The following is a 144,179-nucleotide window of genomic DNA, read 5'->3' on the forward strand; positions in this document are numbered from 1 at the left end:
AAATTTATGATAATATATTTTTAATAATCTGGATTGTCAACACTTGTAACCAAAAAAACCCCAAACTGGAAATCAATCGGATATTTTACATGACATACACATTGCCCTGTCAAAGAAAATTTATCGTTCTTATTCATATTAAGTAACAATGGCCTTCACATGGATAAGTGTTATAAAAATACAATTTAACTTTGATTTGCCCAAATTTGAAATCGGTTGTTATGTAGCATATTTTTAAAAATTCATATATTGTTACATTACAAACATAATTTTTTTAAAGTAGGCTCCATGTCCAGTGTGGGGTTCAAACTCATGGCCCTGAGATGAAGAGTCACGTGCTATCCTGACTGAGGCAAACTGGTGCCCCAGAAAAGTAATATTTTATAACGTTGTCAATATAGTTACTTTTTTGGTAATCCTATATATTTTATGTATTCAAAAAATTATTCTTAATAGGAATCCACAGGCTTTACCAGACTGCCAAAAGGGCCTATGATATAAGAAAAGGTTAAGAACCCTTGAGTTAGAAGTTATTTCTTATTTATGTAAATCATGACATTTAAAAGTTGCTTTCACTGGTCTTTGTTTCTGGGTTCTGACTCAAATCAGTTAATTATTTCTTTAACTCATACATTTTTCCTATATTTATACCTTCATGCCTTTAGTGAAATGTTTTACATATTATAAAATCCACTCATTTCAGGTGTACAATTCAGTGACTCAGTAACATTATTGAGTGGTGCAACCATCCACCATGAGTCAGTTTTAGAACACTAACATCCCCCCCAATAAAATCACTGGTGCCTGTTAACAGTCCTTAGTTCATTTTTAGGCATATTGAAAATGTATCCCATAACCTTATCATTGGTTATCATGCTATTTATTTATTTATTTTTAATTTTTTTTTAACGTTTATTTATTTTTGAGACCAAGAGAGACACAGCACGAACGGGGGAGGGTCAGAGAGAGAGGGAGACACAGAATCTGAAACAGGCTCCAGGCTCTGAGCTGTCAGCACAGAGCCCGACACGGGGCTCGAACTCACGAACCGCGAGATCATGATCTGAGCAGAAGTCGGACACTTAACCGACTGAGCCACCCAGGCGCCCCGATCATGCTTTTTATTATTTATTTATTTATTTTGAGAGAGAGCGAGCAAGCAGGGAGAGGGGTAGAGAGAGACGGAGAGGGCTTGGTTAGTGCAGAGCCCAATGTGGGGCTCTATCCCATAAACTGTGAGATCATGACCTGAGCCAAAGTCAAGGGTCCAATATTTAACCAACTGTGCCACCCAAGAGCCCCTGATTATCATGTTTTTTAGCTTATAGTAATTCATCTATAATAAAAGTCCCATGATTATGCTAATGCTTAGCATGGCATGAGTGGTATACATTTTGGAAACAAGTTTAATTGAAAAATACTCATTCCAGGGGCACTTGGGTGGCTCAGTTGAGTGTCCAACTCTTGATTTTGGCCAGGGGATCATGATCTCACGGTTATGGGATCAAGCCCTGTGTTGGGCTTTGCATTGAGTGTGGAGCCTGCTTAAGATTCTCTGTCTCCCTCTCCCTCTGCCCCTCCCCCGCTGGCACTTTCTCTTAAAATAAATAAACATTTTAAAAAATTCTTTTTTTTTTTAATTTTTTTTTTAACGTTTATTTATTTTTGAGACAGAGAGAGACAGAGCGTGAACAGGGGAGGGGCAGAGAGAGAGGGAGACACAGAATCTGAAACAGGCTCCAGGCTCTGAGCTGTCAGCACAGAGCCCGACGCGGGGCTTGAACTCACGGACCGTGAGATCATGACCTGAGCCAAAGTCGGACGCTTAACCGACTGAGCCACCCAGGTGCCTCCAAAAATTCTTATTTTAGTTAGTAGTAGGTAGTAGTCATCAATGGATGCCAAAACTAGTGTGTAAATGTCTGAGGAGTGACAGGATAGTTACAGAATCTCAAAGTATCTTTCCAAAAGTCATTTATTAATTATAAGAGGTAGCATAATAATGTCAGAGTGGAGACACATGACAGATACCCCTTTAGTCAAACGATCAAGGTTAAGCACAAGTAGTGAGACAAATGAACAGTATACGCCTTCTGATGTGCACTGAAGAACAGAGCATCCTTTCTGTGATATTCCTGCATAACTTGAATCTAATAACAAGAAAACATCAGACAAAACCTAATTTGAAGGACACTCTACAAAATAATTGTCCTGTACTCTTTAAAGATGTCAGCTTCATGAAATACAAAGAAAGTCTCAGGACTTCCATATTCAAGGAAAGTAAAGAGATAGGACAACTGAATGTAATGCATGATCTTAAATTCCTTTTGCTGTAATTGCTACTACTGATCTATTAGTAATAGCTGAATAAAGGCTGTATAGTAGGTAATAGTGTTGTATCAGTACTAACTTCCCAATTTTGAAAATGTGCTGTGGTCATATAAGAAAACGTTCTTAGTTTTAGAAAATACACACTGAAGTATATAGCAGGAAAGAAGTATTGTATCTGTAACTTACTCTTAAATGATTCAGAAGCGCAAGTGCGTGTGCGTGTGTGTGTGTGTATGTGTGCATGTGCACATTCACGTGTAGAGAGAGAATGAAGAAGAAGATTATGAGACAATAAAAGTTAACATTTGGGGAATCTGAGTTTAGGGTTTTCTGGAATTCTTTGTACTACTTTTGAAATTTTTCTATAAGTATGACATTATGTTAAAACAAAATAAAAGACAGCCAGCTCTACATGTACTCACTGTCATGGCAAATACTGAAAATTTTAATACCTCAATTTACACACCACTATTGGTTATTTTTAGGTACTGGCAATTTTTCTCCGTAGATTTTTTTGGCTGTGCCCTATTTGCTTCTTTCGTTTGAGTATTTGTGCTCTCCTGTTTTGTTTATTATTTCCCTGGGGCAGATGATGCTGAGCTTCAAACATATGGTCATTTTCATTTTCTGCCATTCACCTACAAAAAAAATGCTAAAAAGGAACAATCATGATAAACTAAAATAAGGTATAGAAATGTGGAGCAGAATGAGTCATATTTTGGGAGTCTGCAACTTTGGTTAGCTACTAATTCAATTCGTGACCTTGGAAAAAAACCACATCACTGCTTTGAGCCCCATTCTCCTTATAATCTTGTACAATACAGAGTGTTGAAAGGATTAACTTATGATTGTGCATCACTTTAAATCTCTTTGATTTAGGTATTTAAAGAGCTACCACAAATAAATATCCCTATAAATAGCATACTTATGAAAAACTTCTTCTTGGTACATTGGTAGTTGTTTTAGAACTACAAAAGCTTTTCATAATTCTCAAAGTATTACCAGCACTGGCCTAGAGTATACTTTCTCCTTGTGGACATTGTTACTGAATAATTTTGAGAGAATAGGAATCATGCAAGGGATTCATAGGTCACCAGTATTTTGCCTATTTTGTCTTTTCATTTCTGGACTGAAAATACCTGAATTAAACTTCTTCTTCAAAGTTATTACCCTCTGCACCAGGCCTGTTGTTTTTGTCTGCCTAGCATCCATTCATCTTTTCCCTAGCATTGAGGTTAATTTGGAAAGACATATCTCCTTCAACTCAGTTCATATGGTTTAGCTTGGACTGACCTGGGAGGATGAGGTCCACAGCACAGATCTGACCAATCGGAACAGCACATACTCTTATCTACAATGATTATAGGATTAGGCACATGATACCAAGGACCATGAGTCCCTCTTATGAGTCTTTCTAAAATGAAGAAACAGGTGATCTCTTTCCACTGAGATCACTAAACTGGGAGAATGTAAGATCATTATTTCTAGTAGTTACCTTGCCACCAGAAGGGAAGAATATGTCAAAGCCTATTTCCATTCCAGATAAAAACACAGGTGACAGATAAAGAAAGTGACTTCCTAATGCTTATTTGAACATCTAGATGGGGTATGCTTGCATAGAGACATATGCATGGACATATGATGGTTACAATTCCTGTTGCCATCTTGTGACACTGAGGATAGGAGCCATGAATCAAGAAAAGCACTGTAGACATACAGAAAGTCCTGGATTCCTGTTGTCTTTGTGGAACTCCATCTGGTATGGAAAGCCCACAGTTGAACTTCTTTTATGTAAAACAATAAACACTAAGGTGTTTAAGTCACAGTAGTCAGGTTTATTGCTAGTAGTTGTCAAAATTCTTATGTAATATGATACATCTCTGTAGTCAACTATCAATGGTACTCCATGAAATGCTTGGATTTATTTCCTGTAGTGGAAACTAAGGAGAAATGGAACAAATATTTTTGCTTCAACCTATCACTAATTTCTTTTACTTTTACCTCATTTGTGAATTTTTTGTGACAATAATTCTGATTGCTACTACCTCAATTCTTTTTTTAATTCTCTCTACACGATAGAGAAAATTTTAGACTGGTCAAATGTGGCAGTTCAGAGTTATGATACTCTTATTATGAGCTTGTAGATGATCCTAATTTTTTGCCTTCTCTATTCTTATGCTCATTATTCCATTTCAGACCATCATCAGTTTATTATGTGGAATTTCTTGGATCCAACCTTTGTTCACTAGACCCAATTCTCTGCACTGACACTAATCATTCAAATACATCATAATTTTAAAAATTCCTTAGAAAACAACTACCTAAATGAACTGGAGAGTAACCAAAATCAGGCAGAAACTGGAGGGAGGGCAACACTTGAAGTAAGTGGCTACAGGTTTAGATATGTATATATAATTTCTATCTTGAGGGCAGGCTCCAGTGAAGGAGCTAAATTTTGGAGAGAAACCCACATTTTGGCTTTAAGAAATAAGCAAAGCGTAGAGTTTGGGATGACAACTATAGCTGGAAAGAAAAAAGGAAGATTTCATATAAGAGAGGTCCAGAGTTCCAAATACTCTGCTCATATTTTAGTTGAAGCCTAAGCTCTAGCTGTTCAGGGTATATTTAATGCAACGCAGGGGCACTTGGGTGGCTCAGTTGGTTGAGCAGCCAACTCTTGATTTCAGCTCAGGTCATGATCCCAGAGTCCTAGGATCAAACCCTGTATCGGGCTCTGTGCTGAGCATGGAGCCTGTCTGAGAAACTCTCTCTCTCTCTCTCTCTCTCTCTCTCTCTCTCTCTCTGTCTCTCTGTCCCTCTCCCCTGCTGATGCTTTCTCTCTCTTTCTAAAATAAAAAGAAAATAAAAAATAAAAACATAAAGTAACCTAGATAAGGCCAAAAGATCTGAATAGAGATTGCAGCTGTTGCCCTCCATAGGAAAGATCCTGTGAGTTCAGTGATGTTAACTACCTTAAACAACAACAAAACGAAACACAACTCTTAGCCAACTAGGAATAGAAGCAGAACTTTTTCAATTTGATAAATCACATCTACAAAAACCTGAGAGCGAATGTCATACTTAATAGTGAAAAACTTGAAGTTTTCCTGCTAAGATCAGGTACAAGGCAAGGATGTCTCTGGCATCATTGCTTTTCAACATCATACTATAAGTCCTAGCGAATGCAATAAGCCAAGAAAACGAAATGAAAGTTGTACAGATTGGGAAGGAAGAAATAAAACTGTTTCTGTTCATCGATGACATGATTGTCTATGTAGAACCCCCCCTCCCCCCCGCAAATTGACAAAAAAACCCTCCTGGAACTAATAAGCAACTATAGAAAGGTTGAAGGATACAAGATTGATATAAAATCAACTGCTTTCCTATATACCAGCCATGAACAAGTGGAATTTGAAATTAAAAATACATTTACCACATTAAATTAGCAGCACCCCCCCCCCAGAAAAACCTATGTATAAATCTAATGAAATATGTACAAGAGCTGTATGAGGAAATTCCAAACAATGAAGAAAGATTTTATGAAGATGATCTAAATGAAGAGATATTCAATGTTCATAGACAGCAAGACTCAGTAGCATCAAGATGTCAGTTCTTCCCAATTTGATCTATAGGTATAGTATAATCCCAAACAAAATGCCAGCAAGTTATTTTATGGATTCTAAAATTTATATGGGAAAAAGTCCCAGAATAACCAACTAAATATTGAAAGAAAAGAACAAAGTTGAAGAACTGAAAGATTTACTATAAAGCTACAGTAATCAAGACAGTGTGGTACTGGTCAAAAAGAGACAAATGGACCAATAGAACAGAACAGAAAGCCCAGACATAGACCTACATAAATATAGTCAACAGATATTTTGTAAATTGAAGTGTGACTGACATATAACATATTAGTTTCAGGTGTACAATAAAATGATTCAATATTTGTATATAATGTGAAATGATCACCACAATAAGTCTACCCAAATCTGTCATAACATATAGTTAAAATTTTTTCCTTTTGATGAGAACTTTATATAAAAGATTTTTTAATTAAGTTTTTCCTTTTTTAAAGTAGGCTCCATGCTCAGCATGTAACCTAACACAGGGCTTAAACTCACAACCCTGAGATCAAGACCTGAGCTGAGATCAAGAGTCAGACACTTAACTGACTGAGCCACTTAGGTGCCTCTTTGATGAGAACTTTAAAGATCCACTTACTTAGCAACTCTCAAATGTGCAATACAATGTTATTAACTATATTCACTATGCTGTACATTATATCCCCATGACTTATTTACTTTGTAACTGTAAGTTTATACTTTTTTGATGTTTATTTTTGAGAGAGAGAGAGGGAGAGAGAGAGAGAGAGAGAGGAGGAGAGATCGTGAGTGGGGGAGGGCCAGAGAAAGAGGCAGAATCCCAAGCAGGCTCCGCACTGTCAGCACAGAACCCCAAATGGGGCTCCATCTCACAAACTGTGAGATCATGACCCGATGTGAAATCAAGAGTTGGACACTCAACTGACTGAGCCACTCAGGTGCCCCCAGAAGTTTGTACTTTTTGACCCAGTTAACCCATCATGCCTCCACCCCCCGACCCACCAATATGTTCTTTGGCAACCACCCATATGTTCTCTGTATCTATGAGCTTGTCTGTTTTTTTGTTTTTTTAAGATACCACATCTAAGTGAAATTATATGGTATTTGTCTTTCTCTGTCTGACCAATTTCACTTAGCATAATGCCCTCAAGGTCCATCCATGTTGTTGCAAATGGCAAGAAGTCATTGTTTTTTACGGTGGAATAATATTCCAGTTTGTGTGTGTGTGTATGTGTGTGTACCTTTTTTTAATCCATTCATCTGTTAGTGGGGACTTAAGCTGTTGCAATGTCTTGGCTATTGCATATAATGTTGCCATAAACATGGGAATGCATATCTATTCAAATCAGTGTTTTCATTTTCTTTGAATGAATATTTAGAAGAATTGTTGCATCATATGGTAGTGCTAATTTTAGTCTTTTGAGAAACCTACATGTTTTCCATAGAAGCTGCATCAATTTACATTCCCATCAACTGTGCACAAAGGTTCCCTTTTATCCATATCCTTACCAACACTTGTTACTTTTTGTCTTTTTGATAATAGCCATTCTAACAGGTGTGATGTAGTATCTCACTGTGATTTTGATTTGCATTTCCTTAAGATTTGTGACAATGAACATATTTTCATGTGCTGTTGGCCATCTGTATGTCTTCTTTGGAAAAATGTCTATTCAAATCTCTGCTTGTTTTTTAATGAGATTATTTGGTATTTTTTGCTATTGAGCTGTATGAGTTTCTTATATGTTTTGGCTATTAACCCCTTATCAAATAATGATTTGCATACAGGCAAATAGGTTGCCTTTTCATTTCACTGATCATTTCTTTTGCTAGCAAAAGCTTTTAGTTTGATGTAATCTCACTTGTTGATTTTTGTTTTTGTTGCTTTCACTTTTGGTGTCATATCCAAAAAACCTTTCACAAGACCAACGTCAAGATCTTTTCCCCTAAGTTTTCTTGTAGGGGTTTTACAGTTTCAGGTCTTATAGACCTTAAGTCCTTAATCTATTTCAGTTTAGTTTTTGTGAGTGGTTTAAGATGGGGGTCCAATTTCATTCATTGTTTTGCATGCTTTCCCAATACCATTTATTGAAGAGACTATCATTTTCTCATTGATTCTTGGCCCCCTTGTCAAATATTATTTGATCATATATGCATGGGTTTATTTCTGGGTTCTTAATTGTTTCATTGGTCTGTATGTCTGATTTTATGTCAGTACCATGCTGTTTTGATTACTATAAGTTTGTAACAGAATTTGAAATCAGGAAGTGTAATGCCTCCAGCTTTGTTTTTTCTCAATATTGTTTTGGCTACTTGGGGTCTTTTGTGATCCCATACTAATTTTAGGCTTACCTTTTCTATTTATGTGAAAAATGCCATTGGAATTTTTATAAGGATTGCACTGGACCTGTAGATAGCTTAGGGTAGTATTTTAACAATAATTTTAACAATATTAACTTTTCCAATTCAGAAAACTGGAACATTGTTCCATTTGTTTGTATCTTCAATTTTTTTCTTATAGTTTTCAGTGTATAGATCTTTACCTACCTTGGTTAAATTTATTCCTAAGTATTTTATTATTTTTGATACTATTGCAAATGGGACTGTTTTGTTTCTTTTTGTTGTGTATAGAAATGCAACTAATATTTGTATGTTGATTTTGTATCCTGCAAATTTACTGAATTCATTTATTAGTTGCCATGATTTTTTGGTGAAGTCATTAGGATGTTATACTCTATTGGCAGTCTTGGAACATTTTGCTACCCATCTGGAAAAATGAAGTTGGTTCCATAATTCACATTGTACTTCAGAATACAGTTCAAATCCAAAAATCTATTAAAAAAAAAACCCCAGGGGCGCCTGGGTGGCGCAGTCGGTTAAGCGGCCGACTTCAGCCAGGTCACGATCTCGCGGTCCGTGAGTTCAAGCCCCGCGTCGGGCTCTGGGCTGATGGCTCGGAGCCTGGAGCCTGTTTCCGATTCTGTGTCTCCCTCTCTCTCTGCCCCTCCCCCGTTCATGCTCTGTCTCTCTCTGTCCCAAAAATAAATAAACGTTGAAAAAAAAAAATGTTTGAAAAAAAAATAAAAATAAAAAAAATAAAAAAAAAAAACCCATAAAATTATTGGAAGAAAACATGGGAGAATTCTTTATAACCTGGGAGTGGGTATGGATTTTCTAATTGTGACTCAAAATCTAAAAGGCTGTAAACAAGATTGATAAATTTGACTATGTAAATATGGAAATTTCTGCATGCTAAATATATACCATAAGTCAAAAGACAACAAAGTGGCAACACATATCACAAAGGGCTAATTGCCCTAATAAGAAGAGAATGCAATGTAATAAGGACCAACAAACCAACAGAAAAATGAGCAAAAGATTATGAACAGTAAGGTCATGAGAAAGAAATACAAATGGCTCTGGCACTGATGTTCTATTCACTCATAATAAGAGAAATGTACATTATACCTAGATACATGTCATCTATCAGATTGGCAAAATTCAGAAGTTTGATAACATTCAGTTGACAAATATTGTTATGAAATAGGTACACTGGTCCTGAGAGAATATAAATTGATAAAAATCTTCATATATGGTAACTTGGCAATATCCATCAATATAATAAACTCATATGTCCTTTTACCTAGCAATCCCATTTTTGGGATTTTATCCTTCAGGTATACTCTTTACATATACAACTTGGTACATGTATATAAGGTTATTATTGAATAATTATTTGCAATAGAAAAATATCAGAACCAACTCAAAATGTCCCACCAAATGGGAACATATAAATAAATTGTGATATATTCATAAAACACTTGCTATCCACTATACAAATGTTTTTTTTTTTTAATTTTTTTTTCAACGTTTATTTATTTTTGGGACAGAGAGAGACAGAGCATGAACGGGGGAGGGGCAGAGAGAGAGGGAGACACAGAATCAGAAACAGGCTCCAGTCTCCGAGCCATCAGCCCAGAGCCTGACGCGGGGCTCGAACTCACGGACCACAAGATCGTGACCTGGCTGAAGTCGGACGCTTAATCGACTGCGCCACCCAGGCGCCCCTACAAGTGTTTTAAAAAATGATTAAGTTCTCAATTGTAGACTATGGAAAGGTTTCCAAGATATATTAGTGATAAAACCAAGATACAGAATAGGGTGTATGAAATGCTACTTATTGTATAGGAAAAAGTGCATTAGAATGAGACTTTATATTCATATGTGTCTGTGTATTCATAAATAAATTCTGGAAGGATACTTACAAAAATAATAACGAATGGTGTTTATGTATGTGGAGGAGCTGAGAAATGAGTGAATGGGAATATGTTCCTGTTTTATTACATATACAAGAATTAAACTTAAAATGTGTCATATTTTATCTACCATGTTTAATGTTTATAGCTGGAAAGTTTCCATTTTAGTTTCGTCCACCTTACCAGAACCAGAAATCTTGGTTAGAAAAATTTTTTGGAAGTGCAGGCTATTGGAAAAAGTAAATGGAAAGAATGTAATTTCAATTGCCTGACATTTCTAAATAAACTAAGTGATATTGATGTCTTCTATGTGAATATATTTTTAACTGAAAGACTTTTTATGAACACATTTTATTATTTAAATTATAACTACATATTTTTGAGAATCTAACACCTTTTAAAAGAGAAAATATTTTCAATAGTAAGTTAAAAAACATAGCAAAAATGTTTGAGCTCCCTCTGCCGGCTCTGTAGTAGCATATCAGAGTGTATTTTGGTTTTATTTAGAAACAGACTAGCACATGGTTAATGCCATTAATTCATTTGCCAATATTAAAGAGAGTAGTTTTAAACTGTGTGTTTTCCATAATCTTATATACGTTAAGTTCTGCTAATATACCACTAATATTAGCAAGTAAGATGAGCATTTCAACATAAATATTAAAGTTTTATTCAATATGTCCCTGTTCCTCTTAATACATCTTTAAATATGGTACCACATAAGTGGATTGTACAACAAAAAATCTCTACATGCACAATATATACACGAAGGAGTATTTTAGCTTTTTAATTTATTATGGCTTTCAAACTACAGTGAACATAAATGTTACTGTTGTGTTAGTATATTAATGTTTAATAGATTAAAAATATCATATGCATATTTTGAAGCTAAGAGGAATATAAAATATTTGCATAGCTAAAAAATAATTTACATGACAATTCTGAGTATCTATAGTTTTTTGTCATGGCAGCACAATCAATGATGTACTAAACTACGATGTGCTTTGCAAAATTACAAGTTACCTCTTCTCTTTTTATGATTTCTATTTTTATCTTCCAGATCATTGATTAATGTCTCAGTGGTGACCATCTTATCCTTCTCTTTATCTACTAAATTCTTTAATTTTGAGAGGGGTTGAACTGAAATCTCTTTAAGGATGCGTTTTAGAAAAAACAATTCAGGGGGAGCTCGGGTGGCTCAGTCTGTTGAGCATTCAATTTCAGCTTAGGTCATGATCTCACAGCTTGTGAGTTCAAGCCCTGCGTGGGGCACTGTGCTGATAGCTCGGAGCCTGGAGCCTGCTTCAGATACTGTGTCTCCCTCTCTCTGCCCCTAACCCACTCTCTCTGTCTCTCTCAAAGATAAATAAACATTAAAAAAAATTTTTTTAATAAAACAAAAAAAAAATTCAGGTTTTCATCCCTCTTTTTTATCAGTTTCATTTTTCTCTTGTTTGTTCTGACCGATATTACTCTCTTAAACTACTTGTGCTTCTTGTTTCATGTGTTCAATTCTGGTTGCTGAAAAATTGAGAATACCTCATGTAGTGGAAGGTAAAGGTGTTTCCAGTCAATGGTGTGCTGGAGCTGGCTGTTAGCACCCTGTAAGAGCTTATTTTCAAGAATTTTACAAGCTAGAGGTTTATACAACTTGTATTAAAAACTAAGCTTAAAATTACATCAGTTGTATTTTAAAAGGCAATAAATACTAAAAATTTATCACTTCTTATTTACTCTATTTTATTATTATTTGTACACCTTAGGTTATTTACAGCTATTGTATCTTCATGGTAGAAATACTACTGTATAATGATGTGTTCCTGTGAATCTCTTTCTAACTCTGCATTCAGTGATATGTTGATAACCCGAAATTGGCTATTTTGGGAGCATTTACACCATGGAAATTGGCAATTGCTACAGAGCTGGGCTTGATTTTTTGTTTCGTTGATTGTCTAGATGTAAAAAAATGATGCATAAAATGTTACAGATACAAGCATTTGGTAAAAATCAGCAAAAACATGGTCAGAACTGATTTGTTATATGGAATTCATAATAAAGAGTATTATATATTTTATCATTTGTTGTGTGCTACATATCTTTTACAGCAGTAAAACTTATATACATACATATGTATCCATATATTCTATTTTCTAGAAAGCCAGTTGCTAAATATTAACCAGCACACCACCAGTCTCTATCTGCAAAGGTAGTATACGCAGGCAAACAGACAATTCTCTGCCAGGGTTCCTGGAGGAATCACTGATGTCCTACTCACCCAGCCTCATTAGAAGTGCTGTGGTTTTCAAATATGTCCACACATTCTTTGATGCACCTCCTTTCTAAAGATGAGGCCTAATTCTCCTCCCCACCAAATGTGGGCTGTATGGTGACTCTAAAGAATGGAATGTGGTGAAAGTGACAGTGTTAGATTACCCATGCTAATTCATAAAAGACACTGTGACTTCTGACTTGCTCTCTCTTGCATTGCCTGTCTTGGGGAAAACCCACTGCCATATGATAGAGGACACTTGAACATCTATGCAAAGAGGCCCATGTGGTGTAGAACTTAAGACTCCTACCAACAACCATTTTGGAAGAAGATTCTTCAGCCCCAGTCAAGGTTTCAAAGACTGAGGCCCCAGTAGCCATCCTGACTGCAACTTCATGAGAGACCCTGAGCCAGAATCTATCAGCTAAGCAGCTCTCATTGATCATTACTACTTCTTCAGCTCCAAGAATAGAAATTTCTATTGGTTTTGTTTGGGGGTATTTGTGAGCCTGAGTGTTTTATTTGTGATTTGAATTTGCCTTTTCGACATCAGCTCTCAAATTAAATTAATATCCACCTTCTGGAAAATTATATGCAAAGAAGATCATTTACTGAAGGAAAAGACTCAGAATTTTAATCTTGTTAGTGTTACTGTTTTAAAGTTGCAACTTTTAACATGCCAACTGTGATAACATGCTTTGTTCTACAACTTACGTTGGAAGTAAAATCGCTCATTGAGTGAAAAGATAGGAATATAATCAAGCTAAGTCAATTAGCTTCTCTATACCTATTATTCGTGTCTTGAACAGAGAAGCTCAGAGTGGGTGGTTGTTATTGTGTCATTGGAATGCAGGAGCATTCAATAGAAAAGGTCCAAGAAGGAACAAGTTGGCTGGTACGATTCTTAGAGGTGTGCTGGTTCTGTTGCTTGGGAGGCTTGGTGTTAAACATTTTTTTATGCCATGAGTTACCTTAATTTTGTTTTAAAAAATCTCCTTGATATACATAAATCAACTATGAATATTGGTTGAATGAATGATGGAATGAAAGTTAAGTCTGTATCAAAAGAAGAGTATATGTTGATAGAGAGTATAGGCCTCAGTGTACATTGGCGTTTGTAACAATTAATGTTTATATAACTAGCCAACTCAAACTAACCACCACCTAGTGGCTTAAAGGCATTTATTATTTCTCATCATTCTGTGAGTTGCAACTCACATTATGAGCATGATACCATGATAATTACCACGCAGAAGACCACCAAAAAACAATAAATGACAATTTTAAAATGTATCATCTTATTACTCCCATTTTAGAAATGAAGAATGTAAGTTGCAGAAAGCTTAAGTAACTTGTCCAAAATAAGCCAAGGCATCATGATTCAGACTCTGGTGGCCTAACTACAATTCAGGCTCTCATTGGCCACACTATATACCACTGCCCCTAGTAGGAACAAATATAGGGCAAAGGGACCAGGTCATTCTTAGGTTAAGTTAACCAGTTGATACAACTAATCCACAAGCACACTCTATAGAAAAAAAAAAAGATAATTTCCTTCATTTTCAAAATGTGCAGTTGAGGGCTCATTAGCTGTTGCCACCACTTTTCCCTGATGCTGTGAAGACCCTGAATGCCATAACAAAAATTGACACAGATCATCACTTGTCCAGAGTCTGCAAAGATCTTTCTGTGGTCACAGCTCCTGATTGAGAGCACCTGTCATTAGTTAAATAAGCAAATCACTAGGTTGTAACAAAAAGGTCAATACAAATATATCTGCTAACTGGTTGATGCACCCATGTTCCAACAAACCTGATTGAAGCTCCGCCGCCCAAGCGCAATCAGCATTTCGGTTCTTAGCTTTTTGGATTATCTCTTGCTGTCCAAGGAGTAACACTGGCTGAGGACACTATTTTAAACCAATGAATCCCAGTGATGCATGCAAACAGGGGCAGGTCTGATGCAGAAAGGGGCAGGGATGGATAAAGCTCTGTCAAGTCCCCTCCTCTTGGCCCTGGCACTGCCCTCTCTCTCTACACTGCTAGCTCTCCAGACATCTGACTGCCTGCTCTGTTTGGGATGTTCTGTACTTCCACAAGCTAAAAGATCTCAGACTCCTTAAGGCCATGTGGTAGAACAGGCTCTGAAATCAGGCAAATTGGGTTGAAAATTTGGCTCTACCACCTCCCACTGTGCTATGGGCCCAAATCCCTGCAGTCCTCTCTGCCTTGGTTTCCTCATCTCTACAGTTGAGGAATGAATAGTATCTACCTTATGGGATTGATGTGAAGAATAAATGCGTGTCAGCTCCCAGAACCCCATAAATAAAAGCTCCTATTCAGGAACCTGGATTGATTGAAGATGATGACATATTTTTTCTTTAATTTACAAGGACATAGACATTCAAATGGGCCTTATGCTCTACAAAGCAATTGCTTTAAGAATATCTAAGCAGCATTTTTTCCCTAAAGGTCTCTTTGCTTAACACATTCTTGGAACTTTTCTTCTGAAGTTGCCTCCAGCATGAATATCTTTACTGGTGACAAATCTCTTTCCTTTGGGGATGCATTATGACCAGAATGGTCAATCAGAACCAAGTTCAGTATTAAGAGGGGAATCCTTTTGGTTAAATGGGGGCAGGGGACAGGCAACTGTAAAGTCCTAATCTGGTCCCAATACATGTGTCCAGCTCTATTCAGCTGCCACAACTCCTCACTCAAGGCACTCAGAATTTCTCAAACCTCACCATTTCCTGAACAAGCGGAGCTTTCCTGCTCCCAGGGCTCCACACCAGCTATTCCTCCTGAATAAAATGGCATAGTCTTCTCTCTCTGATCCATCTGGAAGTATCCTGCTTAAAACTGTCCTGCTCCAGCCCACAGTCAACTCTTTTGTAAAGCTTCTCCTCTACCAATGAGGCACATCAGCCCAGTGGTTAAGTAAAAAGATGTGAGAGCCCAAGAACAGGGCTCAAGAGAAGCAGCAAAGTGGCCTGGGCTTGAATCCTGCCTCTACAATGTAGTTACAAGCTCTGTGATCTTAGATGAGTTACTTTATTTCCTCATGAATCAGTTTCGTCAACAGTGAAATAGGATAAAGAGTGGTAGCTACTTCAAAGGTCTGTTTTGGAGATTAGATAAGCACCTAGAACAGTTCCAGCAAATATTTGTCTAATGAAGTCCTAGATCTATAACATCTTAGCTAGGTTAACCATTTTGCATCTCAATTTCTTGACTTTAAAATGAGGATAAGAAAAATAACATCAATTTCATAGGATTTTTGAGGATTAAATAATGTATGTAACTTGCCTAGTACATTATCATATATAGAGCTTTACATATGGCAGGATTTCAACAAATGGTAGTTAAAAAAAAAAGTTGGCTGTTTCTTCTGAACTCCATAATGCTTTATTCATATCTCTATTATATCAAGTTATAATAGCCTAGACTGGGAACTTCTTTAGAGGACAGGAGCTTTGTCATTATTCTTTAGATAAAGGGAAAAACTAGTTAAGCTGGCAACCAGGATGTGAAAAGGGAACTAAAAGTTGAAACAGAAACCACAACTTGCAAAACTGTATTGTCACTCACAAAATAGCAAAACTGTATAAACCCATGACATGCACCACAAACTATCTTCGGACCCTTAATACCAACTCATTAGACCCATGGTATTCTGAATAAGACCACAGGCAAACAAACTAACCTAACAAAGTCATGTGTCCTAAAGATAAGACCACTGATGGTTCTAGCAACTTTCTAATTTACAAATTTTGACCAATTCCTGCCAAGGCCATCCTGACTAATTCTGGTTCTTCAAACTCTATAGGTATTCTTTCATAACTGCCACCTGTTGAAATTTGAACTCTCCATGGTGTACACTCTCCCTTGCAGCAGCCAACTAGTAAACCTAAATATGAAGAAAAATAAAGGAAAGGAAAGGAGAGGAAAGAAAGGAAAGAAAAAAGAAAAATACTGTCTATTATACATTAGATATTTGGAATAAAACAGTGAATGGTAAAAAAGCTTTTGCCTTCAAGGAACATAATCCTTCAATGTGGTAGACAGACAACTATTAACCATACAAGGTCATATAATTATAACAGGAATAAATACTGTGAACACTCAGCCCAGTCAGAAAAGGTATCCCAGAGGCAGTGGTTTTTAAGTTAAACACTGAAGTGTGATTAGGAGCTAAATACAGAATAGAGTTGGGCATGGTAAATGCTCTAAACAGCAGGGGCTCCTTGTGCAAAGGACAGAATAAAGGGCAGTGTGTTTTGGAACAGAATAAAGGACAGCTAGGAATAGACTGAGGATTTTATAGGCCCAATGCATCAAGAATATTATAATGCTTTGCCATTTGAAATTCAAAATAAAAATAATGCTAATGATAAAATACATGCAGAAAATTCCTTCTGTCTGGTTTTTCTTATCATGTTCAGTTTGATACTTTAAAAGAAATCCCTTGGATGCCTGAGTGGCTCAGTCGGTTGAGTGTCTAACTCTTGATTTCAGCTTGAGTCATGATCTCACGGTTTGTGGGTTCAAGCCCTGCATCAGGCTCTATGCTGACGTTGTGGAGCCTGCTTGGGATTCTCTCTCCCTCTTTCTCTCTCTGCCCCTCCCCCATGTTTTCTCACTTGTGCTCTCTTTCAAAATAAACATTAAAAGAAAGAAAAGAGGGGCGCCTGGATGGCGCAGTCGGTTAAGCGTCCGACTTCAGCCAGGTCACGATCTCGCGGTCCGCGAGTTCGAGCCCCGCGTCGGGCTCTGGGCTGATGGCTCAGAGCCTGGAGCCTGTTTCCGATTCTGTGTCTCCCTCTCTCTCTGCCCCTCGCCCGTTCATGCTCTGTCTCTCTCTGTCCCAAAAATAAATAAACGTTGAAAAAAACAATTTAAAAAAAAAAAAGAAAAGAAAGAAAAGAAATTCCAAATTCTCTAAAAAATATATTCATGTTCCTGTTTTGATGTTTTCTTCAGAATATACCAGTTCATTTATTGCAGAATGCAGTATTGTTTATTTGGGGAACTACAAATACTTTGGTAAGGCAGTACTGTAGAGTGTGAAAGGTGAAGAAGTGAGATGAAGCTGGAGAGCTAGACAGATACCAATTAATGAAAAATTTAGTAAAATGTGGTTAAAGATGTGGTCTTTGTTGTTTAGTGATCTGAGTTCAAGCTCTACCATGCTTGAGCACTCACTGAATATATTTAGGCAACTCAAGACTTTAATTTCATCAGCTATAAAATGGGAATGCTCAATTGTGAGGATTAACATTCTCTCTCCCTCTCCCTCTTTCTCCCTCTGATATTCTGTCTCTCACACACTCTGTCTCTCTATGGCACTTAGCATGGTGTTTAATACCATAAAACACGCTAAATTTCAATTAGGTATTATTATGAATAAATTTGTACTTCAGCCTGGTAAATGGGGAGTCAATAAAGGATTTTAAGTAGTAACATGATTAGCATGGACTTTTATGGATTTCTTTGGCTTCGGTGTATAGCCTGGGTTGAATGACAATGAGTAGATTCTAGGTGTACTTATGAGGAAGACTCAATAAATACTAAAGATTGATTGGATGGAGAGTGAAGAGATATATGCATACATGCAGGTATATACATTACATATTCATACACACATAAGCACACATTTACAAAGTTCTTGTACAAACTGCTATAGATGATGACAGGTATAAATCTCCAGTATCCAGACGGGGAAAATGTGTAATATTAAAACCATCTGTCAAGGAAATCATATGATATGATGTTTACGCTATCAAAATAATTTGAAATGGAGTAAGAGGAGAGGATGGAGTATCAATGAAATAAGATTGATCATGAGTTGATTATTGTTGAAACTGAATAAGAAAGATTATACTCTTTTCTGCTTCTGTGTATGTTTAATTTTTTCCAAAATAAAAATAAAAAGCATTAAAAAAAATCTATTGAGGTAGGGACCTCACCTGTCTTGTTTATATCTATATTTCCAGGACCTAGAGATATATATATATATATATATATATATATATATATATATATGATGAATATATATTTGTTGAATGAATTAACACTGGAGAACAATTCCTATAACCTAAGTGAGAGTCTGACAACTTAGGTTGACAGCCAAGACTCCTGGGGTTCCCTTTATCTTCATGCTACATATAGCATTCCATTAGCTATTGTAAAGATGAATGCCTGAAAACAAACAAACAAACAAACAAACAAAAACATCCAAAGAGAAAGCAAAGCAGATCGACAAAGTTCATTTTGGAATTCCATGAGAAGTAGGTATTTACATGCTTATATGCATAAGATCCCCAGAGAGCTTCTGTGGGGACTCTGCCATATCATTTCATTTCATTGCTTTTTATCCAACAAATATTTACTGTGGAGATGTGTTTGTCCTTCAAGCCAAGAATCAGAAGAAAATTGTATATACTCTATTGTCCCTTCCCTTCTCATTCTCCACCTGAAATAAGGGGAGGAACAGTCTTTTGGAGAAAGTTCACCTAGATGCTTTGTTTTTGTTTCCATAGTAGCCCTAGGACAAAATTGTCTATTATAAAAGTAATGATGTAGAACCTTAATTAGGGCTTTTGAAATTCAAGCCCACTTTTATTGAAGGCCAGTACCTGACCAGAGGAAAATGACCAATGACACTGAAACAACAGACATCAGCCACAATTAAATACCCACATGAGACACTCTCTAAAGTTTGAAAGCTGTGCTGTCCAATAGAGAGCCACTAGCAATGTGTGGCTATTGAGCACTTGTGATGTGGCGTTGAGGTGAGCTGTAATTGTAAAGTATACACTAGGTATCAAAGACTTAGTAAACAAACGAAGTAAAATATCAATAAATTTTATATTAATCACACATTGAAATGACACTATTTTAGATACTATAGGTAAAATAATATATATTAAAATTAATTTCACCATTCTTTTAACTTTTAAAAAATATGGCCACCAGGAAATGTAAAATTACACATGTGGCTCCTATTATATTTTTATTGGATAGTGCTTGTCTAAAATGGAAGAACTTTTCCTCTTCTTTTAAAAAAATCTTTTTATGTTTATTCATTTTTGTGAAACAGAGACAGAGTGCAAGCAGAGAGAGAGGGAGACACAGAATCTGAAGCAGGCTCCAGGCTCTGAGCTGTCAGAACAGAGCCCAATGCAGGGCTTGAACCCACTAGCCATGAATTCATGACCTGAGCTGAAGTCAGACATTCAACCAACTAAGCCACCCAGGCGCCCCTGGTTTTTTGTTTGTTTGTTTGTTTGTTTGTTTGTTTTTTAAGTGGAGAGAGGAGGTAGAGAAAAAGAATTATACAGAAAAGATCCTGAGCAATGGTAAGAAGGTGAGAGAAAACAATATATGTCAAAACTCAAGGAATTTCAACACAGGGCTCTAACCTACAACCCATGACATCATGACCTGAGCCGTAGTTGGATGCTTAACCGACTGAGCCACCAGGGGCCCCTCCTCTTCTTACAAAGAGTTCAGTGTACTAGTAGCACAACTTCTAGTCCTCTTACTCTGTACTGCTCTGCTAGGTTTTAGATCCCTTCCATTAAAGTACTGCTATAGGGAGTCATTATAATCAATTATGGGTATAAATGGAGTGCCCACTAAAGAATTGGTGATTGTCCTTCAAATTCTTTTATTGTCACCAGAAGTACTCTGATCTTATTAAGGGGGAAATGATAGTATGTCCTCTGCTCCTAGTTTACACTATTAGCAACTGCTGAAGGGTTTCCTCTTGAATTACCTAAGGACATACTTCACCACAGCACAAAGCATTATTTCTCTTTCCAAGTTATTGGTTTCTAGTCTCAGATGAGAAAACCATATTCCCTTTATTAACATGATCTTGATTCTACTTCCAGGGAAATAAAAATCCTAGCATTACATTAAAAGTGATTTGCCTCCTTTTTGTTTTTATTTAAAACTCCAAAATTTGAAAGGGGACCCCCTCTTGCACTGTTGGGGATGCAAACCATTCAGTGCTGGAAAACACTGTGGAGGTTCCTCAAAAAATTAAAAGTAGAACTACCCTATGACCCAACAATAGCACTACTAGGAATTTATCCAAAGGATACAGGAGTGTTGATTCATAGGGCACATGTACCTAATGTTTATAGCAGAGCTTTCAACAATAGCCAAATTATGTGAAATAAGTCAGAGAAAGAGAGATATCATATGTTTTCACTCATATGTGGAACTTGAGAAAACAGAAGATGATGGGGGAAGAGTGGGGGAAACATAGTTACAGAGAGGGAGGTAGACAAACCGTAAGAGACTCGTAAATACATAGAACAAACTGAGGGTTGATGGAGAGGTGCGGGGGTAAGGGGAAAATGGATGATGGGCATTGAGGAGGGCACTTGTTGGGATGAGCACTGTGTTGTATGTAAGCGATGAATCATGGGAATCTACCCCCAAAACCAAGAGCACACACAATAAATAATATTAAAAAAATAAGTTAAATTAAAAAAATAGATTAAAAAACTCCAAAATTTAATTAAGCTTTGTCTTATGAGATGTTCAGGTTTTCAATTCATCCTGCCACATTGAAACCTTCTCAATGGCTTCTCGTCATATTTTAAATGAAATCTTGTTTAAAAATCTTAACCTAATTTACCTAATTTGACCCACAGCTATGTTTACCTACTTTGTTTACCTAATTTGACCCACAGCTATGTTTCCTCCTCATTCAACATGCTTTCACCTCTCTGGCCTTTAAGATGCTGGCCCTTCCTTACCTTGAACATCCCACAAGCTATCATGTAGGCTTGGAATGTTCATCTCTATTTTGTTTTACATGGCTAACCTGTATTCATAATTCACTTTCCTAAACCATTTAAATAACATACCCTCAGAGAAGCCATGTTTGAACATTTCCAGTCTAAATTGCTCAAATGGTTCATATTTCCCTCCTTATAATACCTAACATAACTTGTAAGTATAAGTTTTTTCTTATATGATTATTTGTTAGAAGTCTGCCTTCTTTATTAACTTGTAAGCTCCTTAGGGCATGTATCATGTCTTTTTTATCTACCACTATATTCTCAGCAAGTAATGGCATGATGATATGGTATTGTCAGCAAGTAGAGCAGACCTTCAGGAAACGTTTGTTGAACATTGCCATTAGAAAGGCCCAGTAGAGTACAAGGGTTGAACACAGGAGATAAGGAAGTAACTGATCAAAGTACTCAAGGAGGCCACTGGGGATTACATTCAGAGCATTTGATGGAGGATAAAGTATATGTACACTAAAAAAATAAAATGACAGGTACTAAATCAATGATGGACAGAGCAAGTCAAAGGCTTGTTAGAATGTATGTTTTGGGAGACAGTGTATTTTTTTTTTTAATGTTTATTTATTCTTGAGCGAGCGAGAGAAAGACAGACAGAGCGTAAGTGGGGGAAGAACAGAGAGAGAAGGAGACACAGAATCCAAAGCAGGCTCTAGGCTCTGAGCTGTCAGCAGAGAGCCCAATGTGGGGCTGGCACTCATGAACCGTGAATCATGACCTGAGCCGAAGTCAGATGCTTAACCAACTGAGCCACCCAGGAGCCCCGGGAGAAAGTGTATTAAATTGAGTCAGGTAGGGATGGTTTCAAAGAAGTAATTGAGCCAGAAAGTATGGTTAGATTTTGTTATTAACTATGAATGTTTTTACTTTATGAAAACAGAAATAGTCAGATGACTTAAGTTGTATCATAAGTTGGGCTCTCTGGGGAGATGCTGAGATGAGTTAGAAGTACAAAACATTTATTGCAGAGTGGCACTTGTGAAAGGGAGAGAGCGGAAGCAGGACTGGGCAGGGGGAGCCATGTGACTGCCATGCAGGTCTGACAAAGCTTGTCTTCCTAACGTTGAGTAGGTCTTTATAATATGCTTGACTCAGTCTTTGGCTGAGGATGGGCATGGGGGAAGGGGCTGCCCTGAGAATAGTGTAACTTAAGCTTGAAATCTGAGGCAAACCCAAAGTTAACAGCCAGAGGCTATCAGCTAAGTACATGCCTTCAGCTGAGCAGTGAGTCCTTTCTCGAGGCAGAGCTGAAGTGTACCTGCGACTGCCATACATTATGGGATGCCAATTCAACCCAAATTAATCTATAAATTCAATAAAGGATTTTTTATTAATAAGCTCAACAATCTTCTTGTAGAAAGTATTTGGAAAAAGAAAGGTTTATGTTTAGCTAAGTAAAATTTCAGGGGAAAAAAGAGCAAAAAGGAGGGATTTGCTCTGTTAAGATAGTCTGTAAGATGATGGTAAATATAAACAACATGGCACTGGCATAGTCATAGACAAAGAGACCAACTAAGTTCAGAACCAGAGCCATATATAAATAGAAATATGATATATGATAAAAGTGGCATCAAAAATAAGTGAGGAAGGGACAGACTATTGTGTATAATTACAGAGAAAAATTGGCTTGCCATCTGGAGAAAAAGAAGCTAGATCCCCACCTTACACCAAATAAAGGAATATATTCCAGAGAGAGTAACAATCTAAATGTGATTCTCTGGAGAGTAATGACAATAAAGGAAATAGAAAATGTAGGCTATGTTTGTGAAGTCAAAATGCAGGCTGAGTTTTTAAACAAGAGCCCAAAGGCAACACTGAGAGTGATAAGATTGTATCCATCAGCTAGGAGAGAGAACTGGAAGAACCCAAGGAGGAGTTATGTACACTATACAGAATATTCCTAGGATGAGGGCAGCTAAGGAAACCACAAGGAGATATAAGTCTGTTAGGAAGTGTCATTATGACTTGCCTGTCCAAAATATTTTCCCCTGCCTCTACCTCCTTCCTATTTAAAATTAAGCACATATCCTTCAATAAACGTTTTTGAGCTCCAGACACTGTTAAGTATAGGAAGTACAAAGACGAATATGCTTGAGTTGTAGTCCTTAAAAAGTTCATAATCTAGTCAGGGAGACAGAGCAGAAAACTGAATGTTTTAACTCCTATCCTACAGGTAGAAACCAAGAGGCATCTACCTTCACCTAGGACATCAGTGAGAAGCTGGTTTTTTTTTTTTTGTTTTTTTTTTTAATTTTTAAAAAAATATTTTTTTATTTTTGAGAGAGAGAGACACACAGAGTGAGAATAGGGGATGAGCAGAGAGGGAGACAGAATCCGAAGCAGGCTCCAGGCTCTGAGCTGTCAGCACAGATGTGGGGCTTGAACTCACAAGCCACAAGATGATGACCTGAGCTGAAGTTGGACGCTTAACCGACTGAGCCACCCAGGGACCCCGAAAAGCTGGTTTTTGAGCAATGAGGAAAGTCATTCCAGGCAACATCACTAACAAAGAAACAGGACTTTGAAAGTTTATTGGAAAATGTTAAGTACGTAACCTAATAATGGACATTCTGAAATGTTTGTTATTGAATGCAGAAAGTACTTTATGGAGGTTATTTTAGTCTTCCCTTAGCAGCACTGATAATCACACTAGCTAATTATCACCTTTGAAGGCACAGCCAAAGAAGTACTAAAGTGATAAGGGGTAAATGTTAATGGTTAAGAAAGAGAAGCATGCTGCAAAGCACTGACGACTAAGTGTGGAGTAGTAACAACTGTATAATGGATTTAGAGGAGGAAGAGGTTGCTGTCAGCTTCATTGGTTAGGGAAGATCTCATGGAAGTGGCAAAGCTTCACTTACTCATTCAAGAATTGAGAACTGACTGTATATATCAGGAGCTGTGCTTGGAGCAGGAACTTCAAAACTCAAAACTATAGTTACTGAAGGACAGATAATCAGATACTTGCAAAAAATAAAGCAATGAGTGTTATGACAGAGGCAAGCATAGGCTGATGTGAGAAAACCTCAGAGGGACTCTTGCTTTAGAGCAGGGAGGTCAGGGATGGCTTTCCAAAGGTGATGCTGTATGCACTGAATTATGATGGATGAGTAGGATTTCATCAAGTGAAAGGGAAGGAAAACCATTCCATTTAGTGAGAGTGGCTCCATTTAGTGAGAGAACACACCTCCCTCAAGGAACATGGAATAATAGCTCAAAGTAATGGCTGAAAGGCAGTGAAGGAAGTTTCTTTTCTTTTTTTTTTTTTTTTAATATTTATTTCTGAGAGGAGGGGAGGGGCAGACACACACACACACACACAGAATCCAAAGCAGGCTCCAAGCTCTGAGCTGTCAGCACAGAGCCCCTTGCAGGGCTAGCTCAAACTCGTGAACTGTGAGATCATGACCTGAGCCCAAGTTGGATGCCCAACCAATTGAGCCACCCAGGCGCCCCTGTGAAGGAAATTTCTAAGGCAAATAGGTAGAGATTTGATTATGAAAGGCCTTTTATAGAATGTTAAAGAATTTGGAATTCTATCCTGAAGACAACGTGGGAGTTGATGAAGATTGTAAGCAGGGAAGTGACATGATTAGATTCAAGTTTTACAATGATTACTATTAAAGGCAATGATGATAAAGGCAATTGAAGATGAACTGATAATGGGGGCAGCCTAAGAGGCAGGGAGATTAAAAGGCTGTTGCTATTATTTATGGAAAATAAAAAAAGACTTCAAACATATACTAGCCGTGGTACTAAGAATGGGTAAGGTTTGAGCAGCCAGAGAAGGAAGTAGAGGCATTCCTCGTAGAAATGATAGGTATAAATGTTTGGAGAAGGGAAGGGTGAGCAGATCAGTTTGCGTGGAGTATACAGTATTTGACAGAAGAAAAATGATTGGAAGGCTGGAGCAGAAGGCCAGGTAGGGAACAGTTGGTGATGAAGTTGAAAACAATGTTGGAGTCAGCCCGTGACAAACCTATCAAACAGGCTAAACAATTAGGATTTTGCTTTTTCCGTAGCAACATTAAATTAAAAAAATCACTTTTATTGTGATAAAATATACACAAAATTTATGACTTTTATCATTTTTAAATGTACAATTCAATGACATTCAGTACATTTACATTGTTGTGCAACCATCAACAATGTTCCTCTCCAGAACTTTTTCCACATCCCAAACTGAAACATTTTACTCATTACAGAATAACTCCCCTACCCGCCCAGCACTGGCAACTACCATTCTACTTTGTATCTCTGAGAGTTTGGCTACTTTAGGTACCTCATAAGTGGAATCATACAATATTTGTCCTTTCGTTTCTGGCTTATTTCACTCAGCTAAATCACTTTAATCAACACTCTGATTATTCAGTGGTTGAATTCTAATTTCATTCTACTCTACATGCTATATTTTAAAACAAATGTCTAGCTTTCTTGATAATCTTTCCCACTTATTGCTTAAGGACACTTCAATCTAGCAAATTATAAAAAAGGGCTCCTAAGGGCAATTTTACTCTACCACTATCTATCATTAAAGAGCTTTTCATTGTCTACTTACTCTAAGCGTCTTTATATTGCAAATTATTTTCATTTCATCACAGTTTTACAGGTACTAGACCTTTTGCAAAATCCCACCTGGTACCTTTAAATTTTATTTTATTTATTACTTTGAGAGAGAGCGCGTGCGGGAGCAGGGAAGGGGCAGGGAGAGAGACAGACAGACAGACAGACAGACAGACAGACAGACATAGAATCTGAAGTAGGTTCTAGGCTCTGAGCTGTGAGCACAAAACCCAACGGAGGCCTTAACTCGTGAACCGGGAGATCACGACCTGAGCCAAAGTCGGAGGCTCAACGACTGAGCCACCCAGGCGCCTCCTACCCCGTCCCCGCCCCCACCTCCACCTAGCACCTTAATGATAGAAAATAATAGCAAATAGACCAACTCAGGCAGGATCCGAACTTCCTCAGAAGGGAAGTTAATTTAGGATGCTGATATGAAGGCTCTGTCTTTTGATACTATTTATTTTCCCTATCTGTGACTGAATCGGCTCTACATAAAGAGAATTAAAAACACACTGTTCTTATCTTTAGCCAGGGAAAAGTCTGAAGTTTCAGATGCTTGAAAACTATTAGAGAACTAATAAGATTATCTCACCTTTCTTTTGGGGCATCCCTAGATCATTACTGTTCTACCATCAAGTTGAGTAATTCTGGACAAAACACTAATCCTCTGGAAGTTTCACTGGGTTAGATTATACCAGCCTGTGCTTCCCAACCTTGTCCACACCACAGCACACACTATACGGTATTGCAGGACACTGAGATAAACGGAGGAGGCAGTACAGCACACCTGGAACCCACTGGCCGCCGTGCGTCCTCGCACAACGTGTAGACGCTCTCAAGGAGCGCTCCAGTCCGCAGGTTCGTTCCGGCTGATGCGCCACAGCCGTCTATACACAGGACGAGTGGGGCTCCCGCTGTTTCTGAAGTCAGAGGCCTTTCCCTCCGTGCATAAAAATAAAGTCTTTATTCCATAAGCGGACCAAAGCGTGAAAAGGCACAAAGGCCTCAAACGAGGTAAATACGCAAAGTATCAAAGTACCGCACTCGCCCAGCGCGCTCTCCGCCGAGCTTACGTCTCCTCCCAGCAGGCTCCGGGAATCACCGCGAGACTTCATCAATTCTCGCGAGATTTCTCGGCAGCCATCTTCTTGGGGGTGCTGGGAGCCGGGAAGACCCCCCGAATCGTTTCCATTGAGCTGTCCTTCGTTTTCGCTTTCTTCACTTTTGCCTGTTCTGCGTTGCCAACACCACCTGGTTCCGAGGCTGAGAGAAAGCTCGGATCTAGGCGCGTGTCGACCTCCCGGTCCAAGAAGATTTGCTTGGGTGGAGGGGAAGGGGAGGGCTCGGGCAAACCGTTGCTGCCTCAGCCCGGGCCGGGGTCCGGGGACGGGGAGCTCCTGGCACCCCGTGGATTCGCGGCCTGCGACGGTACCCGCAGAGCTGTTCGCCGATCCGGGCTCGCGGGAACCTGCCACCGGCGCCTCCCACCGCGGCCCACGCGGGCGGCGCGCGGAGGAGGGGGCGGGGGCAGCGGCGGCTGTAGCGGCCGAGACCTGGGCGGGCGGAGGAGTGTGACGGGCCTCGGGGCCGCTGTGGATGGTTTCTAAAATGATCATTGAAAACTTCGAGGCACTCAAGTCCTGGCTCAGCAAGACTCTCGAGCCCATGTGAGTATCCGGGGGCTATCTCCTTGCAGGGATGGAAGTGGGAGATAGGCGGACACATAGATCTGTGCAGTTTCCCCCAAGTGCCTGTGATGGAGGCCGAAGCGGTGAACGGAGGTCCCAGGGTTTTTTTGTTTTCTCCTTCTTTTTCACCGTCGCTCCCAGGTTTAGGAGAGCCTGAGCTGACCTTTATCTTATCACCGAGTTGGTCCTTGAACTGGTATCTTCTCTTGTTTTCCCGTTATGTGTAGATCGACCCCAAGCCGCACACACATTAGACGAGGGCCCCCAAATCGGTTTCCTTTCGTTTAATGAATCCAATCATAACGTCTTGCCCACAGACTAATATACCTTGTTTCTTTAAGTGAAGTGAAATGGCCCTTATTAGGGATTAGGGCAGTTGTAGTGCAGGCCACTCACGTTTTACATAAATACAGTCCCTGAAAGAAAGGCCACGTTTCCCATGTGCTGTCTGGCTCATCCGCACCTCTTCTAACTGATTGAAGATGTAACAGGTGCTAAGGTACCCAGTAAGATTCCCTTTTCCCACCTACACGTTTGTTAAGTTGGAGAGGAGGAAGAAAATGTTATCTATCCATATGGAATATTTAGCAGTTTTAAGTGGGTTGCTGTAGATGGATTGTGTGTGTGTGTGTGTGTAGGTTTGTGTGTTCAGGGTGCCGGAATGTTTTAGATTGAAAAAATGAGTGTTTTAAGGATTTGTCTTTACAGCAATACATACAAAATATATCTTGATCCAGGTGCTTTATCGAGATTGGTTGATTTACAGTAAACAACTTAAAATATGGAAAATCCACTCATTTAATGAGTTTATCCAGTGCCTGCTATGTACTCTGGGAGGCTTTGGTAGAGCTTTTAAATTCCGAAGTTGACAAGACAATAATAAAGGAGTATTAAATAAGATAACTTCAGATAAAAATAGGAATGGCGGTTGTAATAATACAGGATCATATAAAAGGGTGATTAGAAGACTTCTCACAGGAGTTAGCGTTTGAACAACACTTAGGCGAAAACCATCTGTGTCAGAGTCTGGAGAAAGACTTTTCCTTGCAGAAGGAACAGCAGGTGCAAAGGCCCTTTAGCAGATATGATCACAGTGTGTTCCAGGAAGACAAAGAAGGCAATGTGACTGCAAGGAACCTTGTGATGGGGGTGGGAGAGAATGGAAGGACATGAAATTGGAGAAGTTGTTAGGGCAAATTATGTAGGATTTTCTAGGCCATGGTCAAGAGCTAGGATTTCATTTATAATGAGAAGACCTTAGATACTTTAAAGCAGGCAGGGACTGGTTTGAACTCTTTTTTTTTTTTTTTTTTTTTAAATATGTTTATTTATTTTTGAGAGAGAGAGAGAGACAGAGCGTGAGCAAGGGAGGGAGGGTAGAGAGGGAGACACAGAATCTGAAGCAGGCTCCAGGCTCAGAACTGTCAGCACAAAGCCTGACGGGATCCTGACCTGAGCCACGAGATCATGACCTGAGCTGAAGTCAGATGCTTAACCAACTGAGCAACCCATGTGCCCCTCATTTGATCTTGTTTTTTTTTTTAATTTTAATTTTATTTTAATTTATTTTATTCTTGAGAGAGAGAGGGAGATACAGAATCCGAAGCAGGCTCCAGGCTCTGAGCTGTCAGCACAGAGCCAGATGTGGGGCTTGAACTCACAAACTGTGAGATCATGATCTGAGCCGAAGTCGGACGCTTAATGGACTGAGCCACCCAGGCCTGTTCTTGTTTTAATGCTGCCTGCTTTGTGGAGATTAAGGGGGCAGGCATTAATGTGAGGAGACTGTTCTGAGGGCATTGTAGGCAGAAATGTGAGTAGTTTGTATTAGAGTGGTAGTGGAAACAACAAAATATGTTTTATAAGTGGATCTGATAGAACTTGCTGATATTGATTGGATGTGGGAGATGAGGGAAAGGGAAATCAAGGATGATGACCAAGAAGTTAGCAACTGGATGGGTGATGATAGAGAAGGCTGGGAGAACACATTGAGGGGAGGAGGAAAGATAGTTGGTTTTGATCAGTAAATATAAAGTGTTTGTTATACATCTGAGTTAGATGTCAAGTAAGTTGTTGGGTTATGAGTCTAGAACTCAGGTGAAGACTAGAGAAATTTGGAGTCATGCAGATAGTATTTGAAACTATGGAGTTGTGGGAGATTTCCTAATTAAGAATGTGTTGATAGGGAAGAAAGGAGGGCCAAGGTCTGAGGTAGAAGGTTGAGATTTATGTTACTAAAGAAACAAAAGAGGTGAGTTGTCAACTTGATGGGATGTTACATAATGGCCGAAAAGGATGAAGGCAGATAAGTGGCCCTTAAGTTTGGAATGGTAAAAGTCATTGGTAGCCTTAGCAAAACAGCTTCATTGAAGTGGGGTGCTCTAGATCCCTTATTTCAGCAAATGGAGAGAAAATACGCAACAGTGTAGTGTAGTAGTTGAGAGGACAAACTCTGGAACCAGAATGGCTGGCTTTGAATATCGTCTCTGCCACTTTGCCAGCTGCTTAAAATTGGGTAAATTACTTAACTCAGTGCCTCCTGTTTCCTCATCTGTATGGGGGAAATAATGAATATGTATTAATCTTTGAACACTGCCTGGCTTGTAATTAGTGTTCAATAAGTACTAGGTGAACAGAAAACTTAAAATGTTTTAAGTTGAAATAGCATTCCTTTTTAAAAAAAACTTTTTTGAATATAGTTTACACATAATGTTACATTAGCTTTAGGTATACAATATGGTGATCCAGTATCTTTATATTTTATGCCATAATCTAAAAGAATGTTATTTATAGTTACTTCATGTGTATGCTTGTGTTTTTATTCAGTTTTAATAAAGCATATAGTTACTTCATGTGTATGCTTGTGTTTTTATTCAGTTTCAGGTATCATATAGCTTACTCAGATGACTGTAGCACTGCAGTCATTACTGGTAGAATAAATAAGGCACTGCTAGCTAGAGTACAGCCTAAACCCTGGTAGGAATTGGAATTGGTCCTTTCATAATGTACATTGCTGTGGTAAAATTGAGCCCTTATCCAAGTTCCTGTCCCTTTAATTGCATTTCAGATGAATTCTTGGTAACTTTGAAAGCTAATTCCAATTATTTAAGATTTGTGGTTTCTAACCTTGGTTTTGTGAAACTTTAAGGTGTATTTGTTATCTGAAAGGATTTTTTTTTTACTTTAAAACTATAATTGCCAAATAGCACCTGTTTGAAGGAGAACATTTGAAGGACCAAGGGTAAGATGTAACTCAGAACTTGTATGGAACTATCTAGCTACTCATGCTAGTAAAGCATCTCATGGTTTTGGACTTCCTCTGCATTTTGAGTATGTTAATTCAGCAAACATTGAGTACTTAATCTACTTTGTACTGAGCGGTGTGTTAGATATTGGGGATAGTGGGAAATGAGCAGAGAGGACTGTCTTCGTATTGTTTACCGCTTAGCAGGGAAGACGTGTTGAACAAGTAATTACAAGGCCAGTGAGTGTTACTAAGTCCAGAATGCTGTCAAAATATATGTCTGGGAGGTCAGGAAAGGCTTTGCTGATATGGTAACATTTGATCTTAGCCTGCAAGGATGAAGAGCAGTTTGCTAGGCCAAAAAGATGGGAATGGAGAACTGTGAAAACATCCTAGATTTTGAAAAACAGATTGTATGAAAGCCCAAAAATGGAAGAAAAAAAGTGTCTTGGGGAAATTGAAACAAGTTGGAAAAAATAAAAAAAAGCAAAGGGAAGAATAGCAGTGGATAGCTCAGAGAGAGAAGCAGGAACATTCAAGACTTTGTTGAGTCATGTTAAGGATTTTGGATGTTAATTGAAGGATAGTGGGAAGCCAGTGAAGGGTTTTAGAAGCCAGAGAGCTTTCAGATTGACATAAAAACAAACACGAAATCCAGCCTGGTTGCACTGTTTTGGCATGAAATGAAAGTTGGCAGATCTGCATTTAATGATTGTAAGGTCTGTAGATATGTCAGGGTTTTGAGTTTTGTGGGTTTTTCACATAAATTATTGAAAATGTAGGTGTTAAAATTGGCATCTTAAAATACTTAAGATTGATGCTATATTCTCAAACATTTGCTTAGTCATGCTTGCTAATAAAATGAAATTAGATGTTGGTCTTTAACATTCATTTCTTTTTGCTAATTTGAAGTTCTGGAAAAAATTTTAAGCTTTTTTTTTTTTTTTTCGGTTTTTCTGTTTTTGTTTTCTAAACAGAAAAGATTTTCTGCTGTATTCTAAGACGTTTTTATGAGTTTACACATCACCAAGTGTGGTAATTTAATAAAATCATGGACTTTTTTTAGCTGGAGGGAAGCCTTAAAATCAAGTAAAAATAAAAAAAAAACTCCTTAATTTTTCAAAAAATGGAGAGGCAGATAGACTTAATGATGTACCCTTATTTTGTGACCTTAATAGTAAAGAACACAATGCCGCGTTTTGTCCTCCTGCTGCTGTGTAGTGCTATGGAGGTAATGTGTAGTGGAAAGAAGCCAAGCTTTGATCCACGTGGACTGGTGTTCACATCTCAGTTCTGCCACTTAGTGAGTAATCTAAGCAAATGAACCTCCTCTTTCCTTACTGGTGTGATAGTAGAATTATACTTCTTCTGTAGTTGAAAGAATTGAGACACATTTTTAAGAGTTTACCCCTTCGACCTTCCTTAAATACTGCTTGGTTAAACACAAATAGGTTACATTACTTGCTACTGTTACTATTATCACTACCACTGCTGCTGGCTACCCACCTGTATTTGCATACATTGTTGAAAGGTTTTGCATTACTTCCAAGTTCTATGAGGTAAGCACTGTTACCTCCATTTTGCAAGTGATGCCACTGGGGCACTGAAGCAGGAAGTTAAGGTACTTGTCCAGAGTCACACAGCTAGCTATAGCATGTGACTAAACAGTAATTTAAACTCAGACTTTTTTGATTGTAGAGCCATGTTCTTAATTTACTACTACACAATACCATGTATTCTTTCTTGTAACTGTATGCACTTTTTACTGTTACATTTTCATAATACTAGCTGCAATTATAAAGGAATAAAGTTCTAAAGTGTCATGGTTATCAGTGCTTTACAGTGTAAGAAAGAAACCTCTTCGGGAACTTTTGTAGTCTTTCTCCCTTCACTCACACTTGTTAACTATACCTTTCTCACCACGTTACAATTATTTTTGTTCCTGTTTTACAGGAAGAACTGAAAGGTGGTCTTTTTACCCTGAACTTTATTCCTGTTTCCCTCCTTTGATCTTTCTCTTTTTACAGACCCTTTTGGGCTTAGAAACTCATTTTCCTGGTCTTTAAGGAAGAAAAACTCAGCAACAGTAGTAGTGAAAACAAAAAAATAAAATCATACTTCTAGTTACTTTCATACTAGCTTTAGCTTTCTTTTCCTTTTACTAGTAAATCTAGAAATAGTAGTCTTTATTTTTTCATTCCTTTGCCCCAACTATTTACTTCTTAATCCCTTGTCATGTAGTTTCTTTCTGTTTATATTCAAACCAAATTGCATATTTCAGTGTTACCAATTTATGCTAATGAAATGTAGAGATTTTTATATAAATTTTATATTCTTTGTCCTATATGTATAACATTTAACAATGTTGATGCTGCCTTTTTAACATCACATATCTTGAATCCCTAATGCATTGCTTCTCTTTCTTCGCAAATCAGCCCTACCATTTTTAGTTATTTTTCTTGCCTTTTAATTGTATTTTTTCAAGTTCTGTTTCCATGCCTTTTTTTCCTCAACTGTTTCTACTCCTGTCCTCTCTTGCACATTCATTTCCATGGATGGTTTCTATTATAATCTGTGCCAGTGGTTCTTAAAAACCGTGTGTGTGTGTGTGTGTGTGTGTGTGTGTGTGTGTTGTAGAGTCTTTGAAAGTTTGATTAAAGACTTCCTTCCTTAGGATATTGCATATGCTATATACACATTTGCATTGAATTTCAGAGCTTTTCCAAGAGAACTTCTAGTTTCTGCATTACTTTTTCACATATGTACCTTTAGACTTGATCACTCTTCAAAGCCTTAACCTCTTATACCAGTTGCTAGCTAAATACCCACCTGGTTCTCCCATGAACTTCAAATTACATTTCTGAGAATAAATGTTCTCTGAATTCACTGATTTTCATTTCATTTCCTCAGATTTTCCAGGCTTGGAATTTTATTTTTTGGCTTTTCCTTACTTCATTCCTTTCCTGCATCAGTTAATCATTAGGTCTGTCTCTTTCTTTCCTGTTTTTTTTTTCAACGTTTTTTCATTTTTTAGAAACAGAGCGAGACAGAGGGCACATGGGAGAGGGGCAGAGAGAGAGGAAGACGCAGAATCCAAAGCAGGCTCCAGGCTCTGAGTTGTCAGCACAGAGCCCAGTGCAGGGCTCGAACTCACGAACCATGAGATCATGACCTGAGCTGAAGGTGCCCCTGTCTCTTTCTTTTAATAATTCTTTTTTTTTCAACGTTTTTATTTATTTTTGGGACAGAGAGAGACAGAGCATGAACGGGGGAGGGGCAGAGAGAGAGGGAGACACAGAATCGGAAACAGGCTCCAGGCTCTGAGCCATCAGCCCAGAGCCCGATGCGGGGCTCGAACTCCCGGACCGCGAGATCGTGACCTGGCTGAAGTCGGACGCTTAACCGACTGCGCCACCCAGGCGCCCCTCTTTTAATAATTCTTAATAATGACATTGCTCAGTAGGGGGCCTCGCACTCCTTACCTAAACTTTTGGGTTTTTTCTCCCCTCTAGTTCCATCCTGGATGCCCAGCCTTGTTTATATCTTCTTGTCCGATCAAAATCTTTAGCACTCCTAAATAAGTTGCGTACATTTAGACTTGGCTTTCAAACATATACAGTAATCTGCTTACCTTTCCAGTTTGTATCTTCCTATTTTTTGTGTGTGTCTTAATTTCAGCAAGGCTGAACTTTCATTGTGATTCTGTATCATCGCATTTGTATCATGTGTACATTTGTGATACATTTGTGATACATTTGTATCATGTGTATCATGTATATGTGATTCTGTATCATCACATACTGTCCCCTTTTCCCAACTTTTAGAAGGTAACATTGAGCGCTTATCTTATGCTAATCATTGTGTATTCATTGAGTGTGAGCTAGATTCTGTTATCTCAGTTTTAAATATGAGGAGATTGAGTCTTAGGAAGATTAAGTAATATGCTTCATTCATAGCTAATAAATGATGGAGACAAGATTTGAAACAAGACATTTTGATATCAGAGCCTTGTAGATTATGATATACTGCCTTTCTCTGTTTCACTTCTATATAAATTGAAATCAAAGGTCAAGGGTGATTCTAGTTCTTCCAGAAAGTTATTTATAAGATCCATCCATTTGGAAGGCATGACATGATTCTCCGCCTAGAACTAGTTTGTGTTGATTGTGACAGTCATCACTTGCACACTTGTTTAGTAATCCTTACTTATTTTAGCTTCATTATTAGAATCTCAGGTTCTTGAAAGTAGACTCCAAGTCTTAAATTTTAAATGTCTTCCTGTTGTCTACAGCACCCAGTACAATACCTTGTGTGTGGTATGTTTAAATGCACTGGTTGATATTTGTAGTTTATATAACTATAACCTAAGCAGAAACGAGTGTAAACTATAAAATCTGCCATACGTTAGGGGCACCTCGGCTTTCTCAGTTGATTAATGTTCCCGCTTAGAGGTCGTGATCTCAGTTTGTCAATTCAAGCCCTGAATCGGGCTCTGTGCTGACAGTGCAGAGCCTCCTTGGGATTATCTCCCTCTCTCTCTCTGTGCCCCTCCCCCGCTTATTCTCATTCTCTCACTCTCTGTCTCAAAATAATAAATAAATAAACTTAAAAAAAAAAGAATCTACCGTACTTTAGAATTTTATTTCAGAGCAGCAGATATATGAGCAGTTTGAAAAGTTATTAATTCCTGGGTCTCTTTCTCTTTATTTTTACTTCATAGCATCTTCAGATTATGTAAAGCTTAAGTGATTTTTTTTTTAGGGGGAAAGAACAGTGAAGAGTATTAATGACATTTACTCAAAGCATTTTTGAATACTGTTAGTGCAAGCTGCTGGCCTCCATGGAGCTGCCCGGAAAAGAATTAATATATGGTAATTCTAGTCTAATGAATTTTACAGCTGGTAGAAGAGTTTTTCTATAATTAATTATTGGCTAAAATATTTTTCATTGCCTTCTTCATCCCTTTAACATTTGTTGAGTTGACTCATCACCACATTTCACTGCTGTATAGCAACTTGGCTTTTCCATGTGAACGCTGACTAGTTAAAATGGATTTAGCATTTTCTATATGTTTTAGCACTTTCTTATCTTGGGCTTATAATGTTTTCAAATAAAATTATTCTATATGCATAAATCAAGAGACAGGGATAGTATTATTAGCAAAACAAAAAATAAGATATTCCAGTGTTTGGTGTCTAACATCTAGAATGACTAATTCAGGCGTGAGCTAAATGGTTTCTAGGAATTTTTTGTCTTCCTCCTGCTTCCTTAGCCCCAGAAACTAGAAAATGAGAGAAATGAGTGGACGGTATAAGCCCTCCCCTACCAGACTTACTTACTCCCATTACCTCTTCTCAGTGGAAAAAATCTCAGTGGAAAAATCCTCAGTCTACAAATAATAACCTCAAATTGGTAAAAGTTTATTTTTAACTTGGGGTCATATTTACTATTGTATATGTGTATGAAATAATGAAATTCACTTGAAATCTGGTACTCAGTGATTCTTGAGCTATTTTACCAACATACAAGCAAATAAGTTAATGTATTCTTTCTGCTTCTTATATAATTAGTATCATATTTGGATGTCATTCTGTATAATACATAAAAGTGTTGTCTTTTTTTTAAGGCTGCATAGTATTTCAGTGGATATGCCATAATTTAACCATCTGTATTGATGAACTGAACAAATACTATTGTAGTGTGTACATTTATCACATGACGCACCCATATGTACCCATCACTTAGGTTCTGCTGTTAACATTTTAGTGTACGTGCCACTATCCTTTGATTTATTTCAAAGTAAATTGCAAATGTCAGTGAATTTACCCCTAAATACTTATCATGCATATCATAAGAGTTCAGTATTTGTAATTTTAAAAAAGTTGATATAATTTATATACAGATCTTAAAGTGTACTCTTTGATAACTTTGACAAATGCATACATCTTTGTAACTCAATTCCCTATTAAAATAAAGAACATTACCCTCATTCTGGAAAGTTTCCTCATTCTCTTCCCCATACTCCCATCTATCCATACAAACAATCACTATTCTGATTTTTTTAATTTACTATATATTAGTTTTGCCTATTATGGAACTTCATATAAATGGAATTTTAAAATGGGTACTCTTGAACAAGACTTGTTTTTACTACTCAAGATGTTCTTGAGATTTATCCATATTGTTGCATATATATGTAGCTCCTTTTTATTGCTGTGTAGTATTCCATTGTCCAATGCATGCTGTGTAGTTACAATAATGCCCATGCTATTTTTAGTTTTGACTAGTTAATTGGACACAGTTTTTGTTTTTAATTAAAAATAATACATATTTGTAATAAAATTTGAACAGTATAGAAATATAAACTAAAAGTGAGTCTTCCTAGCCCCTTCTTGATCCCTGTACATAAACACATAATTGTATATATATAAAAATATACATGTATTATGTTTATTTAGGTGTGTACAGTTGACCCTTGAACAACCCTGGTTTAAATTGCATGGGTCCATTTATACATGGATATTTTACAGCATTTTGGATGTATTTTCATAATAACTCAACATTTTCTTTTATCTAGCTTTATTGTAAGAATACAGTATGTAATCATATATAACATACAAAATGTGTGCTAAATGACTGTTTCTGCTCAGGTCATGATCTCACTGTCACATCCGTGGGTGGCTCATTCAGTTAAGTGTCCAATTCAGGTCAGGTCTTGAACTCAGGGTCATGAGTTCAAGCCCCACATTGGGCTTTTCCTGTGCATGGAGCCTACTTAAAAAAAAAAAAAAAAGAAGAAGAAGAAACAAAGATGTTTGCAGGAGTCAAAAGTTATACACAGATTTTTGACTGTGTGGGGTTGGTGCTTCTAACCCTTGTTAGTTCAAGAGCTGACTGTAGTTTTTTAACATAGGATAATTTTATTCATTTTTACTGTAACTGATATTACAGGTAACAGACGTGCTACATATCCTCTCATGAGTATATTCTTAAGTAGTTTCCTGTTTTTTTTTTTTTTTTCCCCAGTGGTTCCATAGTATTATGTTATGGGAATATACTATAATTTGCTTTTTTTTTTTAATTTTTAATGTTTATTTTTGAGAGAGACAGAGTATGAGAGGGGGAGGGGAAGAGAGAGAGGAAGACACAGAATCTCAAGCAGGCTCCAGGTTCTGAGCTTTCAGCACAGAGCCCAATGTGGGGCTCAAACTCACGAACCGGAAGATCATGACTGGAGCTGAAGTCAGACACTTAACTGCCTGAGCCACCCAGGAACCCCTATAGTTTGTTTTAATAGTGCTTTATGTAAGACATGGTCATTACTTTTTAGGAAAAAAACACCTTAGTGGGGTGCCCTGGTGGCTCAGTCGGTTCAGCGTCTGACTTCACCTCAGGTCATGATCTCACGGTTTGTGAGTTGGAGCCCCTGCTTGGGATTCTCACTCTCCTCTCTCTCTGCCCCTTCCCCACTTGCACTTTCTGTCTCAAAATGAATAAACAAACTTAAAAAAAAAAGGAAGAAAAACATTAACTTATTTTCTTAAAGTATTAAATTCCTGCACATAGTTACAAGAAGGAAAACTTCCCAGAAGGCTTTGACATGAAAAGTTAAAGTCCTCTTCATATTTCCTACCCTAGCATTGTTAATATGTAGTGTTTATACTTTTAAAACAGCTGATTCCAGTTTTATTGAGTGATTCTTCCATAGTTTACTTAGCCATATTCTTGTCATTTAGTTCATGTCCTAGGTTTTTTTTACTTTATAAATAACTGCAATGAACATCTTCCTGTATGTAGTTTCTTTTCTCTTTCTCTCCCTTATTCTTTCCTTCCTTTCCCTCCCTCTCTTTCATTCTATATCTCTCTCCCCTTCCCTCCCTTCTCTTTTTTCTTTGTTTCTCCTCCTCACCCCCACTCCCAGTCTCATTAGAGAAGAATTCTTTTCCAAATGTCACCTAATGCTGCTGTTGGAGGCCTTTTTAACATTAAGAGATGTGTATTTGAAAGCTTAACCAGGTGTACTTTTGGTGGTGGTGGTTTAAATCCAGTAGTTCAGATGAACTTGTTTTATGAAGTTGCGTACCGCGTTGTGGCAAGTAATTTCTCTAGTTTTCTTGCCTCAGCCATTTAAAAAGTGACAGAAGGAGAGATAATATGTCTGTATAAATTCTGGTCTGTTTTTGCTTTGTAACTTTCTGTGTCCTGCTATTCCTACACTCCCTGCTTCTATGCCCATTCCCCAGTTACTACTTTTCCATTGCTTATGCAGTTTCCATTGCTGGCAATTAAAAAGTTGTTATGAAAAAACGTCTATACAAACCTTAAATTTAAGATTCATACAAATCTTAAAAAGTTACTGCAAATGATAAATAATTGAATGATTACAAATTATGCATATAAGCATTAAAATATGCAGTTCAGCAGGTCATTTGTTGCTCTTTGTTAATAGTTTCTTTTAATTGAATAAATTTGCTGGGTAACTATGTAAGTTTAAGGTATAAAGCATGTTATTTTGATACATTTATATATTTTCATATGTATGATTGCCAGTGTAGTGATACTTATCACATAATTATAATACAATATTATTGTCAGTGTCCATTATGTTGTGAATCAGGTCTCCATGACCTATTTACTATTCATTACGAGTTGTACCCTTAAACACCATCACTCTTATCTCCCTTCTCCCCCCACCCCCACCCATTCCCTGGTAAGTATCATTTTACTCTGTCTTTAATAGAGTTAACTTTTTTAGAAACACTGTAAATTTCAGTGTAATGTGCTAAAGGTCCATCCATGTTGTCAAAAAGGGAAGATATCTTCCTTTCTTGTGGCTGAATAATATTCCATTGTGTATATGTACCATATCTTTTTTATCCTTTTATCTGTGCACGGACATTTGAGTTCTTGTCAGATCTTGGCCATTGTGCATAGTGTTATGATTAAAATGGGAATTCATATATCTCATCAAAATCCTGTTTTCGTTTTCTTTGGGTATATACCCAGAAGTGGAATCATTGGCTTGAATGATAGATCTTTTAAATTTTTTTGAGGAACCTCCTTGTTACTTTTTGTAGTGGTTGGGCCAGTTTATGTTCCCACCAATAATGTAGAAGGGTTCTCTTTTCACTACATCCCTACCAGCATCTGTCATTTCTTGTCTTCTCAGTGGTAGCTATTCCAATATGTGTGAGGCAGTATCTTGTTGTTTCTGCATTTCCCTGATGATTAGTGCTATTTAGCATCTTTTCCATGTGTCTGTTGACCATTTTGATGTCCACTTTGGGCAAATGGCTGTTCTCATTTTTTAATTGGAATGTTTGGTTTTGTTTGTGTTTGAGTGACGGTGTTCTTATATCTTTTGGATATTAACTGCTTCCAATTTATGCTTTACAAAAATCTTCTCCCTTACTGCAGGTTGTCTTCATTTTGTTGACAGTTTTGTTTGCTCTGCAGAAGCTTTTTAGTTTGATGTAGTCCCACTTGTTTGTTTTTGCTTTTATTGCTTTTGCTTTTGGTGTCTGCTTCAAAAACTCATTGCCAAGACCTATGTCAAGGAGTTTATCACGTATATTTTCCTCTAGGAGTTTCATGGTTTCTGGTCTTAAGGTTAGACCTTTAGTCTATTTTGAGTTAATTTGTGTATATGGTATAAGATACTGGTCCAGTTTTATTTATTTATTTTTTTGCATATGGCTGTCCCAGTTTTTCCAACACCATTTTCAAATTATTATTTTTATTTTGAGAGAGAACGTGAATGGGAGAGGGGCAGAGAGAGAGGGAGAAAGAATCACAAGCAGATTCCACACTGTCAGCACAGAGTCCCCACATGGCACTCCATCCCACGAACCATGAGATTGTGACCTGAGCTGAAATCGAGTTGGATGCTTAATCAACTAAGCCACCCAGGTGCCCCTCCCAACACCATTTATTGAAGAGACTATAGACTGTCCTTTCCCCATTGTGAATTCTTGGCTCCTTTATTATAAATTAATTGACCATTTGTGTGTGGGTTTATTTCTGGGCTTTATTCTGTTCTGTTGGTCTGTGTGTCTGTTTTTATGCCAATACCATGCTGTTTTAATTACTACAGTTTGTAATATAGTTTGAAATCAGGGAGTATGGTGCCTCCAGCTTTGTTGTTTTTTTCACAAGATTGCCTTGACTATTCAGGGTCTTTTGTGGTTCCATACTAATTTTAGGCTTATTTTTTCTATTTCAGTGAATAGAATATGTGGGTTATATATATATATATATATATATATATATATATATATATATGTAATACATATATATAATGTATATATATAACATGTATATTATATGTATACTTTATAATAGAATATATACATTATATATTTTTTCTATTTCAGTGAAAATGACATTGTAATTTCTATAAGGATTGCACGAGCTATAGATTGTTTTGGGCAGTGATGGACATTTTCACGATATTAATTCCTCCTGTCCATGAACATGGGATGTCTTTCCATTTGTTTCTTTTATTTTTTGTATTTTTTGTTGTACAAATCTTTCACTTCCTTGTTTAAATTTATTCCTATATATTTTATTATTTTTGGTGCTGTTGTGAAAGGGATAGTTTTCTTTATTTTTCAGATGATTCATCATTAGTATAAAGGAATGCAGCTGATTTCTGTATGTTGATTTTGTATTCTGCAACTTTACTGAAATCAGTGATTAGTTCCAAAAGTTTTTTGGTTGAGTCTTCAGAGTTTTTTTTTTTAAATAGATAAAATCATGTCATCAGAAAATAATGACAGTTTTACTTTTTATTTTCCAATTTGGATGCCTTTTACTTTTTTGTCTAGCTTAATTGCGCTAGCAAGGACTTCCAGTAGTATATTGAATAAGAGTGGGCATCCTTGTGTTATTCCTGATCTTACAAGAAAAGCTTTCAGTTTTTCTCCATTGAGTATAATATGAGCTGTGAGGTTTTCCTATATGATAGCATTTATTGTGTTGACTTCTGGCCCTTCTCTACTCAGCCTGTTAAGATTTTTTATCATAAAGGGATATTGTATTTTGTCAAATGCTTTTTTTACATCTATTGAGATGATCATGTGATTTTTGTTTTTCATTTTATTGATGTAATGTATTACATTTGTTGATTTGCATATGTTGAACCATTCTTCCATCCCAGGGATAAATCCCATTTCGTTATGATGTATAATCCCTTTAATGTGTTCTTTAATTTGGTTTGCTAATATTTTGTTGAGAAATTTGCATTTGTATTCATTAGGGATGGTAGTCTGTTGTTTTTTTGTTTTTTTGTTTTTTTTGGTGGGGGGTGGGGGGTATTCTTACCAAGTTTTGGTGTCTGTAATGCTAGCCTCATGAGTTTGGAAGTGTTCCCTCCTCCTTGCTATTTTGGAAGAGTATGAGGAGGATTGGTGTTAACTCTTTAAATGCTGCTTGGAATTCTCCAGTGAAACTGCTTGGTCCTGGAGTTTTCTGTGTTGGGAGTTTTTGATTACTGACTCAGTCTCTTTACTTGTTATTTGTTCAGATTTTCTATGTCTTTTTATTCAGTTTTGGTCAGTTGTATGTTTCTAGGAATGTATACATTTCTTCTAGGTTATATAATTTGTTGACATATAATTCTTCATAGCAGTACTTTAAAATTTTATGTATTTCTGTAATATGAGTTGTAATGTTTTTCATTTCTAATTTTATTTTTGTTTTTTGAGGCTTCACTTCTTTTCCTCTTAGTCTAGCTAAAGGTTTGTAAGGTTTGTTTATCTTTTCAAAGAACCAGGTCTTCGTTTCACTGATGGTTTCTAATGTTTTTCTGGTCTCTATTTCATTTATTTCCACTCTGATCCTTACCATTTTCTTCTTTCTGCTAACTTTGGGCCTAACTTATTCTTCTTGTTCCTTTAGGTGTAAATTTAGGTTGTTTATATGAGCTATTTCTAATTTTTTAATACATGCATTTACTGCTATAATTTTTCCTCTCAGAACTGCTTTTGCTGCATCCACAATATTTGATATATTGTGTTCTTATTTCATTTGCTTTGATATAATTTTTTATTTCCTATTTGGTTTCTTCTTTGATCCATTGGTTTGGAAGTGTGTTGCTTAGTTTCCATATATTTGTAGATCTTACTTTTCTCTTGTTGGTTTCTAGTTTCATACCATTGTGGTCAGAGAAGATAGTTGGTATGAATTTAGGCTTCCTAAGCTTGTCATGATTTGTTTTGTGGCCTACCATATGCTCTGTGTTGGAGAGTGTTCCATGTGCACTTGAGAAGAATGTTTATTTTGTTTATTTTGTTAGATGGAATGTTCTATATGTCTGTTAAGAACACTTGGTTCTGAAATGTGGTTCATTCCAGTGTTTCCATGTTTATGTTCTGCCTTGATAATCTATCCTTCACATAGTGGGATATTGAAGTCTCTCATATTTACTTACTGTATTGTCTGTTTTTCCTTTAAGATTTGTTTTAGTTGATTCATATATCTCAGTGCTTAGGATTTGGGAATGTATATATTTACCATTGTTATATCTTCTTGATGTATTAACCCCTTTATCATTATATAATGACCTTCTTTGACTCTTGTTACCCTTTTTGGCTTGAAGTCTATTTTTTTTTTTCATGTATTATGGCTGTGCTCACCTGTTTTTTTTGGTTTTTTTTTTTGGTTTGTTTGTTTTCTTAGAATATCATCTTCTGTCCTATCACTTTTCAGCCCGCGTGTCATTAGGGTGGAATGAGTCTCCTATTGGCAGCATGTAGTTGGGTCTTGTTTTGTTTATATATCCAGCCCCTTTTGTTTTGCTTTGTTAAGTTTATTTTGAGAGAGACACCCATGTGTACAGGGGAAGGACAGAGGGAGAGAGAGGGAATCCCAAACAGGCTCCGTGCATGGCTTGATCCCACAAACCGTGAGATCATGACCTAATCAAGAGTCAGATGCTCAGATGATTTGAGCCACCTGGGTGCCACCACTTTGTGTTTTGATTGGTGAGTTAATTCATTTATGCTTAGGGTAATTATTGATATGTAAGGATTTACTACAACCATTTCATATTTTTCCTTCTGGTTATTTTGTTTCTCTCTTGTTTTTCATTTTGTTTCTGTCTGTAAGTTGGTTTTCCATGGTGATTTGCTCAGTCTCCCATTTTTTGATGTTTCATGTATATGCTGTCAATTTTTGCTTTGTGATTACTATGAGGTTACACAAAACATTTCAGAGGTAATGAAGTCCTTTTTCTGCTAATGAAAAATTTATCTTCATTTGCCTATAATGGTTCTATCCTTTTACTCTTCCCCTTTTATATTTTTTTGATGTTGTAAGTTATGTCTTTTTATATTGCGATTTCATTATCAGGAGGTAACTATAGTTACTTCTTAATACTTTCTAAAATCTTTATGCTGTAGTTAAGAGTTTAATATACTATCTTAAAAAAGAGTTACAGTATTCTAATATTGAGTACTCTGAGTATTTATTACCTTAATCAGAATTTTCTGTACTTTGGTCTTTTCATTTCAGCTTGAGGCACTCCTTTTAACATTTCTTACAAGTATGTCTAGTGATGGCGAACTCCCTCAACTTTTGTTTGTCTAGGAAAACTTCTCTTTATTTTTCATAGCTCAAAGATAACTTTGCCAATGGAGTATTCTTGATTGTTTTTATCAATCAGTGTTCTGAATGTGTCATTCCATTCTCTCCTGGCCTATAGAGTTTCTGCTGGGAAACCTGCTGATAGCCTTATGGGGTGGGATACCTTTGTAGGTTACTGTCTTTTTTCCTTGGGCTGCCTTTATAATTCTTTATTGTTGACTTTGACAGTTTACATACAATGTGTCTTAAAGAAGTTTTTTTTTGTGTGTTGGTATAATAATGTGTTTTGTCAGCATTGTGGAGTTGTATCCAGTTCTTTCCCTGGGTTTAGAAAGTTCTCAACTATCATTTAAGTACATTCTGTGCTCCCTTCTCCCTCTTTTTTTTTTTTTTTTTTTTTTTGAGATACCCTTATTATGGGGCTTGAACTCAAGACCCTGAGATCAAGAGTCTACTGACTGAGCCAGCCAGGCACCCCAGGGTTTTTTTTACTTTTTAAAAATCTTAAATCTGGGGCTCCTGGGTGGCTTGGTTGAGTGTCAGACTTTGGCACAGGTCCATGATCTCATGGTTCAGGAGTCAAGCCCTGCATTGGGCTCTATGTTGACAGTGCAGAGCCGGCCTCAGATCCTCTGTCTCCCTTTCCCTCTGCCCCTACCCCGCCTCTTTCTCTCTAAAATAAACATTTTTTAAAAATCTTAGTTTTTTCTCCCCTTCCACCTGGATCATTTCTATATTACTATCCTTGAGTGTGCTAATTCTTACTCTTCCATATGATCTGTTTCCAGGGTATTCTAATTCATTCTTCATATATTCATTTCTTTACCCCAGAATTTTTTTTTCTTTTTTTTAGAATTTTAACCTGTCTGGCAGAATACTCTTGTTTGTTAATTTTGTTCCTGGGATCATTTATTGCCTTTCTGAGTTTTTGAGTGGCTCATTGAATTTCTTCGTAATAGCTGTTTTACAGTTGTTTTATAGTCTTTATCAGTTAGATTACAATATTTTATGTCCTTTGGGTTCAGTTGCTGGAAAACTGTCATTTTCTTTTTGTGATTTCATATTACAGATGGAAAGTGCCTCTGCTCCATTTGAAGTAGTGAACACCTTTCTTATTTAGGCAAGGTTTTGTTTACTTTGATTCTTAGAATTCAACAGATTTGTAATTAGGAGCCTTCATTTTGTTTTCCAGAAGGTGGCACTATAGCACAAGTCTTTCGTTTCTCTTACCAGAACTAACTCATATTAAGGTTGTAAGCAGATGCATTAAAAGGAAAAAGAAAAAGGAGCAAAGGTGGCTGCAGAGCTTGAGGAGAGGTGTATATTTAGCACTTGGGGCTTTGGGTATGCCAGGGGCCTGCTGGGGAATCTTCAAGGTGGGGTGGGTACCAGAGGTCCATGAGTTATTCTCTTACTCCCCCTTTCCCCCTCCTCCCCCTGGCAGATAGCAAGAGACACTTTCCTTCAGTTTTCTTTGCCTACTTCCCTTTCCTTCTGCTGTTCGCAGGCACTATGGTCTCTCTTCAGAGAGAGCAGCTGGGTTTGCCGCTACTGCATGCATGGTCAGGTAGACAGACTCCTAGTCTCCCGCCTTTACCTTCCACCTCCTGTGCCAGAAAGGCTTGCTGGCTTGCTGCTGGACCAGCCAACACCTTCTTTGCTCTTGTTGCAGCCTCTCTGGTTCAGTCCACTCACTTTAAGGTGCACAGATGGATAGATCTCTCAGGTGTCCTGGTATCCCGTGTGGAGGTACTTTTTTTTCTCCTTTGGTTATGGATGTCCAATTAGTTGTAAAGCAAAGAGGAGAGAAAAAGGGAATGACTCAGACCACTGTGATGCTGATGATTGTAATACAGTTTAAAATGTAATAAGTACTTTAAGATAGGTAATTTAGGACTTCTTTGGGGCATTTTATAAGAAATTGTCTATGTGTTTGTACTATTTTTTAAATGATATCTCCAATTCTTTAAAAAAATTTTTTTTAATGTTTTTATTTATTTTTGAGACAGAGAGAGACAGAGCGTGAGCAGGGGAGGTGCAGAGAGAGAGGGAGACACAGAATCTCAAGCAGGCTCCAGGCTCTGAGCTGTCAGTACAGAGCCTGACGCGGGGCTCGAACTCATGGACTGTGAGATCATGACCTGAGCCGAAGTCGGATGTTTAACCGACTGAGCCACCCAGGTTCCCCATGATATCTCCGTTTCTTATTTTACTTTTTCTTTTTTTTTTTTTTAATGTTTGTTTATTTTTGAGACAGAGACAGAGCATGAGTGGGGGAGGGTCAGAGAGAGGGAGACACAGAATCCGAAGCAGGCTCCAGGCTCCAAGCTGTCAGCACAGAGCCAGACGCAGGGCTCGGACTCACGGACCGTGAGATCATGACCTGAGCCAAAGTCGGAAGCTCAACTGACTGAGCCACCCAGGCACCCCCTTATTTTACTTTTCATAAAGTTTAATTCTTTATAATAGGAGTGCAAGACACAGATCCCATTTTGAAAACTGTTCTTAAACTTTCAGTGACCAGTCTGTGAAGTTTTTCATGCACCTTCTCAAATTGGATTGTGTTAAAGTTTTGATCTTCTGGTTACATTAAATAGCCAAAATTGGAAAAACAATTCTGCGAGGAATTATAACTATTCATTTTGGTTAGGAAGAGTCTTTTGAATCTAGCTAGCATTTGTTGGTTTCAGAGTAAAGAATAGGTTTTATTGCCATGCTGAAATGTTTGGACATTTGGGGGACTAGGTTTTGGAATACTGGGGAAGATCAAGCTGGGGAGTAACTTAGTTAGATCTTTTTTTTAAAGAATGATACTGTGGTGTGTAGAGATTTGATTAGATTGTAGCATTTTGGAGACATAATATTAGTTAGCAGGGTTTTTTTTTGTAGCTTTAAGAGTGAGTTGTGAATGCCTGAACTTGGACTTTGGCAGGAGGTACAAAGAGAGATGGTGATATTCTTGGGAGTTTCTGTACTAAATGTATATGAAGACCATATCAGCGGTGAGGGTATAGGAGGAAAAGGCAATGAGGAAGCACTTGTCAGTGTGCTAGGAGATGTTTTATTGACTTTTTTTGTATCTGTGACAGATCTTTAAACTTGTTAGTACACCTTTATATGTGTCATAATTGGTCTCGACCTAAACTGAGAGTTGTTTTTTGTGAGTTTTTGTTGATAATGCTCTCGATTTAGTATACCCTTACATAATGTGATAATCAGTAGATATTTCTCAACACATTGTGGTCGGGTCTGGGGTAAAGGTAGACATAGTTACCTAGAATCTCTGTAGGGGAAACAGACAAGCATACCAAGAGTAACAATTTAATAGTGATAGAAATATGCGTAGATCTTAAGGTCTGGCAATTTATAAAATGTTTCTACTTGGTTGAATTTTGTTATTACTTATCTCTCCCAAGGTGTTAAAATTTGCTCATGAGTGTTCAGAAAGGGGGATTCTATGACTGCCATTTCTATTGGATAATTCTGCTGCTTCTTGGTCATGAGAGAAAACACTTCCTAGCTTCTTCCTTCCTTAGTAACTGAAGGAATGAAGTACCTCAGGTTTGGTTTATAAGTAGGTAGAATGTGAATGAGTAACTGAAGGGGATGCCTTTGGAGGCCAGAGTTCTTTCCCAGAAAACTCAACTTTTCCGTGAATTGGAATGTAAAACATGTACTGAAATGTGGGGTTTTATTGTGGGCTGCCGTATCAGCACCTCACTTCCAGTCCCCACTTTTCTTTTAAGAAAGAGTTCTGTGACAACATGCTATAACCACACGTGTCTGTGCTCAGTTTGCCATTTGGGTTATTACTCTTTGCACTGAACAATATAGAGGTTTGTTTATTTTTTCTTTTTTCTTTTTTTAAATCCAAGTTAGTTAACATATAGTGTAATAATGATTGCAGGAATAGAATTTAGTGGATTCATCACTTACATGTGTTTATGTATAATACCTAGTGCTCATCCCAACAAGTGCCCTCCATAATGTCCATTGCCAGTTTAGCCCATCCCCCCACCCAATACCCCACCAGCAACCCTCAGTTCTCTGCATTTTAAGAGTCTCTTATGGTTTGTCTCCCTCTCTGTTTTTAACTTCTTTTTGCTACCCTTCACCTATGTTCATCTGTTTTGTTTCTTAAATTCCACATATGAGTGAAATTCTGTGATATTTATCTTTCGCTTATTTTGCGTAGCATAATCCACTCTAGTTCCATCCACATTGTTGCAAATGGTAAGATTTCATTCTTTTTGATCGCTGAGTAATGGTTCCGTGAACAATACAGTTTTACAATCTGAGTTAGTGGGTCTTATCTTTGAGAAGCTGACGACTGACTTTGTCTTTGAATTAGATACTTAACAGACACTTTCTAAATGAATTCTAAAGTTTATTTATTTTGAGAGAGAGGGAGAGAGTGCATGCGCAATAGCGTGAGCAGGGGGAGGAGCAGAGAAAGGGGGAAGGAGAGAATCCCAGGCAGGCTCTGTGCCCAGCACAGAGCCCTACTCAAGGTGGGCCCAATCTCAAGACTGAGACCATGACCTGAGCTGAAACCAAGAGTCAGATGCTCAGCTGACTGAGCCACCCAAGTGCCCCTCTAAATGAATTTTAAAACAGTGGTTCTCAAGTGTGGTGGGAGGACTCCTGGGCTTTCCTGAGACTAAGGTCTGTGAAGTCCTCACTTTTCCAACTATTCATCTGTTTGAGGTCAGATTTCTCTATGTATTTCAACCAGAATAGCATATCCCAACAGATTGAATATAAAAGTAGATATTAGAATTGGTCTGTTTTCTTTTAAGCCATACATTTAATGGTGTTTCCAAAAATTGTGAAACATCATCAGTCCTCTCACTACATTTTTATTTTGTTGTGGAAATATAATTGTCTTTTCATACAAAAATACCAAAAAAACAAAAACAGGGTATTTAGTTTCAGAGGAGGCTATTAGTCATGGAACTCTGCCCATCCCTGCCTTGTGTAGGGATAGGACCCAAACTGCAGAAGATTAGTTATTTTCAAGGACCAGGGGCAGCTGCCTTTCTCTGGATTCACTAGCTATCAGAATGCATAAGCCTGGAACTGCTTAGGGTCATCTCTGTTGCCACCTGGAGAGGGCCTGCCTTAAAATGAAGTGAATTCTGGGCAAAACAGAATGGAAAAGAGGGTCCTGGTGACATCATTTCAACTCCTGGATCCAGCTATGCCTAAAGTTAGCTTTAGCTTTACACTTCCCATTTATTAAATTCCTCCTTTTGATTACCCCGCCCAAAGGGCTCTTTATGTTAAATTGTAGATTTGTTATTTTTTGACTTATATTTATATAAATAATTGTTATACCTATTTTATGATTTGTTATTTTATACTAAATAATTTAAATTATTTTCAGTTTTAATTTCTAATTTGGTAAATACTGATAGATGTAACCCTTTTATTTTTTAAGTTTATTTATTTATTTTGAGAGAGAAAGGAAGTGCATGTACACACGAGCAGGGAAGGAGGGGCAGAGAGAGGGAGAGAGAGCCCAAGCAGGCTTGTGTGGCTTGAACCCACAAAACATAAGATCCAAAATCAAGAGTTAGACACTCAACCAGCTGAACCACCCAGCAGCCCCAGATAGATGTACCCCTTTTAAATAAAAGCTCTTTGGAGTTCTCTATAATTTGTAACATGTAAAGGAATCCTGAGACCAAAATGTTTGAAAACTACCATTGTTAAGGTATTGCTGCTATTTCTTGGGGGTAATATAAGGAATGAAAGAACTGACTGAACAGTTTTCAGTGTTGTAATTATATATATTGTGATAAGTGTTTGCAGTGATAAGTGATTTGTATGATGCTCATGGATCGATCATGTTTAGATATGCTTATATTTTATATTGTAGAATGAAGTGGTGTGATAATTCTAAAGAATAACCTTTCTTTAAAGATTTTTTTCTCTGAAGGTTTTTGCGGTAGCTCATTACTGCATACAAATAATCTATTTTTGCCTCCTTACTTGAATTGAATGAAGCTGTATAATAAACTATGGCAATTGAGTTTTTCAATATATGCATTATGTTTGTTGCAATGGATTTGGATTTCTAAATGATAATCCTAAGCATAGAATAATAGAACTATGACTTGATGCAAATTAGATATTTTTCTTGAATATAAAGTGAAAATTTGGTAGGAACAGATGTGGGTGTATATCCGTGTTCTAAAGTTACTGAGTTAACATATTTAAATTTAATTTTTAATTTCCACTGCCACCTCCAGCTACACCTTCTCAAGATTACCGAAAATGGAAGCTTGGGTTCAGTTCCTTCATTTATCTTCCACTGAGTTTCTAAAGCCTTGCTTGAGAAACTTGAGTAAAACAAAACAAACTTCTTTTTGAAAAAATGTACTAGAAGGGTACCTTTTTTAATTTTAATGTGCCATTACTATTTTGAAACTCCTAAATTAAAAGGTAAAAACTAATATGAAAAGTGTGTTAGGAGGATTAATTTACAATCATTGTAACTAGGGGCAATTTGATTCATGCTGTTTAAAGTATTACTTAATAAAAGTCTCTTCCTCTGGGGTATTTTATTACTTTTTTTAATGTTTATTTTGAGAGAGAGTGAGCCTGTGCCCACAGGAGAGGGGCAGAAAGAGGGAGCGAGAATCTCAAGCAGGCTCCATGCCCAGCACAGAGCCTGACATGGGGCTCCATCCCACAAACCGTGAGATCATGACCTGAGCCAAAACCAAGAGTTGGGATGCTCAACTAACTGAGCCACCCAGGCACCCCTGGGAGATTTTATTTTAGCATTTGACTTTCTGAATTGCTTTGGCTTCTCCAACTTACTTAGTGTATGTACTTCCCTCCCCAGATACTGTTGGAAGAGAATGACCTTAGATGGTCACCCGTGCTAATGCTTTTCACTATTATTACTCTATCCTTAATATAAATTCAAAGATTGTTAAAATTTTACTTTTATGTCTTTACAATTTTTGGTTTAAATGACTTCATAGTGATTTGGACTTTTAATTTGTCAAAGCTCACTGAAAGAGTTAATTTTAAATCTTTACAGAAGTGAGAGGTTAGAAATCCAGCTGTTCATGAATGCTGTCTTTGCTCCATTCCACTAGACTTCTGTGCCTCAAGTGTCAAATAAGCATCCACTCCAGGCCTTTTCTCTTGAGTTCCCTTGGTCTAGGCTGTCCTTTTTCCAGATAGCCCAAAGCTGGTTTGTACTCCATTTTAATCCGCGTTTAGATTCAGTTTAATGTTACTTCATCAGGGTCCTTCCCTGATGATCTTATCTAATATGTATTCATTCATTCCTCTCCTCTTTCCTGTTTCTTCCTCCTTCCTTTGCGTCATTCCTTTTACTCTGTTTTATCCCCATACTTTACCTCAGAGCACTTGTCTACATGACAGTATGTTGTGTATATCTATGTGTGTATTGTGTCTCCTCACTATACCCCTAATGTAAATTCTGTGAGAACAGGAACTTAAGTTTTTTCAAAGTTGTATCCTCAAGATCTAGAATAGCGCCTTACGTAGTACATGCTTAAATATTTTCAAAAGATGAATGTGATATTTGGAAGATAATCAGTAAATCATGTTATTTTTGGTACTTTATGAAGATGAAAAAGAAAGGATCCCTGAGAAAAGTGAGCGGTTGATCTAGTGAGATAGATTTGAATATATTTTCTTTCTCTGTCTCAGTATTTTGTCTTAGATGCTGTGTTAGGCCCAGAGGCTACATATGTGAGTAAGAAGTTTTATTTTTGGATTTTTGTATGTTTTTGGTAAAAATCTCTTACATAATAGTGTATATTTTGTTTGTAATGCCAGGTAACTTAATTTTTCTTATTACTAATATTTACAAGTCCATAATTATAAACAATACTGTATTATCTTATATTTCATATATCTGCATGAACAAAATTAAACCTAAGGGATTAAACTCTTACAGTTTTGTGAGCAATTTACTATCCATTCCAGTGCTTATCTGCCAGGGGCTGTTCAGCTTATGCTCAAAACCATTCTGATGATGGAAAACTCCCTTTCTTCTAAGCAGTTTATTCTGCCTTTGGGAGGCTTCTGGTTATTAAAAAAAGTTCATCTCTATTTTAAGCCAAAATCTGTTGCTTCCACTTACTGGTTCTAATTATATCCCATGGAGGATGTATTGAATACGTGTAATCTTTTTTGTGATAGCCCTTCAATTATTTGAAAACTCACCAAGTTTTCTCTGACATTTCAATTTTCCAGGCTGAGAATCCCTAGTAAGCTATCTGGTAATGATACTCATTTACTATTCTGGTCATTTCCCAGGAATCTGTTTGAGTTTGCTTATGTAGTTATAAAAGGTGGTACCTAGAAATGAAAGCTTTGGCTCTCTTTACTGTATAGGAGAGCTGCACTGTCCTCTTTAGTACTTAGTTTTTTATTTTATTGCATCTTTATGATTTAAGTTTTTCCCCAACCACTTCACACTTTATCTCATATGACTTAATAACTAAAATACCTAGTTGTTCCTCTTCCACTCCATCTTTCACAAGTGCTGTTGGCAAATCATGTCTTATGCCTGCTTTATTTTGTGGTTTATGGTTTTTTTGTGTTTTGCCCACCCAGCCCTCTTCAACCCCCAACACACACACACACACGCACACTCACACACACACGCACGCACGCACGCACAAGGGTAATTGGAGTTGGGGCACTCTGATGTTTTATTGGCAGATTATGTACTTGCTTGGTTGAGAAGTACTTAATGGAACTTAGATTCAGGGAATTTGGCCTGTTTTCTAAGATAAGGATGAAGTTGGTCACTAAGTATTCTTTGTACTGAAACTATTTTCAAAATCTGTTCTTTCTTTCGCTGTCTCTGGTGTGAAAGGAGATTTCAGTCTCATTTTTCTTTCACTGTTTCTAGAATGCTAGTAACATAGCATAGGGTAAAGTCTAGCTCTGACAAGATATATTCATTCAGTCTACAAACCCCTCATCAACAGTGGCAACTGGTGCAGTAAAGTACCACATGAACCATCTTGCTTGCCATGGAGACTTTTTTAAATAGCCCCTTACTATTTTAATATGATTTTCTTTGGTTAGGTGATTTAAACGTTTTTACTGCATTAATTTTGCATAGCAGGTTATTGCAAGGTGTTCAGGTAATGTAGCATTGGCACATTTAATTAAGATAGAAAAGAGAATACATATTTTGCCTTTTCTTCTTGATTTATGACATTGTGCCATATTACTTCTGTAGTTCAGATTTTTTTACTGAGCTGTAATTTTCAAGTACATACCTTTTTTATTTTTAAAAATAAATATGAAATCTTAAAAGATTTAAGAAAAATTGCCTCTCAAGTATAAATTTACCCATTTTTCTGTTAAATGTGAAATTATAAACCTTGCTTCTACCATATAATTTACAGTCTAACAGATTTTAGAAAGTAATTTGCCCTTTCAGACAATTTCAAGCATTAAGAATATTTGTGTATGGTAGTTGATTTGCTGTGGTGGTTGTTATTTTTATTGGTTTTTGATTTGATTCAGTTGCTTCCTGTAGAAGATGTTGAGTAATCATTGTTCAGAAATGATTCCGTCCTGCTGTTTTATAAAATTATAGTCTGTAAACCATAATATTACAGAAATCGCAAGGGTTTTTTTTTCTAGATTTTTAGCTGGTAAAATTTTAATTGACTTACAGTGTCCTGTTTAGAAAAGTAATGCAGCAACAATGAGATAGATTTGGTGTTTAGTTAAGAGAAATATAAAGTCACAGTTAAGTCATTAGAAAAGCCATTACTAAGTTGAAAATTCACCACAACAGTCAGACCAGTGTTGAATTAAATTGTAGCATTTGGACTCAGTGTAGAGAGTCTGAATTGGTTTATTAACAGCAGTGCAATAAAACAGTATAACACAGTGATAGTATTATGTATCACAGTGATTTCCAACAAATTGAAGTTTGTTTAGCTTGATGTCTGGTGAAGTAAGTGTTTAGTCGACTGTGTTTATTCAGGTTACCTAACATGAATAGGTATTGTTTCAGGGTCTCTCATGCAGTATTACCAGATTGCTGGATCTAAGTAAAGCTATAGGTACATCATGAGATCATATTTGTCCCATTTCTTCATGCTTATTTTTATCACAGATGTAAATATTTCTATGCCCATTATGATAAAACATGAAAAAAATTGCCATAAATCATTTTGTCTCTTTAAAGTGTGGGTTTTTTTTTTTTTTCAACGTTTATTTATTTTTGGGACAGAGAGAGACAGAGCATGAACGGGGGAGGGGCAGAGAGAGAGGGAGACACAGAATCGGAAACAGGCTCCAGGCTCTGAGCCATCAGCCCAGAGCCCGACGCGGGGCTCGAACTCACGGACCGCGAGATCGTGACCTGGCTGAAGTCGGACGCTTAACTGACTGCGCCACCCAGGCGCCCCTAAAGTGTGGGTTTAAGTACGTATATTGAAATAAATTTCAAAGGAAAAGTCTTAAAAAATTTTTTTCATGTACCGTTGGAACAGATTTCTTTTTTATTCTTGTTTAGGTAATAGCCCATTTCAAGTCTTTGTAAATAAATGGAAATAGATCTATGAGGAAAGTTGACTTATGATTACTAACAAATTACCCTGAAACTTAATTTAGTAGCACAGCAGACATTTATCACCTCATGACCTTTATCATTCCTGTGTCAGGAATTTAGAAGCAGGTTAGCTGAGTATTTCTGCCTCGGAATCACGAGATTGCAGTTAAGCTGTCGATCAGTTCTGTAGTCTTCTCAAGGTTCTACTGAGACTGTAGAATCGGCTTCCAAGCTCACTCACATGTGGTTATTGGCAAGAAACTCAGTCGTCTGGCTGTTGGCTAGAGCTCTCATTTCATTGCCACATGGTGCTTTCCATAAGGCTACTTGAGTGTCCTTGGAACATGGCAGCTGATTTCTCTAGAAGTGAATCCAGAAAGAGAGCATTCTTCTGCTGTTCTGTTTAGTTAAGCACCTAAATTGAGCCCTCTCTCAAAGGGTGGGGAATCAGGCTGTACCTTCTGAAGAGAAGAGTGAAGAATTTGAAGACAATACTTATCACGGCAATGTAGACTAGGAAGTCTTACAGTATATGATAAATGCCATATACTATTTTCTTAATAGAGTAGTTGTCAATTCTGACACTGTATTAGTTAGACTTAACCTTCAGCCTTTATGAAACATTGAAGCAAAACATAGATGGTTGTATTAGGCCTGTTGATTGACTTGCATTCAGGTTTTTCCATAGGTGTTTCTATTGTACAACCAAAGCTGTTCACTGTCTTTTTTTTAAGATGTACTTTTTGATTCAGTGACATAGGTTATCGCTATACTTTTGTAGAACTGTTACAGAATAGAGCTAAATACAGTATGTACAGTTCATAGCACAAACTAGATTAGTAGATATTAATGCTTGGCTGTTGCTAGTATTTTATTGTTATTCACCCTGACTTGTAAAATGGTCATTAATTAAATACGTAACAATCTTAGCTTAGTTGAAAAAGAGTTATCTGACTTTTTGTTAGGGTGGGCATGGCCCAGGCATCAAAAACTTTCTCCCCTCACTCTGTTCCTCCTTCACTTGTCCCCACTACCTGCTCCCCCCACTCAAAAAAAAAAAGAAAAAAAAAGAAAAAGAAAAAAAACAACCAATAACCGTAATTATTTGTTTATACTTTCACATATTTGTTACTCAAACATAAGCCAATCCAAATATATAATTTCTTTTCCTTTTCCCACACAAATGGTAACATACCTGGTTTTCTCTACCTTTTTAAACTTGCCTCTTAAATTTAACAAATTCATAGGGAACATTTCTGTAGTAGGAAAACTTCTTCATTCTTTTTTGCATTTTTTTGGTGTATCCCATTCCTTGTATAGATTTACTATACTATAATTGCTTTTTCCAGTCCTCTGTAAATGGACATTTGCATTTTTATTTTCAATCAGTGTGACAGTGAATGACTTGTACATGTGTCATTTTGAGTATGTAAGTATGTCTGTGAGGCAACTTCAGAGAAGTAGAACTGCTGTCCGTTGTACTTGGGATTGTAAGCTGCCATACCTTAGGGGCTACTGCTTTCCTCACAGCAGCCACGGTGTTTGAGAAAAACTGCTTGTATGCTCATAGCCTTATCTCCAGAATATATTTTCATCTTTTTTAGATTTTTGCCAATTTTATAACCAAAAAATAGTATTTCAGTATAGCTTAAGTTTGAATTTATCTTATGGATGAGGGTGTATTTTTACTCATATTCAGACTGACTTTTCTTTTTCTGTTCAGCATCTATTTGTATTCTTTGTCTTTTTTCTTTTATGGTTTTGGTCTTACTAATTGATAGAAACTCTGCATATTAGGAGAATTCACCTTTTGCAAAAAACAATTTGAGCTTTTTTTATTTGTCTTTTGACTCTTCATTCTGAAGTTTTGCCTTTTTTTTGTACAATCAAATTACTCTTGTGAAAACTTGCCATAACTCAAAAAGTCTTCATTATTCCAGAGTTCTAAAGTAACTGTCTTATTTTTTTCCGGATACTTTAATGCCCTTTATAAAAGCTAAAGTTTCTGTTGTTAATGTACTATGTAGTGGGTTTTCAGGTTTTATTTTAGTGCCCTCTCTGTCTGGATTTTCTTAGCTAATTTAGTTATTGGGATGGAGGGGAAGCCTTTTTGGATTTTTATTGGTGCCGCACTAATACTACGTTTTTGATGTTTTGATACTGTTTTTACTTTGTTAAAACTTCTCTTTTAAATAATAGTAAAGCCTGCTGAGTTTTTAATACATATGTTAGTATATATGTGGAAGGATACTGAGTAATGGCCACATATATCATGTAAAATACATTACTATAAGAGAGAACTTCGATTTCTTATTGCTTTATGGGCTAGGTGCTTTTTACATATATTAACTCACTTAACTACCATACTGACTGAGTCAGTTTTATAACTGGAGTTTTTAGAATGTGTAATTGCTTATGGCTAAATTTCCTTCAACATTGTTTTTTTCTTCAGCTGTGATGCAGATCCATCAGCCCTAGCAAAATATGTTCTCGCTTTGGTAAAGAAAGATAAAAGTGAAAAAGAGTTAAAGGCATTATGTATTGATCAACTGGATGTATTTCTTCAAAAAGGTAAAAAAAATCTTTGGTTTAAAAATACTAGTTTATTTCAATAAATCATTTAAAGGAAGATTTTCCACAATATGAAAGAAACTCAGAGGACAGGCTCTAATTGTCATAAACAGTATTATTACTGATGTTAGCCATATATGGAAGCTTTTTTTCCCTTAACATCTTTATTCTCTCTTTTAAAGCATGCTGATACTTTTCCTTAAAAGATTAAATGACTGAATGCTTGTTTATTTAAAAATAGTACTGCTTAAGAAACTGCTTTGAATGTTGTCTAGATAGTGCTTCTAACTTTTTTCATGTTGCCACCATCTAGATAATGATGATATTTATGTTTGGCACACAGGGCACGGGGTACATGGAGACAAGTCATGGCTGGAAGCAACTGGCCTAGAAGCCCTGGCCATCCTAGTCCCTCTACTCTGAAACTGAATGGATTAGTATTACCATAGGATTTGTGCCATGGCACACTGGTTGGAAAGCTCTTGGTGTTATAGTGTTCTAGATTTATAAAAGTCAGTGTATATTCCATCATATTGAACTCTGATGTGTAGAAGGGAAGAATTGATGTCTTAGCAAATCTCTTGAATCTGTGGTTTTTTTTTTTTTTTGGTTTTATTTGTAGAGACACAGATATTTGTGGAAAAACTTTTTGATGCTGTGAATACAAAGAGTTATCTACCTCCTCCAGAGCAGCCATCATCAGGAAGCTTAAAGGTAGAATTTTTTCAGCACCAAGAAAAAGATATAAAAAAAGAAGAGGTAAGGATTTGTGTTAAACCTTGGATGTTCTTTAAAAGCATATAAGGAGGGGCGCCTGGGTGGCTCAGTCGGTTAAGCTCCGACTTCAGCTCAGGTCACGATCTCACGGTCCGTGAGTTCGAGCCCCGCGTCGGGCTCTGGGCTGATGGCTCAGAGCCTGGAGCCTGTTTCCGATTCTGTGTCTCCCTCTCTCTCTGCCCCTCCCCCGGTCATGCTCTGTCTCTCTCTGTCTCAAAAATAAATAAATGTTAAAAAAAATTTTTTTTTAAAGCATATAAGGAATTAGGGGTGCCTGGGTGGCTTAGTTGGTTAAATGTCCGACTTCAACTCAGGTCATGACCTTACGGTTCATGAACAAGTTTGAACCTTTCATCGGGTTCTGTGCTGACTGCTCAGAGCCTGGAGCCAACTTTAGATTCTTTGTCTCCCTGTCTCTCTCTCTCTCTCTGCTCCTCCCCCCACTCATGGTCTGTCTGTCTCTCTCTCTCTCAAAAATAAACATTAAAAAATTTTTTTAAACATACATGGAATAATTAAACTGAATTTTACTTTTTGTATTTGTATTGAGATTTCTCAAGAACATCCCTTGGAGCAGTCATAGGATTTAGCCTGTTGTCATACTCACGGCTGTGATTTCTTACAGCAGAATCAGCATAGGGAAAAGGAAAAAGTGGGTGTTGCAAAGTCTGGGGGAAGATAGGCACAAGCTTCCATAGGCTTCTCCCAGTGGAATCACAGAAGATCTTAACAAGTAGTTCAACACATGTGAACCAGGGAAGCTCTTAGCGACTCAGTGCCCAGGGTTTCAATTTAGGGCTGGTCACACATGAACCTTCGGCCTAATATGTACCAACATTTCAAACTCCCAGAGGAGAGCATGTGTTCAGCCTAAAACCATATTGTTTACACAAACAATTCAGGCATATAGTGAGCTATTATTGTCAGGGAATGATGGGAACCCTTCAGAAATCAAAGTTCACAGATGCAAGCCAAGAGCTTACCTTACAAGAAGCAGGCCTTTCTGAGGCTAACAGTCTCAGGTTTACTTTTAACTCTTTTATGCATAGTATCTTACACTATGGACTCGCATTAAAAAAGGCTTTTAAGCAGTGTTTCTCGAAGTTTGGCTTAGTGATAGGATTTCCATTTTTCATCCAACATAGAACACTTTTGACAGTGAGAGGCTCCTCCCAGAGGGATATTGGAACAACTGGCATAAATGGACACAGTTATATTATCCTGTAGACTGCCTGCATCAGAATATCTTAGACTTCTTGTTAAAAATGGAAAACCTTGAGCCCTGTCATATTTACAGAAGCCACATGTTCAATATTTCCTCTATTTGTTTATCCTCTAAATCCTGTTTTTCCTGGTAACACCTGTTAATGTCCTATGTAACCTTGTTCTAGACAGTACAGCATGCAAAATTCTGGCCTCAGAAAAGTAGCATTGGTAAAGGGAATATTTTCCAGGGGTGCTTTCTATTAATAATGTAATATGAATGGAGGCCCCTTGTAGAAAGGAGGAATGTATAGCTGCTGTACTGCTATGAGAAACTTGAAGAACTGTTTCACCTTGTTTATTGTTTTTTCATATGTCTCTCTTTCTGACTTGGTTAGTGTTTTGTTTATTTTTGAAAAAAATTTTTTTAAATTGTTTTAAATGTTTATTTACTTTTGAGAGAGAGAGCGTGTGCACACGCACACACAAGTGGGGAGGGACAGAAAGAGATAAGGAGACACGGAATCCGAAGTAGGCTCCAGGCTCTGAGCTGTCAGCACAGAGCCCAATGCGGGGTTCAAACTCAGGAACTGTGAGATCATGATCTGAGCAGAAGTCGGACGCTTACCCAAATGAGTCACCTAGCTGCCCTTTGACTTGGTTAGTTCTAATGCATTCTCCTATATTTATTAATGTGTTTGGTGCCAGACCAAATTCATGAAACCAAAACATGAATGTATGTTGGAATTTTGAAAGAAGGAATAAAAGTGGCTTTAGACTAATAATGTTAAAATGAGAACACTTGTCTAAATGTTTTTTCACAGCTGTTACTATCTAAGATAAACATTTTTGAGTCTTGTTTGAGTTTAACTTTCAACAAGCCTTTTTTCTATTGTTAAATGAAATGATTGTACTTCGAAATGTATATTTTTAATGCTTTTAGAAGAAAACACTTTTCTGTTTTAATATCAGTTAAGTCACTGAAATAGTAATACGGCAAGGAATAACTTGCTAAACTTAGCAAATTTTTCTTTGTATATCAGATCACAAAGGAGGAAGAGCGAGAGAAGAAGTTTTCCAGAAGGCTAAATCATAGTCCTCCCCAGTCAAGTTCCCGATACAGAGAAAATAGGTGATCGATTTATTGAACCATGTTCACTGTTCAGACATTGGATATCTTTTATATGAATGCTTAGACTGATGATCTTTTGTTTAGGGGCAAGTAGTGTGTACTCTTCTATTGGTCTAGGACAGTGCAACTCAGTCCTTTCTTACCAAGAGTATTTGTGTCAGATTTGTAGGTTCTGGAAGTGATGTTTAGAAAAGTGCTTGGCATGCATTAATTATTGCTATTGTTTTTATTTCCATCTTCAAATTCCAGTGAAATCTTAGTGTGAGAACGTTTTCTGCATGAATTTTTCCCTTTAGTGTGAATAAATTATTTTTCCCCACTAAGGCTTCAAAAGCATTTAGAGGCCAATTATATGTGATACATGCCTGTAAGTATGAGTTATATGTACAAGATTGTATGTTCTATACGACAGGATGTACAGATGCTAAATGTAAAAATGTCTTTGTGTATAAGACAAAGGACTGAGTTATTTGGGAGGTTTTTTTCCTTTAAAGGGTTTTAGAGTTCTTGAGCAGATCATGTTCAGTTTTTTCAGTTTGAGTTTCCTATATTTGCGGTGGGTTAAAGAATCATAACATTATAAGAATTAAATAATACTTTTGCATTTAGTGATTCTTTTCCTGTATCCACTTAAAAATTATTTTCCTAAAAGCGATCATTTATTTCTTTAGAAGTCGTGATGAGAGGAAAAAAGATGATCGTTCTCGCAAAAGAGATTATGATCGAAACCCTCCTCGAAGAGATTCATACAGAGATCGGTACAATAGAAGACGAGGCCGAAGTCGCAGTTACAGCAGAAGTCGTAGTCGAAGTTGGAGTAAAGAGAGACTTCGTGACAGGGATAGGGATAGAAGTAGGACTAGAAGCAGAAGCAGAACACGAAGCCGGGGTAAATAATTCATATATATGTATATTCTGATTAGCATTCTTCTATTGTGAAAAAACTGTATTTGAGGGTTTTAAAAACAGTTTTAATTTTTGTTAGTGTTGTCTTCATTTTTTCCATTTTGATGTATTTTGTGGTCCAAGTGAATGGTTTTTTAAAAATTTCTTCTAAAATTTTTATTTCATGCACATTTTAACCACAGTGAATCACCACTGCATGCCTTTCAGAATGACTGAAAGTGAAAAGGCTGACTCTATCTAGTATTAGTAAGGATGGAGATAAACTGAACTCTTTGGAACATACTTTTATAGTATCTTAAAAATTAAATCTATACATACTGAATGACCCAGCTATCCTAACGCCTGAGTATTTATGTAAGAGAAACAGAAGTGTATTTCTACGGAGACTGTACGTGAGTGATCATGGTACGTTCGTTTGCAGCAGCCAAACACTAGAAACAACTCGGATGTCATGTGAATGGATAAACTGATGCATCCGTACAGTGGATGAAAAGAACAGAACTTTGGATAATGTGTGTGACACAAGGATGGATCTCAAAATAATACTGCTGAGTGAAAGAAGCTAGACGAGAAAGAATATATTTATATATAAAATTTTAGAAAATGCAAATTAATCTATGGTGATAGGAAACAAATCCGTGGTCACCAGGCATGGAGTAAAGGACAGATGACTTATTAAGGAGCAAAGGGTACTTTTGGGGGGTGATGATTATGTATTAGTGTGTATATTATTTTGGTTACAGTGTTTGGTTTCACATGTGTATACATAGATACGATTCATTAAATTGTATAAATGTATTCAGTTTATACCTTAAAATTAAGAAAACAATTAAATTTCTCATTTCAGATGTGTGTATTTGCAAGAGCATGTCATTTCCAACATGTATAATTTTTCTTCCAGTGTGTGTTATTGAAAGGAAGAAACCATAGGAGATAAAAACAACTAAAACACCTTCAAATAAAACACCTTTACTCAAGCTTAGATTTTTTGCTACTCTTTCAGCCTATATTGTACAGTCACCTTTAGTTATTGGGAAACAATATTTATTTCTATTATACCAAGTCTGCGTATAAGCTTTATACTTCTTTGTTACTTTTTTCTTAGTGTTTTCCTCCTCTGTGATCTAGGTGTACTAGGCCTTTCCACATATCGCTTTACGTAACTAGTCTCCTTAATCCTTTCTCTTTCCTTGGGAGCATAGACAGCCTAGCTAATGTTTTTGTTCATGTTTAATATGAACTTTTTTTCCTTCCTCTTCGCTCATCCATTTCTATCTTCAATAAATAGCTTTCACCATTAATATTATTAATAATGTATTTATTAAAAAGACATGCTAGGAACTTTAGGTAGATGACAAATGTTCATCACAGAAACAATAACCATATTTTAGTTGTATGTTTTGTGGGCTGAAGTTATGCATACTAAGACTGTAGTGAAGAAAATAAATCTCTTTTTTTCTGTAAACAGAAAAAATGTTCATTAAGTATAGCAACATGATATGTAATTTTATAGTATAAGTCATATTGAAAAGAAACCGCTGATCTTGGAACATTGTATATTCATTTAGTAGTTTTCAAAAGAAAAGGAGGACTGTGTAAAATATGAACATTTTTTTCTGTTCAGCAAAATTACCACTGTTTTGTAGATCTGGGACTTCTTTTTAATAGAGTATAATTTTATAAGTCATTTATATTTTGTTGCAGAAAGGGATCTAGTAAAACCTAAATACGACCTGGATAGAACAGATCCACTAGAAAACAATTATACTCCAGTCTCTTCGGTACCCAATATATCATCTGGTCACTACCCTGTACCTACTTTGAGCAGCACTATTACGGTAATTGCTCCTACTCATCATGGTAATAACACTACCGAAAGTTGGTCTGAATTTCATGAAGACCAAGTGGACCATAACTCATATGTAAGACCACCCATGCCAAAGAAACGGTGTAGAGACTATGATGGTAAGTCTTTCTAATGTTTCATGATGTTCTGAGTCAGTATTTCCAGTTGACAGCATTCCATGAGTCTAGATTTTATAGTTACTCAAAGATAATTAATGTATTGGAAATGGTGGTAAATTAGTCTTAGGCACTTCTTGAATTCCTCATATTATTTAAACCTTCATTAGTCACCACTGACTGTTGTATACCAATTTAAAGATATTGCTTATTTACACATAAATCTTAATATATTTTTGAAGTTTACCAAACAAAAATATTTACTGAGTTATTTGAGAATCTGCTACTGAAACATTCTTGACAAAACTTACTTCTTTAGAAGTAAATAGTTATTGGCATGTAAGCAGAACCTAGACATGTGACTCTCACCTGTATAAGAATTTTATTAATGAAGACTCTTAAAGTTTTACTGTAAAAGTTTTATAATTTGTATTAAGGCTGTAGTTGCAATAGTCTTAAAGTTTTTGGTGAGATTTAAATGAAATATTTCTAGTGACAAAAAGTATATGTACTATATAATATGTATATTATGTTATAAAAGTTATATATTATGTCTTGCTAGCTAAGTAGACTTATTTTAATTTGGTGATGTATTTTTTAATGTGTGTGTTAGCTATATTATCTACTTCAAAATTATATTACTGGAAATTAGCTCTTATATAGTTAAACTGGCCCAATATTAAATTTTTTTTATTTTTAAAGGTCTTGCCTTTGATAACTTATAGAAAATTTATATATCCAGCACTTAACCATATTTTTCATTATTCTTCCTTACAGAAAAAGGTTTCTGTATGAGAGGAGACATGTGCCCTTTTGACCACGGAAGTGACCCCGTAGTTGTAGAAGATGTGAATCTTCCTGGCATGCTGCCTTTCCCAGCACAGCCTCCAGTTGTTGAAGGACCGCCTCCTCCTGGACTTCCCCCACCTCCACCAATTCTTACACCCCCACCTGTGAATCTGAGACCCCCAGTGCCACCACCAGGCCCATTACCACCCAGCCTTCCACCTGTCACAGGTAAGTAACTACATTTGCTTGCTGGTGACTAATATCTGTCTCTTCATAGTCTTTACAAAGTTAATGGTTTGATGCTTGCTTTTGTTAAAAAATATCTAAAGTAATCCTATAGTTGCCTGCTAAAAACTAAGAGCAAGGTACTCTTACTTAGAATATACTCTGACTTCGCAGGCTTTGCCAGACCTATGGTTTACTGTGGTTTGGAGTGGCCCTGACTTAATGCATGTCCCTGATGAATCCCAGCTGCCAGTAGTCCTTTATAGCTTATAAGACAAACCTGTTTTTGGTATACATTAACAGGATATCTTACCTTAGAAAACTAATACAGTTGTAAGAACTTGGGAGTTTGTAGATATTATAATTGTGCTGATAAATGAGAATATCATGTTTGGATATATAGTAACTTATTTTATTTGTTTGCTTTCAGATGATATTTCTTATTCTTTGGTTTTGACAGGACCACCACCTCCACTTCCTCCTTTGCAGCCATCTGGCATGGATGCTCCCCCAAACTCTGCAACCAGTTCTGTTCCTACCGTAGTAACGACTGGCATCCATCACCAGCCTCCTCCTGCTCCACCCTCTCTTTTTACTGCAGGTGCAGTTTTGCCCCTCTTTGTATTCATAATGTAATGAAGTTTTAGAGCAGAGTTTTACGTAGGAATATAAAAACGTCTAGAGACTGACTAGCTCTATTAGGTTTATTTTTCTCACTAAAATCCTATAGAATAAGATGTAGATATAGCGAATGGATGTTAAATGCAAGTCTTCATTTATGATTTGTTTTAAAAACTGAGTTATATTTTGTTTAATAACATTTTCATTTTTATAAAACTAAATTTTCTTTTTGATACATACAGCATGTTAGCTGTATATTAGAATATGTTGTGTAATGTACTTTTTTTATGATCAATGTAAAAATATTACCAAGTGGCGTTTTATAATTGTTTTTTAATTACAGTTTTTGTATTACCAGATACATATGACACAGACGGCTACAATCCTGAAGCCCCCAGCATAACAAACACTTCCAGACCTATGTATAGACACAGAGTGCACGCACAGAGGCCTAACTTGATAGGACTGACATCAGGGGATATGGATTTGCCACCCAGAGGTACCCCGGTTAATCTTCTCTTCTTATCATTTTCTTTTTTTTTTTTTTTTTAAATTTTTTTTTTTCAACGTTTATTTATTTTTGGGACAGAGAGAGACAGAGCATGAACGGGCGAGGGGCAGAGAGAGAGGGAGACACAGAATCGGAAACAGGCTCCAGGCTCCGAGCCATCAGCCCAGAGCCTGACGCGGGGCTCGAACTGACGGACCGCGAGATCGTGACCTGGCTGAAGTCGGACGCTCAACCGACTGCGCCACCCAGGCGCCCCTCTTCTTATCATTTTCATATCATGAATGGCAAGACATTTGTAAAGATTGTGGTCTTGCATTTATTGGGGTTGAGAAAGGGATGGTGATTAAGTTTATTCCTCTGATGCTTTGGTCTCTCTTAAGAGAAAAGGTAGTGTGTGATTCTCTATTTCTGTTACTGGTGCCACTTTATTCTGCCACCTAAGGGGAAAGGAATTTCCCAAAAGTACATATTTTCTAAGGTAGCTTTTTGGGGTATTTTCTATCATTTGCAGTCTTAATTGGTTCATTTAAACTCTTGAAAATAATGCTTAATTCCTGAAAATAGATATTTTTTTCATAGATTGGATAATGAAATCAGCTTTACAAACTTGTGGTTGATACGCATTTTACACGTGTTGAATTTGTTACGTTAAGCAAAAGGAATTATTTTTTAGGAAGTGACTCATTAGCTTCTAAAATTCTCTTAGAGGAGACAAACTATATGATAAGATTTCTAAATGAGAGAAGACGATAAGAGTTTTGATGATAAAGTCAGAAGCTGGGGGGACCTATGTATAGACTGCTGGGAGCAAAGCTGCTGTCCTGGGGGTGCAAACTGATAGGAAGGTTCAGAGGAGGGAGAGCACTGGTATTTGTTTGAAAGAGGGAGCGTTTGCTACAGATAGTATTTGATATCAGGGGATGAGGGATTGTTAGACATAATGGAAAATATTATGCAGGCCAATACTTATAGATCTTTTTCCTTAATTCAACTAATTTTTAAATCCCATTTTCTTTCTAGTCTTGCCTTGCTGTCCTTTTTTTCTAGTCAAAAAAAAAAAAAAGTCATGCCTCATTAATCACAAATAAAATAACCCAACTTGTTAATTAACAGTCAATACCTAATGTGGTTTAGTAAGCTTGTGATTACTATACTTTGCATTTTTTGATTTGTTTGTTGAAACTATCGGATTCTGAGCATCTAACTTCAGTGTTCAAAGCACTTTTTATAATAGAGATATGAGGAACATTATAATTTATATCCAGTTTAATTTATATCGTCTTTGACATCAGAGGAAAGGATTTCATGTGGATGCCACCTTTCCCTTCATACCTTTTAAATTCTCATTGAGGAATTCTAATAGCTATCATTAACAACTAGAGAAGAAAAGATTTTTTAACAGTTTTATATAAGGGACATAAGATTTCTCATAAATGAAAGTTATAAGCCACTTAAGATTGTGGCTCTTTATCCCTCAAATCTCTTACTTGACTAGTTCAGAGAAAACCCTTTTTTTCTTTGGTCACTCACTACTTAGCACGTATTTTCTTTTCATCATGCCAGTCAACACTTCTTGCTCTTACTGGAACCTCCCACGTGAAGTCATCTCTTAACTTGCTGCTTTGGAATGTCATAAATATATGCTACTACAGATCAGTCTTCACTAGACCCATTCCAATGCCAGGCAAACTTTTTTGTTGGTTATTAAGGAAAGGAAGAAGGCCCACACTCCCTGCAAACAATCTTGCAACAATGTAGAAGTTGCACTGAGGGTAGTTTCAGCTCCCCATGCTTGTAGTTACAAGTTACAGGAAGTGGCCCTGTTGAGAGAGAAATGTCTAGTATATATGGTTAGAAATTTAAATGCCCTTTCCTATAGAATCATTGTACGTAGTGATTATTTTAGTACTGTTCTTCAGATACACCCTGTACTATTTTTGTGACCTGGTTTAGGAATATATTTTCCAGTAATAACATTGTTTCTCGGTACCACAGAACTGATTTAGCAGTCCATTTAAATTGAGTAGTACTTATACTTCTATTTTCTCAACTCTTGTCATTCTTTCTCCCCCTAAGAAGTTTTCATCTTTTGCCTATTTGGTTTGAAATTTATTGTCCTGGATGCATAATTAAAAGTTTTTAATATTGTTTATTATATAATACTGTATGTACATTTCTTATAGTCTGTAGATGGCCTTAATTTAAATTTGTCACAGACTGTTATGTGATAATTATGCCATTATGTTTCATACTTTAAACTTATGAGGAATTCTCATTATTAAACAAATGAAAAAATATAGGCACATTGATGCCTTAGAATTCCTAGTATAAAAGGGACCGAGGGGCTCTGAGAATTGTTCTTTTCAGATTTCTAAGGTGGTAGAGAATTTGATGGATGTTCCCTTCACTGGATATATATAGAAATAAGGGCTGAGTGGTTTTTCATTTGCTGTCAGCAAAAAAAACCCAATTCATTAAAAGGATATTGGGGGAAAAACTCAGTACATATAACTAATAGACACTATTTTTGCTAATAGTTTTTTTTTTTTTTTGCTAATAGTTTGCTAATTATATACCAAGAAGAATTTGCTTTTGTTTAACAGTCTTAAATAAATAACAATGAAAGAGAATCTGATAGAGAACATAGATGAGTTGGAACAAACACATCACAGTGACTGGGGGGAAAACTTACTACTGTCTCTGTTAGTGAACCTTCAAGTAAAGAACATAATAAAGTAAAAAAGGATATTAGATAGCTCAAAGACTTCAAAAAATCTAGTGAGCCAGGCTTGGGAGACAGGAGTAAGGTCAAAAATCCTGTTGCAGAGTCCTGCAAATCAAGAGAAGATAGGAGAAGAAGGTGATCAACAGCATTTAATACTCTTGAGAGGTCAAATAAGAGAAGGATTGGGATTTATTTATAAGCTTAAGCAACAAGTTAGGACATCAGGGAATTTAGGATGAACAAGTTCAGTTCAGTAATGGAAGCAGCTGCCAATTTCCAGAGGAAATTGGTGGTAGGGAAGCAAGTTAGCAAATGTAGGCAGATACCTCTTAGGAAATAGCTGGGGGGGGGGAGGGGGGGTTGGGAGGGAGGGGGAGAGAGAGAGAGGGAGACACCTGTGTCTGGAGAGGAAGTAGTTTTATGCAGTTTCTTTTAAAAATGGAGTAATTTGGGGGGCCTGGGTGGCTCAGTCGGTTGAACGTCCAACTTCAGCTCAGGTCATGATCTCGCGGTTCGTAAGTTTGAGCCCCATGTTGGGCTCTGTGCTAAAAGCTCAGGGCCTGGAGCCTGCTTTGGATTCTGTGTCTCCCTCTTTCTCTGCTCCTCCCCTGTTCTCACTCTGTCTCTCTCTCAAAAATAAATAAAGATTAAAATAAATAAATAAATAAATAAATAAATATGGAGTAATTTGAGCTTGCTTCAATTTTTTTTTTAATGTTTTTATTTATTTATGAGAGAGACAGAGACAGAATGCAAGTGGGTTAGGGGCAGAGAGAGAGGGAGACACAGAATCCAAAGCAGGCTCCAGGCTCTGAGCTGTCAGCACACAGCCCAACGCGGGGCTCGAACTCACGAGCTGTGCGATCATGACCTGAGCCGAAGTCGGCCACTCAACCGACTGAGCCACCCAGGCGCCCCGAGCTTGCTTCAATGTTAATGGTAGGGAAGTGTCAGTTTAGAGGAAGAGGCTGAAGAGGGAGGAAAGCAGCAGAGCGGTGGGGCACTGATTTTGCCAGTTCTTTATGTAGGATAAATTTCTGGAAGGAGAATCCAGAAACAGAAATCCAGTTAGTACAGTAGATTACGTGAAAAGTAATGCAAGTTTGTACTAAGATTGTCTCAGTGAGAAATGGGAGGGAATATATGCAAGATGAATTGAAGGGATATGGGCAGAGTCAGAAATCAGTATGATTGGGAGAATGTTAGTTTCATTGATAGTAATGTTTAACAAAGATTTTAAAACATACATTTGATATAAAGATAATTTGTATTTTGTATATACTGTAGTGAATTTTGAGAAACCTGTAGGATTTCCAGAAGATGGCCAAAGAAAACCAACAAATTAAAAATTTAGGACTTATTCTTAGAGCAGAGCTTGTGTGTGGTAGAAAGATTGATACGATCTCCTGTGTGGAGATCATAGTTGTAGCCATCCACGAGAGAGATTGTGCTGAAAAATCCTCAGTTCCTTTGGTTAGCTATTTGTTCAAAAATACTAAGAATATAATATATGCAATCAGTGTATCCATTATATTTTTCTGTGTGGATTAAGGTTTGCATGTTTTAAGCTTTAGGCTCATTTGGGAATAACAGGTTAAATGTACTGTGCTTGTCAAATTCCAACAAAGTAAATGTAAAGTGTTCAAAGTAGCAGATATATATTGCTCTTCTGCACTGTATTTCAGTCTTGAATATTTACTTTTTAAAGTCAAGAATACTTTGTGTTACTATGTTGATACTTAAATAGGCAACTCACTTCAGTCGCAACTCTGAGTTATCAGTTCTTAAAGAAAGGTCATTGGATTAATATTACATTTTGAATCGTTTAGGTTGTGCATTTGATTTCAAAACTATGAACTCAAAGCCTCAAGATAGTTTATTTGTTGTTTATTTGTACATTTACTTATTTATGGCGAGGGTGATGGCAAATGGAAACAGTGATATGGATTTTACCCTCCACACCCCCAAAAAGTAGCTTACAAAGTCATGTTTAACTTGACATGTAAGAATTACTGAGTCTTCTTTACTTATGTATGACATGAACTCAAAATAAGTTAAAATCCCTTAAATTACTATATGTGAACATACATTTAACTATTTCTTCCAAGAATGTATATTTGGACAAAAGCCAGAACTTTGTTTTCACTCTGCATTTAAGGAAATAGCTATGATAAACAGAAAATATTAATCTGTGCTCTCTTTTCTTTTCAAATAGAAAAGCCTCCTAATAAAAGCAGTATGAGGATAGTAGTGGATTCTGAATCAAGGAAAAGAACCATTGGTTCCGGGGAGCCTGGAGCGCCTACAAAGAAGACCTGGTTTGATAAGTAAGCTGGCAGGGAAAATTGAGGAATTTTATTATGCAGTGATTTTTAGAATACTGGAATATTATTATGACAGTATAGTATTCTCTTTTAAAATGACTCTCTGTAACTTTGTTCTATAGGCGATGCCACACTAGTGTGTACATTGGTTTCCAAAAGTTTTTAAGTTAATTGGCACTTGGGAGGCATTTTCAAATGGAATTGGTGTGGTAGTTGAGGACACAGTTTTTCCTCTTTCTGTCATCCTGCATCTCCCCAAAAAACACCACTTCACTTAGAGATGTCACTGAAAACTACCTATATAAAGGATAGTCATGAGCCCATTAAGGAAGGAGGTTGGGTCTGGTTTGGGAGGAGGCTTTAGCATGTAGGCCAGTCCTGTTAAGAGCTAGAAAGTGATCTTTTGGGGAGCAGGGGAGGCTGGATAGACACAAATTGTCAGGGAAGGGCTTCAGAGAAAGAGGTAAGGAATCTGAATTTTGGGGTGCGTGTGATGATTCTCTTATGAATATTTGCAAGTTAAAGGAAAGGATCACACTTCATACTTTAATATCATTTAATAATGGCTAATACCTAGTTCTGGCTCTGCCTGTAATTCTGTGATTTAAGGCAAGCAGTGTAACTTCCCTGGGCCACAGTTTTGTCCTTTATTCAATAGTCAAATTTATGGGCTATAGTTTTGACATTTTTTCTGAGTTGGAAAGTGGTTGAAACAGTCATTTCTTGTTTTTAATCAGTGTTTTAGAATAGGATACATTTCAGTAAGCTAGCTTTTGCAGAAGTACAACAAAAATTATATATGCAAATTTATTGAAAGAGGGTGCTGGATCTTTCCTGCTAAGAATTTTAAGTAGGAATGGATTTAAAGTGGAACATGATAAATGACAAGAACCCTTCTCATTTGGCATCTATGAAAGATACATATACTACTAATGGAAATTTCAGTTTTTGGAAGAAATTTGAATTTTCTTTATCAACCAGTAATTTCAGTTTTGAAAAAAAAATTAAGCTTAAGTTGTAAAACCTCATTAATCTGTACTTGATAGGGGTCACGATTTACAAATGAATGTATTAATCAGCTTGATTTTTGTTACAGGCCAAATTTTAATAGAACAAACAGCCCAGGCTTCCAGAAAAAGGTTCAGTTTGGAAATGAAAATACCAAACTTGAACTTAGAAAAGTTCCTCCAGAATTAAATAATATCAGCAAACTTAATGAACATTTTAGTCGATTTGGAACCTTGGTTAACTTACAGGTAAGAGCTATAAAGTAATTTTGTGGTTTTTGCTTATTTTAGGAGGAAACTTAATACAGTAGAAGAATACTTTTATAAAGGAATATGGAAAATTTGCTTATGTTCTAAATTTGGAAAATTGGAAATGAAATGAAACTATATTTTTGAAATATTGTGTGATTTTGAGTAAGTTTTTTTTACTTTCAAAAAGCAGGAGTTTGATCACATTTTATGTACTGTTTACCTGATAGAAGTTATCATAGAATTATAAAAACTTTAAATCGTCAAACTAGGAAAATCTAGTCTTTATAGTAGTGTTCATTTCCTTAGTTTCTCCACATTATTACTGCAGAAAGTTTCAGTCTGATTATTTTTGCTGCCTGTATGTGTTGGGAAGCATGTAACAGATACCTTTGGGGCCCAAATACCATGTAATCCATAATTAGTTTAAACATTTACTTTTTCCCCTATCACTTTTGAATGTCCTTCAAGATTAAATATCAATGTAATTTGTATTTGACTTCACCTAAAATCAGACCTTGGCTGGAGTGTATGTTAACTTGTAAGGTTATTCAGTATTAAGTTTACATTATTAGGTATACTGAAAGTGTTAAATAATGTAGGGCCTTTTTCTTCCCCCATTTTTGCCAGCTAAAATAATTCTTTCCATTAATCTGATGAAAATAAGAATAAATTTTAGTACAGCTGATGTTATTTGGAAAATTTTGCTTTCTTGACATTTAAATTTTTCTTTTTTTAGTGTTTATTCATTTTTGAGAGAGAGAGAGAGAGAGAGAGAGAGAGAGCATGAGCGGAGGAGGGGCAGAGTGAGGGAGACACAGAATCCGAAGCAGGCTCCAGGCTCTGAGTTGTCAGCACAGAGCCCAATGTGCGGGGCTTGAACCCACGAACCTCAAGATCATGACTTGAGTCGAAGTTGGACACTTAATCAACTGAGCCACCCAGGCGCCCCTCTTAACATTTAAAAAATAATATAAAAGTAACATGAAAAAAATGAATGCTTTCTTGGTATGGGGCAATAGAGATTTATATAGAATATAAAGAAAGTGTTTCTCCTTCAGCTGTGTGTCCTTCTCAGTTCCCCTTACCATATATCCCCATAATTACATTATTGACAATTTATCATGTATTATTTTAGATTTTTTTTGTATTTCTGTGTCTACTTATCATTCAATCAGTACATCAAAAACATATATATATTAAAAAATATATGATCTCACACTTTGTGAGTCTGAGCCCCAGCTCAGAGCGTGGAGCCTGCTTCGGATTCTGTGTCTCCCTCTCTCTGTGCCATGCTTTGTCTCTCAAAAATGAATAAATGTTCGGAAAAAAATTTTTTAATAAATAAAAAATATATAGGCCCGTGGTATACGTATTACCCTGTAATTATCTAATCTTGAATGTCTCTGAATATCTTTTTACAGCAATACAATTGTATCTCCCACATTTAGATCCAGACACAAAAAGTTTTCAGAAGATTCTTTTCCTTGTGCAATTTAACTGCCCTGGTAAAATTAAATTTAAGAAATTTTTCAAAGCTGAGGAGCAAAACACGGTCTCACTGTTGTTTCAGTTTGCATTTCCTCAGTTACTAGTGAGGTTAATATCTCATCTCTTTACTAGGCCTTTTGCTGTGTATGCATACGACCTGTATTATTATATGCAAAACATGTTTTTAAAAATCATTTAAAAATTAACTTTATTCTGATTAGGCCTATGGGTAAAATTGAAGTTTTAAATTCCAATAAATGTATGATTATTAACATGCTACCTAAAATCACCCTTGTAAAAGTAAATATTTATTGAATACTTACTATATATTCTCTGTTCTATATAAATTATTATTTGATTCTTAACACTACAGAGTGAGGTATTGTTATCCCATTTTTGAAGAGGAAACAGTCACAGGTTAAATAACTTGCTCATGGTCTCCCATGAACATAGCAGTCAAGGTTTGAATCATGCAATTTGATTTAGAGTCTGTGCTCTTAGTCCCTATTTTGTATTGCTTCACTACCAATGACTTGTGTACCACACTTTAGAAAACACTACTATTACTGAGAGAACAAGAAATTTGAAGTGAAAAGCCTTGGATCTGTTACCTGTTATTTGTATGGATCTGCAGACTCACATACTCTGAATCTCATTTTCTTTATGTGTAAAGTGTAATTGCTATTGTTATGTAAATCCCTTCCCCCCCCTTAAATTTTCTCACACTCTTGGAAATATTTTTTGACAGCTGCGAATATGGAAATTTTTACAAATGGATTTTTCTGTAATTTTTAGTTAGAGTCACCTCTTTCAAGGTAGTTTACTGGCTTCTCCTGACTCTGGATCTTGGCCTCATCACTCATTGATATAGGGATTATTTCTCAGTATTAATATTGGGGGTAAAAAATGAAACGTTTTGATTGCTTGTATATAACATTTGTGCAATGAGCGTTCTTTACAAAGTATTACATAGAGGAGGCTCTGGTTCTATTCTGAACAGTACTCAGTTTACCTTTCTTCTGGAGTGAAAGTAAACCATGGTAAATAATCTAGCTTTAAAGAAAGGGTAAACAAAGAATAGTACCGGGAAGGACCAGAATCTCATCTCTTGAGGAATTTTATTGGATGAAGCACTGGATTCATTTGTAATTCAGTGTTCTTCATATTTTAAATCTTAGGTTGCTTATAATGGGGATCCTGAAGGTGCCCTTATCCAATTTGCAACATATGAAGAAGCAAAGAAAGCAATATCAAGTACAGAAGCAGTACTAAACAATCGCTTTATTAAGGTTTATTGGCACAGAGAAGGAAGTACCCAGCAGTTACAAACTACTTCTCCAAAGGTAGGAGAGAGATTTGTGTGAAATTCAGTGCTTTCCTCAGAAAGCTCTTAGCATAGTGTTTAAGAACAGAGTTACTGCAGTCAGGTAGACTTGAGTTCAGATTCTGGCTCTTCCACTGCTGGCTGTAGAGACTAAAGGAAGTTACTTAATGTCTCCAACCTGTTCTCTCATTTTATTATGAAGTGAATTCCTAGTTTAGACAATTATAGGATGCTAAGTTAGAGAAAGGTCCCTGGTAGGCAGTAGACACTCAGTATATGGCAGCTATACATTTTCCAGAAACTCAGACTGTGTGTTCATCTTGGAAATCCTTCCCTTCCTCTCTCCCTCCTTCCTTCCCTCTTTCTGTTTTTCAGTCATTGAGCCAATCAGTCTGTAAAGTTAGATCAATTGCTTGTAGGAGAGTTTTATAGCAATTTGTTTCTCGATTTAACTTTCTCCTTTTCATTTAAAAGATACAAAAGATACAGCGAAGGGTAGATTTTTAATTTTTTTCCCCTACTTTACAAATAATTTATGCAAAGAAAAGCGTTTGTGGGTATGTGTGAAGGAATTTGGAAGACAGGTTTTGATTGTAAGCTGTGCTTTTAAAACTGTATCTGTGTGGGCAATTTAATAACAAACTAGCAAAAGTTACTTTCCAAGTTCATGAACTAATCCTCTTGGTTAACGTTTTTTTCTTGTTCTGAGGTAATGCAGCCCTTAGTCCAGCAGCCCATTTTGCCTGTTGTGAAGCAGTCAGTCAAAGAGCGGTTGGGTCCAGTACCTTCAAGTACTATTGAACCGGCAGAAGCCCAAAGTGCCAGTTCAGACCTTCCTCAGGTAAATGAAAAGTCTTAACATTGTGTCTGTCACATAGCAGGTTCTCAGTAAATTAGTTTCCCTTGTGATTTGAATTATAGTTAATTGTATATATTTCATACAGAAATATCATAGTCTGTACATATTTGAACTCCACCTATAAATTTTCTTTTTACCATTACCATAACATTTTCATATTCTACTTTTTCCTGTAGTATTCGAATTTTAAATTCCTCTCTCTCATTAATACTTATTTTTCTTTCACTTTGTGGAGGAGGTACTTTTCAAGCAAAACTGCCTGAAAAATGAAGTTCAGTGTAGTAAATCTTATTTTTCCTGTCATCTTTTACTTAACTAGAATTTTATTCCAGAGAAAATTGTACACCAAACTCAACCAAAAGCTTCTGGGAAGGGAAGGGATAAACCATCAAGTTTAAGCACGCTTTGATACTATCCTGTTTCCAGGTATATATGCAGCAGTCTCCGAACTTTGCATCACTTATTCCTGACTTTCAGATTTTCTTCTCCACATGTCATTCCCTTCCCCTCCCTTCCACACTTGAGTGGCAGTTTCTTGTTTCTACACCCTAAGCGTCTGAAACTTAGCTTTCTTTTGTCTCTAGATGTTTAAGCATTTGCTGTTTAGAGGTAGGATGTTGATAGGATGCCACTTCCTTAAAATAGTGTTCCTAGATAATTCCTGAAGCATGAGGTATTGAGATTCTATGAAAACATGCAGAATGGAAATTGATAAATTCTTAGTTACTAAAAAAAAAAAAAAAAAAAAAAAAAAACCCAGTCCTGTGATCTCAAATCATCACCAGATCCAGTATATTTGGCTACAAACCAAACATACTTTAGGAAAGAATGGCATTTACGTTTAAGCTCGAGAAGCAGTCATATATTTTAATTACTCATACTCACATCTAATATTTACAATGTTCAAACTTCCTACTTGTCAACATAGGATTCTAAGAATTTATGATTCTGTATTGATGGAGGGGGCTTTTAGTAAGTACCTTACTGCATCATTTTTTATGATTGAGTAATACTGCATACTGTTTGTTTTTCCATACACATTTTCTTTCTGTCACTTTGAAAATGGCCCAAGTTTTTGTCATTAACATCAAAATACTTAAAAGAGTCCGTATAAATTAGTAGAATCAGAATGTTCAAAATCCCAACAGACCTATATGTTTGGGGAAACACTGAATATGTCCATTTTAATTTTTTTAGAATGTAACTAAATTATCTGTGAAGGACAGGTTGGGTTTTGTATCAAAGCCATCTGTTTCAGCAACTGAAAAGGTAAGAAGAATAGCATGATGTGTTTGTCTTGGCTTCGTAAATGTTTTCAGGTGGCATCTTAAGTTTTTAATTTTTTTCATAGTTCCAAACTCTTGCTTCTTAATAGTATCTGTACCTCTTACTCCTACCCTTTTGCTTTTCATTTGCTGAAAAAGAAAACTATTTGCCCGCCTTTGTTTACTTTTTGCATTAGCATTTTAATATCTGCCTTTCAGTATGTGTCCATGTGCTTCCTTCTTTTTGTTTTTTCTTTTTATTTACTATATTTTCTTTAGAAATATTGTGCATTTTGATTTGAAAACTCTGGCAGCCTAATAGAAAAGGCCACAAAGTAGGAATTTACCTGAGTTTGAGTTTCTGGCTCTTCACATACTAACAGCATGAGATTGGGCAGTGCTCCTAACCTTTCTGATTCTTCTTCCTCATTGGTAAAATGATGATTGTAATATTTGTCTTGCTCATGGGGTTTGTGAGGATTAAATAAAATGATTGATTTAAAAGTATTTAACTGGACAGGATGATGTAAATGCAAGTTTTTTATTTATTACTAACAGCTATTGTGCATAGCCTGACAGTTTGTCATTTCTTTTTTTAAATGAGGATATAAACACTGATTAAATTAAGACTATTTATGTACCTAACAGTTCGGTGTAGATGTGTTGTTATTGTTTTGTTTTTGTTTTTTGTTTTTTTTTCTATTTAGGTATGAGTGAATGCTTTTGTTCTTTAGTCTTATTTGAGGTATGTGGAATAGAATTAGGTAGTCTTTCTCATTTCTATGTCCTCACCTTAAAAGGAAGGTAAGGCTCAGATAGATACATTAGGAATTTTGAGGCAGGACTGGAATGTGGGTCTCCTATTTCACATCCGTGGCTCTTTCCATTATTAAGATTATGTAGGAAGTTGACTTCATGTGTCCATAGACCAGCATCCCATGAGATGGCTGACTTTCTTTCTCCACTGGTTCTTCAGTGTATTCTTTTCCTTATTTACCATGTTAAACTAAGGCAATTGTAGAAATTTGAATCTGAATCTAATTCTGTATATCCGATTTTCATCTTGGGCACCTCAGCAATACTTCAGGCATGATGTGCCTGAAATGACCATTTCCCACATAAATGAATTTCTGGTACCCCAACCTGTGGAAGTTACATCAGCATTTTCTAAGTTGTACTGTCTCAAAAGCCCAAGAGTCATTCACTTGTGTTTGTCACCCACTTCTCTTTTTCTGCCACCCTCAGTTTCCAGCCTTTAGCTGTGGTGTCCTAGCTGCATGTTCCTCCTGTACTTTCTACTACCACCATCCTGCTCGGAGACTCACTTCAGTGTTAACTCTTGCAGAAACTTTCATTTCCCCGGCTAAATAACTGCTTGATTTATACTTCATCAGACCCCAGTTATTCTGGCGCAGTTACCTCTGCTCTAGTCCTTCCTTTCTACCTTAATGCTCCCTTTTCTGCTCATTGTTTCTCAGTCTTGCCTGCCTTTTTTTCCTTTTTTTGGTGGTGATTTTCCTGGATTGCATTTTCCTCTTAAGTGGATTCACATCATTCTTTTAAAGATTGAAAATCTCTTTATTCTATGAAGTCTTCAATTTTTTTCCATATCATGCCTCCTTATTTCTGTGAATTTGTCCATGTATTAATCTATTGTACTGAATTTAGCTGTATCTAAATATTTACTTTGGTTAGGTTTATTTTCCTTGATAATAAGTAACTAAGGAATAAAGAAAATAAAGTCTGTTATACTTTGTGTAGTACTGAGCAATTCTGGAGAGGCCTAAAAACCTTATGCTTAACATCTGTTTATGTTAAGATTTCAACTCTGAAGTTGATGTGTACTTATTACAGGTTTTACAGAATCTTTCTGGTATGTTTGCATCTGCTTTTGTTTTTTTAAATGTGTTTTGTATAGCTTTAGGATAAAAGGGATATAAACTTGGAATCAATAGTACACATTTACTAATATAGATACCAAAAACTAAATTTGTGAAAAATCGCTAATAGTAGTGGGCTGTTTGTGAAAAAGAATTATTTAGGAAATACTGTAAAGACTCTTTTGAGGAAAGCCATAATGTACAAATGTGTAACTTTCAGTCATCTTCAGGGAACCCGTTTATAGAATAGCGTTTTGTTTTTGCTTATTCTTGGTTGTTCCTGTTCCCCAAGTCTATAGGGGTTTTCTCTGAAGAATCCTTAGAGGTTAGTATTTCAGAGAAGTCTTAGGAAGGTTAGAAGAGTTTCCTGTCATCAAATATTGTTTAAATTCTTTTTTTATTCTTCTTAATTGAAGGCTGGGTAGTACTCAAAGCTAGTATTTATACAGTATTTCTGTCGTTATTAAACCAAAGAAGTACACATATACACAGATTTTCCCCTTTCTATGAACAACACTAAGTAAACCCTTGAGTGATTCTTTATTCTAGAATTCCATTTTTGTGAGAGGGTTGAGAGAGGAAACTTAAAACCTAATTGATAACTGTTAAATCTTAAGGTATTGCAGTAGCTGTTAAATAGGTATTATTTGGAAAGAGTGATCAGTGAAATGATGTTTGAGTACCTGTCAAGAGATAGAGCAATTTATCAAGAATAAGGTGGCACTTGTGTGTATCCCATCCTGGTTAGTCTAGAAAAAAGACTTCTTAGACTGTCCAGATTATCTCCCAAAGCTCTTCTAAAGACTAAGAAGCAAGTGATTAATCACTTGAATATTTAATGTTTGTATGTCAGACCAGTTTTAGGTGTATCAGACTTTTGTGATACAGGATGTTGTTGTTCCTTAGCAGTACTTTTTTTGTTGTTGTTGTTGCAATCTGAAAATATATCTTGGTCTCTGTGTTATGACATGTTAACATATGTACTATGGAACCTTTGAAAGGGAAATTGTGTGGTATTCTGAAGGAACATTGCATGTCTCTTGGAGACTTCAGCTGTTTAATTAGCAGCTGACAGTCTATATGATCCTGCACAAGTCTTACCCTCTGTTTCATGAGCTATAAAATGCAGTCATCTAAGTGACCCTTTGATTTTTTTAATTTGCATTTGTTGTATAATTTTGCTGTTGTAAATATAAAGGCTAAGGGAATGTATGATCATTTCCTACTTTTGATTTTTTTTTTTTTAATTTTTAACATTTATTCACCTTTGAGAGACAGAGAGTGAGCAGGGGAATGGCAGAGAGAGACACAGAATCAGAAGTAGGCTCCAGGCTCTGAGCTGTCAGCACAGAGCCCGACGAGGGGCTTGAACCCATGAACCGTGGGACCATGACCTGAGCTGAAGTCGGACGCTTACCCGACTGAGCCACCCAGGTGCCCCTGATTTTTTTTTTTTAATGCATTAACCTCTCTCAGGATTATTACCTAGATTATTTAGTTAGAATTATTACGATTATTTTTCTTATGGAGAAATAGGATTTCTATAAAATTATTTGCTATGCTGGATTTATTGGAAATCAAGCTGTTGCAGCAGCAATTGATTACTGACTACACATTTTTTTCTTTGACATTAAAATGTTTTTTGTAAGCTCTTTAATCCCTTTGTCTCTTAAGCTGCTTATATTCTTGGGGGAAAAACTTGTTAATCCCTGAAAATATTTTATAAATGTAACTTTATTTTTTAAATATTTTTTTGATGTTTATTTTTGAGAGAGGGAGACAGAGTGTGTTCAGGGGAGGGGCAAAGAGAGAGGGAGACACAGAATCTGAAGCAGGCCACAGGCTCCGAGCTTTCAGTACAGACCTGACCCGGGGCTTGAACCCACGAATCATGAGATCATGACCTCAGCCGAAATCGGACGCTCAACCAACTGAGCCATCCAGGCGCCCCTTATAAATGTAACTTTAAAGTAAAATGCTATTCTCGTTAGAATTCCCAATTAAGGTTGGTTTTTGCTATAGAAAAAAACACATCAGTTTGCTGCTTTATGAGAATATCATATTAATGTTTAGATTTGTTAAAATAATTTACTTATAATAAAAGTTGACCATACAATAATTGTATTAATAAGCTATATACACATAACTCCTCACATATTCTCTTTTTATTACATTTAAACAAGGCATTTCTGCTGTAGAAACCTGTTAGAGCTAGCTTAGTTTGATTGTCACAGTGAACCATAGTAATTGTTCCTTTTATATTTGATTCCAACTTGGACATTAGTTATTAAAAAAATAACACTGATGACTTTAATATATAAGTCTTCTATTTTTAGTAATTTTTACAAAACACTTTTTTTTCCCTTCCACTCTTATCCATGAGAAAAATCTGTTTTTCTCTTTCTTTACAAGTACTAATGGTAGTTATGGCTGGTAATATTTTACATTGGAAATAAGATAAAGAGGTATTAATGGATTTCAACTTCTTTCTTATTAGGGAATTGTTTTTTGTCTTGAAGTAAGAGGTATGAGTGATGTACATTTTAATAACGAAGCATATACTTTTCAGCTCACCTTTTGAATTCAACAGACCTTTGACACCAACCCTGACAAATATATTACAAGGAAGGAAAATTACAAGCCAATAGCTCATGAATGTAGACATAAAAATCCTAAGCTAAATATTACCAAATGTTTAGTGATATGAAAAAAGATAATACATCCTGGCCAGGTAGGATTTATTCCAGAAATGCAAGTTTGAATTAACATTTGAAAATTGGTTTAATTCACCTAGCGGGGAGAAGGGTGGGAAGAACCTCTTATGATTATTTCAGTAGAAAAAGCATATGATAAAATTTATTAGTCATAATAAACAATGTGCAAAGTAGGAATAGAAGGAAACTTCCTTAATTTTATCTACTAACATACTGAATGGTGAATTATTGGATACTTTTCCTCTTGAGATCAGGAACGAGAAAGGATATCCATTCTCCACTTTATTCAGTAGAGGTGGGGCCTAACCAGTTCAGTAAGGCAAGAAAATGAAATAAACAGTATAAAGGTGGCAAAAGAAGAAACAAAATTATATTTACTCACAGATGACATGATAGTATATGTGAAAAATCCAAAAGAATTTACAAATCTTTGGAATTCACAGGTGAATGCAGCAAGTTCAATATATAAAAATATAGCACATGAAGAAACTCATTTGGAAAATAGAGACAGTGTGGTTGTTTGAAAGGCCACAGCCTATGCTTTGACTTTGTTCTTCGGAATTGCAGCATCTTCTTTTCTGTTGGATTTGTTACTTCATTCCACTGGTTTCATTTTTAACAGATTTTCTTCTCTTTTATCACAACTCTGTTCTTTTGAAAATACAGATGTCCCTTGCTATTCATACTCTTACTTTCTAAACTCTGGAATCAAATAGATTCAAATACTGAGCAGTATTTGGATTCATATAGTTCATTGTTTCTAAGACATTTTGCTTTCACTTTTTAACACTTGAATATCTTACGGTATTGGTGCTCATGGTTATAATTGGCACCCTTTTTGTCTTTAATAGCGGTTTATTATCATAATGTGTTTCATAGTGATGTCTTGAGCTCAATGAAATATGTTAGCTGATGTTCTGTTTGTACAGAAGGAAGTTTCTAGATAAAACAAGGAAGTGGGATACTTTTAAAGGAGGCTTGTCATATATTTTTATTTACTTTGAATCACCACTTCTTACTTAGCCTGATATTAGTTAATAAGTATACTTTGAAAAAGGAGTATACTGAAATTAAGGAATGCTGAATTAAACAGATTGCATTACATGGGTTTCTTTACTTCAGGCTCTCTCACAACTTTTATGGTAATAGACATTTTGAAACTAGAAGATAGGGTTATGATATTTGTTACTTATTTGTTACTTCCAACTTATTTGAGTATAGAAATCTTTTTGGTCACAACTTTTCAACTTGTCTTGGAACCCTCGTGAAGAAAAGTTTAGGAGACACTCAAACTCTGTCTTTAGCATATAATGTTGTGTTTCTCTCTTTATGAATTTACTGTCTAATCCTTGTACAATCCTGCAGTTTAACATTGTGTAGTATGGTAAGGTAGCATGGAAGAAATTTGCCTCTAGTGTTACAGAGAACAGTGACTGAAGTCAGACTGCAAAGTAACTCTAGATTTACTCCATATTTTACTGAATGCAACAATTTCATTATTTGTTAGTGATGTCAGGGTATTACTTTTCATTATATAAGAAAATTACCAGATTTGATATATGTGAAGTATTATAAAGAACTTTTATTTTTAAACATCATCTGCCTTGCATGCAACCAGTATAATAGTATTCTAAGCTTTTTTTTTTTTTTTTAAGTTTATTTATTTTGAGGGGAGGGGGCGGAGAGAACAAGGTATGGGGGCAGAGAGAGAAAGGGGGAGAGAGAGAACCCCAAGCAGGTTCCACACTGCCTGCAGAGTCTGATGCAGGGCTCAAACTCATAACTGTGAGATCATGACCTGAGCCAAAATCAGGAGTTGGTCACTGAGCCACCCAGGCACCCCAACAGTATTCTAGATTTCTGTTTCACATGGAGGCTAAAACATTCTTGAATACTTAGAACAGTGATGAATTGCCTATTCTTTGTGATGTTCCCTAGTCTAACTGTATGATAGATGATTAGAAAATAGTGTCTGCTTGTTACTTCTCTAATAGACCTGGATGTTTACATTTTACTAGCTAAAATGGTGGGCTCTTTTTCTCATTGATAATCTTGTTTGTGTAGTTCCTTTAACCTCTTTTAGGTCATGAGCTCCCTTAACTCTTTGGAAACTTCTTTTCCTCTGGAAAGTTACACTGTTCACACATATGGTTCCATGTTTAGTTTTTATAACATTCATGGATTTCCCTTAAGGGATCTCTAAACTCCTAAGAACCAGTAACTAACCACTCCATTGAACCTACAACTTTTTGCTTTTGAAGGATAAAAAAGGTAGCCTGTACAGTTTATTTTCTTGAGTTGACCCTTGTGTAGAAAAGATTGTCCATCCTGATCTATCATCATTTCAGTTTAATTTGGTGCAGAAGTGTTCATTGAGTATTGACTACGTGCCCTGGCACTGTTTTAGGCACTGAAGATAGAGTGATAAACCAAGCCAAACATCCCTACCCTCATGGAATGAATTTTTGAATTTGTAAGGACGTTAGATGCCATCAACTTAAACATTCTCATTTTAGAGATGAGCAAGCTGAGGCCCCAAAAAAGTGCCTAAAGTTAACCAGGGTCTCATAATTATTGGTAATAAGGTTTAGGTACTAGAAAAAGCACAAAGAGGAGAAAAACATGGTTTTGTAGACAGGGAGAGAGACACATAAATTAATATACCATCAGATGATTTTTATTAAATATTTGAGTAACTGTAGGAATAAAATTTCATGGAAGGATCTGGGTAGAAGAAATAAATGATTAGGGCTTTGTGACTATATCACGTCAGTGTTTTTTTCTTGATTTGAAGTTTTTGTATGTTCTTTTTTTTCTATAGGTATATTCTGTTAATTTTTTTATTTTATAGTTTAAGCCTCATTCATACCCTTCCTTTCAAATCACTAAATGTGCTTTAGTTATTTTATGTATATAATACATTTATTTCAATGTACTGAATTTTGACAAAAGTGTTTTAAAATTGAGTTTTATAGAAAACAAGATAGGTAATCATGAATGCTTGGTACATTTTTTAAGAAACTGAATTTGTATTGGTAGGTGTTGTCTACATCTACTGGCCTAACTAAAACAGTATATAATCCAGCTGCTTTGAAGGCTGCACAGAAAACCTTACTTGTTTCCACCTCTGCAGTTGATAATAATGAAGCACAGAAAAAAAAACAGGTAAATACAGTTAGCAGTGTACAAAATTTGCATGTAGGAAAGCTTTTCTGTCTGTGTGTGTGTGTGTGTGTGTATTTTTTTTTAAGGCTTATCACAAAATAGAGCTAAAAGAAAAGTGTATGTTGGCTGCCACTGAACCTTTATTTTTCATTGTATAGCAGTAAATATTAATTTGGGAAGGGGGACAAAAGGTTCTCTTGATTGGTCTTAGAAACTTACATACATAGTTAACTTTTGCATACCAAAACTTTGCATTTAATTGTTATTGCCAAGCTTCTGCATCCACAACCATTTGTCTCCTCTGGAATATCTGTTTATCAGAACAATAAACAGTAAGTATACTAGTGATATTTTGATATCTTTCTCTAGGAGGCACTGAAACTTCAGCAGGATGTAAGGAAAAGGAAACAAGAAATTTTAGAAAAGCACATTGAAACACAGAAGGTAAAATATTTAAGCTAGATTTGGCAAAATATAGATGGTATAATTTTAAGTAAATTTAATCTCACACTATATAGTTACTTTTAAGAAACTTTAAATTGATAAGGGTAACACTGAAATGTATATAAATGATAATGTGTATGTCAGTTGATTAATGTGTATTGGGGATGAAGAGCATACATTAAATGGTGAAGTGGGGATTATATTGGTTTAAAGAAACTGTGGTGGCCGGCGAAGTAGAAATAAGGAATGTTTATCCAGATACGCTGCTGCACAGTAGTTTGTCAACAGATAGTGAATTGGAAACTTTTTCTCAGTGTTGAGATATGTACCTTTCTTTAATTTTCTTGGGATCCTCTACTTTTGTGTTGTCCAGTGGGGTAGTAATAGCTACAACCAACTTTTGAGAACTTGAAATGTTCCAAGTTCAAACTGATATGTGCTGTAAGTATATAAAATATAGGGGCGCCTGGGTGGCCCAGTCAGTTGAGCGTCCGACTTTGGCTCAGGTCGTGATCTCACGGTTCGTGGGTTTGAGCCCCGCATTGGGCTCTGTGCTGACAGCTCAGAGCCTGGAGCCTGTTTCAAATTCTGTGTCTCCCTCTCTCTCTGCCCCTCCCCTGTTCATTCTCTGTCTCTCTCTGTCTCAAAAATAAATAAACATTAAAAAAATTTAAAAAAAAAAAAAATACATACCAGATTTCAAAGACATAATACAAAGAAGAAAAGTAAAATGTCTCAATAATTTTTGTTGAAGCTTATAACATTTTAGATATACTGAGTTTAATACAGTATTAATTAACTTTACTGGTTGGGTGTTTTTTGTTTTATGTTTTTTTATCTTTTTAATGTGGCTGCTAGAAAATGTAAAATTACTTATGTGGCTTACAGTATTTCTTTTGTACATTGTTGCTCTAGGTTATGACATTTAATTAGTGCCAGTTCCTGATTATGTCTCGTAATAAAGGTTATGGCATCTCAAAATATTAAAAACACAGAAACTTTTTACATATTGGCTTAAAATGTATCTTTTCTAATTTAAATTTGGGTATACAGTACTTGATAAAGAAATCACAGTACTTGACACCAAAACCTGCAGCTACCTTGACTCATAAAACCTATAATATGTGGTATCTTTCACCCCATAGTACCTTGTTTATCTTTTGTTTCCTGTCCACGTTGGCGATACCATTTATACGTTAGCCAGTTCCTATTCCCTGTGACAAAGAAAGTAATTAATTGTTTTAAGATCTCATTATGTGAAGGGAACCATAAAACTTCTGTGCGTCTCTCTGGGTTGTAGACTACATTTGGAGTGGGAATACTTAGAGACCATAATACCCACAAATACATTAGAAAGTAAAAGTATTACTTTTTGAAGTATTGCTTCAAATTGACAGCTTTTCAGTTGAATTTCTTAAGGTTGTATTCTTTGAACTTACATTCTGAGAGACAAGTGGCAATATAATTCTTCACAAAATGTTCCAAGATTAAGGTTTGAGTTGAGATAGCATCACCAAATCTGTTCTGCTGTCTTAGTGGTTGTAAGCCTTGCCATGAATATGTAAACTAAAACTAGTAGTTACTTATTTTTATATTTATTTTGCTATGTTTACTTTGTGTATCTTAGTTTTTCACTTTTTAAAAATTTGGCAGATGTTAATTTCAAAACTAGAGAAAAACAAAGCAATGAAGTCTGAAGATAAAGCAGAAATAATGAAAACCTTAGAAGTTTTGACAAAAAATATTACCAAGTTGAAAGATGAGGTCAAAGCTGCTTCTCCTGGACGTTGTCTTCCAAAGAGTATAAAAACCAAGACTCAGGTATTTTAATTTATGTTGTTATTCATATTACTACTTACTGAAAACATTACAGTGCTGCATTGTTTAACATTGTTTTCCTTTTAGGTAATAACCTTTGCTTAAAATCTGACTATTACATGCTAACGTTTTTCCCTCCATTAATTAATAGTAAATATATACAAACAAAACTCTATTCATCTTTTAAACTTTTTAGATTTCAGTTGGAAAAGTCCATAATTAGAATATTTATGGATAATAATAATAATAATAATTAAAAAGATATCTTGAGGGCAAAGTGATACAGGTACTTGAATGCTTGATGAATACTTGACTGAAGAGTTTGAACTTTGTAAGTTCATAGTCTAAAAGGTTAATAAACAAAAGTAACATTTTAACAGCATTATATAGAATTGATTAAAAGGAGGGAAATTTAGATAGATCAATCCATTAGATATAAATAAGGAAGGAAGATAATTTCACCTGATAAGTGATTTTTTAAAAACTTCAGAGTTATATAGTATTTATATTTGGTGTTGTGTGTATGTACATACATGTGTAGAATCATGAGTTCATATTGATATTTCTGATTCTAATCCAACACCTCAGGGTTCTTTTCCTCCTTATTCCATATTTTATCTTCGTGTTCCGTTCCCATAATGACAACTTGCTTCCCACTAACACCAGTACGGTACTCATTTGCACAGTCATTTAATACATTCCAAATAGTTCCAGAATTGCTACAAGAAGCCCACTTCCAACGACTAAGTAAAAGATTCAAAATTTATTTGTATTCTTTAAAAGTTCACTGTATATTCGACTAAGGATATAGAGTCAGAACTGTGGCCTAGGATTACTTTTTTTGTTTGTTTCTGCGGTTATGTTATCAATTTGGTAAAGTTAGGTGTATTTCTAGTGATAGTCTGTTTTGAACCCCTTCCCTTCATTCTTGCTGATTTAATATTATTTTGAATAAATAAAACATAAACATGATTGAAAAGTTAAACTATATAAAAAGGTATATATAGAAGACCGTTTCCCTTTGATTCCTGCCACTCTGTTCCCATTCTTCCCTCCCTCTTGGCGTGTATGTATTCTTTCCTACATAAAAGCATACTGTATAGCGCTCATTAACACTTTGGGTTTTTTTGTTTTTCTTTTCCCAGTTATTTCCTGAAAATTAGTTCATATGAGTCCATAGAAACCTCACTTTGGCTTCTGTACGGAAAATGAATTATAGGGAAATCAGCGGAAGTAGGAACAAATTAGGAAGCTATTGTAGGAGTGTAGACCAGACATGATTGATGGCTTGGACTAGGGCTGTAGGACTGGATGGAGATAGAGAAGGAATGTATGGATTAAATGGGAATGTATAAAAGTTCTTCGTAAAAAAAAAAAAAAATATATATATATATATATATATATGTGTATATATATATACACATATATATATAAAAATACAGAAACTATTATATATATAAGTAATATATATATTAAACATTTTTTATTAAACATTTTATAAATGTAGGATATGAATTATTGTCATTTAAATTATTAATTACCATTTTCTAGATGCAGAAAGAATTGCTTGATACGGAACTGGATTTATATAAGAAGATGCAAGCTGGAGAAGAAGTCACTGAACTTAGGAGAAAGTATACAGAATTACAGCTGGAAGTACGTTTCACCACAACTACCCAGTATGCTAAAGATGAACAGATGTAGTAGGCATGGTGGTCAATTTGAAAATGTATCCCCTCATCCTAATCAGTAATTGTTGGTAGTCTCTGACAAATACAGGAAAGAGAGAAGAAGTTAGCAAATGTTTCAGACCTGGTAGATAAAATCGTTCATTTAATGAGGGGTGGCAGCAGTTCTACCTCTACACCCAAGTACCTCTACTTCTAGTAAGTTTGGTTCCTTTCTAGCTCTCCTCCCTGAGACCAAAATCTATTAAAGCCTTTTCAGGTATTCTTACAAGAGATCTTCTGTACATATATAGGCATATTATATTAAATTGCTATAAGGCCCAGACTTTTACTGGAGAACTGTATTGAAAACATGCTTACTTAAGTTTTGCCTATAGATGGTGCTGTGGATGTTTATAAAGGAAAATAAACTACTTTCTTCTCTAGTTTAGCTATATGATTATTTTTTGTAAGAAAAATCTAGTGACATTATGAAATTATTACAAATTAGCATTTTGTAACATTTAGCAAAAAGATGTTTAAAATTAAATGTAAAAATGTTTACATTTTGAAGTACAGAGACATTAATGCCATCAATGTAATTGGTACTTGCCTATATTTATCATCGTTTGATGCCACAGTTAGCATTTTTTTACGGTTCAGGTTATTTTGCTTCATCTGAGAATTATGAGGTTTTTTCCCAAATTTGTTAGCACCCTGGTGATTTTTTTTTTTCTGACCTAGGACAAATCTGAATTTAGCACTGGCGTCCAGGTATTAACGTTAACAGACTTCACATTTAGCAGCCACTTTGCTTGTATTAAGGCTCTGTCTTGTTTGTCATAGGAAATCATAGGATGGCCTCTAACCCTGTGTACATCTTACGTTCTCTGGAAAGTTGGTAGGGCTGCCTGTACATCTTAGACAAGATAACAGGTTTTGAAAAAGATGTGTTTCTTTTATGTTAATATAGAAATTGTGTTTTCTTTATTTTGGAGGATACTTGCTTGTGTTGATGGGACTTAAGCTACCACATAAAAAGTTTTGGCGCATAAAATTTTAGTAAATAATAGTTCTACCAGTATTCTTTATTAGTCCATGCTTTGGTTCTCTATCATGATCTAGCTAAACACTGAATGGCATTTTCTGCTTTTCTTTTATGATCGCTAAACTTTATAGTTTGTAGTTACTATTAGCATATGCAGATATTATAATGCAGTATGTCCCAGAGTGTGTCATTTAACATGCCAGTTCCATTCTTTGTTAACAGATCTTAGTGCAAAAACTTCTAAGGCCAAATAAATTTGGAAAAGGTTAAACATTCTTTTTGCCATAGGATTTCTTAGAGGTTTTTAATTTGTTAATCCCTAAATATACATAATCAGTATTCCATATTGCTCAAATTTATTTGTCCATGGACCCCCTTTTTCAGGCAACATTTTGAGAGAGTATTCCTCAGAGCATACTTTTGTATATGCTACTCCCATTATGAACATTAATCCTTGACCTGTGAAGTTTATTATTTGGATTTTAGGTTATTACTTTAGCTAATGTTAATTAAGATGAATTGTTTTGAGATGAAGAAACAAATATTAATACTTGAAAAGATCTGTCGTTGGTGCCTGCTTGACATTTCCACTTGGATATCTCACATCCTCAGACTCCCACTTGTTCAGAATTGAGCTTATGTTGCCCCTAAATTCCATCTACACAGTTACACAAACCAGAAATCTGGGAATCTTCATTGTTTCCTCCCTTTCCTTTATTATACATATCTAAGTAGTTACCAAGTGTTATACGTGTTACTTCCAGTATGTCGTAAATATGTTTTCTTCTCTCTTACTTGTATTGCCACCAGTGTAGACATAGCTTCCATCCTCAGTTGTTGGGGCTACGTTAGTAGCCTACCAACTGCTTTCCCAGCTTATTCTCATCTTTCTTCTACTATGTTCTTAAAACTAGCAAGACTAACATTTTAAATACTGATTTATTGTATCACTCTACTTCTCTACTTAAAATGTTTTAACTGGTTTTCATGGCTCTTAGGACAAAAATAAAAATCTTTAATTTAGTGATCCTTAAAATTTTTCATGATCTGGTTCTGCTTATCTCTGTAGCCTCATTTCTTCATCCCACGTGGTCCAGCTACACTGGATTTCCTGTATTTTTGAGTACGGTGTTTATTTTAGCCTTGATTCCTTTGTTCATGTTGTAGCCCCTACCCCTCACCCTTACCTTGCTTGTTCTTTCTTCTTTGAGTCATTCAACACATACTAAATATCTACAGTCTGCCAGCTGCCATTGTAAGTGCTAGGAATCAGGTGGAGAATAAAACAAGGAAAAAATATCCTCATGGATATTGTAGCATATTTATTGCAGATCTTGAATGTTCTGTTCAAGTCTTTAAGTAAAGCATTTCCTTACTTTTTTAATTACTTCTCATTAATATAATTAAATAACTTGGTTGCCAAATGTCTCTTTACCCCTCTAGGATTTGAGTTTCAGGAAGGTAAGGACTCGAGCATAGGAAGTGCTCTTTAAATATTTGTGGAATGAAGGAACGGTGTGCTTTTCATGTGGAGCACTGTGGCGGAATAGAAGTTAAACATGCTACATTGGTTGTATGATGATGTTAGTGTAAGTGACCAAAGTGATAATTTGAGATAATTATACCTACTGAAGCCACCAGGCAAATAAATAGACACACTGTATTCAAAGGTCCTAAGTGGAAAAATTAATTTATTGTATATTAATTATGTATCTATGTATTAAACTGGTGAAGTAACATTTTCATACCGTGTATTATTTGGAAATCAAGAATTGCTGGTCATCTAATGATACAATCTGAGATCTTGGAAAATAACGAACTTAGTAGAAAAAGGCACATTTAACAATTTTAAACATGACTTAAATATTACTTTGTTTGTTTTCTAAATGCATTAGCTACCTAAGTTTACACTCACTTTAAAAACTAAAGCCTTAACTTAAATTATGATACCCTTTTCTAAGCCAGTATTTGAATATGATATCAGATTGTATAAAAGTTTGATAGAGTATATATAACGTGTGGCTTGTGTTACAAATTGTGGCATTTAACTTGTGTGTCTATAATCTCTTCAAGGCTGCAAAACGAGGGATTCTTTCATCTGGTCGGGGTAGAGGAATTCACTCAAGAGGTCGAGGTGCAGCTCACGGCCGAGGCAGGGGTCGAGGTCGAGGTCGAGGTGTGCCTGGTCATGCTGTGGTGGATCATCGTCCCAGGGCATTGGAAATTTCTGCATTTACAGAGAGTGATAGAGAAGATCTTCTTCCTCATTTTGCGGTACTTTCTTACTGTCCAACAAAACAAGTACTGATAGTCATTGTTGGGGATAATGATTAAAGGAGAAATTATGAAAATGATGAGTAATTTAATCCCATTAATCTGACCAAAGGGTTTGATTAATCTATAATTATCTTTTGTTAATTATTTAAAAAGCAGACATATTTTTGTTTGTTTATTATCTGGAAGAAACATTACCATTCTTAACACCTAGTAGGCCTTCAGATACTGTGAAATGAATGATTTAAACTTTCCTATTGCATAGGGAAAAGTTCAGTAGTTTAGTGTCATTTAATACTTTTAAGGGAAAATTTAACATATGTAAGCCATCCAGATTTTTTTAAATTATGATGGAATTTTATTTGTTAATACTGTATTCTTGATCTAGCTGACCTTAGAAATGAAACAAGATGAAATTTTGATATATGATCTTGAAGTTGCCTTAGTCAGTGCCAGGGTATACAGTCTAATACAGACTGACTGACTTATGAGAAAGGAGAATGAGATTCTAGTCCTGGCTAAGCCATTATTTAACTTGGACTTCCTGGGATCCATTTGGCTCATGTGCAGAATGGAAATTATATTTGTTTAAAGTCCGTTTCAACTTAAATGTTGTGATTAGTGGTATCCCAAAGGTTAGTTACTAAGCATCAGTCATGCCCTCAGGCCTATAGTAATTGCTCTGGAGATATGTAGGAAATAACCAGTTCTTTACCTTCCAAGAATTTTATATATATTATTTTAACACAGATGAGTTAAAGTAAATTATAAACATAATTTATGGCATAATCAAGTTACATTTATTAAAAACTGTAAGTAGTAACTTAGAGAAGTATCTTTTACACAGGCATATGATCGAAAAAGGATAGTAGAAAATTTCATAAGGCAGTAAAACTGGAACTTAGATCTTGAAGGATCAATAAGCTTACAGAAAAGATTAAATCTTTTTGGAAATTCAGATTTATATGTTTGACAGTCACATTCTAAGCTGTTAACAGAAGTTACAAAGGTGAAACTATACTTTGTTGGGACATAGAGAGTTACTGAAAAAAGTGGTATATGTTTATGAAATTACTAAAATTAATATTTAAGGAAGAGGAGTCTGGAAAGTCCAAATTTAGTAGTGGTAATGCACATTTAAAAATGATCAGTCTTTAAGAATGCAGGTTTAAAGCATAGTTCTCTGTCTCAACCTGGAATTTGAACCTGTGGCAAGTAACAGAAAAGAACCTACATTTTCATAGGACTGTTGACTGTTACAAATTGTGATTAACGAAATGCTTTCTTTAGTTTACCCACTGGGCCCGGTGGTGGTGGTGGTGGTAGTAGTAGTGGTAGTAGAAGTAATAAAAATCATAGAGCATTTATTTCGTGTCAGATATTATTCTGAGTGCCTTATATAATTCAATATATTATGAATTATTTCAACAACTCTCTGAGGTAGGTGCCTTTATTATGCCCACTTTAGAGATGAAGATGAAGCATGAAGAGATTATGTAACTTGTTCAAGTTCACACAGCTAGTACCTGACAGAACAGATTCTAGAGTCCATTATCTTTATAGAAATTTTCGATACAGAGTGTGTGCGTGTGTATTTAATGAGATTATAATTATAATTTTATTTTGGGGTAAAAAAGAAGAAAGGTATTAGTGACGATATATAAAGGGCTAGAAATTTATATGATAAAGGTTGTTTGTAGAAAAATCTTTCTACATATGGAAAAAATAAAATCCAGCAAACCAGAAGCAAGCATTGTTTAACCTGTTTCCTGTTTAACTCTTTATAAGAGTGTGGTGTACAGGAGTATGTGTTAAGAGTGAAAGCAGGGTCAGTTTGAATGTTAAACTTAAAAGACCTGGACTCTCCTGGTATTTAACTAAATTACTTTGGGAAAATTATTTAAATTCTTACTCTTTTTATTTGCACCATCTTTAAATTGAGAACGGCACACACAAAAATATGAATTCTGAGGATTAAATATTCTGTTTTAGAAAGAAGGTAGCACGTTACGGGATTGGAATAACGAGTGTACAAGGAAAGGCAATAAGGAAACCCAGTGTTTGACACTCTTTCGTTGATTTAAAGCACAGTTCAGTCAAGTATAAGTTTCCCTAATTCTAAAAAGTGTAGAATTGTAAACAGGACCACTCTTTATCTTGTAACATCAAGTACTAAATGAATTATTCATCTTTTTTTCTGTTAATCACCATGAATTGTTATATATTCTGGGTTACATTTATTGGTGTTTTAAAAACCATTAGGATTTTGGATGTTTCAAAATATTTATTTGGAGAAAATACTTCTTTTTAATTTAAAGCAATATGGTGAAATTGAAGATTGTCAGATTGATGACTCTTCACTTCATGCAGTAATTACATTCAAGACAAGAGCAGAAGCTGAAGCAGTAAGTATTAGAAATCTAATTTATTGAAAATTCAGATTTAAATGTTTTATAAATATTTCTTTTAAGTTTTAATATAAAGGAAAACATTTTAAATTACTAGATAACTGCACTTTGACAGTAGATAGGTCATATGAATTGGAATTCATGGCCACAAAGAATGTCCTAAAGCAGTTAGGCAATTCTGTTTATAACATGATAGAATAGTTACCAAGTTGAATGTTAAGTTGTATTGTCTTGAGACACCAGCATTTCTCCTTCCTTTCTCTTTCACCTGGGATAGGGCCATCCCACTTGCCATTACCCTTTTTCTCAGCTGGCCCAGAACAAAGTCTGCTTTGGGAGAATGAGTGATGAGAGATAAGGTAGAAGCTAAGATACAATCCTGATGGCAGTCCTTGTAAGCCATCTCTCATCCGCCACTTACTAGTCCCAGTAAGCTGAACTCTAAATAAGTGTCCCTAGCTTAGCATACCCCCCAACTAGGCCTCTACAACTTTTTGCAATGTATGATATATAGCTCTAGCTTTTAGGGTCTTTATAGTAATCTTAAACTATGTGTCTTGAATTGTCTTTACAAAGAATGGCCAAGTATATGCAACCTTGTCTTTCATCTGGGTTTAAAGGATTAAAAAAAAGGAAAATGTATATGAGGTGTGGGAGATTTATAGGAAATGTTTTTAGCCTTGTGTGTTCTTTCTTCAGGATTATAGAGAGATACATGTACCATTTTGTCCTTGGAAAAATGCTATAAGAGTTCCAAACAGTTAACCATAATGTGAATGGAAGAGTGGTATGCCTTTAAGAAGTTTTAACTTGATTGTGGTCTAAATTAAAGTTTAAAAACACTTTCTAAATTGATTTATCTTCTTTATAGTGAATACTCCCTGACAACACAATGATACCTTATTGGGGACCTAACCTGGTAGGAGTTGCTCTTGGGGCATTATAACCAGTAAAAGAGTGTGGGTCTGAAAAATCTTAGTTAAGCATTCAGCTGGGGCCCTGGAATAACCAGTTTTAAGATCAGTGATGTAGGAGGTGGATCATTTTATAGAATAGGAATGGATCCTAGAGTTACGGTTTTTTAAATCTCGTTTGGGTAATCTTTTCACTTAAAGATCGTTTGTGAGAGTATTATTGATGAGAGTTTAAAACTTCTTAAAACTTGTATGTATATATGTTACATTAAAAACTAAACCCTTTTTAAAATACTTTATAAATTTTTTTTTTTTTTTTTTTGAGAGAGAGAGGAAGGAGTCAGGTACTTAACCAAAGTAAATCTTTGATCAGGTTTTTTCAAAAAGTATTATTGAGTATAAGTTAAGAATAAGCTTCCTTTAATTGATGCTTTAGTGACAATTTTCGGTGTAATGTTAGGTAGCTTGAGTATGTCTCTTTATGTTCTATTTTCTAGGCAGTAGTCATAAAACAATGGTAGCTGTCGTTGTTAAAACTTCTCCTTGCTTATGTGACTGAGGAATAAAAACCTCTTACCCCTGAAATAAGTATTGGAAGTTTTGCTCTTAGAAGATTTATTGACATATACCTTTTTTCTTGGGTGTTGCTTTTTCCACCTCACGTGTGTGTGTGTGTGTGTGTGTGTGTGTAAAATACAATTCATGTTTTCCAAATGAATAGCAATCAATTCAAAAGACTAGGGATTAATGCATAAACAAGACTTTAATGCTGAATTATATGGAGTTTGAATATGTGACAAAATAAGTTCGATATAATAAAGAATTACCTTTTCAGAGTAAATACCATTTTAGTTGGAATTATTCAATAGGCTGAAACGAAGAACTACCATTGCCATGATACACATTTGAAATTAAGTTAGGCAAGTTGTTAAATCATAATCATTTGCTTAAACCAAAAAATTCTTAAAATTTTGTAACCTTCCTATTGTAGAAGAGAATAGAAAATTAAGTTGAAGCTGATCTTCTACAAGCAGGATATATAGGCTAAGGCATTGGTTTTCAAACTTCTGGATATCCGGGATCATTAACGTTTAGGAATTTAAAAATTAATGTATTGACATAGAGGTATCAGTTTTTAATTTTATCAAGGAAAATGCGTTAAAAGTACAAACCAAATTTCATGCACCATCATCATCATTTTATAAAATGAATAAAATTTTAACACCAAAAATATAAGCGGATGTAAACTCAAGGTAAGTGATAAGTCTTCCCAAGGGAAAAAAAAAAATTGTCAACCTTTTTCAGTGTTTATTTCCAAATATATCATTGTTCTTACTGAACCATTGTCCTAGATGAGTGAATGAATGTCTCTGTATTTTCTATAATCAGTAGATGCACAATATTTCAAAGTGAAAGTACAAAATAAGGTACATGAGACATTCAAATACGTCTGAAAAGTGAGAGATTGTCCCCAAATGGATATACCAAACATAATCAACCATGTTAATGGACTTTAGGTTGTTTTTATTCTTTTACAGTGTAGCAGTGAATATTCTTGGTGAATATTTCTCTATGTATGTATGTGAATATGACTATAAGATCTATTCTTGATAACGTTATTGCTGGATGAAAGGATATATGCATTTAAAAGTTCTGAAATTGCCCACCACCCACCACCCATATAGGTTGTACCACATTTGCTTGCCCACCAAAGATGTATGAGAGTGCCTTTTTGCCATACACTTGCCATATGTGTGTACTCTGCATGGTGGTTTGCTTATGTAAAATACATGGGTACATAAGCCATCGTGAGATATCAGACAATTTTATTTTGGTAAAAATAGCAACTCATTTTTAATACACTTTTATGATTGAAGTCGAACATTTTCATGTTTAAATACTCTTTATTTCTGTTTCTGTCAACTATTTGTGTCATTTGCCTATTATCTTGCTGAGTTGTCTATTCTACTGATTTTTTTTTCTGAATGAATTATGGGAATTCTTTATATACTAGAAAATTAGCTCATGAGTTCTAAACATTTTTATGAAAATTCATAAGAATTTTATTTGATGTAAGGGATAAACTAGGTGTCTACTTGATTTCATTGAGTAAAGCTAGTTTTCCCATAATTTCACCTGTAGGATGTAAGGGTACTCTTACTTAGTACTGTTCTCTTCCATTGATCAGTTTTCTTTCCATGTGCTTCTTCCTCACCTTTAATTAAGCTAAACTTTATAATATATTTTCATAGCTTTTCAAGGCTGTTGTTTGAATTCCCTGTTATTATGCCCAGCTATTATTATTCATTTTCAGAATCTTCGTGGTAGATGTTTATGTGTTTATTTTTCATATAAACTTTAGAAATTACTTACCTGGTTCTAAAAGAAGAATACTTTATAGTAGAATTAACATCTTTATGATACTAAATACTCCTCTAGCATATCATTGTATGTCAATCCTTTTTTATCCTCTGAGAGCATTTAAAGATTTTCTTTATATAGATTAGATATATATATATTTGTATGTATTTTATTTATATGTAAGATATAGGTAATATACATGTGTTGCAGATTATATAATATAAAATATATATAAAAAATATGTATAATTTCTTTGTATAGGTAAATATATTAGTAGTTCTCCCCAGTCATTTAAAGTTACTTTAAACGAGGTATTTTTTCCATTGTATTTTCTCTTGATTGTTTGTATGTAGAAAAACTATTTGTTTTTATTAAATATGTAACTGTCGTTTTACCAAATTATCTTTTGATAGTTTTATATTTTGTTCTTTTGGGTTTGTCAAGTATTCATTCAATCATAACACTAAGTAATGGTAGTTTTACCTTCGTCTTTCATGTTTATAACTTCTTACTTTGTATTGTTTAATTGTTAGTACCTTCAGAAAAATGTTATCCAATAGGGCCACCTGGGTGGCTCAGTTGGTTAAGTGTCTGACTTCAGTTCAGGTCATAATCTCACAGTTTGTGAGTTTGAGCCCTGCGTTGGGCTCTGTGCTGACAGCTCAGAGCCTGGAGCCTGCTTCGGATTTTGTGTCTTCTCTCTCTCTGTCCCTCTCCTGCGCGCGCTCTCTCTCTCTCTCTCTCTCTCTCAAAAATAAATAAACATTAAAAAAAATACCTTAAAAAAATAAAAAAAGAAAAATGTTAAATAACAGTAGTAGTAGTTGTGTATTTACTCATGAAGTGTCATTCGTTGTTCATGAAATGAATGAAAATGGTAAATGAATGAAAACATTTTTAATACTTTTAGTAATATATATGATGCTGACTTTTTAGGTGAAGGTAGCATGCAAATGATTCCCATTTTTGAATGCTGTAGAGATTTTTGGGTTTTTATCAAAAACAGATTTTATATCATAACTTTTGTGTATTTGTTAGAAATTTGAGGGTTTTTGTTTTCTTTCATCTATTTATATTGTTTCCTAAAATTGAACTATTTGCTTCTGGTATAAATTCCCACAGTATTGTATTTCTTTGATAATTCCCTGAAATCTGAAGTCTGTTCTTTGGTTTTTTGTTTTTTGTTTTTGTTTTTGGTTTTGTTTCACTTTTTAAAAAAAATTATTGAGATATAGTTGACATACAGTGTTATATTAGTTCCAGGTGTACAGCATAGTGATTTGATAATTCTCTACATTATTCAGTACTCACCACAAGTGTAGTCACCATCTATCACCATGTACATTATTACAGTTTTAATATTTCCTGTATTATACTGTTCATTTTTGTGACTTTTTATTTTTAACCAGAAGTTTACCTTTTAATCTCCTATGTGTATTTCGCCATTCCCCTACCCTTTTCCCGGACTCTGGCAACCACCAGTTTGTTCTCTGAATTTAAGAGTGTTTGTTTTTGTTTTTTTAGATTCTGTATGTAAGTGAAGTCATGTGGTATTTGTCTTTTTCTGACTTGACTTAGCATAATAGTCTCCAGATTCATCCATGATTTTGCAAATGACAAGGTTTTATTCTTGTATTTATTTTTACTTTTAATTCAGTTTTCAAAAGTAAAATTGGTTTGTAGGTTGGGGGAGCGGATATTATTTTTTATCATTTATCCGTTTTACCTGACTTCATAGAAACTACTTGAAAAGTTTCCATCTTTTGCTTTGAGTTAATTTTAAGTAGCATTGGAGATATATTTTCTCAAAAGTTTAATAGAATTTATCTGTGAAATTATCAGGGTTTACTGATTTTAGACCGTGTAATCTTTTTTTTTTTTTTTAACGTTTATTCATTTTTAAGAGACGGAGGAAGACTGCGTGAGTGGGGGAGGGGCAGAGAGAGGGAGACACAGAATCTGAAGCAGGCTCCAAACTCTGAGCTGTTAGCACAGGGCTCCAACTCAACAGACTGCGAGATCACCACCTGAGCTGAAGTCGGACGCTTAACTGACTGAGCCACCCAGCGCCCCCTAGACCATGTATCTTTTTAAAACCTTTTTCTTTAGAAAAGATTTGTTTATATATATATTTTCCTTTTCTGGCTTTACTTTGGTACTTTGGTAATTTTTCATTTGGATTATCAACTGTTTACATTCAGATGAGCAAATTTAATTTTTCCTCTGACTCTTCCTCATATCTTTCTCTGAAGTTACTTGCTCCCACTTTCCTTTCTTTTGTATATTTTTATGTTGAGCCCCACTTCCACCTTTATGACCACTGCCACCTTGCTCAGATAAGCATCCCCTGGAATATATTTAAACATGTTTTTTTATTAACATTTTATAAGTAGTTATGAAGTTCATTTTTTAATGTACATTTTAATAAAATGGTGGCAGAACTCTTGAAGCAGATGCCACAGAAATGAAAAGCACTGATCTAGCTGATACTATATTATTAAGCATCAGTAACACAGTATGATACTGGACTTGGCCAAAAGATTCCACAGGTCATAGGACAAAATAATGTCAGAATAACCAAAAATATTCTGAAAAGCATACCAAATTCATTATGAAATAAAGAATATAGTAATGGTATGGATAGAGACTAGGACAAAATTGATCTAGAAAAGACATAATAAGTATATATAAAAATTATAGAGGATTACAAGGAAATGCTTTATTTAAGTCAGGGAATTTAAATTTACTGAATAATCTGTAAAGAGTGTTAGGACAATGGATGGTTAGGAAAAAAATAGTACCTTATTATGTCTTTATTTTTGGTATCAAAATCAAGATGAATAAAAGTTTTTTTTCTTTTTTTAATACATGTGACTAGTAAAAAGCTAGGGGATCTCTGAAAATAATCCTAGGTGGAAAGGCTTTTTAAAGGACTGGCACAACATAGATAAATTACAGAACATGAAAATTTAAGCTGCTTTATGACAAATACAACAGCAGTAAAAACATGCATTATAAACAAAAATCCAGATCCATTTGAGAAAAGAGTATTTTGCCAAATATGACAAAATTCCATTCAAGAAATTAGTTTAAATATGATGTAAAGTATGTTCCCATGTGCATATCATACATATGTATATACACAAACCCTTTTAGTATGTGTACAGGACTTTTTTTAGTGTATTGCAAAGCTTTTTCCCAAATTCTTCATGGAATGGTGGTTATCTCTTTGGGAAGGATTAATCATGAATTACAATTTTTTATATTATGTGACCTGAAATTTTTGAATTTTTTAAATAATAAAATGGGTGGGTTGCAGAACTTTTTTTTTTAACTTTAAAGATTTTATGTTGCAGATTATCTAAAATAAATTTGCCTCTTCACAAAGCAAGGACTCCGTTATCTCAAAAATTTATACAGCCAAATAGTCAAAAGTTTCTATTGGAGAACATTGATAAATGTTCTAACTAGTTCATCTAATTTTGAAAATCATCCTGTAAAATGTTAAAATTAAAACTTTAGAGAGTTGTAGACTCACCTTATAAATTTGAAGATGTATGTGCTAAATATAGAGATTTATAATACTAGGTCATCAGAAATGTTTGTCAAGAACCTATAGAAAATGTCAGTGAAATTTTTGGCCTTTTTTAACTAGATGAAAAGATGGACTTTCTGAGTAGACATTTTGCATGAGTCTATTCGAATTCCTTACGGTAATATATGTATATATATGTACATATATTACTGTAGTATATTTTTATGTAATAGTTACAGGTTTAAAAACTTGCAAGTTGTTAAGTGGAATATCATAAGTACTTAAAAATTCTTTCAGTTACGTGACACTGTGATGAAGCCATGGACTAAAAACTCCTCCTGAGCTGCATTTTAATAGGCACAGAATCTTTTAAATTTATCATAGATTTTTATGTGCAGATTTAAAATTTATACCTAGAGACTTTAATGTCATACAACTTACGATCAGTTGTCATTGAACATGTAATTGTATCTAGATTTCACATTATGCTATACTTTGAGGTTGTACTATAAATCTTTTGTGACTATGAGTTATTTCAGTATGTTGCTAACATTGATTTATATTATTAGTTCATGTTACTTTAATTTGAATGGACGATTTCTTCACCAGCCACTTAATGTAACAAATACTGAGTTTAACTTATATCCTATGCAGTTCTGAAAGCTTTGTAGGAAGTACTTTAGTTTCAATAGAAACATTCAGGGTTTCTTTTCTCATGGAGATACTTACGTTTTGTAACAGTGATATGTCATACATCGTAAATTTAACAATAATGTGACACTTTAAACTACTGATGTAATTTAAAAATAATATGATACTTTACGCATGCAAAATTATTATATTTGTTAAAGGTTTCCAGTTTGTAGTTACTACATATGTCGTTTGTAAATTAACAAGAATTAAAATGCATTAAGATACATTTAGCCTTGTATTCTCATTGAGACTTCAGTTCAGAACCTACAGCCAAGATCTTGAAATGGTTTGAGATTGTTGCTTGAATAGCAGTTATCATTGTATTATAAACATGTAGACATAGTTCTCTAGTCAGATACCGGCCAGTAGTAAAGTAGTTCCGTTGAAGTATGAGAAAGTGTTCTTGTTTCCTGTTTAAAGGTATTTCCAATCACAAGACTGATTTTAGAAGTAAATAACCATAAAAAGTAAATTATAAATATAATAATAAATAGTAAATGGAGAAATAACCACAAAGTAAACGGATAGCTGTCTTCACTTTTGTTTTACTGATTTAAATATTAAGTACTGTAACATTTCATTGTTTTCTTCAGAAATTATTAATGTTCTACATTCTAATGTTCTTAATTGTTTTAGGCTGCAGTTCATGGAGCTCGTTTCAAAGGGCAGGATCTAAAACTGGCATGGAATAAACCAATAACTAATATTTCAGCTGTTGAAACAGAAGAAGTTGAACCTGATGAAGAGGAAGTATGTTTTTTTTTTTAATTTGTCTTTGCCCTCAAATGTTCACATTTTTTATGAAATGTGATTTTATGGCTGTGATTTTAACATAAAACTTTTATTCCTGAGCCATATTCCAGGCAGGGGATGTCAGATAAATGCAGACAACTTTAAATTTTCTGGATTAATGAGAACTGTGGATTGCTAATCCAAAGAAAGAAAAGAAAAAGAAAATCATATATATATATATGTATATATATATATATACATATATATATATACATATATATATACATATACACACACATACTCAGTTTTCATTTACTTTTAGAAAACAATAATTATTCATTAGATTTTTATCCACAGGAACTCTTGTAATATTTTAAGTTTAGAGTATATATCCTATTCATTTGCTTTATTAACATTTCAGGTTTCCTTTATTTTAATTCATATTGTTTTAGTTCATTAGAGTGAATGCCTGCTAAATGGTAGATACTGTGATAGGCACAAAAATGAATAAGACACGGTCCCTATCCTCAAGGAGCTTATAATCTGGAAAGGGGGGTGGTGACAGACACATAAAAAATTAATTCTAATGAAAGGCAGAGTGATATGCTCAATAAAGATTTGAACAATACGCTGTGGGAACCCACGGGAAGGAGTGATTATTTCTGTCCAGAAGAATCTTGAAGAAGGTGGTGACAGTGGAGCTGAACCCTGAAGGATAAGAAAGCTTTCCATAACCAAGAGCTGGGACTGCGAATATAGTTGAGAGAGGCATTTTAGGTGTGGAAGAGGAATAGGTATGGAAGAGTCCCTTTTTCTTGGGTACAGCAATCAGTATGGTGGCTTAGAGGTGTAAGCACAAGGAACAATGAAATGGGAGAGCACTTTGAAACCATACACTTAAAAATAAGCAACTCTATTTTAATCATGAAATAAGCTGTAGGAAAAAGTTGAGGAAGTTAATAAATAAAGGTAAGGTGGGGAACTGATTCCATGTTTTACCTTTGTTAGATTCTTGTAATGGCACTTCATTTTGTTTGAAGAGCATTCGAGGCTGTTATACATATCCGTAGTCAAATGCAAGAATAAAATGTGTATTTTGAAACTCATATACATGATTTGTCATTTTATATTTTAGATTATACCTTTGTCCTTCCATGAGTTTGAATTGAATGGGGAGAAAAGCAGGAGAGCTCCTGGTATTAGGTATTTTGAAAAGTTTGAAAAGCAGTCTGAGAAGCTTTTATGAAGGGAATGGGGAAAAGCAAGGAATTCTATAAAAGAAATGTTTGTTACATATAGCAGAAAAGAAGTATAAATCTTGATAGACTTTTCTACAAGTTAATTGGTTGATTTAGTGTCCAGGGTTAGGGTAAGTCAGAGAAGATTTATTGATGTTTTTCTTTCTTTCTTTCTTTTTTCTTTTTTTTTTCTTTTTTTCCAACAAAAGGTATTGAGCAATGTTTTGTAGGTGTAGAAGATGGCATAATTTGATTGAGTGAGGCAGGAGAAATGGCATGTACAAAAAGCTTACTTAGATATTTTTTTAGTGCCTGTTTGATAGAAGCAATAGAATAGATACTGTAGAGAAACCATTGAGTGGATAAAGGTTGCTTTTCTTTGTTTCTTGAATATTGTAGCTATAGAAATACCTTTTGTATTCGACTCTGTTGAGAGAAATCAGTATTTAAAAGTGTCACCTTTTTTCTTTTCTTTTTTTTTTTGGGTAAATTCCTAAATGCATTTTAACCTAAAGTTTCAGGAAGAGTCTTTGGTGGATGACTCATTACTTCAAGATGATGATGAAGAAGAAGAGGACAATGAATCTCGTTCTTGGAGAAGATGATTTGACTGATCATTGATCTGCATATGCTAGAACTCTACCTGTGTTTCATTAGTATTATCTAATGTACTTTTACATATTTGTAAAAACAATTTTTTGGTAAAATGTGATGAAGATGGATTTCACAAATAGACAAAAGAGAAGAAAACTACCTTCTGATCCTGTATTTTGAAAGATTGATGTTTGCATTTTATTTCAGTAAACAATTGCTAAAGACATCACACTAGAAACATATGCAATGTTTTTATTACATACTTCTACTGAACATTACAGAATTCTTTGGGTTCTTTGTAATTTAATGAATAGGTCTAAAAACTTATGACCAATACTTGTTATAACTTAGAGGATTTTGTTTTACTCCAAATAAGGAATGAATTTGCATTTAAAATCTTAATGAATGTTTTCAAAAATGAATAGATAACATAGTACTCTAACTAAAGTCTCCAAGTTATGTATTCATAATATTACATAGTAGTATGCTTAGGCTTTACTATGTATTAGCCTTTTGTTGGACTTGTGTATGTATTTTACCATATGGGTTTTAATGATAACGGTGTATGACTGCTTTGCATATGAGTCCTTATACATTCAGATGTTAAAAATAAAGCGGAATGGTCTCTTGAAAAGAACAGAAAAGAGAAGAAAAGAAAATGACAAAAAAAAAAAAAACCCCACAAAGACCAAGACAATGTTCCTTGATTTTAAAAAAGAAAAAGAAAAAAAAAAAAAGAAAGAAAAGAAAAAAAATTAAAATAAATAGACCATTCCAGATGGTGATCTACCCTTCCCCCCAATTATCACAAAAGGAGCTATAATCACTAACTTATTAATAATGATTATTGGTACCTTTACAAATAATGTACAATCCAATGTTAAAAATTTATACCACTTCAGTTTGGTTTGATCCTATAAATTTTCAACAGCTGTCTTAAAATTTAAAAGCAGGCTGATTAGTTTGGAACCAGACTTCAAGTAGAGCTAACATTTGGTGAATAAGAAAACATCACATTACATTTTGGATGTATGAAAGAAAACTTGACCATTTGAAGATGTATGAATAAAGAAATGTACTATAGATACTACTTTAGGAAAACACTGTTTGGTAAGTGTTCCAGTCTGATATTTTAAGTGTGCATTTCCTATACTTTGTATAAAAATCTTTGACATTTGACACAATATTGTAATTTTTAAGTGGATTTCTCTGGCAAATGAACGTGATCATTGAAAGTTGATAAAACAGCAGTTTCAGGAAATAAATGCATTCTTTGTAGATTGAGGGGGTGGGAGATTACCTATTTATCTTTTAAAATTCATCGTTTCAGTTGCAAGTGTTCCTGCCCCTCCTGAGATTATAGTGATTATATTAAATGTCACATTAAAAAAAAAAAAATCACTTTCTTCCCATACTGGGATCCTCACAGTCACAACTGTAATTCCAAACACCATAATCTTCTGTCAGTGGGGTAAATAATGGATGCTTTTCCTCTTTTTTTTTTTTTTTTTCCTCCCACACTTAGGGTTAAAGTTGTATATATGTTCCTGATGATAATGCTATTTCATAGGAATGTTTGGGCTTGCAGTTGGTACACGTGTTAATATTTAAAATTTCAAAATCAATTTCTTTTGTCAAAATAGTGACTTTACTCAAAAACTTCTTTACTTAGATCTGTGATATATTTTTATGTAGTCTCTTGTATGTTGACTATGTGCTATTCTGATTCATTAGGTAAGTTTGTTTTCTTTTCTTTTTAGTAGTCGTGAAAGGTGCCAAATTGGCAGAGGCTCACGTTTCTTCTCTTTACACCAAACAGGTATTATAAAGAAAGAAAATCTTTCAAAGGCCAGTTAAATCTCCATGCTGATTTTTGGCTTTATAATTTGATTAATACATTTTAGCCTGATATTTTAAAAATTATTGTAGAATAATTACTTCCTACTTATTTAAATCCATAAATAGCTTATCAGTTTCCCTAGTCTTAAATTCTCTAGTAACCCAAAATTAAAATGTTTTCTTAAGCCATATTGCTTTGAATGAATCAGAAAACAAGCGTTTCAGTTTGGTCCCAAAGTATGGGGATTAAACATTACACACATTCATTAGGGTCACAATTATTCTCATTAATAAGATCTTAGCTATAAATATTACTTAGTATTTAATGATTGGGTTTTTAAAATTAATGTTTATAAATACTAGTACTCTGTATGTACTATCATGTTTCTGATTTAAAACTTAAGATATCCCTTTGAAGTAGTTGCTGATTCCCATTTTACAGATAAGGAAACTTAGGCTAATAGAGTTGGAGTGACTTGCCCAAAGTCACAGCTAGTGAGTGAAAGGACTAGATTTAAATGCCGGCATTCTGATTTCAGTGCCAATTTTTTTTTTTTTTTTTTTTTTACTTCTACATTGTTACTCCTTCCTAATTATTGATTGAGCATGAGATTGTGTTTGCAGTAAATGTGGTAGTTCTTGCACAAAATTAGTAGACTTCCTGGTCATTAGTTAGTTCATACCTTTACACTCCCTTCTAATACAGCACTTTGTTCATATCTCTGTTACAGTACTTATGTTGTAATATAATTTATCTGGTTTATATGTCTGTCTTCCCCACTAAATTACAAGCTTCTCTAGGAAGGGGACCATGTCTTATTCATCTTTTTATCTCTAGTGATTATCACAAAGCCTGGCTCATAGTGGGCACTCAGATGTTTGTTGGATGAATTAACGAATGAATGCATATTTAAATCTCCAATAATGGAGTGACAATTACCACCCTTGTTAATTCTTATCAATTTTTCAAAAGTCTCTCCTGAAGGTCTTCTCCGTTATTGAGACTATTTTGCTAAACAAGTGATACAGTTAAGTATTGCAACAGTGGGGTTACAAATACTGTTGGAGGAATGTACATGTAGTCTTAGTGGAATTTCCACAGCAATTAAGTAAAACATTAATAATTTGGAGTATTAAATGTTGTCAGTTTCAGGAGTAAAACAGCTTTTGGTTTCTGTCAGTGTATAAGAATAGAAATACCAAGAGCCACCAATCTAGTCCATCCCACTAATTTTCTTTATATCCAAAGATGACCTCGCATAGAGTACCAGATAAGAGATTTAGCTTATGGTCCCAGCTCTGCAACTAACTCTCTGGCCTTAAGCAAGTGTCAACCAGGAGTGTTTCCTTGTCTGTAAAATGAAAAGGCTTGGACTAGATGATCTGTAAGGTCCCTTGCACATCTACAGTTTCCTTGGTGGTATATTAGTATTTGATCTAAAACAATTTAATATATCTGTACCAGTTCTCCCTATCTGTTGCCATTATTTCTGTCATCAATGGAAGCAACTTAGATTTGGTTATGATAATCTGTATAACATGTCTTGGTACAGTTTTATATATAAGTCTTCCCAAATGCTCACCGTTGGTTGGTGCAAAATTCATTTAACCTTTAAAGTATAGATAAACTTCCAAATTCACTAGACTTTTCCTACCTATAACTTTTCCTTTTGCTTCTAAACTCAAAGGCTAAAACACTTTTGCTATTACAATATGCTACCTAAAACTTGAAACACATTTTAAATTCTACAGTTCTCCCAACAAGTTCTTTGTTTTAGTATAGATCTGGGCTGAATTTGAAGTCAAAAAGGATTGAGAACAATGTAGTAGTCACTGCTTACAGGAAAAAATTGAGAGAAATTATATATTATTGGTTAAAAGATTGATTAGGATTACTTCAAGGGATGGTTGAGTTGTCATTTTACATATTTCACTCAATATATTATGTCTACTTAAGCAGTGTTGTTTAAATGTTACTGGATAATTGTAAGATTAAAAAAATTAATTTTAGTATTTAACTGATGCCCAACCATTTAATGAAATCATGTTGCAGGAATGGGAGAGTATTCCATAGCTCTTGTTTTACTGTAATATGATCAAGTGTATCAACCAGTAGTTTACTATAAAGATGAGACTTTAGTGTTTTAGCTGATGACCTGTAGAAAGTATGGCTGAGCTTAAATGTAGGAAATTTCCTGTGACTAGAACTATTTATGGGAACTGTATTTCCAATCTTACCTGGAACACTAATCATTGATTCTAAGGGTTACTTAAGAAAGCAAAAACAGTTGCTTGTTTGATATGTGGAAATATGAATGGTTATTTTAGAGTGTTATACAAACTTTATCAATCTATATATTCTTTTTTTTTTCCTTCCCCATACACATGATGTGAACCAGTTGTAGAAAATTAGTTTTAGTCCTTCTAGAATTTGTATAAATATTTGTAAGCTTTTTTCCTTCCCTTCCCTTCCCTTCCCTTTTAGCCTTTTAAAACAAAGGCTGCATGAAATTCTGCATGAAATTCTGGCTAATTAAATTAGTTCACTTTTTGGTCTTTTCTCTCAGGGCTTCTCTTACTCTCCTAAAGCCCTATAAATAAAAATGAAATTCAATCTAGGATTAAACCATCAGGGAATGATGTGTGTAAGGCAGAGAGGAAAATTTCCTTTTCCCAGATCTCAGGAACTACCTTGTTCTTGTTAACTTCCTGAACTGGCTAGTTATTCTAAGGTATGTATACAGGCTTTTAGAGAAGAGTAGTTTTTTTTTTTTGTTTTTTTTTTTTCTCTCTCTCTGATCATTATACACCTATCAGATGACAGATTATCTTCCAGATTAGCTACCTAAAAGTTCTAAGAAAGAAATAAATCTTGGTGAAATGACTGCCATTCTCAGTAATTTCTAATTGAAAACGTCATACTTGGTTAGTAGAAAAATTCTTAATTTGGTAAATAACTTTCTTGCAGTTTATCAGTAATATGTACTCATTACTTAGTGTAACTGAAAGCATTTTTTGCGTTTTTTTGTATCAATTTAAGATTACTTGTTTCTTTCTAATTACTCCTCCCTATTAACTTTATTTCATCCATCCACTTATCTTCCCATCATCCAAAGTTAGTCTTCTTTTGTATACCAAGCACTGTCTCATTCTGATGTGTTCTTTTTATTTTTGGTTGTTAATCATTGTGTTTAGTATAGAATTTTATGTCCTATATTAATTAAAGAATGAAGTCATTATCATATGGAGCTTAAGGAAAGTAGATCCAACTCACAATTACTTTGAAATCTTTGGGAAATTTAAGAAGATTGTTCTTTAATTTTTATATACAGTGTCTTGGAATTTGTTCATAATTTCTTAAAACTACCTTGCCTACCCATACTTCTATAACAGTTTACTATTTTGTCAGTGACTGCATTTCCTAAGCAGAAATTGTAGACCACAGCCATGCTGTAGTGCTGAGATCTTTGTGGCTTAATGTTTTAAGGAAGCATGATGCAGAGAGGTTTTGTTAAAATCATTAACCCAAAGCTGATTCTTTGTGGAATTTGTTTCAACTTTGATTTTGATTCCTTTCTGAAATAGATTTTTTTTTTTAATGTTTAGAAAAGTTGGCGATCAATTTATGGTGTGATTCAGTTTTTAGATTTACTTACTATTTTCAAAGTTTTTTTAATAGTCTTCTCTTTTTCCAGCAGAGAGAGATCATCATTGCCTGAATTTAGCTTTGTGACTACAACAGCAAGACCTGTTCCTGTCTGGAGACGACTGTTAAAATATCATCCTATCATTTTATGTTTGCTCTTTATCAATTTGAATAGATGTTTACATGTACTATAATTGGCATTTTGTCTCTTCACAGTTCTCTAATTGGTACATCCGAGTCCAGAAGTATGTCTGAGTGTGTGCTTTGTCTGACCTTATTCTTAAACGTCTTCTCCCCTTACTTTATATCCATTTATTTTTTAAACACTAAGAAGGAAAAAGACCTTTTGGTTTCCTAATATGAGATAAGTTCAGTCTCAGCCACGTTGAAAATTGTGTCTAAGAAAGCTATAAAGCCATGATATTGTGTTCATTAGCATGAACAATTTAGAATGAAGAAAATGATTAAAAAGTTAAGCATGGTTTGGTTTTAATTTTTCTGGGTTTTAGGATACATTTCTGGGGTTAAGGTAGTCACTTAAATGATTTTGAACAGATGCTAAAATACTTTTTTATACACTATAATAACTTGCCTATTTCTTCTAAATACACTTACTGAGGTTGTTGCCAAGGCCACTTACCCAAATAATATTTTTAAAAAATTTCTTAGCTCTTCAAAACCAACAAGGAGAATAATTTTCTTTTTTTTTCAAGTAATACAGGATGATCTGTGGATTATAAATATTGAGAAATTTCTATTAAATGTCTGGTTTACACAGTTTGTCCATATTTTCCTCACTTGCAATCAAGACATCAAAGACAATCTTAAAAGCAAGGGGAAATTGTGTTGTGTGTCTAACATTGTTAAAGATTATAGTTTTCCTGTCTTAAAAGGTGTATGTCCATATTTATTTATAAGCAGTGTGGCTTAAAATTATTTATAAAGAGTATGATTAAATCTTATCCTAAGTATTCACCCCAAATACCATTTTTTTGTAATGGGCACCATATAAAGAAGTTTTCAGAAAATTAATTTCTGAGTATTTCTTCATAGATTCTCATGAGGCATTTGAGAAGTTTGGAAGTTGTTCTTAGTAGCAGCTCTTTATTAGAAAAGTGGAAATTACACTTCATTCTATTTGCCCTTGTTTTTTTTTAGTTTCATTCAGCCGTGCTCGTATTTTCATATTTTTTGTGCCAAGTTGACTATTCTGCAAACACTTCTTTTTGAGTATTCAATGCATTTGTCTTCGTGAAAAATAAAAAGAATGAACACATCAATCATAATGTAAATTATCTATTTTGATCCACATTAGTTGACAACAGCTTCCTGAATATTAGGCTTGATTTAAGGGAAAAGTACATGTTTCAGAAAGTCTTCTAATATAATTATGACTTGGTAGCCTGCAGGGCATTTTTAAAATTAGACTTTTGTTTTAGTTCACATTTGCAAACTAGCATATAGCCACAGGAGTTCAGAGATATTTTCCCAGATTAGTTCAGTATTTTTTCTTTTTAAGGAAAGAAAATTCTCTTCCCCTGTGATAGTGATTTACTTGCTAGGTTAGAAGCCCAAAGAACATAGTCTGAAGAGACCATACTTGTTAACAGTTTCAGTTGGTTTTTAGATGTGGACCACATACCAGCCCCCTCAACTTTACTTTGTCATCTTTCTTTTTTCTTTCCCTTGCTTTTAAATTAAAAACAAAATAAAGCAAAACAAAATTGAATATGCCATTGGGAATCAGAAAGGGAGATGATTTGATTCTCATTAAGATCATTGTGCTTTTTGAAACTTTCTGTGAGAGCCAATAGGTCATTACATATTTAAATTCTTATATGTTGATTAATTAAAGATGAGGATTTTCATTATTTCATTTTCCTAAATAGGATTCTCATGGAGCTATGTGTAGATAACTGTACAGAATCACTTTTGTGTAATTGATTGAAGCAGTTTACCTCTGCATGATTGCATTATGGAAGCCTTTTATATATCTTTATATTTTTCAATATTCTTAGATTTTACACTATTAGCGGCTCTAGTCATGCTATATTTGTTTTTTTTAAATAGAGTTTATAAATATTTATGCTCAAAATACAGATCAACTGAATATTTTTTGATCTTGTTTACAAGATAAATAATACTTTAAAGTGATGCAGCCCCTCAAGTGTCTTAGGAAAAAGTTATTGGTGCTACAAAACCTTTCAATATCATTTTTGAACCTGTTATCTAGACTTCGCTAGGCTTTAATGTATGATCACTTGTGACTTACTCTAATCTAGCAGCATAATTATAAAAGTGGTCTGTGGTGAGTCAGGAAAAGAGCCCAGTCCATTAGAAACACCCCATAATTTAAAGATACGATACATAATGACAGTATGCTTATTTGTGCCCAGCTTCCAAAAAAGAAAATAGTCTCTTCAGTTTGTCATTAGCTCTTTTGATAAGAGGAATTTAATCTGGCTAGAATAAAAACAACAATACATTCAGCATGGCTCAGTTGTCCCATATTTCACATGGAAAAATTTTCTAATCCTAAATATGGTGTAATCCTGCTCTGCTTCAAATTCCCATCTATCTTTGCTGAACAGGAGGCAGGGTAATTCTTAAATATTTATAGAACATTTGATGAGTTGAAAAGAGATGTATTATTTACATTGTACAAGTTTTGCGTTGGTTGTGTAGATTGTTTTCTACATCTATAAGACTCATTCCAGCACCTTAGTGAATGTTCTAAAGATACAGTTTTTAAGTATCAGCAAAGCATTCATAGATACTTACTTTTGATTCTCAGAATCCTGAACCTGTTTTGGGTGTGTTATTACTTCAGAACATGTTATCTGGCACAAGATTTCCTTTAATAAGTGGTTTAGTTGTACTCAAGTTCTGTGGATTGTTGAACCTAAAAACACCAAAGGAGTCTTTTCTTGTCTGGAGACTGGGTTGTTCCAGTTTTTAATACCTGTGCCCATAAGTATCCCATTTCACGAATGTGTGTTGGCATGGGGAAAAAATTCCCTGCTCTTTGAGTGGAGCGAAAGTAATTGGTTAAGCTGTAGCAGCTTTTTTTTTGTTTATTTTTCAAAATGATAATAAAACTTGAACTGAAAAAGGTAAAACTTGAACTAGAAAACTACTCTTGTATGCTTAGAATGTTTATAGTGTTACATGTTTATGTGGGGTTGTCAACATTTTTATTATTTATAGTTGAATTATGTTGTTTTGTTTGTTAAATATCCATAATGTTTATTATTTTTATATTTTGAAAATTTTTAAATAAAATAGTCTTACTAAAAACAGTTGTTAACTTTTTAAAATTGTCCTGCATCTTGCATCAGTTATATGACCTAGTAGAAAGAAAAATTTGCAGCCCTCAGGCATTGTACAGTTGAGAATTCTGAAAATGTTTATGTATCTATACAAATGGCTCCAGGTTGCCTCTTCCCCTCTCTACCCTCCATTCCCACTTTAAATTGTTCTGTCACCTTTGGTACCCGTGTGTTGTTGGCCTGATGACTCCTTTTCTCACACATCTACAAATCCTCCATACCCTTCTTCCAATTCCTGCCTCTTTTCTGCTAGAATTGATCTCTATTCTGTTTGAAGGCCACAGTGCTTCTCCTTATCATCATCATGAGTAATAACGGTAGAGTACTATTGTGATGTCAAAGAAAGACTGCCATATATTCTGAAGTGAAACTAGATGTGAAGTGCTTATACTGTCAGCCTCTAAAGCCATTGAAACTTTTTGGAACATCCCTCCGTAATGTTCAGTTTTCATCTCAACATTTATTCTCCTGGTCTGATTTGACCTGCTTTTCCAGCATTCAGCATGTTCATTTCATATTTAATTGCATTGAGTGATAAATATTGCCATATTCTTTTGTGTTCATTGCAGATAATACCTTCTATCACCTATAACGTGGGTTAAATAAGCTTGGTAATCATCTGTCTTCCACTTGTGACACTGCTTCTACAAGAAAATACATTATCAATCTCAAAGTGCATAAGTCTCGATAAAAATCTAGTTAAAGAAATCTGGTTATCCAATAGTAGAGGACTCTGGCTTGAAATAGTAGAGGACTTTGGTTAATAAATAATGATGTACTTAGTAAAATTGTTCTTAAAACATACTTTATGTAATATATACTTTACATATACAGCCCCTGTGGAATATTTGCAGATTGAGTGTGTTGTCAGCCTTCACTTAATCTGAAAAAATAGTTCTGCATGAAATACGAATTTGGTCTTTAAAAATTTTTTTTAAATCACATGTCATACCTGTTATGTAGAAAAGCTAGAAATTAAAAAGGATGATTGAAAGCCTGTTATTTATAAGTGATCACAGAGCATTTAAAAATGGGGTTATATAATGTATACTGTTTTGTAGTCTTTTTTCATTTATGATACTAGGTTTATACCATTTTTAAATCCCTTCCAGTTTGTAGATAAAGCCTAATGTATTGAGTCAATCCTCATTTTAGGCATGTAAGGCCTTTCTTTTCATTTTTTATTTTAACATAAATGATACTGTATCCTTGAACATCTTTGATTATTCCTTCAAGATGATTCTCAAAACTTTTGGGCCAAAGTATATTTGTTTTTAAAACTCGTGAGACTTTGTCAGATGATCTTTTACAAAGGACATAATGTGTAAACGCCTAGATACTTTAGTATTCTAGCTTTGGAGAACTCTGTAAATTCAGTTGTTTGCACGTGTTAAAATTTCTTGAATTTATATTCATGTTTTAGCAGGAACCAAATTGTGCCTGATACAGTAGTTCAGCTCGGATGCATTAGTTGACACTATTATTAGTATTTTCTACAATATGTCATTGCCAAGATTTTGTATACCATAGCAAATTTTTTTTCCTTAAATACAGATTTTTATAATTTTGTTATGGCATTTTATAAATTTTTAAGAACTTCTGCAGTCTTGTAACTAGTCTTTTGAAAGGTAGAATGATAATCTTTACTAAATAAGATTTTAAGAATGGCAGAATCAGGACTGGAATTTCCATTTCTCAATACCACATCCACTAGAATACACGAAGACCATGTAATTTATAGCAACAATAAACTCCCCATATTTTTTTATCTCTCTAAATTCCTTTTCTCCAGAAAAAAAATTTTCCCCATGAAATTCATGAACATTTGTTTCTGAAACATAAAGCATAAAATAGGCTGAAAGAAAATTATAAAGAAGTGGGAGGATGAGTTCCATATGTATTTTATTTCTATGTCCTAAGCCAAAAAAAAAAAAAAAACCTTTTTGAAAAGATAATTCAGATTCTTGAGAAAAATAAAAGTCCTTGCAAACCATGAACATTTTCCTGAGCTATTTATGTAATGATGTTTTATCTAATATTTAATATGCCGTATCATATGACATTAAATTCTAGTATTTGAGGGTTTGGAATGTGGCAGAGTTCTCTCGCCAGTATTTGATCCACTTTTTTTTAAAACCTAAAATGTGTTATGAAGTGTACAAGAATGCACTTTGTATTCAGTGCTAAAGAGAATCATGATTCTGATTATTTAAAATACAGTATGCAATGTATTTTGAAGATTTTGAATTTAGGATGTGGAATTAATGAAAAGACTTCTGACTTCAAGGAGGCTAGAGTGCAAATTGCAAAGTAAGCCTTTAAAGTCTTCCACATTTTGGAACATTTTTAATGTTGAAATGTTACTTATTCCAAAGGTCTTATTTAAATAAAATATTTTAGGGACATGACCATCCCCCGCCCCCCCCCCTTTTTTTTTAGAAATTGGTGTTAGGAAGAAGTAGAAATTGTAGAGGTCTGATATTTTGGAGTAGAAATGGTTAGCAGTCATATTGGTACTAAGTTTAATGTAGTAGTATTTTTGTGTTCTAAGTCTAGTAGGTGATATGTCAATTTCACATTTTTTTATCAAGTTAATATTCAGAGCTAACAAATTAAAGAAATGATAGAAAAGAAGATCTCTGGCACTTAGCAATTGTCATGTCTGAATGAGGTAAGAATTTAAGCACCCAAACAGGTAACTTTTAACAAAAATATTCTTTGAGTACTGATCTGATTGTTAGCCATGACAGCCCTCACATATGTCATATTTGTAAATACTAAATGGATGAAAACTACATATATTAAAAATGAAATAGAATCATAACCAACCGTTCTTTGATTAACCTAGAGTGGATTTTTAAATTTTGTTTTATCAAGATTTCCATTGAAAAATAGGAGAGACTCCTCAAATTGGCGGTACTCACAAAAGAACAGAGCCTTCTAAGGTGCTGAAGATGGGAAGACCAGATTTAATCTTGAATTTGCTAAAGTTCTAATGGAAGGAAAGCATCCTATAAGCAAGTAATACATTTTTATTTTTGTCCCCCCCACAACTGATAAACTTTGTTGAGTATCAAATGTATAAAAATTACATTAACACGCATCCAAGAATACATTAATTCAGGGTTCCTCTTCCGTTCCTTATGGGAAGCACTCAATATAGGTGTGATGATAGCAACCTGAGTGAGTTCCAAGTTATCCCACCACCACCACCACCACCACCAAAAAAGACACCCTTTTAATCTGCCGCAAGAGCACCTCAGCACAATTTATATTCCCACATGAAGTCATAGGCCAAACCATTCAGATACAATGTCCAACCAACTTCAATTTCCTAAGATTTCCACGGCTATATTCTGTGCCCTACTTGTGACCGCTCTTGCCTGGGAATTTTCCAAAATGTGAACACTTCAGGCCTTCCTATGTGCAGTTCTAGCTATGGCTTACTACAAATAAACATAAAAATTGTATTTTTATATACTAACATTGAGCACTTGGGAGAGTGAAATTAGATACACAATGGTAGGTACACCCATACATGGAAAAAAAAAGATCTACCTAAATGTAAATCTAACAAACCATGGACAGGGCTTGTGTGCTGAAAACTACACAATGCCCATAAAGAAGACCTCAGTAAACGGAGAGATGCTTCATGGATTGGGAAATCCAACATAATAAGTGTCAATTCTCCAAATTCATATGCAGGTTTAATGCTTATCAAAATCCCAAGAAGTGTGTGTGTGTGTGTAACAAGATTCTCCTAAAATTTATATGGAAAAGCACTAGAATACAATAATTTTGAAAAAGACAATGTGGAAGGAGTCCAATTCCAAGACTTACAGCTACAGTAATTGAGACTGTTTATGATGGATGGATCTTGATGGGAAGGATAAACACATGGATCAAGGAGACAGAACACAGATCTCAAAGATGCACGCGAATATGCCCAACTGATTTTTGGCAAGGTAAAAACAATTGGAGAAAATAAACCTTTTCAAGTGATCCTGGAACAATCACCATTGGCAAAAAACAAAATGCCCTGTTCCCAGACCTAAGACTCAATGGATTCAACAATTAACTCTAAATGGATCAATGACTTAAATGTAAAACCACAGAACTTGAAGGAAATAGGATAAAGGAGAAATTCTTTGGGATCTAGGACTAGGCAAAAGTTTAGACTTGATACCAAAACTATGATCCATAACAGCATGATAAATGGACTTAATCAAAATTTAAAAACTTGCTCTGTGAAAGAATCTGTTAAGAGGATAGATAGTAACATAGGCTACAAAAGTGGGAGAAATTATTTACAATCCACATCTAGTATGTGTCAGCACCGGATACAGAATATATAATTATTTTTTAATACATGTTTACTTTGAGAGAGCAAGCAAGGGAGGAGCAAAGAGAGGGAGAGAGAATCCCAAGCATGCTCCACATTGTCAGCACATAGCCTGATGCAGGGCTCGAACTCACGATCATGGCCTGAGCTGAAACCAAGAGTCAGATGCTCAACCGACTGCACCACACAGGTGCCCCAGAATATATAATTCTTAAAGTTCAACAATAAAAAGCAAACAATCCAACTAGAACATGGGCAAAAGACAAACATTTTACTGAAGGTAATGTTCAGGTGACAAGCACTGAAAAGATATTTGACATCTGCCATTAGGGAAGTGGAAATTAAAACCACAATGAGATATCCTTACATACTATCAGAATGGCCAAAGAAAAAATAGTGACAAAACCAAATGCTGACAAGGATGCAGAGAAACTGGAGCACTCGTAGATTGCTTGTGGGAACGTTAAATTGTATAGCCAGTCTGGAAAACAGTGTTTTCTTAAATAGCTAAACACTGCAGCTATCATATCCACCAATAATTGTACGCCTGGGCATTTAACTTCTTTTTTCACACAAATACCTGTACATAACTGTTCGTAATAAAAACCAGGAAACAACCCATATGACTTCCAATGAGTGAGTGATTAATCTGATACATTCATTCCATGAAGTACTACTCAGCAAAAAAAGAAATATTAATACATGCCACACCTGGATGAATTTCCAAATTCATTCAACTATGCTGAATGAAAAGAAGCCAATCCCCAAAGGTTACATAGTGTGTGGTTCCATTTATATAACATTCTTGAAATGACATAAAGATGGGAACATAGTAGTTGCCAGGGGATTATGGAGGTGGTGGGTGTGACAACCTGAGGGATCCTTAAGGTAATGGAAATGTTCTGTCTCTTGACTACCAATGTCAGTAAGCTGGTTGTGATCTTATACTATAGTTTTGCAAGATATTACCATGAGAGGAAATTTGGTAAAGGATACATGAGATCTTTATTTCTTGCAACTGCATGTGGATTTAAATTATCTCAAAAAGCTTAATTTGAGAAAAACAAAAAGGCAGAGTAACATCTACTTCCATTTTAGGGCACAATCTGGGGAAATGTCTTGGAAAGATGTGTGTTCCTCATAAAGAATAAGGTCCGGAGAGCAAGTATTTGAGGTATATTTGTAAGAAGAGTCAATTGAGTTTGCATGCTTGAGAATTTCTGGAAGTACTGCAGATTAACTTCTCCCACTGGTTACACTACACCCAGTGCCAGTAAATGAAGTAGTTCTACATACATGTTGACCTTTTATTCTTCCAGTCAGCACTGCTGCCTAAAAGAGACTTCATACTGAGGAAGGGCAGAGTTCGCCTATGCAAAGGTGGGTGAAGATGAAAACAACTGATGCTTACCTTGCTTTTCCTGCCCTTTACCATAATTCAGGGGTTGGGGGGGGTGGGCAGGGAGCACGTTGAAATCATTCAAAAGAGAAAAGAAACATAGAACAAAAGCAAAATTATAAATTAAATTCTCTGAAGGAAAGAAGCAGAGTTTTATGGAGTATAAAGTGAATGAACCTGACCTTTGATGTCAGGAAAGTCTTCCCACAAAAAGTGACCTTTTAGTTGAGATCTGAAAGCTGAGTAGGAGCTTAATAGAGGGGGAGCATATTCTTGAAGAATGAACAATTTTGTACAAAAATACTATACAGGGACCAAGTATGGTATATTTGAAGAACAGAAGGAAGCCCAGTGTGACTGCAATGCAGAGATACACAATTTGAGAATTATTTAGCATAGAAATCTTAATCTATAAGATTGAGATTCCTAGAGATCACATATAGAATGAAGAACTTCTGTGATATAGGCAGATTCTGCAAAGAATTAGGACAGCCAAAGAGGTGGGAAGAAAACCAGGATGGTAATTACAAATAGGGGCCAAAACAACAACAAAAATTTGTTTTAGGGAGGAGGGAGTGATAAAAGTGTCAAATGTTACAAGGCAAAGTAAGATGAAATATGAAAAATGTCCATTGGATTTTTAGGATAAGGAAGTCATTAATGACTCTGGAATGTTTCTGTTTTGAATATTTTTTTAATGTTTATTTTTGAGAGCGTGAGTGGGGGAGGGACAGAGAGAGGGAGGGAGACACAGAATCCGAAGCAGGCTCCAGGCTCTGAGCTGTCAGCACAGAGCCCGACATGGGGCTCGAATTCACGAGCTGGGAGATCATGACCTGAGCCGAAGTCAGACACTTAACTGACTGAGCCACCCAGGTGCCCCTTGCTTATTTGCTTTTTAATGATGGATATGGGAGCCAAAATGAATAGGCTAAAGATTAAAAGGAAGATAAGGATATAGAAACAGAATACAGGCAGGTTTTTTTTAGAAGAGTTTTAAAGGTGGAAGAGAGAGAGATTAGTAGTTTGCAAGGCAGGTAGGATAATAGAAGGCCAGACAATCATGTTCAAATCTTTACAGAGGGGCCCCTGGGCGACTCAGTACGTTAAGCATTCGACTTTTGGTTTTGGCTCAGGTCATGATCTCATGAGTCGTGAGTTCGAGCCAGTGTGGAGCCTGCTTGGGATTCTCTCTCTCTCTCTCTCTCTCTCTCTCTCTCTCCCTCCTCTCTGCCCCTCCCCTGCTCATGCTTTCTCTGTCTCTCAAAAAACAAACAAACAAAAACAAGACAAAAAACACTTTAAGATCTTTACAGAAAGGAGTTCTAATAAGATAGAATGAACAATAATGGTAGTTTAAAAACATAGGATAAGAAAAGATCCAAAGCACATTTAGAAAGAGTGTCCTTAGATAGTAGTAGACACAAGTCCTCCATTTTAACTGGCAGCAAGGAGGGGAAGAAAATTTCGTGTTCTGGGAAAGTTTGGTAGTAGAACTCAGAGTTTCCGTTAGATGACTTCAGTTTTCTTTGCATCTGGTGGGAATATCATTTGCTGCATGGTCTCCCCACCCCCCGTACAACTGCTGAATAGTGCCCCCTCTGCTTTAACTTCTTTCCCAGTTACACCTGAGCATTCCCTGAATATCTGCCTTAACTAGTCCCCTCACATTCTTCCCCACCAGATTCAACTGGACCCTTCACCACAGCCTCTATGGCCAATCACAGTGGTCTCTGTTAAAACACTGCTTTACTGGGTGCACCCAGACTTCACAGTGCCTCTCCCCTACCCACACCACACCTTCAGGGTGGCAGTGCTGCACTGCAGTCTGAAGAAGCCACTGACCCCTCTCCAGCTCCGTCAGTCTTTGTTCCTGGGACACAATGTGTAGCATCTGTTCTTTCTTGAACACAGCTCCTTTTACTTATTGCCCTAAACCTCTCAAGCCAGTGAGTCAACAAATTCTTGCCATCTCTTTTATAATCCTTTTCTGCTCTATCTACTCTCTTTCCTGATATGTAGGGGGAAAAATTCCCATAAATATCAATTTATGAAAATAAACTTTCATACATTGTGCTGACAACTTGGAGCCTACAGCCTGCTTCAGATTTTGTGTCTCCCTCTCTCTCTGCCCCTCCCCCGCTTGTGCTCTGTCTCTCTCCGTCTCAAAAAATAAACATTTAAAAATTAAAAAAAAGAAAAGTACTGAGAGAAGTGGCCAGGAGCATGAAGCAATTGGAATGTAAAGGGTTTTAAAAGAAATGGAAGCTAGAATAGAAAGAGTCTGGAAAGAAACATGGTTCAGAGCATGGTAAGAACATTGAATTTCATCATACTAAGGTGTCGGGGAGGCATGGACAGGTTTGAAAGTTTAGAAGAAAGAAGGGGATGGAGTGGAAGACAGAGGTGAGGGCAGAGGAATGTGAAGTGATTATATTTGCAGTTCATTTTTTACAGTGATGAGGAGGATGTACTAGAAGCAAGGGAGACACTGGGCATAATAGGGGCAGGGAGACTCCTGGATTCTAGGCTGAGCAACAAGTTTGGCTGTGTCATACCCTGAGTTGGGCCTGTGGGATTGGGAGAAAGTTTGTAGAACAAGAAAAGGAGTTGAATTCATGTCTGACATGTTGAGCTTCAGGGCCTCATGGGATATCAAGATAGAAATATCCTGTAGGCAGATGTCTGCTATCCAAAATATAGGAGAGAAGTCTGGGACGGAGATACAAGCCTAAGAACCAGAGACACTATATGAATGAGATTTCCCAGTTAGGACATGTAGCATTCAAAGCAGGAAAACTAGGGATGGTAAACCCCAATATGTGCAAGGGCCAGAGGAGTAGATGAAAATGAGTTGCTAGGAAAAAAAAGAAGACCTAATTGAAAGGATGTCACAAAAGCCAATGAAGACGAGAACATCACAAATGGGGGCTTGATAAAATAAGACGTAAGATCAGGACAGCAAGGACCCGTGGATTTGCCAATTCAAAAGGCCATGGGCAGTTTCATGGAAGGAGGAGTCAGACTGATGTTTGGTAGAGAATGAATGTAGGAAATTCAGAATGGAAGGCAAAATTTAGGATGGTAGCTTGAAGACTTTGCTGGGTAAAGGAAAGGAAAGGTCTGTATTTTACAGACTGAAGGAAGAGAGTCAATGGGAAGGAGGGAAGAATGTAAGAGAATTTGTAACTGATAGACATTTCAGGGTGCACGGTGGAAAGGATGGCAGAATGAGTTGTGAGAAGAGTGACAGAGCACATGAGAACATGGTCATCACAGCCCCATCATTTGAGGACTGCCCAAGTGTGATACGGCAGAAAGAAATGCATGGAACTAATGGAATTCTGTGTTTCAAGTCAGTTTGGATAGAAAGTTCTTTTGCTCAGAACTGAGGCAGCTGTGAGGTGTTAGGATATGTGGATTACTGTTTTCACCCAATCCCTAGAAATCTTAACATTGCTGGAATATTGTAATTGTCCATTACAAAATGTAAGTAACTTGCTGATAGTAATAAGCACCCAAATGTTTGTAAAATAAATGGATTAGGCTACCCTGGATTTTTCTGGGGAAAGGGAGAAGGGAAATTATATTTTATTTATTTAATTTTTTCTAGAGAGAGAAAGAGAGAGAGAGAGAGAGAACACAAGTAGGGGGGAGGGGCAAAGGCAGAGGAAAAGAAAATCTTGAGCAGGCTCCACACTCAGCATGGAACCCGAAGTGGGGCTCGATCCCATGAAGCTGGGATCATGACCTCAGCCTAAATCAAGAGTCCAGTGTTCAACCAACTGAGCCATTCAGGCCACTCAGAAGAAGGGAAATTATAAAATAAAAAAGGTGTAGGAAGGACTATTGAGGAGGGGGAGAATCCCAGGGAAGGAAGACAGAATAACAAGGCCTAGTTAGTGCCAGAATAAAAACACCCAGTGTAAGGGAAAAATGTGTTTGTTTATGCTTGCTGCGAGTAAAAGAAAAAGATTCCCTCCCACCCCCCTGAACTGTTTGCTTCTTTCAAGGACTGCATCTTGATGATTAGGGTAATGAAAATCTTTCCAGGGCAAGAGTTGGTACTTTGGTTCCTGCCACTACTTCCTAAAAACAACCGGTATAAGATGACTGGAGAATGGAGGTGGAACACCTGGGGTTTAGTCACTATGTGACCTCAAGCAACTAATTTACAGTGTCCATCTCAGTCTCCTCATATGTAAAATGGAAGTAAAAAAAATACCACCTTCTCACTGAACTATTGAGAAAATCTGACGAAATTATGTGGATTAAGGATTTTCTTGGAATATGGTAATGGCTTAATGTATTTTTACTTATCTGAAAGGCTCAGAGAATAGAAAATACTTCCTATGGGCTCCATGTCTTAGGGAAAAGGAAAGGCCCACATAGTTATAAGGAAAATGGATGCAGGCTAGTTCTACCATTTACTCCCAGTGCCTTATTCAGAAGGATGAATTGGATTTGCCCTCAGACTTGGTCTGCTTCAGATATAGAGAATGCTATGGAAAGTCTCATCATTTCTCTTTCTCCCCTCCATCTGCTTCTAATATACTCTGAAGCCCTGATCTTAGGAGGCTTGGAAGCTGTGGAATAGCGAGAGTTGAACTCTTTGTGTTGGAGAGAACTCAGGCTGCTTCAGGTACCTCTTATGGGCTCAATGTCTTGGAGAAAACTGGCTTCAGAGGTATACATGACCTGGAATTCCAAAATTAGTCAAGGTTGGTAACATTACTCTGTGCCTCTTTTTCCATAATATCTCATCCTTTTCTGTGTCTCTACTCCATTCTGATCCTTCCACTAGCTAAAAACTCTTTTCTGTATTTTCCAATATACATTTTTGGAGGGATTTTCTAATTGGCTAAATGCACTCTGTTGTCCTACATCAATCAACTATTGCAAAAACAACAGCAACAATGACAACAAACAAAAAAACTACATATGTGTAGGAAAACATCCAAAAAAACCAGTAGCTTACAATAAGGCTTTATTCTTCTGCCTGTCTATAGGTTGACAGTGATTCAGCTGATCTAGAACTGGAGTCAACTGAGAAGCTTTGCTTGAGGCTACGGGTTGGCTTCAGTTATGTTTCATATATGTTCATTCTGGGGCATTCTCTTCTCATGGTAGATAATTGAATAAGTCATGCTTCTTGAGACATCAGTCTGGTACATTGTCACATCTACCCATATTGCATCAGCTCAAGCAAGGCACAGTCAAGGCCACCAATATGGTAAAAATATACTCTTCTTACTCTAATAAAGCAATGTCTCATGGGAAAGAGCATGGGTGTAAAATTCTAAAACAGGAAATTATGGAGAATTGTAAACAGTGACTCAAACTTTGTCCCAGACAACTATAATCTATGTGTGTATCAGGTACCCACTCTCATGTAATCGTTGGCTGTGCTTAACAAAAGTCTGCTGAGTAGAGCATCCCACAGTGAAAATAGGCCAATGGGCATGAGCCACCATGACTCATGTCTAGTGTGTGAACTCTAGGAAAGGTGTCAATAGAATGAGGGAATAAAGAATAGGAAGAAATGGATAACCCTCGTTTGAAAATTTTCCATGAATTTGCTTCAAAAGTAAACGTTAGGTCTGTTTGGAGGTACATTTGTTGAAATGGATAAATTATGATTCAAAAGAAATTAAGTTATGAACCCTCAAATACTTGTCTTTTAAAAAAACTTTTTAATGTTTGTTTATTTTTGAGAGAGAGAGTGCGAACACGGGAGGGGCAGAGAGAGAGGGAAACACAGAATCTGGAGCAGGCTCCAGGCTCCAGGCTCTGAGCTGTAAGCATAGAGCCCTATGCAGGGCTGGAACTCAAGAACAATGAGATCATGATGTGAGCTGACGTCAGACACTTAACCAACTGAGCCATTCAGGAGCCCCCAAATAGTTGAGTCTTAATACAAATAACTACAGGCAGTCTTTGCTCTAGACTACCCCAATGTACATGAATTTTACTTACCACAGTTTTAATAACACCAGTCCCACACACTACGATTCACAATCAGTTACCATAGTGTATTAACTGTGAGTGTTTAAAGTACTAACTTCATCACTATCTCCACAAATGACTGCGTAAATAAGAGATGTGCATCATGATCAGTAAACAATCACATTGCTTCTTTCTAAGTCTGTCTGTGATTGGTCACTGTGCATCTTTTATTCAGTTCATGCATATATAGCATGTTGCCTTCTTGTCTCCCAGTGATAAATTTCATGTAACAGTTTACAAAAATAGGTAATGAATGGAGTGTTAGTTACAACAGCGTAAAAGTAATGGAGGCAGTCATTGTTCTTTCAACAGCAAAGAATAGAAGGGAACAGATAGCTGTCATGGAAGAGGACTGACTCACAGCTGGTGTTTGGACTTCTAAGGGGATCACACGCAGCTGAAAAAGATGCTGGAAGGATGCACATAAGACTGAAGTTGGGGGGGGGGGGCGCCTGGGTGGCTCAGTCGGTTAAGTGGCTGATTTCGGCTCAGGTCATGATCTCGTGGTTCGTGAGTTCAAGCCCTGCATCAAATTCTGTGTCCCCCCCCCCCCCCCCCTCAAAATAAATAAACATTAAAAAAAAAAAAAGACTGAAATGGGAGCATCTCTTCTCCCCTTCTTCTCCCTGTAAGTCTTCCAGCAGTGCCTCCTATTGGCAGTTAGTCTGGCAAATGTAGTTTGGAGACACACAGTTAAAGCCAAATATAGAAGAGTCCAACTGGGTCTGAGAAGCAGTAGGTAAATAACTGTAACAATTGCCATCACAATTTCTCCTAGGTATTGTTGCAAAAATAGGATTGTTGATGCTTTCCTTTGCTACCTCAGATCTTTGAAGAGGCATTTCTACAGGGCCACTGTCATAAGTCTGCTACACCTGTAAGTCATGCATTGAAATAATGTTGCCCAATATCAATCAGGGGTCAGTTATAAGCACTTTTTCTTGGTCCATAAAAGTCAGATACTTCCCCCCTGCAAAAAGCTATCATTGTTATTTGCTAATGGTTTATTTCATTTTTCCTCAAATGGCTAACCTTTGTGTGATTCCATGTCTAAGAACTTAGCTTGTCTTCTTTCATCTATTCTTGGGCTGTGGGGTTGCTTTTTCTTTACTCTCTTTCTTATTTGCCTCTCTACTTCTGGTAATGAGGTATCCTGGGCGTTGATTCTTTGAGAGTACTTTTCACTTTGCTACTCAAAGAAAAAGAGGCTAAGGAATCTGAGATTTTAATTTATTTCATCTTTCTCAGTTTCTTTCTTATACCCCTGCTGGCCCACTGGGAAGAAACAAGTCTACCCCTTTGGAGAATTTGAAGCTTATACTCTGGAAAAGAAAACAATGGCTTACACTTACTTCTTAATATATTTTTGGTTTTCTTTTACATACATTCTTTTACACATAATCAGCATTTATGTATGATAAAGATAGATAACTACAGCATTTGAGCAGCTTAAAAAAATACTAATAAGAAGTTTTGGACTCCTACCTGACCCCACTTGTACTGGTGGCAGTGACACTGGAATGGAAGAGGAAAATGTGAAGAGAAAGTTTAAAGTTACTAATTGAACAACCAACTGAAACACTAACATAGGTGATAACTCTTGCTTATATTCTACTTTCAAATATGTCTTTGACATGATAAGAAGCTATAAAAAGGAAGGGTGCCTGGGTGGCTCAGTCAGTTAAGCACTGATTCTTGGTTTCAGCTCAGGTAATGATCTCATGGTTTGTGGGTTTGTCAGCACCCGCATTGGGCTCTGTGCTGACAGTATGAAGCCTGCTTGGGATTCTCTCTCTCCTTCTCTCTCTGCACCTCCCCTGCTCGCTCACTTGCTCGCTCTCAAAATCAATCGATCAATCTTTTTTGAAAAGAAGCTCTAAGAAAGATACCAAACAGTTAAACTGACCAGTGCTTCTTTTTCATCGCATCCTTTTGTGTTTTACAACTTTTTATGGCAAACTTTTAGAGGCACTTCACTTTTGATTAAAAAAAAAAAAAATTAGTGTTTGTTCCAGAGAGCTGGACTAAGCTATTGTTAGTTTTTTAAAAACTATGCCTCCATGGCTTTAAGGGAAGATTGGATTGGTATGACATACCAATGAGGTCTTTATGATACATTGGTCCGCTGACACAATTGGTTGAGAGATAGCAAGCGAAAGCTCTAAACCATTACCTATAACATATAATCTAGTATGTAACACATATGTACATATAATAAACAAAACTAACATTTTCTATGAAGTATTCATTCCTATCAATCAAGTATAGAAATAAAAAGTGTGTTCTAGTGGAAAGGGTCTTAGGTGATAAGGGTTTGGTTCAGCCTCTACTACTAATTAGCTCTATGACCTGGGCAAAGCCATTTAACCTCTCTGGGACTCTGTTTGCCTATCTGTAATAAGAGAGAATAGACCAAGAGTGACAAGCAGGATTCATCGTGACCACTAACTCTAGAGAGCAGCCTGTTTGTTAAGTGCTGAGTGGAGAATTCTAAGGCTCAGTCTGGGCTTAATGAGAAGGAGTGCCATGATCGATTAGTGCTGTCTGCTATGGGTGCAGGAGGTTGAGAGCAGCACTGAGAGTGTCATACATTAGCTGTCTCCCTAGACTAGATTACCTCCAAGGCCACTTGTGCAATGCCATATAATTCAAGTTATTCATCACGTAAATTTACGTTTATAAACATAAAATAAACTTGGAAAAACAAACTTCAAGTTTCCCTGATCCAAATATGGATTTTGTAAGAACACACTTTTTCCTTTTGGATGTGAGAATGAAAAAGGAAGGTTCTGACAGAAGTTTTTTGAAAGAGTTTTAAAAGAATGTAAATTTATCTCCCTTCACTCTTCCATTCTCTCATGAAATATTTATTAAGTACCAACTTTGAAATTGACACAGTGCTGCGTGCTGAATATTTGCTGAATTGAACTGAAATGGAGGATAGAAAGATGAACAGACACAGCCCTTGCTCTTGTGGAGTTCATGGCCCAGTGGAGATGGCATATATCCTAGCAGGTATAATTCCAACACAACATGCTAAATGCTGCAATGGTCTTATGAATCTCAAAAAATGAAATGACTAACTTTGTCTCAAGGAGTTGCTGCAGGTTCTACAGAGATGACATCTGAGCTGAGTGTTAACGGACGAATAAAAATGTGTCTGGTGGAGAAGGATAGTTTAGGTATGCTGGCACTTTTGAAAAATAATTTCTCCCCACAAATTATTTATATTTTTCATATTGTTTTGGTTGAGGTAGAGTATAAAAAAAATGAAGTATAATAGTTAATGAGAATTCTGATGTTTGTTTAAGAAACTTGAGTCAAATGGTGGAAACATAATTTGAACTGCCTGGGAGAGGAAGGATGAGGCATTTCAGATGGAAGTTTAAATATCTCTTGATGCTAACACCAGGAAACAACCTGGTGGCAGAGATGACATAACCATGCTAATCAAGACTGGACATTCAGAGAGAATGGAAGAGGGCACGCTGACTGGGAAGGGGGTTGGGGACTGGAGGGGTTCATGAAGGAATTTGTGTGTGGATTTGGAAAGGGGTGGCCTGAAATCAAGGACATCCCAGGAAAGGACCTAGCTTCTCTAGGAAAATAGAGACATAAATAGTATCTCGTGCTGGGGAATGGCAGTGACGTTAAATATGAAGTTATGAGCATGACAATCAAGATCACTTGGTCAGGTGAACAAGAGGAGTCAGCTGCCAGAAGAAAGGTGATGTGGAACCCAGGGGAAGATAAGCTGATTGCGTATAGTGGGTGAAGATTTCATTTCCAATGTGTGCGAACTACCCTCCACTCCAATAGAAAGAAACACCACAGACCACGACTGCTTCTGGGGAGAAAGTGGGGCAAAGTCTCAGACGAAGGGCCTTCTTGGAGGGAACAGATCCAGATCGCAGCTCCTCCTCCTTGTGAGCTATGGAAAGCTTGGGAAGAAGTGAGGGTGACCCAGACTGTAAATTTGCTGATATAAACTTGAATGTTGTTTGGAGGTTGCTGATGTTTTCAGTTGTGACCATGTCTTGGCATGCCTGGTAGATAGCGTTAGGAGTTGGATTTGCTTCTTAGGCTGTGTGGCTCCACTTCAGCAGCAGAGGAGCCTCATTAGTATCGTGATTGACTTACAGTGTCGTCCAAGCCCTCACCTGTATGAGACCGGCCATGAGACTGAACAGCGGGGGCTCTGTCCGTTTACCCACTGAAAAAACACATTTATAAATCAAACAACAGGCCTTTTGTTGTTCTAAAAGGATAAACCCAGATCTGTTAGATGAATAAAAATGTGGCTCATGTTCTGAATAACATAGTGTGGGTCCTGTATCTGCCACACGCAGTTGGGACTTGTGGGAATATACCTAGGTTTAGTCACACGGCACACTTTTGGGGAAACCACTCAATGAACTGATCATTTTCTAGTTCGTTCAATGAGCTCTAAGCAGCCTGCGTCCAAGTTGCCAGCCATGTCTACCACTCCTTTCTTCTCCTGGTGAGGCATAAATACTATCAGCAGAGCTAGGAGAAATCAATCCAGGTTTCAATTTAGGTGCATTATTTTCCGGCTGAGAATTGTGTCTGTGGCATGTGTATTTAATTTTGGTTAATTTTTTTCTTGCTAATTTTTTTGTAACCCAAAAGAAAATTTCACAGGGCATGGTGAGATTTCCCTACTATATAAAAAGTGTTTGTTCTCCTTTAGAAAGTTATTAGGCCAGATCAACTAAAGCCATGTGTTCATATTAAAATATACACGCAGAGGCAATGACCCAGCAATCCCAGTCCTAAATATGTACTCCATGGAAATGAAAATATATATGTCCCAAAGTGAATGTACAGGAATGTTCAGCAACAAACCAAGTGTTTGTCAGAGTAGAATATTCTGTACATCCAATGGAATATTATGCAATGAAAAAATATAAACTGCCCTTCCACAACAACATGGATAAATGTCCCAGATATAAAACTGCGTAAAGAAGTCGGACATTCCCACCTTCCTAAAAATGAGGTCAGACCAGAAGAGTAGATTTTGTATGGTTTGATCTGTATGAATTTCAAAAACAGAAAAAGAGATTTGTGCTGATGGAATTCAAAAGAGTGGTTACATTTGAAGGGTTAGTGGCTGAGAAGGAGCATATCAAGGGTTTCTGCAGTGCTGGTAATGCTCTATTTCTTGATCTTGATGGTGGCTACAGGTGTATTTACTCTGTAAAATGTCATCGATGTATATGATTTGAATGCTTTTCTGCATACATATTTTTACATTCATAAAAAATATTAAGAGGTTAGTTTAGTAGTGAATGTTTTATTTATATTATTCTAGTCTTGCAAAGATAGGCTTAATTATTTCTTACTCAGGAGCATATTAAGGTCAAGTCTTTTGCACAAGAATTGGTATTTTTATTCTGTTGTTTTTGTTAAATACGTTATGTATAGCAATTAATATTTTCTGAATTTTGTGACATTCTCTACAGTAGTTAATTTTGTGGTAAACCGTGATGAACTTTAAGAGGTAGACTGAGGTAACAAAATATGTTTCTTACAAAGAAATAAGTTTCTTACAAAGTAAAAATAATGTCTATTAGCTAATAGCATCAATTGATTGGGACAAATTATGTTTTAAATTTATGTATTTATTTTCTTCAGTATGAGTATTATGTAGCTCATTTAAACACGATTGCCTTTGTTACCATCTTTACTTTCTGTGTCTCTTCCTGTTGTATCGTATTGCTTGGTATTCTTCTGTTTGATGAAGAGAATTTAAGATTATATTTTCCCTTCATGTATGTATTTATCCACAGAGTACACAACCATGGGTTTTTCTGTCTTTTTGTCTTATATCATTGATGTCTTCCCAGAAAGGGATGTGTGTGTGTGTGTGTGTGTGTGTGCGCGCGCGCGTGCGTGCAGTGAAGTGATAATAGAGAAATTGTAGTCAGATGCTGAAAGAAACCGAGGATGATAGTTCATACCCCTGTTTTCAGATAGGAGAATCTACCTTCTGAGAAATTTAGTGTTATAGAACATTCTATTAGGAACTTGTAGAGACAATAAAATTGTAAGACCTACATGAAGCAAATGAGACAATAAGCTCTAGTGTTTTCCAACCCTTCTGGCTTGATAGAATCATGGACTGTTAGTGCTGGTTGGGCAGAATGCAGACAGCCTACAACCTCATGAAAATGTCACTCAGGATCTCCTAGGTGCTGGTGACTGTGCTCTGAGGCTCCAGGCATGAAGGAGGTGCCACCCTGAACCTCCATCTCTTTGCAGAGAGACAGTGGAAGGTGAACTGACTGTACCCCCTTTGCAGAGAGGGCCTCTGCGCTGCTGGAGATGGAAGCCCTTTAAGGAGAGGGTTGCGACATGGATTTCCTTCCACCGTGCTCTGCTTTTAAATTTTTTAAACTTTGCTTCAGTCCCAAGGCCTGTGGTAGAAAAGCACAGCTTTCCAATCTTATCTATTTTCCAGGGTAGGATAAACATGTTGGGTTTAGTTAAATTATGAATGCTGATAATATTCATTTGGTACAATTTATATTCTTCTTTTATCTTTTTATTTTTGACAGTTTAGGCTGGGGCATAAAGCATAATTATATTCTTGGCATCCTCCCTTAGAAGTTTTAAATCAGTTCATGAGGCTTTCAGCTCGGCTCCTGTCATTTATCCATCAGCATTCAGTCCATTTAATCCCGGCCTCTCAGCTGAGCAGCCCCTCGCCCCTGTTGTGAGTGATTGGCCTGCTCCACTGCTCCCAGCTTCTCCTGTCACATTGCATTTGCATAAAAGAGGACAGATAACCAAATTTGAGCACACAAATGAAAATGCTAAGCGCTAAACCTGTCACAGTTGTTGTTCAACTAATTGTGAAAAATTTGATTTGCTCGCCTTTCACTGTTTGTCATGTGGACCCCCTTCTCAAATGTGCCTTGGCTTCTGCCTCTGTATATGTAGCTTTTAAACTCTTGAGCACAAGCAGCCCACCCTGGGGATTACTTACCTCTCCTACCAGCTTTTAATGTTGGCTCATCTTCTTGACTAAATTAGGCCACCATGGCAAACAAACACATAATTAAAAACCCAGGAAAGACAACTGCAGCTGTACTTCTTAAATTGATTTTTACAATGCTGCTGTATGCCTCGGTATGCTCTTCCATTTGATAATTTTATTTCTTTATATAACCTCTGGTAGGAGAAAATTGAGGATGGGTGCTGTGGCAAGCTTTGCTATTTTGAAACCTACGTTGGTATTTTGTTTCTTACTTTCTGTTCCTCCAATAACAAAAAATTGTATCATGGGTCTTAAAAAGCACATTTCTATTCCCTAATACTTTACCTGACATGCCAGTATACATTTTTAATCAAGGTTTCAAATGATTCCATTTGAAACAGTATCAGAAACAATGGATAAAATTCCTTGGCTTACAACACTCAATCACATGAGCTCCTTTTAAATGGTATGTGATAGGAGTGTTTTGAAAATTTGTGTGTGTAATATATATGGTTTGCTTCAGTGTTCATTATGCAGAGGCTTTAACTATTCTCTTTTTATAGGTGTTAGGTTGATAATTTCTTGATGCCTATGGAAACAATACATATGGTGTGTCTATAAAGTGAAAAAAACTCGTTTTCCGGGAGTCACACGAGAAAAATGTCTCTTTTGTTGATAACAGAACCTCTGGTTGCTTTACTACATTAATTTGTCCCTAATATTTTAGATATGTAATGTCCAAGCAACAATGAAGATGGCATTAACTGAAGTTGAAACCTTTTAAAGTTGAGTACAGTTTAAATTACCTTTGAGAATTGGAGGGTTATAGTCTTGAAATTGGGTTGAAGTGAAATGTGACATTACAGTGACAGTTTGTGGTTTGCAGAAGTTAGATGTAACATCGTTTATTGCAGTAGTCCTTTGAGATTTATTTGTACTAGGTCATAAGACATGGATTAATTGAAGAAATATTTGATTATATATCATTTTATACAGTCCTATCCTAAAGAAAACAATGTGGTTCTCTTTACCATAATCCCCCAAGATGCTGAGGGATTAAATCTAACTTGAAAATTTGAATGTTCACTAATCTCTTTACAATGTTTAATCATATTTTAGTTCAAAGAAATTAGATTATGGTATGAAATGCTCACTACTTTAAGACATACGTGATAAATTTAAGAGTTTAACTTTTTTTTTTTTTTTTTTTTTGACGGAGCTGGGGGAATAACTTTATTCCTATTACTGGTTGTTTGTTTATACTTCACTATTTTTATGTCATTATAATGTCTTGTTTTGTGGATGAAAGTTTCTGTGAGCCTGTATGTATAAATTTCAACTAGATGTGGCTATTTACCTATGATCAGTATTAACTATGAGATTTTAATGTCTCTAAAACAAAAATGTGGAAAGGACCACAAGATTAATTTAACACTCCAGGAAGGATTGAATGAAACCATTACCAGAGAGCTCTCTTATTATGACAGTACAGGCCCTTACACAGATTAGGAACAAAATAAATTAATAAGTCTACTCCATCGCCTACTTTCATCTTACTTCCAAGTTGTACTAATTCCTCTTCAGAAATATTTCTTAATATTTATCTATATATTTCACTTCCGCACTCATTAAATTGCAGATTTTGTAATTATGGAGGCAGCATTAACACTGTGGTTGTTAATTGTTTGGGCTTTAGAACCAAACCACATGGGTTGGAAACCTGTCCCAAACTTTCAGTAGCTGTGTGACCTGGGGCACAAACTTGTTAGTTACCTTCAGATTTCCCTTCTACATAATGGAGATGATAACACTTTCCTCATAGAAAAGAGTAGTTACTAGGTTTAAATGAGTTAATGCATGTGATGCTTTTAGATCAGAATTTGGCACATAGTAAGTACTCAAAAATAGTAGCCATTATTATAGTTGCAAAATGATTAATGCTTTTCTTTTTGCCTTCAGCCTATTTTAAGTACTTTTCTAAGGTTTCTAAGCAATCACATTTAGCACTTCAATGGCTTATATAATATCCCATAGTTTACCAATATTTTCCCTAAAATTGGATATTCATATTATTACCAGTTTTTTGTTGTTTGTTTTTTTGTTTTTTGTTTTTGTTTTTGTTTTTGTTTGCATAGAAGCACAGCTATGTGCATTTCTCTTCATGCAGGCTCCTGTCTTCCCAGCACCCTACGTTTTGTATTATTTTTCTGAGTTAAGTTTCCAGAGGTTGAGATTTCTGTTTCACATAAGGCATGTAAATTTTAATGGATATCGAACTATATTGCAAAATCCTCATCCAAAAAATCTGAACCACTTTACAATGTCAACTTTAATTTCGGCCCTCACTAGTGTGGTCTCGCTAGAATTTTCTGCCTTTGTGTGTTCGTTATCTCCAAGTCCTGTCCCAGGTCGAGGACTCTCCAGACTGCTGCTTTGCTATGCCTGATGCCCACTTCTTATTCATTTCACATTAGAATAGTTCTTCTTAATCATGATTTTTCTTATGCCAGTGTTAGAATTTTTATTCTGGGGCTTCTACTTCTTTTCGAATAAAGTTGAAAGCTTTTATTAATTAATATAAATTGTTGGGCCAATTGTCATCTACTAAGCCAACTATTTCTATTTTATTTTATTAGGAAGCTGTGTAGCCAAGTTCCAAGAATGCAGGCTTCAAGTCAGACAGATCCAGGTTTGGGTCATGATGCTATTATTTACCGAGTTGTGTAGCCTCAGGTAAATTCTACAAAGGATCCTTACTGAGGATAAGAACAATCACATCAACCTTGTATGGTCACTATGATAGAAGGTGTGTGAAATCTTGGCGGGCATTAGATACTCAAAAATATTAGTTAATTTGCTCTTTCAATCACTACTATATTCCTATTTTTGTTCTTTTCTCAAAGTATTTCCTGTAAATATTTTTCCTCTTTTATTTCCAAGCCATTATAAACACTGAGATTACTTTTCCCCTTTCTGCTGAATTTCCATATTTTTTTTCTTTGAAATGATTTTTGCTCATTTCTTTATATTGGATCTACTCTCTCTAACAACTACTTGTCTTATACGGGCTTTGAAGAGCTCCCAAATGGATGCTTTTACATATAGATGTTTTTGTTTGAATATTAAATTGGGATCAAGGGCTGAAGAAATCTATGAATTAATACAAAAATAAAAGCTATCAGTTGGGTGGAGAAAGGAGAAAAGAAGAAAGAAGAGATTTATGGAACGATTTTTCTTCCCCAGTAATAAAACCATGTTGGTTCCTGAATGGCTTATAGACGTCTCCTGGTGTTGGTGCTGGCAGAACTTGGGGTAAAAGAAACAGAACAGCCAACAACTCTTTGGCTAATTATGTTTATAAATGTTTTCTCATCTTGCCCTATTTAAAATTTTAATTGTATAAAAACATTTCTCTGACCTTAGGAAATGTACAAGTTGGAAAAATAAAGCATATGTTTAAAAATCACAGACAAAAATTATGAAATGATGCCACCAGCATGACACAGCATGGACCAGGGTTCTCAAACTCAAGTGGTAAGGAAATTGAAGAGTATATGTAGTCCCTCAGAGTATTAAATTTTAAACAATAGCAACAGCAACAACAACAACAACACCATGTTGACTAAACAGAATACACCTGAGTGTCATGCTGTGGGATGCTGCTTTGGGATTACATAGTTGTATACAAATTAAGTTCTATTTACAGAGCCAACCATGGTTCAGGAAGAGTTTATGGATGAATTGGTTCTAGGTTTTAAATGACGAGTGGGATTTGAAGTGGGAGATAATATGCTAGGTAGGGACAATGGATGGGGAAAGGCAGAGAAAGAGAAATTAGGTGATCTTTCCTAAAATCAGTGAGTGCTTTGGTTTTGTTTGGGAGGGAGTCACGCCCCATAACAAAACTCCCAATGATGAAAAGGAGATGGTTGTTTATACTGTGTGCAGTGGTAGTTATAGAAGAGTCTTCCCCTTTCCTGGAGATTAACTTAATAAAAGTAATGTTTTGGAATGACTGTGCAGGTGGCATGCTGAAATCAGGAGATAGAAAAGCCTAGAGAAAGGGAGATTAGTTAGAAGATGATTTCAATGGTCCAGGTATGAGTTACTAGGTATAATGATGATAAAGACCGGAGAGGGAGGAGTATGCAAAACAAAGATTTCATAAAAAGAATTAAGTAGGCCTGGGACCAGATAAAATTTAGAGTCAAGAAACATGAGGAAATCAGAGTTCATTGACAATTACAACTTGGGCAGAATATTAACTAAAATAATGAAACAGAGAGACCTGGCTTTGGAGGAAATTCTGGGTGCGATTCTAGATTTGTGGAGTAAGATATTCAAGTGATGTCACATCCATGTAGCTGGATGATTGAGATTGGAGGTGCTGATTTGGATCAAATTCAAAAGTTACATGGTAGGAGGAAATAGAGAATAATGAACAAGAGTCAGGAGATATAACTTGCTTTAGTAGTTTGACAGTGAAAGGAAAAAGAAAACTGGGGAGATAGCTTGAACAAGCAGGAGAATTATAAGAAAGTTATCATTTTTGAAGAAAGCGGAGGGAAACTGGAAGGAGCCAGTAAAATAGGGGCACCTCTTTCCTGTGTGAAGGTAATTGTTGGTTTTTTACCTGCCCAATGCAAATCACACGACCCTATTGACTAAAATCCAAACCCACATTTCCTTGGACCTGAGAATTAGAACAGCCCTTTTTGCTGTTCTGTGGATAAAAAAAAGAGGAAACCCCCTTTTTTCTTGCATGAATTAAGATCAGAGTTTAGGGTGGGAAAATAAGCTACTATAAATCACAGAATTGTATGTGAATTAAATATGTTTTAGCAGGGTTTTTTTTTTTTGTTGTTGTTTTTTTTTTTTTTTTTTTTTTTTTGCAACCTTTAACATCTGCTTTGGAATTTTGTGAAGTGTTCTATTGGATTTATGATGTAATGACAGCTCTCTATTAAGAGTTTCGAGACATTATAACTGCCAAGACCTGGTCACCGCACAAGTGATTGTCATACTCACTCACAACTGTAGCAGGCATTACACTCCTCTTCAGTGTCTGGTTCTCCTTTGCTTCCCGACAGTTGGGTGGGCGGCTTTTCTCCACCTGCTTCCCTGAGGATAGGTATGCTCTACAGTTCGCTTTGGCCTAGGCCTGTGAGAGGGAGTAGAGTGTGTCAGTTACAGCTCAGCTACCCAGCCTGCTCATCCCTCCCATCAGCCATGCACATGCATGTTGAGGTAGAGATGCCTTCCGGCTCAAGCAGGTAAGAACGAAGGCTGCATGTGGAGATGAGCGACACTGGAGTGTCCTATTGTCTGTCATCTGGAAGAGTGAGAGAAACGTTTGTTGGACTTTTCTTTTTAAACCACAGCATAATCTAGTTTATCACTGTTAATAAAATGACTGAATTGAAAAAAAATATTTAAAAAAGCAGTTGTAGGGTGTCTAAAAGGTCTCTCCCTTCAGTTGCCTGAAATTTTTATTGTGATTCAAAGTATGAATGTTTATACTTTGTCAGATGTATAGTTTTATAATCACAATAATCATGTATACAAAGGATGGTAATAACAGCTAACATTTAATGAGCTCTTGCTGTGTGCCACGGCCTGTTCTAAACCCTTGTAAGCTTTGTGCATTTCTTTTCAGCCCTTTTGACAATCCTAAGAGGAGAGTCCTATTAATAGGGCCACTTACAGATGAGGAAACTAAGGACAGAAGGATTTGTGACTTGTCCATGGTGGGTTCAAAGTTCAAACCTAAGTCTCTGATTTTAGACGCTGTGTGCTTAGCCACTGCAAAATGGCCTCTGGATGTCTGCAGGAAGGGTGAGCTGTAATTTACACTCTGAATGTCCTGGATCCTGTGGTTTCCCAGTGTAAAATCTGGCTTTTTCTTTTATTATAATTTATATATAATTATATAGTATAATTATATTTATTATAATTTATTATAATTACATCAAACTTTCAAACTTGAGATCCTTTTGCTACTAATTAGTAAACCATTGAGCTAAAAGACAAGATCTAGGTTATTTTGAAGAATGAAAGCAATTTGTGAAGATGAGAGCCCTTGATTAGCCTATAGGTAGGAATCAGGCACAGCTTGGTTAAAGCGATTTACAGTTGAACCATGAGAAGTAATTTAATCGATTGGTTGATTCTATATGTACAGGGATGGAAAACAAAGGACAAATACCAGGTATATTGTCCTCCTCAGAAAAGGACAACACTAGGTGTGAGGATTCAGAAATGAATAAGCGTGATACCTTAATATCTATCTAATAGATAGATAGATATCTTAATATCACTCTAGTGATATGAGATGCTGATAATAATAGCAATAAATCTAATATTTTTGACAATTAAAAATGAGCCAGTATACTAAAAACTATTAAACTGTGCACTTAAAAATATGTGCTGGGGTGGGGTGCCTGGGTGGCTCAGTCGATTAAGCGTCCGACTTCAGCTCAGGTCACGATCTCGTTGTCTGTGAGTTCGAGCCCCGCGTCGGGCTCTGGGCTGATGGCTCAGAGCCTGGAGCCTGCTTCCGATTCTGTGTCTCCCTCTCTCTCTCTGCCCCTCCCCCATTAATGCTCGGTCTCTCTCTGTCTCAAAAATAAATAAAGGTTAAAAAAAATTAAAAAAAATATGTGCTGGGAATTTCACAGACATTTCTCACTTAATCTTCAAATTAATCTTATGTAATCACTTTCCATGTTATAAAATCGATAAAATATCTGAGCTTCAGAGAGGTCAGTTAAGCTACATGAGGATACAGTGTGGGAAGTGGAGATGATGTCCAGTTAATTAGACGTCAAGGCTAATGCCTTTCTTTACTTTACTAGTATTTCTAAAAGTGTGTTAGATCCATGTCAGTGGTACATTACCTATTTTAATGTAGTACCTAAATAAATACCTTATTTTAAGAGTTAATGTTTTTATAATTTCTACTTACTGGAAGTGATATTGATTTTCCGCTTACAATAGTAATAGCAAAACCTTGGATGGTGAGTAACTTGTTTTGTGAGTGTTCCGCAAGATTGGCAAACATTTCTAATAAATTTTAACTTGCTAAAGACTGATGTCTAGCAATACCAGTAGTATGGGATGTCATACGTCACATGATCACAACTGAGCCGATGGTTCTTGAAAGTCTCTTTGATACACAAGTGCTTTGGATTACAAGCATGTTTCTGGAAGGAATTGTGCTTGCAAACCAAGGTTTTACTATATGTAGTTTTATTTTAAAATACATATTTTTAGATGGAAAAATTAAACTGATTTCAATAAAAATAGTATTCAGGGATGTAAAAAGTTGTGAACATGGAAGTCCAGGGCTGAAGTGTGGAAAGCAGTGTTCCAGGCCACACTGTACCTTGGCTGCCCAAGGGCTGACAGCTGAGGCTAGGCTACGCTGTTGTAACAAACAACTCTTAAATCCAAGAGCTTCAGGAAAACAGTTTGTTTATTTATGGCTCACATTATATATCTAACAGGACTGGAAGAGACAGTGGTGGGGTGGAGGTGTTTCTGTTCCATGCAGTCTCTCAGGAAGCTAGACTGACAGAGGTCCCACTATTTTATGTCAGTCAACTGGAGGCTGGAGGATTAAGGGGAACCAGATCCATGAAAGGTTAAAGAGTTTGGACCTTATCCTGAGGGCAAGAGGGATTAGTGCTTTTAATGCCTTTTGTTCTATTCATTGCAAACAAGGCAGTGTCACGGCCTAAGAAGATAATACAGTATGTGGCCTGGGGAACCTATCACTAAGATTTTTGTGATTCAAACCTAATATATGAAAATCCAGGCTTATATTGCAAATACACATGGGGATTGTTCAAATTGCAAAAGGGTTCTTTGCTTAAATAAAGGATTAATTTTAAGATGCTCTTTAAGTATAAATATCCCTTAGTATGTACTGTTTGAAATATTGAAATGAACATTTATTTACTTCTGTGTAAACCCAACTTTTTTAGAAGCTCTTCTGGGGTGGGGAGTTCCGCCTGTTGCACAAGGAAGGTAACAGTGTAACATTAAAATGTGAATGTTGTTTCCATTAACATTAACACGAAAATGAATTTTCTTTTCTCCAGGTGAATGCAATGAAAGCAAGTGTAATTTAGGTGCTAAGCACTGTAACACATACAAATTTGATAGGCAGAGACATGTCTTTAGTGATTATTTGAGCTCCCAAACTCTTGGTTTACGTTTCTATAATAGCCCTTACCATGTTTTATTACCTGCTTACATGGTTGTCTTCTTCACTAGCTCCTTGATGGCAAGAGTCATTAACTTGGTCTTTCCAGCACATGACACAGATCCTGGCTCTTAGTAGGTGCTCAGTAAGTATTTGCTGAGGGACTAAATAAACACCTTGCATTTTTCAAACCAAGTTCTAATGCAGAATGCTTTCCCAACGGGTGTCACCTTTGCCAACCATAGTTTCTTTTTAATTTATCAGTCCTCACCTCCCTTGGGATTTCACCTTTGCTGGGGAGAACAGCTAAATCTTTAAGTAATCCAAGACAAATAAGAAATACACTTCAAGAGAGCCAGTGCATCCTTAAATTGTTGATTCCTGTGACTGAGTGAGAAAAATGAGTGTATCTGTGTAGTCAAGAAATAAATTCTCGGCAACCTTAGCATAGTTGTCTGGTTTTGAAACATTAAGCCCAATTTATCAGCCATTACACTCTAGTTAAGTACTAATCAAGTTTATGTTTCCCCTCCAAGCTAAGTAATAGAGAAGAACTCTGATTGCAGGGAACACTAGGGCCATCTATTACACAGTCTTGAAATGCTGGTGACTTTAATTTCTACAAAGAGCATATGCTTATTGTGTTTAAATGTCAGTTTCACAAAAGCCATACATCTCAAGTGGGATAATCAAGTAATAGGAAAATAATTTGCAAAAAATTGAGTTCTTGCTTTATCAGCTCCTACTATGCAAGAATTTTTTTTTCCTTTTAGGTAAATTTCCATTACAGTCTTTTTATGTCCAGAAGTGCATGCATTGATGCAGATACCAAAGTTTCTACCACTTGTGCCGTTGAGAGCTCTGGTTCCCAGATGATCTCCATTCCCTCTACTCTAGCTTCAGCATCATTTGTTACCCTTGAAATTTAAGTGACAAGCCAGAATTGTGGCCCTGTATGCGTTTGCTTCTGAGAGTGCAAAACTTCCAAAGCAAAGAGGTGGGAAGCAGATGCACTCAGGGCTCAGATCAGCACTTGAGCTCAGTAATAAGGGACCTGCCAGTAATGAAACCACCTCAGAATAATGAAATGGTTGCACACCGTAGAGAGCAAGCCCCATCATTAGATTGACCACTACAGCTACAGGAAAGGAGGACCTGTGCTTTAAGAGAAGCATTGACTGGCAGATGTTTTCTTTTGATACTTCTGATAAACGGTATCGTTCAGAGGCATTTAAATCGTGCATCTTTGTTTAGATGAGCTACAACGCTGGGACCACAATGTATCTATACATTATGTTTTAGAGCATCTAGGTCTAGGGACCAATTTTTTGGAGTTCTTTGTTAATCAGAGAGGCTCTATGTAAACCAGAAGGAATTTCCTCTGGTGGAGGTAGGGATGGGGATCAGCCATTGTCTGAGCCTCAGCTCATGTGATTATAGTTCCAGTTCAGAAAGCAACACTTAAAAGCTATTTAGATGGAGGGGAGTGAATAGGGATGAAGAGACCAATTAACCAATTTTTCTTGGCCTTTCCTCACACATAGACACATTCTGTACAACACCCCAGTTTTGATGTATTATTTTAATTAATCCCAGTCTTTTGATTCCTGCAGAAAGAAGGTTAGCAAATGTAACAATGCTCGGGAGTTTCTTTATCGTAAAAGACACATAATTTCAAGCATTTAATAAGGTAGATTTATTCTGGGTAGTTTAGCTTGCACATTCACTCAAACAGCCCTCCCCAAAGACAACATTAAAAATGTGATTAGTTAGCTGCCATCAATAACACAAAATAGGAAAATGCTCTCTGAAGGGACAGCTTTGCGGAGGGCACTGCACAGTGTGTAGTAAAAATATATGGCCTAATAAGTTTACATTTGCAGGCTCATTTGTTAAAACTCTTGAATTTCTAATTTGTGTCGGAAAGATAAATGGATGGAGCCACAGTAAAGTGTGAGATTAATACTGATGGATGGGGATTCAGTTTTTTGCTGGCCTCTTAGTTCCACACAACCCAGTAGGCAGTTTATAGGAAAGCCAAATGTAAATAAAAAGAAGGACATTATTTACTCTGGTTGAGACCAATTGCCAGTTATTTTGTTCGTTTCAACCCTACTGTTAAGGAAATTTCTCTGTAATTTAATTATTATACTTCAGTAATCAATGGGCCTACAATTCACAATTTGATGTTTCCAAGATCGGTCCCTAAAAGTGCTATTATGTAAGGGACAGTTAGGGATTGTTTTTCTTATTGTATTTCAAGAAAATATTTCCCAAGTCAGATGGTCCCTTAAAAAAAAAGTTCTGAGCACAACATTAGAAGAAGACATGGGTTCTGAAGAAAGGGAGAAAAATAGTGGCTTTTTCACAGCCAAGGATTTAGGAAAACAAAATGAGATTCTGTAGTGAAGGAAATTGGTAGGAGAAGGTGACTTCCATGGTTCTCTTTGCCATCTTAAACACTCCTAACCAGGGCACAACACTCAAGGCCTTCAGCAGCCTCCTGGAATGGAGTTTCCTAATGCCTCAGGAATTTCCTGCCTCTGTGTCATTGATGACCATCAGATCACATATGGGCAGCAATGGTCAGTGGCAGAGAGAAGGGGGAATCAATACCCCAAACACTTAGTTTGACAAAAATCTCTCTAAAATCAAGAGATGAATCTTCAACACGTTTGTAAACTCAGTTCCTTTGGCTGAAGCTAGACATATTTCTAATTATGAAACATAAGTTTTGTGTCAATGTATCAAAGGTCTACTTGGAGGGATGGGAATCAGCAAGTTAAGCCTGCCCCCCTTCCCTCTATTCCTCTTCTCTTTCTCTCCCTCCCTCCTTTTCTTCTCTGTCTCCCTCTCCATCCCTCCTGTCTATCAAGATTTGACCGCACACCTGAATCTCCAGGAGAAAATCTCTAATCTTCTCTAATTTTCTCACTGATTACACTTGTCTCAGCAAGCCCCAAGAGTTAGTGTGGCACAGGGGAAAAAGCCTTGACCAAGGGAACAGGAAACTCCGGGAGGTGGCTCTGGTTCTACTGCTTAAAAGCTGTGTGATGCGCAAGTCACTTACCCTCCCAGAGACTCATTTTCCTCATCTCTAGAATGGACACAATGTTTATTATAAGGGCTAGGTATGCTGTATGTATGGGATAAACATTTAACAGTGCTTTAGAAAGTAGTTTAATTCTCTATATTTAATTAAGCTGAAAAATAACCTTAAATATTAAAAATTATAAAGGAAAATTAAAAAAACCCAATATTTTGATTGAGTGATTGTGTGGCCATGTCTGTAGGTGTTAAAGGTACCCAAAGAGCACCTCCATCAACATGATGCCTGGGGTCATTGTTAACAGGTATTGATTGATTCAGAGGGGATGCATGGGGGATTCCAGTGTGGGGCAGGAGGTAGGCCCATTGCTCCCACTGCTTCCTCTGCAACGTAAGAAGCCCAGGCTGTCACTGTGACATGCACTGGCCTGAGGCCGTGGCGTCCAGGCTTGGACTGGCCTCTCCTGAGCCCCAGTAGCAACTTTTAGCCTGGGAATCTCTCGAGAGATTTCTGAATAAACTATATCTGTCCATCTGGCACTGTGCAGCTAGTTTCTTCAAAGAACTATCCCTAACTGGCAGTTCAGCTACGGCTAATTCTAGTGCTGATTGTTTTTGTGTTCTCTGGTTACGTCAGTCCTGGGAATGTGGCCTTGTCTGGAGATCTGCCTCTGCTCTAATCTGCTTAGAAATTAGCAGGTGGTGCTTACAAGTCCAGAAGTCAGCATTTATTGAGCACTTACTTTGCCTTTCAGAAGGATCTCTTTTCATAGGAATGCAAGAAAATGGTGTTCACTTAAGTTGAAGAGGTGACCCAGAGTCAGATGTTTGGCTTCTGAGGTGGAATGCAAAGGAATGGAGGCACTGTCAGGACACATAACCACACACTCGTTTTAGGGAAAGAGCAAAAAAAATCCAAATATATTGACATTTTTTATAGGGAGACATTGATTCTAAAAAATGAAGCAATATGTAGAATGAAAATGAGATGTTTCTGAAAG

General features: G+C 35.9%; 1 protein-coding gene across 15 annotated transcripts; it reads left to right on the forward strand.

Annotated features, from left to right (window-relative positions):
* The first annotated feature begins 27,339 nt into the window (after positions 1 to 27,339).
* Positions 27,340 to 113,729, forward strand: RBM26 (RNA binding motif protein 26). 15 transcript variants are annotated; one of them, XM_040487260.1, is made up of 24 exons: positions 27,340 to 27,515; positions 57,390 to 57,508; positions 58,131 to 58,267; positions 60,532 to 60,620; positions 61,292 to 61,509; positions 63,231 to 63,491; positions 64,266 to 64,505; positions 64,933 to 65,103; positions 65,467 to 65,622; positions 70,575 to 70,686; positions 71,780 to 71,939; positions 74,609 to 74,773; positions 75,464 to 75,595; positions 76,811 to 76,882; positions 84,512 to 84,637; positions 85,007 to 85,081; positions 86,735 to 86,902; positions 88,451 to 88,555; positions 91,688 to 91,888; positions 94,207 to 94,293; positions 102,436 to 102,549; positions 104,285 to 105,473; positions 106,124 to 106,182; positions 109,898 to 110,623. In XM_040487260.1, exons 1-22 carry the CDS (start codon positions 27,445 to 27,447, stop codon positions 104,372 to 104,374), a joined length of 3,069 nt encoding a protein of 1,022 aa, XP_040343194.1. In that variant the 5' UTR covers positions 27,340 to 27,444; the 3' UTR covers positions 104,375 to 105,473; positions 106,124 to 106,182; positions 109,898 to 110,623. The 15 variants fall into 15 exon arrangements, with proteins under 15 accessions (XP_040343194.1, XP_040343196.1, XP_040343193.1 ...); XM_040487262.1 differs by having other exon boundaries at positions 109,901 to 110,623; XM_040487259.1 differs by having other exon boundaries at positions 104,285 to 106,182; positions 109,898 to 110,329.
* The last annotated feature ends 30,450 nt before the right edge of the window (positions 113,730 to 144,179 follow it).

The sequence above is a fragment of the Herpailurus yagouaroundi genome, unplaced genomic scaffold (assembly GCF_014898765.1).
Source record: "Herpailurus yagouaroundi ecotype Mexico unplaced genomic scaffold, PumYag 164, whole genome shotgun sequence".
Classification (NCBI taxonomy): Eukaryota; Metazoa; Chordata; class Mammalia; order Carnivora; family Felidae; genus Herpailurus; species Herpailurus yagouaroundi.

Coding starts and splice junctions, on each gene's coding strand:
- RBM26 (XM_040487260.1), top strand. CDS start 27,445: ATGGTTTCTAAAATGATCATTGAAAACTTCGAGGCACTCAAGTCCTGG. Junction 27,516..57,389: donor AGCAAGACTCTCGAGCCCAT/GTGAGTATCCGG, acceptor TTTTTTCTTCAG/CTGTGATGCAGATCCATCAG. Junction 94,294..102,435: donor CAAGAGCAGAAGCTGAAGCA/GTAAGTATTAGA, acceptor TAATTGTTTTAG/GCTGCAGTTCATGGAGCTCG.